A 117,939-nucleotide genomic window follows, 5' to 3' on the forward strand; every position below is an offset into this window, starting at 1 on the left:
CCTGCCTCCCTAATCCGATTAGGAGCCGAACCTCCAGGCAAGCTCAATCAATGGGCAGACGCCACACCAGGCGATCCGAGGCAGCTCGGCTGGTGGGGAGCCATCGATCAACGCACGCTTGGGGTTCTGTTGAGTGGAGGGGGCTGGAGAGGGCGCCTCGGTACAGCCCCCCCCCCAGGAGAAATGCCCTGGCTGGGCAACTCTGGACACGCCTGGAGGCTTTGACGAAGGGCAGCGAGCAGCTCTGCCACCGGTGTGGGCTGTGGGAGAGGCCTTGAGAGACGGAGGAGAGGAGAGGAGAGGATGCTGCCGAGAGAAAAACGGGATGGAGACGCTAGGAAGAGCAACAAAGACAATCATGGGGCTTGGAGGCTCAAACTGGCAAAGGCGGCTGGCAGGAGTTGGGGATGGCCAGTCTAGAGAAAAGGACTAGCGTATTACAGGTAGTCCTTGACTTACAACAGTTCATTTAGTGACCGTTCGAAGTTACAACGGCCTCCTCAAGGAAGTGACTTGTGATAGTTTTTCACACTTAACAAGCATTGCAGCGTCCCCATGGACAGGTGATTAAAATTCAGACATTTGGCAACTGACTTGTATTTATGACGGCTGCATTGTCCCAAGTCATGTGATCCCCTTTTGCAACCTTCACACAAGCAAAGTCAATGGGGAAGCCGGGCTCACTTAACAACCGTGTGACTAACTTAACAACAGTGGCAAGAAAGATCGTAAAAACTCACTTGAAGAACCGTCTTGCAGAAATTTGGGGCTCAATTATGGTCGTAAGTCAAGGACTACCTGCAATTCCACAAGAGGGCCTTATTAGAGGATAAGGAAAGCAGAGATCCCAGGTCCCCTCCCCCTTTTTCGCCTGAGGGCCGGCCGGGTGGCCATTCGAGGACCAAGGACAAGATGAGACAAGACACAGCTAAGATGCACACAGCATTTATTCCAACACAATTGCAATAACTTAAACCTCCCCCTATTGCCCTGGGGGCTGGAAACCACCTCCACTCCGCCCCCACCCCGTTCACCAGGGAGGAGAGCCTCTGGGGCAGAGATTAGGCACTCAACCTGGGCGGGTTTGCTGGATGATGGGACAAGGAACCACCCCACTACCTGAGACATGATAAGGACACCGGATTAAAGCTTCCCCTGGGTTCTAAGCGATCATCCCGGATTGACGCCCCTCTTCCTGGGACCCTCCTCCTCCGACCCCCTTCGGTTGACCTGGACTACAACTCCCACGCGCCCAGCCGGTATCTGGAGGGTGGAGAGCTGCCCTTGCTGCTGCCCTCCAGAGAAAGCTGCCTCCCCACAGACAGATCCATGTCCTACGACTGCTTTATTACCAACTCTTGTTCTGTTCTGCCAGGCGCTGCCCCGGGGCACCGAGGGCTGGCGCCTAGGAAGGGTAGGAGACTTCGTCAGGGATCAGCGGGGCCTGGATGTCCAGTTTCCGGCTTTTGCTGTCCTCCAAGATCTCCAGCCGCAGCGTGGGCCCTTTCCGCTGGCCCTCGGCGGGCAGGGAGCCGTCCTGGCCTCTGGCCTTCAGCAGCTGCTTGTCGGAGTCGTCCACCGCGATCCTCAGGGTGCAGCCGTGGGGCAAAAGGTCCTGTTCGTAGGCCGCGGCAAGCTGGTTCACCACCCGGCGTTCGACCTGGCCAAGAGGGAAATCAGGCACTGCAGAAGGCAACTTCAGGTGTCTGAAGACTGGCACAGGCGGCCTTTTCCAAAGGAACATCAGCCAGCAGGGCCCCAAACCTCAGGTCTCAGGGGGGAAAAAATAAACCCCGTGAAAGGGACCTTACGCTGCGCTCTCTGTTCAGAATTTACAGGAGGGGGTGGGGGATAATTTATAACTGGGATGCAGTGGGACCCAGACTACTTGGGAATTGGCAGAATGTCCTTGTGTTTCAGTGAAAAAGAATTTGAAAGGAGGTGCAGGGGTTTTTTTTGCTGCTTGACTCACTGCACCTGGGAAAAGTAGGAAACCAGGAGACGGTGAGTTCTAGTTCTGTCTTGGCATGAAAGATGGCTGGGTAGCCTTGGACTAATCACCAGGAGACGGTGAGTTCTAGTCCTGCCTTAGCAAGAAAGCCAACTGGGTGGCCCAACCAATCTTACAGGGCTGTTGTGGGGAAAAGAGGAGGAAGAAGAATTAAATACATCCATTGCTTAAGTTACTTATAACAACAACAAAAGGCGGCACATAGATAGATAGACATGCAGACAGACAAATGAAAAAAAGAGAGAGATGATAAACAGACAGACAGACAGAGAAATGAATAAATAGGAGGCACAGAAACCTTTGGGAAAAAGTGAATGGTGACCCCAATGCAAAAGGAAAAGGATGAAGTGGGGTGGGGGTCCTGCCCCTGAGCTCCGGGGGGGGGGGCATGGAAGGAAAGCCAAGCTGGCCTCAGCTCACCTCGTGCTTGATGGATCGGGCTCCATAATGCAGGTTGTAGCCGTCAGCCAGCACGTCCATCACCTCCCTGTCCCAGACCAGGGTGATGTTATGCCTCGCTTTGGCCTGCAGGGGGAGGAAGGAGCAGCAATGAGCGAATCTCCCAACAGGGGGCTTCGGGATCAGAAGTTTTCACCAGGAGAAGATTCTGCTCCCCGAATACAGGTTAATCCTCGATTTACGCCCGCAATCGAGCCCAAGATTTCTGCTGCTAAGTGAAACATTCCCTATGTGAGTTTTGAAACCACATTCCACGACTTTTCTTGCCGCAGTCGTCAAGTGAAATCAGTGCAGTTATTAAGTTAGCAACACGGTTGTTAAGTGAATCTGACTTCCCCACTGACTTCGCTGGTCGTCGTAAATGTGAGCCAGTTGCCAAGCGTCTGAATTTTGATCACGTGACCTATGGGGAGGGGGCCGCATCGGTCGTCAGTGTGAAAATTTAAGTCACCTATTTTCAGTGTTGCTGCAACTTTGAACGGTCCCTAAATGAACGGTTGTAAGTCGAGGACTACCTGTAGCGAAGTGGGGGCGGCGGGCGGTCCAAGCGAGGGCAAGGCTGGCAGGACTTACCCGTTTGGCCCAGAAACTCAGCTCCTTGTTGACCAGCTGGATCAGCTCCGACTGGCAAAAGGGGAGGAAGTAGACGATCTCGTTGATCCTGCCCAGGAACTCGTCCCGTCGGAAGTGAGCCTGCGGAAGGGCAAAGAACGGAGCATTGAGGGGGAGGGGGACCGGCTGGCACAGACCCATCCGCTACTGTCCCTTTGGAAATTGCTGCGGGGAGGGATAAAATGGCTCTGGAGAGCGGGATAGGGGGGCGTATAAATTTAATTGAATCAAGTAAAAGAATAACGGAGTTGGAAGGGACCTTGGAGGTCTTCTAGTCCAGCCCCCTGCTCAAGCAGGAGACCTGATATCATTCTGGACAAAGGGTTGCCCAATCCCTTCTTGAAAGCCTCCAGTGATGGAGCACCCACAACTTCTGGTGGCAGGCTGTTCCACTGGCTAATTGTTCTATCACGACTGCCTCGCTATTGATGGAAGAGGCAGGATTCCCTTGTGAAGTTGTGCGTGGAGGTTTCTCAGGAGAGATTGGACTTACAACAGATATTCAGATTCTCAGCCACAGAAAGGTTGGACTCAATGAGGGCCGTAAGTCGAGGACTACCTGTGTAGGGCAAGGGTGGACCACAATGGCCCCTTTACGACCGGTGGACTTCGATTCCCAGAGTTCCTCAGCCAGCTGGCAACTCCCTGCTATAAGGTCCCCTGCTTGAGCAGGGGGTTGGGCTGGATGACCTCTAAGGCCCCTTCCAACCCTGTTATTCTGTGAAGCCCTGGGGGCTTCCGAGATTTCTCCCGGGGGGGGAAGGGGGGGGCAAAAGCCAAGCCCTCCAAAGGCGAAGAAGATACCAGCCTGAGATTTGGGGCCCACTCGGGCCAAGGCCTTCTGGGTACAGCTGGCAGTGGAAGCAGCGGGCGAAAGAAAACAACCCCCCCACCCCCACCCCCACCCCCGGCTGCCGTTTCTGACACTCCAGAGCGGTCAGGCCCAGGGCGGTAAACAGCCCCATCTGTACCTTCAGGATGGGCCGGATCACGTTCTCCTTGAACTGCTTGGAGATGGTTATCTTGTCCGTCACCTGGACGTCGTCTGGAAGACAAAAGCCCAAAACACAGCAGTTAGGAAGCAGGTGGGATGGGGTGGGGGGGACCCTTTCTGGGGGTGGAGAAAGGGATAGCTGACATCCATCTCTCCATCCATCCATCCATCCATCCATCCATCTATTCCTCCCTCCCTGTATTCTGTCCATCCTTCCCTCCATCCATCCTTCTGTCCATCTACTCCTTCCTTCTATTCCATCCCTCCCTCCATTCCATTTATCCGTCCATCCACCCTTCCTTCCCTCCCTCCATCCACCCATCTATTCCTCCCTCCCTCCCTGTATTCCATCCCTCCGTCCATCCTTCCCTCCATCTACTCCTTCCTCACTCCTTCCTTCTATTCCATCCCTCCCTCCCTCCATTCCATTTATCCGTTCATCCTTCCTTCCCTCCCTCCATCCACCCATCTATTCCTCCCTCCCTCTATTCCATCCCTCCAAGTCAGCTCTCTCAAAGGGAAGAGCCCTTCTATTTCTTGAGTAGCCAAGGCGATCCTGTGGTCTGGAGCTACCCTGCAGGTGGGCCTCAACTTACAACCATTCATTTAGTGACCGTTCAAAGTTACAACGGCCCTGAAAAAAGGGACTTAGGACTGTTTTTCACACTTACGACCGTTGCAACACCCGCTTGGCCCGGTGATCAACACTTGGACGCTTGGCAACTGGCATGTACTTATGACGGTTGCAGGGTCCTGGGGTGACGGGATCCCCTTTCACGGCTTTCCAACAAGCAAAGTCAATGGGGAAACCAGGTTCACTTAACAACCGTATGGCTAACTTATCAACTGAAGTGATTCACTTAACAACCGTGGTGAGAAAGGTCGTAAAATGGGGCACAACTCACGTGACAACAGTCTTGCTTAGCAACAGAAATGTGGGGCTCAACTGTGGCCGTAAGTCAAGGACTGCCTGTAATTGAAGGGCAGGCAGTGCAGCCAAGAGGAGAGAATGGCAGGGGGCTGCCTCCAGGGGTTCCGGGGTCTCCTCTGCAGGGAAGGGTCAGGTACCCACCCAGCTTTTCGGCAATCCTCTTCCGGCTCAGCTCCATGGCGTCCTCCCTCAGCTCCAACGCATGCTGGGCGATCTCATCGCTGGCCACGTTGGAGGTCATGATGAAGATGGCGTCCTTGCAGTCAATGGTCTTCCCCTTCCCGTCGGTCAGCCGGCCCTTCGGAAGACAGAGTGGACGCTAGATTGACTGGGCAGGATGTAGACCCAGATAAAGATTCAAGAGAAGAATATGGGAGGCAAGTTAAAGAAGGAATAAGAGTTAAAGTATTGATGCGGGCAAGAGATGACGGATAGAAGGCGGATAGGAAAACGAAAGAAAAAAAATATTTTCTTCTTTTTCTTTCTTTTATAACGGTGGCAGGAGGAGAAATTAGAAGAGAGATAGGAATGTCTTCAATAAGAGATTGAGGGATTACTTGTATATATACCTTTACATGATGAAACAAAAGTAATAATAAAATGGGAAAATTAGAGATTGAATGATGGAATTACTAAGTAAGTTTAACAACATTTATGATTGGTAAACATTGAGCAATTAAATAAGGAAAGAACATATTTGAATATAAACATGTGTATTAATACTAGAATTATATAGATTGGATGAAAGCAAAGAATATGAATAGTTATTTTGTATGTTTAAATAATATCATGATTGGCATTAGAATAGTATATTGAAAAACTGAATAACGAAACAATGAAGGATAGTATTTTAATATAAATAGATTCAAAGAGTGAAATATGGGAAATATGAATAAGAACTAAGTATTAAAAATGGGAAAATTAGAGATTAAATAATAGTATTACTGAGTTGTTTAAATAATATTATGATTTGCAGTGGAATAATAAAGTGAAATAATGAGTAATAAAATGATGAAAGAACATATTTTCATATAAACAGGTGTATTAACAGTGGAATCATATAGATTGGAAGAATGTAAAGAATATGAATAGAATTAATTTGCATGTTTAAATAATATTGTGATTGGTATTAGAACTGAATATTTAAATATTGAACAATGAAATAGTAAAGGATAGTATTGTAATACAAAGGGAACGTCTTTTAATATAATAGTGACATGAATAAAAGTTAGAATAAAGACAGAAATAAGAGAAAGGGGGAATATTAGTAGATACTTTTATAAAATAAGACAAGTGCAAGGATAAGAGGGAGGTTTAGAAACAGAACGGCGGTAGTATTATGTATGTTTAAACAATATGAAATAATGAAAGATTATAATTTGATATAAATGTGTATTAGAAATATATAAGCTGAATGAATGTGATAAGTATGGTAAATAATACTATTTTATTTCTACTGTTCACGCATTGATATGTATATGTAATATAAAATAAAAAACTTGATTTAAAAAAAAAAAAGGACAAAGTGGACGTGAGCCTGGTCAGGCCGAAGAGAAGTCCCCCAGGCTATTGGGTATAAATGAAAGCAAACCCACCCTCCCCTCCAGCACTGATGAGGTTCCCTAGGTGGGTCATGAAACGTCTGCAAGGAAACCACCCAGATCAGGGACCACCTGTTGTTGAATTTGTGGCCAACTGGCTCAACATTTATGACGGTCGCAGTGTCCTGGGGTCGCGTGATCCCCTTTGGCGATTTTCTGACGATCAAAGTCAATGGGCCAGCCAGATTTGCTTAATGACCGGGTTAGTAATTTAATGACTGCAGTGGTTCACTTAACAGCCGTGGGCATAAAAGTCATAAAATGGGATAAAACTCATTTAACGAATTTCTCACTTAACATCGTACATTTTGGTGAAATGAGCAAAACTCATTTGGCCAGAGAAATCTGGGGCTCCCTTGTGGTCCTGAATCGAGGACTTTTGCTCAGGGTAAATGAACTGCCTGGGCTTCAGGCTCTGAGCTGGGAGGGTCCAAAGACCCCCCCACCCAGAAGGGAGACGGGACGCTGAATTTTGGGGCAGGGCAGGAGTACCGCTGGCCCCTGCATGCATGGCTATCTGGTTCTGAGAATGCTAAATTAAGGATCTTTTAAAGATAGGGATGGTTGGTAAAGGGAGGAGCAGCAGCAGCAGCAGCAAGGAGGAGAGAGAATTGGGGGGGGTCTGCTCCCCCCTCCCCTTTCTAAGTGTCGCCAGGAGCGGTCCTGTCCAGCCAAACGACACACATTTGTGTCAGAGCTGGGGATTAACATTTCGGTTATTGCTCTGTCAGACCGGCAGTTCAGGAATTGATTTCGCATTTAGCGGCTGCCACCGTGATCTATGCAAGAAAAATGCCAGCGTTATTAATCCTGGAGAAAAGGAAAAAACAACAACTACAGAACCCTGAAATGGCACCACCAAGGACGCCGCCATTTCCACCGCCCCCCCCTAACAAAATGCGAAGAATTGAGGTTGGCAGAGGGTTGGGACACTCCATGCCGGCTGGTGGATTTAGGGTTGGGGGCTGCCTCCCCTGACCCAGCTGGGTGCAGAGGCTCCCTGGCACTCCATGACACAGCTGGGCATGCTGGTCCCATTACAGACGTTAAGTCAGGATGGTCGTATTGTGGGTCACCCACACGGCTGGCCTGATTTTATGAGCTTATGGGGAGGGGGAGGGGATCTATCAGATTGGTTCCTGACTGTCTACTGGAAGCTTCTAGGGGTCCAGCTTAACAGAACCACAGAATACAGTTGGAAGGGACCTTGGAGGTCTTCTAGTCCAACCTCTTGTTCAATGCAGAAGACCTTCTACCATTTCAGGCAAATGGCTGTCCCATCTCTTCTTCAAAACCTCCAGTGATGGAGAAACCCACGATTTCTGGAGGCAAGTTGTTCCACAGGTTAATTGTCCTCACTGTCAGGAAAATTTTCCTTAAATCCAGATTGCTTCTCTCCTTGATTAGTTTCCACCCGTTCCTTCTTGCTCTGCCTCCAGGGGCTTTGGAGAAGAGGCTGACATAGCTATCTGAAGGTTCCAAGGTCCAATGAATGAATGGTATGGGGGTTTTCTACCCCGCAGCCTGAACCAACTTCACTGGAAGCCAGAGAGGAGGTGGGATGGAATTCAACTGGTGGAGTGCTGCATAAAATGCTATTTGTTTAACTCTATATGCTACCCAGAGTCACTGCAGTGAGATGGGACAGCCAAGGAACAAACGAATGAAGGAGTGAATGACCTGGAACCTAGAACAAATGAATGAATCACCAAGAATCCAGAAGTAAAGAAAGAACAAATGACCTGGAACCCAGAAGAAATGAATGAATGAATGACCTGGAACCCAGAAGAAATGAACGAACGAATGAATGACCTGGAACCCAGAAGAAATGAATGAATGAATGACCTGGAACCCAGAAGAAATGAACAAACGAATGACCTGGAACCCAGAAGAAATGAACAAACGAATGAATGACCTGGAACCCAGAAGAAATGAACGAATGAATGACCTGGAACCCAGAAGAAATGAATGAATGAATGACCTGGAAACCAGAAGAAATGAATGAATGAATGACCTGGAACCCAGAAGAAATGAATGAATGAATGACCTGGAACCCAGAAGAAATGAACAAACGAATGAATGACCTGGAACCCAGAAGAAATGAACAAACGAATGAATGACCTGGAACCCAGAAGAAATGAACAAATGAATGAATGACCTGGAACCCAGAAGAAATGAATGAATGAATGACCTGGAACCCAGAAGAAATGAACAAACGAATGAATGACCTGGAACCCCAAGGAGACTGATCTTACTTCATCGAAGAGCTGCAGCATGATGGTCAGGACATCTGGGTGGGCTTTGTCCACCTCATCAAAGAGGACCACGGCGTTGGGGCACTGCTTCAGCTTCTTTGTGAGCTGCCCCCCTTCGTCATGACCAATGTAGCCCGGGGGAGAGCCAATGAACTTGGCCACCTGCAAGAGACACCCCCCGTGTTACCTCATCCAGACTTCTGGGGTTCAAAGCAAGCCGTCCCTCCCTCCCTCCCTCTATGAAAGAGGACGTGGCTCCTGAAGCCACAACCTGAGGAGGAGTTAGCCGTATGTGGAATAGAGAGAATCCAACCACACCAGCTGTGATCCCAATTCATACGTATTACTCCTTGGGAGCTTATCCTGAGAATCATGATTTCTGTGGCTCAATCGATACGCAAACTTTTTGTTATCTGGCAAAGGTTGGAGAGAGACCAAGGAAGGAAAGTGCTACGAAGAAAACGGAAAGACCTCCTTCACTTGCAGCTTCCTTATCTACTCCCTTCTAGCACTGATGATGTTCCCTAGTTGGGTCCTGAAACGTCTGCAAGAAAACCACCCGGCTCAGAGAGCACCAGGGACCCCACAGTTCCACCCTGAGCTACAAGTATTCTTTTCTACTGAGACTAGCAAATAGTAAGAAATGTTAGCAAGAGAAACAGCAGCTCACGCCATGCAGGGCCGGCTACGTTGGGGTCCTGGCGGAGCGCCGCCAAGCCCTTGGGGAGAGTCCTACCTCTGAAGGCAAGAGGGGTATTTGGGGTATGCAAGAGGGGCTGATGGGTTGAGAGGGCACCAGGCTGGTGAGGCCTGGCAGAAATGGCACCTCTCCTCCTCCTCACCTCGTGTCTCTCCTGAAACTCCGACATGTCCAAGCGGATGAAGCCCTGCAGAGGAAAGAAGCAAAGGGGAATTAGAGCAGGGGTGAAATCCAGCAGGTTCTAGAGAACCGGTAGCGGAAATTTTGAGCAGTTCAGAGAATCGGCAAATACCAGCTCTGGCTGGCCCGAGTGGGGTGGGAATGGGGATTTTGCAGTATCCTTCTCCTGCCACGCCCACCAAGCCACACCACGCCCACAGAACTGGTAGTAAAAAAACTTGGATTTCCCCACTGAATTAGAGATGTTGTCGAAAGTACTCAAGGCATTCAAGTGAGGGAGCAACCTCTACAAAAGGTTTGGGGTAACGTTTCGCCCCTTCTGAAGATTAAATTGGCGTCTGCCGACAAGGTCAAGGCCGGTCTCTTTGAGGGACCCGTGACTCATGTCCTCCTACACTAAACATGGAGGCTGGCTGTTTATTTGATGCCATTCGCAAGACTCCGTTCCCTGAAATGCTCCCAAGCCAGATCCACTGGAAGGAAGGGAACCCTATTCTGATCGGCTTGACACTGTGGCAAAATTGGGCAGGACTCCCTTAGCAGCCGCCTTGCTTAACAACAGAAATCCTGGTCCCAGTTGTGCTTGTGACTGAAGGAAGGCCTGTGCGTATCCCACTTTTAAGGCAGGATATTAAACAATAAAACCTACAGTAAGGTGAAAGACTGAGTTTTATCGCTGACAATGGAAATTTAGTTGCATTTCTTGGAAATCCCCATCAGGAGTTGTCACTAAGATTGCTTTCTTCCTTTTTGGGGGGTGATTAGAAAGAAAAAAAAAAAAAAGGAAATTTAACGCTAATTTGCGAAATGGAATAGCAGAGTATTAAAACTATTTAAATGTTTGCAAACATACCAAGAGATATATGGCATCCCTCCGCAAACAAAGAATTTAAATTATGAGCAGAATAAAACACAAGCCAAATTAAATCTGCAGATGTCTGTGGAAGTGAAATAAGGCTTCCGGGGAATGGTAGGTTATTACTCGTGGGAAAAGCACCAGTTTGCTTGCAAAGAGAGAGGCCCCACTGGAATGGAAAGCAAAGCTCCTTTTCTCTCTAAGAACGCTCTAAGAATTCTTCCGTCTGGCAAAAGGTAAAAAAACGCCTGATTCTCAAGTTACCATCAAGATTCAGGTCCTCTAGTACAGGGGTCTCCAACCTTGGCAACTTTAACACCTGTGGACTTCAACTCCCAGAATTCCTCAGCCAGCCAAAGGGATTTTGGGAGTTGAAGTCCACACGCTCTAAAGCGGGCAAGATTAGAGCCTCCGATTCGACGTGTATCAGCCTGACCCTTCCGTTCCTGGCCCTGCACACAATGCCCACCTGGGCTGTTGCTTCCCAGTGAGAAGGGATCTTACCTTTTTGACGTCTTTGTGCAGGTACTTGGCAGTCTGCTTGGCCAACTCAGTTTTACCTGTTCAGGAGGCAAGAGCAGGAGATGTTGAGAGGAGAGAGGCTCCCATGAACGCTACAAAATACAGATAGTTCTCCACTTACAGCCACAATTGGATTATGTGTCCCTAACTGTGAGGGCATAGAACACCTCTTGCAACAATAGCACAATAGGCAGCTGCTGGTGATGCTTAGAGTGAGGATAGTGGTTGCCACGATGTTAAAAAAAAAAGAAGAGATGTTGAGACTCTGGAAAGAGTGCAGAGAAGAGCAACCAAGAGGATTAGGGAACAGAGGCTAAAAATACGAAGAGCAGTTGCAGGAACTGGGCCTGGCTAGTCTAGTGAAGAGAAGGACAAGGGGAGACAGGATAGCAGTATTCTAATATTCCGGTATTTGAGGGGCTGCCAAAAAGAAGAGGGGGGTGTCAAATTATTCTTTAAAACCCTTGAAGGCAGGACAAGAAACATTGGATGGAAACTAATCCAGGAGAGAAGCAACCTGGAATTCAGGAGAAACTTCCTAACAGTGGAACAGAAATTGCCATCAGAAATTGTGGGCCCTGCATCACTGGAGGCTTTTATGAAGAGATGGGACAGAGACTGAGTATCTGAAATGGTATATAGGGTCTCCTACTTGAGCAGGGGGTTGGACTAGATGACCTCCAAGGTCCCTTCCAATTCTTTTATCCTGTTATTATTTTTAGAATTTCCATTGTTAAGCAAGGCAATTGTACCCGATTTTATGAACTTTTTTTTGGCAGGGTTGTTAAGCAAATCACTGCTGGTTAAGTGAATCGCAGGGTTCCCCCACTGCCTTTGCTTGTTGGAAGCTAGCTGGGAAGGTCGCAAACGGATCAGGCCAGGAATGCTGGTTTAAAACGCAGCTTTCCGATGATCTTGAGACAAGGAACAGTGAATGCTTGGGAACACAATATTCTTTGAGAACTGGATTTATATGCAACTCTGGTCGTAAAAGTCTAGGCACGAGACGATTAATAATTCAAAATGTATACTGCAAAACAAATCTATTTTGATATGTACCAGCAGGCAGGGCAGCCCACAAGAGTTGGAGAGCTGTTCCTGGCCAGGTGTGTCTCTGCAAGTAGCCGATGTCCTGGCAGGTGTCCCGAAGGTGAAAGCACCTTTGAGATTTATTTACTATTTATGGATTATGAGGGGTTTGGTTCTACTGTAGTTCTTTGACTCTAAGCAGCCTATAAACAACAATGTAAAAATAGGAAACAACACAACAAATTAGGAAAAAACCCAGAAATTATCCATCTATCAAAAAATGTATTTTGCCTGCTCCAGAGGGGAACACCAGAGAAGAGAAATTCTTTCCTTCTTTTCTTTTATTATTTCTATAGCTGCCCAATTCAACCAAGAAACTGTGGGCGGTCTACAGTTCTACAACTACAAAAATTAAAAACAGTAACATGATAAAACTCCTGATATTTCTTTGCTGCCATTGTTTTTTCAGCACTGTCAAAAGCCATTCCTTGGTTTTCCCACCTCAGTAACTTTTAAGATACCTGGATCTAGTATGTTGGCTGGAGAATTCTTAGTTAAAGAACGGTTGAACATACGAAGAACGGTTGTAGGAACTGGGAATGGCCAGTTTAGACAAAAGAAGGACTAGGAGGGGACATGAGAGCAGTCTTCCAGTACTTGAGGGGCTGCCCCAAAGAAGAAGAGGGGCTCAAACTATTCTCCAAAGCCCCTGAAGGCAGGACAAGCAGCAATGGATGGAAACTCATCCAGGAGAGAAGCAACCTGGAATTGAGGAGGAATTTCCTGACAGGGAGAACAGTTAACCAGTGGAACGACTTGCCACCAGAAGTTGTGGATGCTTTATCACTGGAGGTTTTTAAGAAGAGACTGGACAGCCACTTGTTTGAAATGGTATTTCTGCTTGAGTGGGGGTTGGACTAGAGGACCTCCAAGGACCCTTCCAGCTCTGTTCTGATCGAAAAAAATCCACCCATGAGTTGAAGTCTATCAAATAGCTACAGTTGACAAAACACCGGATTAGAATTTCCAAGGAGCTGGTCTTCTAACCACTCACTTTGAAATAGAGACAAGAAACTCTTTGATTCGTTAAGTTCTACAGGACTAATGTAGAATTAATAGAACTGTAGTCCTCAACTTATAACTATTCGGTTAGTGACCATTCAAAGTTACGGCAGCACTGAAAAAGTGACTTAGGACCCTCACAGCCTCCCCATGGTCATGTGATCAAAATTCAGATGCTCGGCCACTGACTCATATTTAGGATGGTTGCAGTTCCTGGGTGGGGTGTGTGTTTCACATGATCACTTTTGTGACATTCTGAGAAGCAAAGTCAATGGGGAAGCCGGATTCACTTAACAACTATGGCAAAAAAGGTCATAAGATGGGGCATAACTCACTTTACAATTGTGTTGCTTAGCAATGGAAATTTTGAGCTCAATTGTGGTTGTAAATCAAGGACTACATGTATTCTGTAGGGTTCTCGATGGAGGCTAATCTATTTGTTGGTGGGAGGGAAATTTATTCTCTTTCATAATGCTCAATCTGGATTGATTTGGATTTCTTGGCTACTCAGGAGGATTCATTTTCTGCAACCTGGATTCATGGAAATAGAAATTGAGACAAAAGTGTGTGTGCGTTGGGGGGGGCGGGGGGCGGGGAAGAAAACTTGCTGATGACATCCATCTAGACCAGTGTTTCTCAACCTTGGTAGCTTGAAGATGGGTGGACTTCAACTCCCAGAATCCCCCAGCCAGCAGCGCTGGCTGGGGGATTCTGGGAGTTGAAGTCCACCCATCTTCAAGCTTCCAAGGTTGAGAAACACTGATATAGACCAATGAGTCTCAATCTTGGCAGGTGGCTGAGGAATTCTGGGAGTTGAAGTCCAACAAGTCTTAAGAGGGGCCAAAGTCAGACTCCCCTGCCTTAAACCAACATACACCTCCTCCTCACCTGAGGGTTTTCACCATCTCATAGAGAACAATCCAGATTAAACTCAGGTAGCCTCCTCCCACCCCCCTTGAGTGGCAGTGCAGATATGGAGCCCACCAAAGATTTGATCTAACTGTTGTCACCAAGGGTGGGGGGAGGGGGGGTTGGAGTTTGACTTCTGTAATCCTTGTGGAGTCACCAGGAGTGCGTGGGTGGCCTTATAAACTCTGTTAATAAACAATACAATTTAAAAATGTATGGCAGAAGGGTATTTGAGATCAATAAAGGTAAATATATGTAGCTCAGGGTTGAAATGAGGTTTTCTTGCAGACGTTTCATGACCCAAACTAGGTAACATCATCAGTGCTAGAAGGGAGGAAGGTTTGCAGGGAAGAGGAGGAGGAGAAGGAAAAGGAGAAAGAGGAGGAAGACTTTGGGGTCCTTGGTGATGTCTGAGCCTGGTGGTTTCCTTGAGACATTTTATCACCCAACTAGGTAACTTCATCAGTGCTAGAAGGGTATGGGAGTTGTGGGGAAGAAGAGGAGGAGGGGAAGAAGTGGGAGAGGGAGTGGAGGAGAAGGAGGAAAAGGACTGTGAGGTCCTTGGTGTCCTCTGAGCTTGCTTGTTTTCTTGCAGACGTTTCATGACCAAACTAGGTAACTTCATCAGTGTCACGGAACATGGGTAATGAGACGTTTGCAAGAAAACAAGGAAGCTCAGGGGTGTTTTGAGATCTTGGTGGCTTCCTTTCCCCCAATTTTCCTCGTTTATCCCTCTGAAGCAAAGGGACACAGCAGCAAAGGCCCCAGACGGCCGCAGAGCATCTTCTCGGTCGCCGTGTCTCCTTTCTCGAGGGAAGGAAAGCAGCGTTACCTATTCCCGAAGATCCCAGGAAGAGGAAGACGAGCGGGTGTTCTTCATCGTACCATCCATTTTCCTTTCTCCGGATGGCTGCCCGTGGAAAAAGAAAAACAAAGAAAGGGGGGGGGAGTGTTATATATCTGGGCGCATAAGTTAAAAAAAGAAAGAAAGGAAGAAAGGAAGAAAAGGGAATGGCGTATAAATCAATGACACAACAGCCAGCATAATTATCACTAAGTATACACTATGTTTTACTGCTCTCTGCCCACTCAGAGTCCTGGCTGCCATTAGAGAGACCTAATTTGATTAGCCAGCAAGGGCCCCAGAGGTACCTAATCAGGTTAGCATGGATTTGGAAAGCTGCCCAGAGCAGATTTCGGGTAAAGTTTTCCAGGATGTGCACTTAGGGTTGCCAGGGAAACCAGAGAGGAGGATGGAGACTGAATGAACCAGAAAGGGATCTGGAAGGGGAGGGGGGAGGGAGGGAAGGGGAAGGGGGCTCAGCCTGCAAAGGGCTGGCAAGGAGAGGCTCAATGCTTCTTTGATGATGACGGGAAGGCAAGCAGAACTGCAATCAAGGTCACGGAACAGACCAGCACGTGGGGGTCACCGGGGGGGGGTAAGGGTGGATGCGGAGAAGGTGCCACGTCCACCACAGAGGAAGGTCCTCTTCAGAAGAGGAGCACCGAAGGCTGAAATGCCAGGAGTAGAGGAGAGTAAGAAGAGGGAAGAAGAGGAGGGCAAAGGAGAGAAAAGAAGGATGGAGAAGAGAAGAAGGAAGGATGGAATGGAGGAGAGGCGAGAGGAGCAGAACAGAGTAGAACAGAATATAATGGCATCAAAGGGCCTTGGGGGTCTCCTAGTCCAGCCCCAAGGAGAGAGCGGCAGTGGGGGCTGACTCCTTATCTGTGGGTCTCCTGCTTCCAAAGCACCCATGTTAGGCAAAATTCTAGAGGAATCTGGTAGCATCCGAAGCAAATTCTAAGAAGTAGAATATTTCTAACAAGTGGGAGATTCTAACAAGTAAAGAGGGTAAGATCATCCACACAGGGAGCAAACTTGCTGTAAATTCAGAATCTCCTTTGCGCCCACCCCTCTAGACCAACGGCCCCCTCCCAGCCCCCAACAACTTCACACAAAGGATCAGATGCTCTTCCCCTAAAGTCGCATTTGGATTCTACAGAAGACAACAAAAAGCTCCTGGAAAAAGATGAGCAGGCTGAAGTTTGAAATTAGGATTTTAAAGAAGGACTAAGTAAGATCAGAGCTTTTCAGCCTCCTAAGAGACTCTACTGCAGAGGAAGGAATATCTGGGGATACAGAATAATGAAGCAACAGGTATTAAATGTATGAGCCAGCTCACTCTCAGAAACTCCAAAACGTCAGCAGGAGTTAAACTGTGAGAGGTCGCCCATCTCATAAACATCAAAACATTTCAGGCCATATTAGAAGTCACGAACAAACACAGGTTATTGTTTTTAACACATTACTATTGTTAAGTGATAATATGGAGTCCTTGGTGCTCTCTGAGCTTGGTGGTTTTCTTGCAGATGTTTCATTACCAAGTTAGGTAAGATCTTCACTGCTAATGATGATGGTAATAGCACTGATGATGTTCCCTGCTTGGGTCACAAAACATCTGCAAGAAAACAACCCAACTCAGAGAGCACCAAGGACCACACAGTTCTCCTCCTCCTTTATGCAATCCTCCTTGCCTCCTAGCACTGATGATATTCCCTAGTTGGGTCAGGAAATGTCTGCAAGAAAACCACCAAGCTCAGAGAGCACCAAAGGACCCACCGTCGTCTTCCTCACCCCTTCCTCTCTGCAAACCCCCCTCCCTTCTAGCACTGGTGATGTTCCCTAGTTGGGTCAGGAAACGTCTGCAAGAAAACAGCCAAGCTCAGAGAGCACCAAGGACCCCTCATTTCAACCCTGAGCTACAGAGATCATCTTCTTGTGATGCGTCTCCCACGAAACCTGCATCTGCCTAACCAACAACACGTTCACAAAAGCTTCTGAATGCAACTGCTTGGTTTGAAAAGGTGCTCCAGGCACCTTCTGAATTCTGTTTTCAGCCTTGAACCTACATTTCAGAGAGAGTCCTGCTTTCTGCCCAATGCTCACGTACCATTTCCGCTTCCTTTCTTGGTCAAAATTGGCAAAAGCCAAGCCTGGAACAAATCTCGTGCCCTCTTTGTCTCTCTGCTTCCCGTCCTCCTCCTCCTCCTGCCCCCCACCCAATATCCCCCTGGTTCCTGTTAGAAGGTCTACTTACCACAACGTGACTTTTCAAGGCCATTCCGGCATGGGGGAGCCCTCTCCTGACTACGCCAGCCAGCCCACCTCCTGACCCTGACGCCACACGCCCTGGAAAATGTTCAAGAAGCAGGTTTCAGTCAGGGGGGGCAACCGCCAATTTGGCAGGCATTGCCGCATATTCAGGGGAACCACTTCGCCATGCCAAAATCAACCAGGAAAGTCAGCAAGCGGTACAGCAAAGGCTTTAGGTATCATACGGAGAGCTCAACTCTTTCCTTTCTTGGAGCAGAGGGCCAGTTTTAAGGGAGACACATTTTTAAGACCACATGCGGCCTGGGAACCTTCCGGCCAGTCTCCAAGGAGTGCCAGCTAAGGCAGCTGTACGTAGGTGTGACGGCCATGGTTCTTCCAGGTCTTCTCAACTGGAAACGTGGAGGAAGTGACCACTGGGAGACCCTCAAAAGGCCCTTTGGCCAACCAATGCCCATCATACTTTGCCCTGACCTCTGATGATTTCCAGAACAGAAAGTACTGAAAGGATACTATTGATAGAATACAGGTAGTCCTCAACTTACGACCGCAACTGAGCCCAAAATTTATGTTCTTAAGTGAGAAGTTTGTTAAGCAAGTTTGCTCCATTTTACGACTTTCCTCTCCGTATTTGTTAAGTGAATCACTTGCTGTTCTAAATTAGTAACACGGCTGTTAAGTGAATCTGGCTTCCCCATTGACTTGGCCTGTCGGAAGGTCGCAAAGGGGGATCACGTGACCTTTAGAATGCTGCAACCATCATAAGTACGAGTTAGTTGCCGAGCGTCCAAATGTAAATCACAGGGCCGTGGGGGGTGCTGCAACAGTTGTAACTGTGAAGAAGTCATAAGCCACTTTTTTCAGTGCCGGTGTAATTTTGCACAGTCACTAAATGAACTGTTGTTAAGTCGAAGACTACCCCACTGTAGGTGACCAGGCTGAACCTGAGGGCCAAATGCATCCTAACTCACCCATCCCTGTGTGCCCGCAAGAGATCTAAATCCAACCTTACCATCAATGCTGTAATTCCCGTTCATTTCCCTTGACCGTTAGTAGCTCAGGTTTTTGTAGGGAGCTTAAGCTTGCAGTAAATCCTTCTACTCACTTCAATTTCCTGATTTTCCCCGGCATTTGACCGGATATAGGTAGTTCAGGGTTGAACAGTGGGGTCCCTGGTGCTCTCTGAGTTTGGTGGGTTTTCCTGAAGGGGTTTCGTGCCCCAACTAGGGAACATCTTCAGTGCTAGAAAGGGGTTTCCCTGAGAGGAGGAGGGGGACAGCTGTGGGCCCCTTGGTGGTCTCTGAGCCTGCTGGTTTTCTTGAAGACATTTCATGCCCCAACGAGGGAACATCATCAATGCTAGCATCGTCATTAGCACTGATGGTGTTAGCTACTTGGATAACGAAACGTCCGCTCAGAGAGCACCAAGGAACCCGCGTGTAAATACTTTTAGCTTTTCACATGTCTGGAGAGAGACGGAACGTTCCTCTAGTCAATATCTCAGAAAGTGACCTTTTCAATATCTGAGCTTTGTCTCCAGGCTACCTTGAGAGCTCAGAACATTTTCTGTCCTGCCCTTATTCATTCTTTCTTCAAAAATTGCCCAACATCTGATGTAATCTATAGTCTGGGAAAATAGCTGCCACATTGTAGGACAGCTACTTCTCGATATAGAATATCAGCATAACAAAATGTAAAAGTTAGATGCTAAAAATATTTATCGATAACCTCTGTCCTGTTGGGTCATTGTTTCAGAGAATTTCCTTATCTAAACAGAGAAACAGAATGACCAAAGGTGGGGGAAAATTAATGGGAGCAGCGACTTCTGACTTCCTGCTGGCTTCCCCAGTGACCTTCCTTGTGGGAAGCCAGCAGGGAGCACTGGAACTTTTTTTTCTTTCTTTCCTTCCTTCCTTCCTCCCTTCCCTTCCCTTCCCTTCCCTTCCTTTTCCTCCCTCCCTCCCCATGGACTGAGCATGGGCATACTCCAACATGTCTTCTAATAACAAGGCCCACAGATATTTAGAGAACTTGGCAAAATCTCAGCTGATCAAAGCAAAGTTGACTTGGATTTTCAGCAGCCAAGAGAGGGGACTTCAGCCCTGGCTCTCTAACTTTCTCTGCACGAGTGGCAGAAACGAGGTTAGATAGCAACAAAGCAACACACGGTTTCCTATTTCGATATGAGTCATTCTGCTGCAGGATCTGGATGGTGAATCAGGGCTTTCCTTCCATCAGATAACTAGGAAAATGTCCTTTTTCTCAAGGCTTATCTGAACTTTTCCTTAAATGAACGGGAGACAATATTCAAGGGTGTGTATGTGTCTCACTAAGGGAGAACAAATCAGTCTAGTCCACAATTTGAAATCCGTGTTTTTGTTCATTTTGCCCTTTTAGCAGGAAGCCACATAAAATCCTAGAATACTAGGTCTGAAAGGGGACCTTTGAGGTCTTCTAGTCCAACCCACTGCTCAAGCATGGGACTCTATGCCATTCTGAGCAAATGGCTGTCCAATTTCTTCTTAAAAACCGCCAGCTGAGCACCCAAACTTCTGAAGGCAACCTCTTCCACTGATTAATTGTCCTCATTGTCAGATTTCTCCTTGCAGCATTTCCAGGTTGGCTCTCCCTCTGAGGAGCATCTATCTGCAGCTTCTTGTCCTGCCCCCAGGTGCTTCGGAGGATAGGTTGACCCCCTCTTCTCTGGGGCAGCCCCACAAATATTGGAAGATGCTATCGTGTCACCCTAGAACTTCTCCTTGTTAGATTAGACATACCCAATTCCTGCAATCCCCAAAGGGAGGTGGGAAGGGAGAAAGGGAAGGGAGGGAGGGAGGGAGGAAAAAAGTGTAAGAGAGAGGCAAAGAGATAGAAAGAGGGAGAGGCAAAGATAAAAAGAGGGAGAGGGAGAAAGAGAAGGGAAAGGAAGGAAGGAAGGAAGGAAGGAAGGAAGGAAGGAAGGAAGGAAGGAAGGAAGGAAGGAAGTTCTTCATATGTTTCAGCCTCCAAGCGTGGCCTCACTAGCGCATCATCATCACAAGCCGGGCTCCTGCTCAACCTGCAATCCTGATCCTTTGTACGATATCCTACTAACCAGCCCAAATCTCCTATCCAAAACCTGAGTTTTGACTCCCTTCTCCTGAGCAGAGAACGTGGCCTCGGCCTCTGCTCCGTTTCACTGAGGCCGTCAGCCTTCCTCTTAGACCTTCCGGTCACTCCCAGAGGCTGCTCCGGTTTCCTCTGTGCCGTCTGCGGACGGAAGGAAGTCACCGTAGGGGAATGTAACTCAGGGGTCCTTGGGGCTCTCTGAGCATCACTGTTTTCTTGCAGACATTTCAGGACCCAACTAGGTAACATCATCAGTGCTAGAAAGTAGCCCCCAAAAGAAAGGAAAATGCAGAAAACCACCAGGGCTGAGACGTAATCCTAGGGTGCCCACCCTAAAGCACTGTCCTCTCCAATGAGGACTAGCTCCTTGGAGGGTCAAAGAAAGCAGAAAGGCTCACATTTCGGGCTTCAGCTCCAGCCACTGTCACTATTAGGCTTGGAAGGTGAAAAGAGTCACTTAGCAGCCCAGCAAACTCGGCCTGACGAGGCATTAAAAATATCAGAAGTTTAACTTCTTATTTGTGTTGCCACTTCATTAATTTTTCATCCTTGGACATTCAGGGACTCCAAGTCATCCTTCAGACGGACGAGGCCCTTATAGCCAGGCAAAATTCTGCCAGCGCTGACCCAAGGGTCCCAGGACCCCCTCCAGCTCAGGAGCTGCCGGGGGCTCTGGAAAGGCAGGAAGGGAGACGGGGGGTGGGGGCGTCAGTCTGGCCCTAGGTGGAAAGTCTTTTTTTTTTCCCTCTTTTTTTTTTCTTTCTTTCTTTCCAAAGGCAGGTTTTATTTTGCCGTCTGCAACTACGCCAGTGCCAGAGAGTGCCGGGTCTCTGGGAGGCCCTTCAGCCAGCGATTGAACTGATAAATTCACTGTATTACTTTACACAAATCAATACCCCAGCAGTTATCAGAGGTCGACGTGAGCAAAATTGGTTTCAGCCAATTTGTGAGCGTAATAAATGTCCATTTATCAAATCAATTCATTTTGTGGGGCTGGATGGGGCACCCGTTGGGTCGGTGATACCAGAAGAACATAGAATCCTAAGGCCGGAAGGGACCCTCAGAGGTCTTGTAGTCCAACCCCCTGCTCAATTCCACCCCAGTCAAAGGGTTTTCCAGTCCATTTTTGAAAACCTCTAGCCATGGCTGTTAACTGGCTATTCCCTTCTGCGATCTTTCGGTGTCCCTCCTTGAGCAGAACAGCTGTAACAATAGCCCTTAGACTTATATACCGCTTCTCTGTGCTTTCCAGCCCTCTCTAAGCAGTTTACAGCACCTTGCCCCCAACCATCTGGGTCCTCCGAAGGACGGAAGGCTGAGTCAACCTGGAGCCTGGTGAGATTTGAACCGCCAAATTGCAGGCAGCCGGCAGTCAGCAGAAGTAGCCTGCAGTACTGCACTCTAACCACTGCGCCATCACGGCTCATAGCCATAACAATAGTACTTAGATTTATATACCACTTCTCTGTGCTTTACAGCTCTCTCTAAGCGGTTTAGAGAGCCAGCCTCTCACCCCCAACCATCTGGGTCCTCGTTTTACCAACCTCGGAAGGACGGAAGGCTGAGTCAACCCTGAGCTGGTCAGGATCAAACTGCTGGCAGTGGGCAGAGTCAGCCTGCAATGCTGCACACTAACCCCTGGGCCACCAGGGCTCTTAGAAGACAGGCTGAAGAGAAGTTGGAAACTTCACCTGGTGCAGAATGCGGCTAGGCGGGTACCAAATGGTGGCCAGTACATGGCACGGTGGAACACCACACCTGTATGAGCCGCGTTGGCTAGTGGTAGGTTTTCGAGTGCAATTCCAGGTGCTGGTTCTCGACTTTAAAAGCCCTACGTGGTCTGGGACCAGGTTACCTGCCTTTTTTTCCAAGGGTCTCTGCCTTCCGACTCAATCCAGCAGATTGGGTGTGCTGCAGAGCTCGTCATCCGAAAAGTATCGTCTGGTGAGGGACTAGAAGAAGGGCCTTTTCTGCAGTGGCCCTTGCTCTGTGGGATATCCTCCCCTCGGAGATTACAGAGACCCCCCCCTCTTGCTGGCGTTTTGCAAGGCCTTAAAAACCTGGCTGGGGGCTTCTGAGTCTGGGAGTGAGAGTGAAGGAAGGAAGGAAGTTGAGGGAGAGAGAGAAAGAAAGAAAAAAAAAGAAGGAAGGAGGGGGAAGGAAGAAAATGGAAATGGAAGGAAGGAAGAAAGAGGGATGGAGGAAAGGAAGGGAGAGAAAGAAAGAAAGAGAAAGAGAGGGAGAGAGGGAAGGAAAGAGGGAGAGAGAAAGAGAGAGAGAGAGAAAGAAAGAAAGAAAGAAAGGAAGGAAGAGGAAGGGAGGGAAGGAAAGAAAGAGAGAGAGGGGGGGGAGAAAGAAAGAAAGAAAGAAAGAAAGAAAGAAAGAAAGAAAGAAAGAAAGAAAGAAAGAAAGAAAGAAAGAGAGAGAGAGAGGGTGGGCTCTGGGTTGCCCAGAGGCTACCAGGAACCCCAGGTTGCCGCTGCTCCCCGAAGTCCACAGGCACGCCAAGGCCAGTGGGAGGAACGAACACCCACCAGCTCCGGCCAGAGGGTGGCAGAGGGCAGCTGGTCCCTGCCCAAGAGCGAAGGCAGCCGAGGCCGGGCGCCTGCTCCCTGGTAATTCAATCAAGAGACTTTCCCGAAGGGAGGCAGCTGCTCTCTCCTGTGCCCAAGGCAGCCCCCCCCCACCATCAGAGGACCCCTCTCCATTAATCATGGCCTCTGAATTAGCTTCCCCAGCTGCCGGCCGCCACGGCCTCAGTCCTACCAGGGTGCCAGGCTGTGGGTGAGCACGGGGGACCCACATCCTCTCACCCACCACCCGTCTCCAAAGAGAACTTGGAGGTCCCGTTTTCCAGGACAGCTGCCCCCCCCACTTCCTAGCTGAGCCTTCGGACGTTTCTGCCTCTGGGCTAAGGAAGAGAGTCTCTCGGATTCTACAGGTAGTCCTCGACTTACAATAGTTCACTTAGTGACCGTCCAAAGTTACAACGGCGCTGAAAAAGTGATTTCTGACCGTTTTTCACGCTTCTGACCCTTGCAGCATCCCAGGGCCATGCGATCAAAATTCAGGCGCTTGTCAACGAGTTCATACTTATGACCATTGCTGTGTCCTGGGGTTTTGTGACCCTCCGGAAAGCAAAGTCAAATGCGGAAGCCAGATTCACTTAACGACCATGTCACTAACTAGTGATTCGCTTAACAACTGTGGCTAGAAAGGTCCTAAAGGGGGCCAAACTCACTTAACAAAATGTTTGGCTTAGCAACATAAATTTTTGGGCCCAACTGCGGTCATAAGTCGAGGACTACCTGTATTTTCCAGGTCTTGAAGCCAAAACAGAGGCCGGCTGCATCCGAGCGAGGCCCCACCTTAATCCTATGCTCTGTTTCTCACGCTGGCCCAGGAGATGCTTCTCTCAGCCAGAGAGGGAGGCAGCCTCCTTTCCTGCAGCTGAGTCGGGAGGACTGTTCCCTTCACTGAGTCTTGGGAGACATCAAATTAACGGCCCATGAACTCCAGGCGGGCGATGCCTCTTCCTGCCAGCTCCCCCTGGTTCACCAACCCTTTGCCTTCTCCAATCTGCAGGCTGGGCACTGCAAAAACAGGCATAACTGCGCCCTTGACCTCTGGGGACCTCTGAGCTTGGGTCTCCTTGCAGGCCTTTCAGGACCCAACTAGGGAACATCATCAGTTCCCAGAGCAAAAACCCCACTCTCTTCAAGTTCAGTCCCCCTCCTCCTCCCCCTCCCTGCAAACCTCACCCCCTTGTAGCTTTGATGATGTTCCCTAGTTGGGTCATGAAACGTCTGCCAGAAAACCACCCAGCTCAGAGAGCATGAAGCCCCCACAGTTCAATCCTGAGCTACGAAGACCCTTTTCTATCTACAATCTAATTCCAGCTCCTGCCTGCCTGCAGGCAAAAATCCCTCCAATGGGTTCCCGACCTGGCTTCAGGGTGGCCCAGGCACTTCCTCCTCTGAGCTGCAATGAGCACCAAAGGTCTAAAGTCACTCTCAATGCCTATCTGGGCGATGGATGGATGGGAGGGAGGGAGGGAGGTAATATGGAAACTGGGAAGGAAGGGAGGGAGGAGAGAGAAAAGTGAAAGAGAGAGAAAGAGGAAGAGGCAAAGAGGAAGAGGGAGAAAGAAAAGGAGAAGGAAGGAAGGGAGGGAGGGACTAGTATAGTCCCTACTGGTTTTCAGGCTTATTTTAGAGTGGACCAAAAACATGTTTTTCTTTCATGGCTAAATGGAAGATCAAATAGCTGTTAATTTCGCGTTCTGGACCCAACTTTTATCTTTCTCCTTGGTCTCTGCAGCAACGAACTTGCAGGTGGCGTGTTACCACTGCACATGTGAAATGCTAAGCTGCTCGAGGGCTCTGCTTCTGAGTGGCTGCAGATTTCGCATGTGTTCTTGCAATCTGCTGGAGTCCAAGTGGCATCAGCAGTATGTAAGTAAATAAGCAAGCCTTGCACAGAAGAGGCTGGGCCATGGAGCCCTTTGGCAGCAATTCTCCATCAGCGCCAAAGCCAGTAAGGACCCCCCCTTCCCCCGCCCCATTAGAGGCCAATTGTCTGGATGGTTCTAAGTGCCAGGGAGCAGGCCCGGGCGATGGGTAAACTGGTGCAGAGTCCCAACGTGCCCTTTGGCCCTGGAGCACAAAGCAAGGCAACCCCTTAACCCCTGCCATCCATCCATTCATCCCTGGCTTGTAATCGTCCCCTGAACGCATAAAGGGGAGTTCTGGAGCAGGAGGCTGACAAAGAGTTTCAATATTCTTTATTTACTACGCTCCCTGAGACAGAGCTGGAAGCGGAAATCCTTCCACGCCAGGAGTCCAGCTGGAGTTTTTAGCAACCGGACAGGAATGGGTCTCCTCTGCCAGGAGCCAGGGTCTGTCCCCTGGGACCCAGAAGGCAGAGGCATCCTCCAAGTCCCAAGCTGGCATTCACAGAACATAGAATATAACAGGGTTGGAAGGGAGCTTGGAGGTCTTTTAGTCCAGGGATCCCTAACCCCACAACCGGGCCGCGGCCTGTTCGAAACCGAGCCGTGGAAGAAATGGGCAAGTGTGCACACGTGTCCACTCGCATATGCCCACCCCCTGCGCCGGGCCAACAAGCTGAAAAGGTTGGGCAACGCTCTTCTAGTTCACCTCTCGGCTCAAGCAGGACCCTCTACCAACATAGACAAATGGCTGCCCATTCTTTCTTGAAGACCTCCAGTGCTGGAGAACCCACTGGCTATTTGTCTCTCAGGAAATTCCTCCTGAGTTCCAGGTTGGCTCTCCCCTTGGTAAGTTTCCACCCTTTGCTTCATGTCCTGCTCTTTCGTCTTTGGATCCATCCATCCATCCATCCCTCTATCATCTCTTTCTATCTTCTCTCCTTCTCTTTTATCTATCATCCATCCATCTATCTGTCTGTCTTCTATCGTCTATCTATCTCATCCATTATCAGATCTATCAATCTATCTATATCATCCATCCATCTCTGTCTTCTATCATCTATGTAATCCATCCATCCATCATTTTTCTATGTTCTCTCCTCCTATATCTATCTATCTATCATCTATCTATCTATCTATCTATCTATCTATCTATCTATCTATCTATCTATCTATCTATCTAATCCATCCATCCATCTATCATCTCCTCTTATTTATCACCCATCCATCTTTGTCTTCTATCATCTATGTAATCCATCCATCCATCATTTTTCTATGTTCTCTCCTCCTATATCTATCTATCTATCTATCTATCTATCTATCTATCTATCTATCTATCTATCTATCTATCTATCTATCATCTATCTATCTATCTATCCATCCATCCATCCATCCATCCATCTATCTATCATCTCCTCTTATTTATCACCCATCCATCTTTGTCTTCTATCATCTATCTATGTAATCCATCCATTATTTTTCTTTCTCTCTCTCTCTGTTATCGCCTCTTATTTATCACCTACCCATCTCTGTCTTCTATCATCTATCTATGTAATCCATCCATTATTTTTCTATGTTCTCTCCTCCTATATCTATCTATCTATCTATCTATCTATCTATCTATCTATCTATCTATCTATCTATCTATCTATCTATCTAACTATCTATCTCTGCCTACCTACCTACCTACCTACCTACCTATTCTACCTAACCTTCCTAATATCTATCTAACACAGGGGTCACCAACCTTTCAGACCTCATGGACCATTAAATTCATAATTTTAAATCCCTTGGACCACTAATATGAATTTTAAAAATAAGATAAATAGTATTTAGGGCGATATAAAAAATGCAAATAATTCTTCTGCGGACCACCAAAGTTGGTGACTGCTCCAGTCTTTGGCTTAATGCAGGGGTGTCCAACTGAAGGCCCGCGGGGCTGCCCTGGAAACAGCGGAGGACTGGCCCACGGTGCCTCTGCCAGTGAAAACAGAGCTCGGGAGGTCTGTTTTCGCACGCGGGTCCTCCCAAGCTCCGTTTTCACTGACAGAGGGTTGCAGGGGGCCGTCTCAGCTTAGGAGCCCGTTTTCTCTGGGAGAGCGCTCAGGCCACCACAGGCGCCCCCAACGTGAGTGATGTCAAGATGGCCACGCCCACGCTGGCCACACCCACTCTGCGCCCCCAAGGTCAAAAACACAACCCTGATGCGGCCCTCAAGGAAGTCGAGTTTGACACCCCTGGCTTAATGAGTCGGATTCCCCATCTCACCGGCTCCGACGTTGGCGATGGCGCTCTCCTGGCCAATGATGTGTTCTCGGAGTCGCTGCTCCAGGGGAAACCGCCGGCGTTCCTCGATTTCTCTCCGGCGCTTCTCTTCCTGGAACTGTGGGAAAGGCAGGAAAAGAGACGCTCGTGACATCCTGGACTCCCTTTCGCAGCCCTGCCCAGTCTGGCTTGTGGTGAGGAGTGTTTGGATGGGAGGGAACCTCCCTGCAGGGGGACAGAGAAATTCCCAGCCATCTTGGAGGAAGCTGCACCGCATCCTCTTTTCAAGAGCACCCCAGGAGACCGGGACACTCTCTGTTCAGCCACCCATCTTCCCTGTGCAAGAAGAGAGAGGTAAGTCAGCGGCGGGAAATCAGCTTGGCTTCCCTCTAGGACAGGTGTCTCCAATGTTGGCAACTTTAAGCCTGGAGGACTTCAACTCCCAGAATTCCCCAGCCAGCAAAGCTGGCTGGGGAATTCTGGGAGTTGAAGTCCTCCAGGCTTAAAGTTGCCAACGTTGGAGACCCTTGCTCTAGGACAAGGCTCAAAAGTCTCAAGGCTTTGGTGAGAAGACACGGAGGCCAGAAGTGGGCAGGAAAGCAACAGACACGGGACACAGTTCAAAATTCCCGTGCCTCTTTTGGCGTGAACAGAGTGGAAGCCAGACTGACATGCCATGATGCAGATCAGATCCATCAGGGGCCCCCAACCCGGGCTGTGGTCTGTTAGGAACCGGACCACACCAGCAGCGGGCGGGAATGTGAAGCTTCGTCTGCACATGGGCAGGAGCTAGGTAGTGTGTGAAGCCATCCCACTCCCCCACCCCACCCCCACCCCGGTCTATAGAAAAACGCTCTTCCATGAAACCGGTTCTTGGTGCCAGAAAGATTGGGCGATTGCCGATTTACATCATTTGTATGATGGCACAATAATGGTAGTCCTTAAGTTATGACTGCAATGGAGCCTGCTCATTATGGTTGTCAGGTTGTAAAAGGGGCTGGTCGTGTGACCAATCTGATTTTATGAACTTTTTTTTTTTTACAATGGCCATTAAAGTGAATCATCAGACTTGTAAGTGCGAGTGATTAAGCGAACACGGTGGTCGTAAGTGTGAACCCCTTTCTTTGCTATATTTTTAGGGTTAATGCAGCCGTGTTGTAGTATCTCAATCATGTGACTGCAATGGGGGTGGGGGGCGCGACACCCGGCCCAAAATTCAAATTCAGGTCGTAAGTCCCCCTTTTCAGGTCAGTCATATGACATTTCTTTTGCAGCGGTCATTAAGTGAATCACCGTGGTCGTTAAGGGCAAGCACCCAGTCATTAAGCAAACATGGCAGTCGTAAATGCAAACCCACTGCTTTCTATGGGTGTGGAAAACCAGATGTGGCTTTAGGGTTAATGCAGCTGTTTTGCAGAGAGCCTGAAGGACGATCACGTGAGGAAACTCTGAACTGTTGCTAAGTGAGCAGTCATAAATCGAGGACTACCTATAATCGGCTCAAGGTCTCAGTGAGGACAATTAACCAGTGGAATGCCTTCAGACGTTGTGGGGGCTCCATCACTGGAGGTTTTTAAGAAGAGATTGGGCCGTCTCTTGTCTGAAGTGGTATGGGGGTCTCCTGCCTGAGCAGGTGGTAGACCCCCAAGGCCCCTTCCAGCTCTCTTAGGATTCCGATTCTTCTTCTTCCTGTTTGCTGAGTTTTCAAGGTCCGTTGTAGATGTTCAGTGATGTGGCACACATCGCACCCGCAAGTACACACCAGGACACAATGGCTGTGGGCCTTATTATCAGGGAGGTTTTTAAGGAACCCTCCACAGAAACTCCATCTTTTGCCTCAATTTGTAAAGTGCACATACGCTACTCAGGCTAACTTTTCATCCTGCTTTAAGATGTTTCTACCAAAGCATTGGCTGTGTTCTTTCAGCGTATGTTTTTTTCCAATTTCGGCAGAATGCATAATTTATGCATAACGGGAAGACGAGAAATTTTATTTTGATTACTGATATTGAATTCATTTGTACTGTTTTGCTTCTTCTTCTAATACAAAAGCGTATAAATATCACAGATATAAACCAAAACATCCACTAGCGGACGAGAGGTAAAAAAACACCCTTAAGAAACTGCTGGTTTCTGAAAGCAGATCGTCAAAGGCCGTGATGTAAGTGTGACTGCAATGACAAAACATTCATCTGGAGCCAAAACCCAACCATAAAATCTGTGTTGATAGCCTTCCCTCTCCTGGCAGCGTCTTTTCGTCCAACCGGCTAAGGATCCTGGCATTTGCAGCCCCAAAGTTTAAGCTCTGTGTGCCCAATCCAGCAACCCACGGGCCAGGATTTCTCCCATGGCATAGCAAATGGGAGGAAAAATCTATGCATAGAAACAACCCTGCACCGTGGTGGGACAAGAGTCCTCTTCCAAAGCAGGGGTCTCCAACCTTGGCCAAGCTGGCTGAGGAATTCTGGGAACTGAAGTCCACAAGTCTTAAAGTTGCCAAGGTTGGAGACCCCTGTTCCAAAGAATTCGTGGTAGGGAGAGGGGCTTCATCTTTGGCCAAGAAATGTATTGTCTTCCGGGGAGGGGGAATTGCATTACTCAAAAGTGGTCGCAGAGAGGGTCTTTAATTTACAGTTGGCTAAAGGATCTGATCCAACAAGGCAGTTTTTCTTTTCCACTTTCCCTTTGCCTGCACTGGGTTGTTGCCTGGCAGATGTTTCATGACCCAACTAGGAAACATCATCAGTGCTAGAAGGAGGAAGGTTTGCAAGAGGAGGACTAGCACTGATGATATTCCCTAGTTGGGTCATGAGACGTCTGCAAGAAAAACCACCAAGCTCCGAAAGCACCAAGCGCCTCACAGTTCAACCCTGAGCTACAAATATTCTCTTCTATCGGTACCTTCCCACTGGTTTCATTAGCACTCTCCGTTTTCACCACGATGGAAGCATTAAAAAATGCTTCTTCAGCCTCAAAATTGATTGCATAACCGACTGCAGGACAGGGAAGTTTTTCCTGTTGTGGGAACGACTGTGATGGAGTTTTTTTTTTTAAATAAACAAAAGCCACCAATTTTGGCCGCTGCCATCCGTTGAGACGGAAGACTCCCCCCCACCCCCACCCCCATCCGTCCTGATGTTTCAATATGGAGCAATAACTTCCTGGCTGATCCCAGAGGAACCTCCTTGCCGGGCTGAATCCGGGAGGACCGAGCCTGCCGCTGCCCCCCCTCAGGCTCTGCATATATCATTGCCCTCCAAGTCCTTTCCCCCGCCTATACATCTATGTCTTTCTGAATATATAGGCCAATTCTTTTCTCCTTTGCTTTTTTATGTTTGCAAAAAAACAAACAAAACCATAACACATTTTGAAGGCTTCTTGCTGGATATATTATCCGAGATGACTGACAGGTGGATTCCGTAAAAGAACGGGCTCCAATTTCCATCAGCTTGAAGAACTGCCAATGTTTCAAATCAACTTTTCTTTCTTTCTCTCACATTCCAAATTCAAGAGGTTTATTTATGCTGAAGCTGACAAAATGGGCGTTTATTGCATATTGGGGTACTTTGGAGAACTCGTGGCTGTCGTGATACGGAGCAGGACGGATGTAGCTGGTGAGCCAGTGTGCAACTGAGGACAGACAACCATTTGCCTGAAACGATGTAGGGTCTCCTGCTTAAACAGGGGGTGGGACTAGAGGACCTCCAAGGTCCCTCCCAATGCTACTATTCTGTTGTTCCAGGACAGACTTCCATTGCTGAGGGAGGGGCTGCCTCAGAAAAAGCTCCACCCGTAACCTGACCTTTTTTTGTGCAGGTGGGCACAAAGTTGTCAGAAATTGTGGGTGCTCCATCACTGGTCTGTTTTTAAGAAGAGAACGGGCAGCCATTTGTCTGAAATGGTATAGGGCTGGACTAGAAGACCTCCAAGGTCCCTTCCAACTCTTGAGATTCTGTTATATTCCGTTACAAGGAAGAAGGGAGCCCTTCCTGAAGCAAACAAAAGCCGTCAGTGGAAACCTCCTGTTGCTTTGTCACTGGTGTGCGAAGACAATGGATGGGACGTGTCTCTGCTTTGAGTAGCAGCCCCAATACATCCTCCAGTGGGGATGATAGCGGCCCATAAATCCTCAAAGGTTGGGAAGGGGCAGGAGCCAGCTCTCCTGGGTGAGTGCCACATCTGCCACGGCATTCCCCCACAGCGGTGAATTCATCACCAGATGAGCCAGGAAGAGTTGAAAGATTTTATGCGCGCACCATCGCATTTCCTTCAGTGGTTCCCGTCTATCCACAAATCACAGCCTCTCTCTCTCTCTCTCTGTCCAAGGTTGAAGGGTCTGTACGGGAGACACGGAGACTCTCTTCTAACCATCTTTTAAGTAATGAAGAGCTTTGACTTTCAGGAGGAGACCCCGGGGACTCTTCCAACCTAGCAAGACGTTGTTTCTCTCTCTTCTTCTTCTCCTCGCAGAGATAGAAGACGCCAACTCCCGAAGTTGCTTTTACCCAAATTAAAATGGTGACGGCTTTAGCTTGTCCTCCTTCCCCAACCCTCAAAACCGATGGCCTCTGGATTTTGCAGTCAACCTCACCCTTGGGTTGATCACTTCCATCGTATGTATGGAGACGACAACGAGAAAAGCAATTGGAGATCACGTTCACCAGCATACAGAGATGGCGCAGATTCCAAAATAAGGCATTATTTCAGAAATACAGAAACATGGGAAACTGACGGCAGAAAAAAAAACACCACCTACTGATCCATCAAGTCTGCTCTTTTGTTTTTGTTTTCTTTTTAATTTATTTTTTTTCTTTTTTTTCTTTTTTTGTCCATGGGTGGACCTGTGTTCCCAAGCATGTTTAAACCCAGTTACTTACTGATGACGGCTGACCCACTGCCTCTGCTGGACGTGGCTTCCAGGACTCATCCTTTGTAACCTGATCCTTGAGCTTCCCTTCTGTCAGTTGGAGGGGATGCCCGGGGGAGGGCCTTGGTTTCTGCTTCCTATTGAAAACGCTGCCTTCTAGAAGCCTACTCACACCCTTGGTGTTTTTAAAGGTTTCGTGAGGGTGGAGGTTCGTTCTGCGAGCTTGTGGGTTGGTTTCCAAATGTTTGGTTAGCAGGCGAGGTAACATCTTCAGCTGAGTTTAGGGGGTGTCATTGTTGGTATTCTTCTGCTGATACGGGCTTCAGATGTCGGTGTGACAAGTGAAGATCTTGTAGTGGGTCAGCTGTGAGTCACTTGTGAGTCTTTTGATGGGTCTTAGGCACTGGTGAAATCCAATTTTTTTTACTAGTGGTAGTCTCCGAACTACTCAAAATTTCCGCTATCGGTTCTCCAGAACCTGTCAGAACCTGCTGGATTTCACCCCTGGTCTTATGATAAGGAGATTACATCAGGTCAGGGCCATTCAAGGTTTCAATCCCCTTCCCCATTTTCTCTTCCGTCTTCCAGGCTCTGCCTATTCAGCTCCTCCAATCTCTCCTGATACGTTTTGCCCCTCAAACGTTGCGCCATTTTCATTGCCCGTCTCTGGATTTGCTCCATCTTACCAATATTTTTTTTAAGTGAGGTCTCCAGAACTGGTTTTTGATCGGAGAGACCAAGAGGAAGAGCAGGTCTAGTCATACCTATAACAGCTGGAACGCCTTCGGGTTCAGGTCTTTGGTAGAGTGTCAACATAAAGGAAGCGTGGAAGTCCAGAAGGCTCTAGTTGGGGTATCAGCATAAAATGAGTGTTCCTTCTCAGTCACCTCAAAGGTGTCACAAATTAGTAAAAAAACCTTTTGAGCAAGAAAGATACCAGACCGAGGGGCGGGGGGAATACAGAGAACGGCCTATATTCCTGAATTCACTTCCCAAAAGCTACAGAATGGACTTCTATAATCCGCCTCCTTCCCAACCCAGAGCTCACTTAAAAACTGTCTCGCTTAGCAACATAATTTTTTGGCTCAATTGTGGGTCTCCTACTTGGACGGGGGGTTGGACTAGATGATCTCCAAGGCCCCTTCCAGCTCTATTCTGATTGATTGATTGATTGATCTATTTGATCTAATTATAGTATAATTTATAGTATAATTTATAGTATAATTGTACATTTATAGTACAATTTACCATTCATTTTTTTCTGCCGTACTTGGTTTTGATGTATTAATTCTCAAATCTGTACTTCTGACCGCATCTTACAATTTACCTAACATTTTTGGGTGCCTTCAAGCTTGTGTTTGGAACATGGGATCATCATTTACATACAAAAATAGTTGCACATTTGCTACAGTCGGTCACATAAATGTAATAAATAAAAATAAATAACACACACGTACGTCTATGTCTTGAAGCAACCTGCCTTTACTGTCACCGCAAGCATTCCTTATAAATTTATCCATACACTTAACAAACAATGGGGCATTTTTAACTTACTCGCTGCTCAATAGTGAGTTATTTCTAAGCATCTCCATCCCACAGGCTCGCCTTTCATCACAGGGAGATTCGGCAGCGAAAATGTTTTTAAGTGGTCATTCTTATTGACTTTACATGGAAGGGAATGTAAGCATATAAATACCACAATCAATCAATTTCTCTCTCTCTTATTGCATTGAGCAACCAGCTTTTCTATCTGATACTTTGCACAAAGTATTCCATTTGATTCACTCTATCGCATGTTTTCTTTAAATTAAGAAACATATTAAGAAACAGTCTTTCTTGGTGCGCTACTCAAGAGGAAACCTCTGCTCTGCTACCCTCCCTGGCCAGCATAACGTCACACTGATCTTCCCCAATGTTTTTACCTCTTGTGCTATTTTGATCAGGATTCTGCCACCCACGTACCCAGGGCCAATTAAACCACTAACCCTCCTGTATGTTTTGCGTTCCCTTGTCCAGGGGAACCCTGCTTTCACTTCTACAACCTCCAAAGACACATTTTGAACTGTATGACTAACTTCTAGGGTATTAATATATAAACCATCTAATTTGGGGTTGCCCAAACACTTGGCAAGCACCCTTCTGACTGTCCAGTCAAATAATTAAGGGAAACGTTTGACTTGTGCTCCTGAGCTAGAGAGAGAGAGAGGGAGAGAGAGAGGGAGAGAGAGAGGGAGAGAGAGAGAGAGAGAGAGAGAGAGAGAGAGAGAGAGAGAAGCCCACCGAAAATGAATCCCCCATTCCTCACCTTTGTGGCTGAACTTTTCAAGAGTTTCATGACTTCTCCCTCACGGGCGTAATCCAAGGGTGTGTGCCCCATTTCATTTCTCTGCAGGGGGTTGGCACCTGAAAAGGAAGAAATGCAACTCAACATCTGGGAGGGACTTCCAAGACCCTCTGATTATGGCAGGGGTCTTCAAACTTGGCAGCTTTAAGACTTACGGACTTCAACTCCCAGAATTCTTCAGCCAGCTATGCTCGCTGGAGAACTCTGGGAGTTAAAGCCCAAAAGTCTTAAAGCTGCCAAGTTTGAAGACCTCTGGCTTATGGCCTTGACCTTTATCTGTGGGATGACCAAGGCTGGAAAGAGGGAAGGACCGTGGAACACGTATGAAGGCCAGAGGAGGCAGCATCAAAAGAATGGAGCAGAGTATCTGTAGCTCAGGGTGGAATTGCGGGGTTCTTGGGGGTCTCTGGGCTGGGTTGTTGTTTTTGCAAATGTTTCATGACCCAACTAGGGAACATCATCAGTGCTAGAAGAGAGTGGGGGGTTTGCAGGGAGAAGAGGAGGAGGCGGAGAAAGGATAGAAGAGGGAATGAGACCGACGTGCCTCCAGAAGCTGTGGGGGCTCCAACCCTGGAGGTTTTTAAGAAGAGACTGGACAGCCATTTGTCTGGAATGCGATAGGGTCTCCTGCTTGAGCAGGGGGCTGGACTAGAAGACCTCCCAGGTCCCTTCCAACTCTATTCCAGGAAGAAAGGGGAGGGCAATTTCCCTCCATCACAATCCAGAAAGGTACAGAGATGAGCAACAGGTACCTTGGGGGTGCCATGTTTTTGCATAAAGATGGGGTGCACATCACAGCCCTTCCCTGAAAAGGGTCCCTGCCTGCTTCTCCCCTGAAGCCCAGTGCGAGCCCGAGACACCGACACGAAAGAAGACGGGCCGAGAGACCAAAATTAGCCCTTTCCAAGATCCTCCTGTCTATATTTGCTTACGGAATGAAAAATGCGTTCCATCAACTTCCGACGCAGAGTCATTCCGGTGGTGGGACCTCGTCGCCTCCCAGAGAGACCATCCGAACAGGTGACATTATCTATGGGCGGCCAGGACAGGCCGCTCAATAACCTTTTCAAGAGACAGAACGCAGCAGCTCTTTTGTGACGAGGCAATGGCCGGGGTCTCCAAGGAAGAGGAGAAAAGTTTTTTTGGAGGGGGGTCCCTGGAGGCGGCCAGCCTGGAGGCTACCTTTTGCCTCGTCTTCGGAGAACACCAGGACTTCCTCCTGCCGTCAATCTATTAATAACGGCTCACCAATATTGGTCTAATTCCCCTGTTAATGGCTTTGACGACTTGACTAATTGCTGCAATAATTGATAGACCCACCAGACTCTGCCGGTCGATCTCTACCTCCGATACCCACGGCAATAAAATATTATGCTTTCATAAATAACTTGGTGGCAGGACACTTGCTAGCCGGGCGCAGAGGGGGCTGCTGGCTGTCCTAAGAGGCGTGGCCTGACCCCGGCCCCCTTCTGTAGCGGGAGGGGGGGCAGCTGTCCTTCTCCCCTCCCAAGCAGCAAGTGCCTCTCCTGGATATAGCCAGGCCCACGCCTGCTGACAGGGCTCCAACCTTTGGGAATCGGAACGGGATGTCATTTGTCACCTCCCACTAGCTGTCGTCGGCCGAGAATCAACACCTGGGCAACGCCCGGGGGCTCTGCGGGGCATTGGGACACCCCCTCCCCAAATCTTGGCCGGTACGAGTGGGCCCTGACTTATAATATTTGATAAATAGCAGGCTGGTTCACCCCCAGCATCGGTGCAGCAAAGCAAAGCCCGAGCAGCTGCCGAAGGTCACTCATTGGGGAAATATGTTTCCGTCAGAGGTATTGAAAAAAGTTTAGCAGAGCGACAGTTCTCAATTTTTCAAATTTTATTAACTCCATCCTCTTCATCATTTGTCTTGGATTCCTCCAGATTCCGGATCGCTGTCAATAGAGGGGCTCGGGGAAGGGATTACGGATGGGGGGGGAACCTGCTGGGAGGAGGCTCGAGTTAGTTAATAACACCACGGCAAAGAGTGAGTGGGGGGTGCCAAGCAGGAAGGAGAAGGAGAAGCCCACTGGTGGGTGAGGTGGGGGGGGACTTCCCTGGTGTTTGGCCGTCAACCTACTAAATGAAACATACACATGGGTGTCTGTCTATCTGTGCATGTGTGTGTAGAGGACACGTAAGTGTAATAAAGCAACATTGAATGCAGCCTCTCCAGAACACTCGTTCCGATTTCAGTGGCAAAAGAATGAATGACAGAGTTGGAAGGGACCTTGGAGGTCTTCTAGTCCAACCCCCTGCTCAGGATGAGAACCCTGTATCATTTCAGACAAATGACTGTCCAATCTCTTCTTAAAACCTTTCAGTGTTGGAGCATTCACAACTTCTGGAGGCAACTTCTGTTCCACTGATTAATGTTCAGGAGCCTGAGTGGCGTAGGAGGCTAATGCGTCCTACTAAGGCAGCATTTAACATCCAGCTGCCTGCAATTACTGTGAGTTCAATTCTCACCAGGCTCAAGGTTGACTCAGCCTTCCATCCTTTCTAAGGTGGGTAAATTGAGGACCCGGTTTGTGGGGGCAATAAGCTGACTTTGTATAAAATATACAAAAGTATGAAGGCTATTGCTTAACGCATTGTAAGCCGCCCTGAGTCTCCGGAGAAGGGCGGCATATAAAAATAAATAAAAATAAAAATTAAAAAATTTAAAAAATTAATTGTCCAAAAGAAAACAGAAGAAGTGGGTTGGAAAAAATTTCCAGGTTCAACATTTTCTATGCAGCATTTCCCACTTTCAGCACATTTTACTGCCTGTACTCCGGCAATGTTTCTGACATTCCAGTGAAATGTTTCTTTCCCTCCAAAATCTCTGGTTTCTTGGAATATGTAGCTGAAAAGCCTCATAAAACAGGTTCTAGTCTCGCCTGAGGCATGCAAGCCGGCTGGGTGACTTTGGGCCAATCACCAGGGGGTGGTGAGTTCTAGTCCTGCCTTAGGCATGAAAGCCAGCTGGGTGATTTAGGCCCAGTCCCTCTCTCTCAAACCAATCCACCTCACAGGGTTGCTGTTATGGAGAAAATAGGTGAAGGAAGTAGTACTTTTTTTTTTTTTGCTTTAATTTATATGCCGCCCTTCTCAGGAGACTCAGGGCAGCTTACAATGTGCTCAGCAATAGCCTTCATCCTTTTGTATATTTATACAAAGTCAGCTTATTGCCCCCACAATTTGGGTCCTCATTTCACCTACCTTAGAAAGGATGGAAGGCTGAGTCAACCTTGAGCCTTGGAGAGATTCGAACCTGCAGTAATTGCAGGCAGCTGATGTTAATAATAGTGCTTTAGTCTGCTGCGCCACCAGGGCTCTTTACTGCCTTGAGTTATTTAAACAAATAATAAAGATGGAATAGATGATAGATATGAATGGATGAATGGATGGATGGATGGCTAGATAGATAGATAGATGGATGGATGGATGGATGGATATAAACGTGCAGAATTAGTCAAGACTGATGGGTGTCCAATCCCCCTTTCAGCCTGAGGTGGGAATCAGATGCTGGACTTTCCAATTTCATGACCTTAAAAGGCAACCACGCCTCCCTCCGTGCTCGTGAAAGAAATGAAATTCCTTTGAAATATAAATGCAATCAAGGCAGGATAGAAATCTAATAAAATACATGAACAAACAAACGTACAGGTCTACGGCCAGAGTTGTATTCATCAGATTCCGAAGGGCCACAACCCTTTGGAGTCTAGCAGCCACTCACTCACAAGGGCAGGGTGAGCTTGCACGTCTGCGCTGACACACGCAGGTAGGTAGGTGTGAGCCGTCTAGGGCCACCGACTCCCAGAGGCGTTCCCAGCGCCAAAGCAGCCGGGCTTTGCCGGGAGGAAGCGGCGCTGGGAGCGATAGGAGGAGATGACGCGGTGTCATCAGCCGTCATCCCTGACAAGTCCCGACATCCTTATTGCTCTACATGGCTAGTTAAAGTAATAGGAAGAGACTCCTGTCCTCCAGAGCCTGGCCGTGATTGAATTAACATGATCGCCCTTCTTTCCGGTAAAATAAACGCACTTCCAATATGGGGGCGGCACAAACACTTCAAAAGCAGGTGGCTTTGGAAAGCAGAGGAAGGAAGAAAGAAAGAAAGGGAGAAGGAGGAGAGGAACCCTCTGCTCTGCTGGCCAAGAGCGAAGTGAGCCTTTTCTCACTTCGGGGCCCACCACAACAGGCAGCGGCCTGCAACGGAGATGAGGGGTGAAAGCTCCTCGGGTGTCCACGGGTGCCTGGTCTCCAAAGGGACGACGCCTCGACCGCCCCAAAACAGGCCACACAAGGACCAGGCTCTCCATCTTCTCTCTGGAACTGTTGTGTTAAGCAAGAGAAGGTTGGCCTCTCTGAGCTGGGTGGTTCCCTGGCAGACGTTTACATCACCCAACTAGGGAACATCATCAGTGCTAGGAGGGAGAGGGGCTGGCAAGAGAGGAGGAGGAAGAGGAGGAGGACTGTGGGGTCCTTGGTGCTCTTTGTTTTCTGGCAGAGGTTTCATGACCCAACTAGGGAACATCATCAGTGCTAGGAGGGGTAGGGGGATTTGTGTAGAAGGAGAAAGGGAGGAGGAGGAGGGGGGGGAGGGGGTCCTTGGTGCTCTCCGAGCTTGGTGGTTTTTCTTGCAGACATTTGATGACCCAACTAGGGAATCTTGAGTCGAGGTGGCGCAGTGGTTAGAGTGCAGTAGTGCAGCTACTTCAGCTGACTGCTAGTTCAGCAGATCAGTGGATCAAATCTCACCAGGCTCAAGGTTGACTCAGCCTTCCATCCTTCCGAGGTGGGTAAAATGAGGACCCAGATTGTTGGGGGTAATATGCTATTTAGTATACTGTCTTTGGTGTAAGCCACCCAGAGTCCTCGGAGAGTGGGCGGCACAGAAATATGAATAAATAAATAAATAAATAAATAAATCTCATCACTGCAAAAACGGAGTGGGGTGGGTGTGTGTAAGAGAGAGAGAAGATCCCAGGTGAGCTTCCAACCGATCCATCTACACGCTTTCCCTCTATTGTGGGGAGAGTAGAGAAACCAGGTGTCTATTTTTTAAAACTTTATTTTATTATAGTCTTGCAAAGCGCTCTGGAGCGATATAGAGAAGTCTGGGAGAGCTCCTGGACCCACGCCGTATGGGGCTTCTAAAGCACAGGGAGTCCTCCATTTACAACAGTCCGTTCAGTGACCATTCAAAATCACAAGGGCACTGAAAAGTGACCCCTGACCGTTTTCTCCTCTTACGACCCTGGTGGCATCCCCGTGGCCCTGGGATCAAATTCCAGACAGGGTCACGCAATCCCCTTTGGCGACCTTCCGACAAGCAAAGTCAGTGGGGAAGACGGATTCACTTAACAGCCAGGTTACTAAGATAACGACCGCAGTGATTCATCTAACAAACAGGCAAAGCTCACTTAACAACAGGAATTTTAGGCTCCATTGTGGTCATAAGTCAAGGACCAACACCTTGCCTTGGACCCGGAAGCCGACTGGCAAGCCACGCAGCTGACTTTTGCTGATCCCTGCCCAGCGTGCCTCCGCACACACGCGTTGCTCACCCGACTTTGCCATTTAATGTCTTACACACGGCTGTTATCAGTAGAAAGTAGTTTGGAAAGGCTGAGTTGTGGGGAAACTATTCTTAAAAGCTTCGACACCGACATAAACCTGTGGACCGGCCAGGCACGGATGGCGCTGCCCGTGTCGGCATGCCAAAGCTGATTGGCTTTTACATCCTGGTCTCATTGGAGTTTAATTGCCGATCTGGGGCTTCTGGCTTGGAGCTGGCGGCCTTCGCAGGCAGGAGAGGTCGATACAGCCGGCCTGCAAAATATTGAGCCTTGGCACCGGCAGAGACGATTGAGCTATTTAATCATCTTTTGCAAAATTTACAGTGTGACCAAAGGAATCAATATGGAATTTATCACATTCTCTGGCAAATGTTGAACGGGAGGGAGGGAGGGAGGATTCGGGGCACGGCGTGGGGAAGGCGGGCTGCCCTCAGCTGCAGCCCCTTCGTGGGTGCCCCACCCCCCCTCCTGAAGGAGCTCTATGGGGGTGACCCCTGCATCTTCTGGGACTCCTGCTGGAAATTCTCCAAGGGGCACGGGAGATGTCCTGCTCCCAGCCCAAATCTTAAGAAATCACCCCTCTGAATTCATTGTGCGGGAAGATCGAAAGCTGGGTCCGTGCACTGGGTTAAGCCAGAAATGAAACAAAATACCTTATAATGGAACACAATGTAGATAAACGTAGCCTCAGTCTGCATGTGCATAAACCAGGATTAAAGGGAAATATTTGTAGCTTGGGTTGGACTGTGGAGTCCTTGATGCTCTCTGAGCTGGGTTGTTTTCTTACAAATGTTTCATGACCCTACTAGGTAACATCATCAGTGTTACATGGGAGACAGGTGCGTGGAGCGGAGGAGGAGGAGGAGGACTGTGTGGTCTGTGGCGCTCTCTGAGCTGGGTTGTTTTCTTGCAGACATTTCATGACCCAACTATGTAACGTCATCAGTGCTAGAAGGAAGTGGGACTTGAGGAGGACTGTGGGACCCTTGGAGCGCTCTGAGCTGGGTTGTTTTCTGGCAGACGTTTCATGACCCAACTAAGGAACATCATCAGTGCTACGAGGGAATCGGGTTTGTGGAGTAGAGGAGGTAGAGGATGACTGTGGGGTCATTTACTGTGTTTTAAATACCTCATTTTATGACCTTTTTTGTTATGGTTATTAAGTGGCTTCCCCCATTGCCATGGCCCCATGAGGAACCCCCCCCCTCCTAGTCTTCCCATCTTGGATCGTTCCATCTTGGCAATGCTGTTCTAGGTTTGGTTTTTAAAAAAATTTAATCTTCAATTATTGGCTTTTTAATGTTTTCTGATATTCCTTAAACCGAACGCCTCCCGGAGCCCCTCCGTGAGGGAGATGGCCAGTTAAGAAGCTTGATATATAAACAAATAAATCCAGCCGAAGGAGGAGCTCCGTGTGTGGCCTTCTTTTGTAGCTGGCGTCCTTCTTGGGGGCCGAAGGCCGGACTCCCTTTGTGTCCTTCTCTTCGGCCACGACTAAGTCAACAGCCTCCCCTCCCCACAAACGGGCTTAGATGCAAGTGGGGGTCCTGGCTACCAACTGAGGCCCAGGCCTGCCACGCCACCACCCTTCCTGGAACCAGGAATTGGGACTGAAAATAGCAAGCAGCCCATAGACGGGACCCCAAAGAAATCTCCGGGGTGCCTGGATCCTATTAGGACCTCGAGGTGGAATCCCCTACGTCCCCATCACCAAAGCTCCGGGGGCTTTGAAGGAACCCTCCTTCCTAATATCGTAGGAAGTCCTCCATTTACGACCAAATTTCCGTCGCTAAGCAAGACAGTGGTTAAGTGAGTTATGCCCCATTTTTACGAACTTTCTGGCCACGGTTGTTAAGTGCACTGCTGCAGTTAATATGAACCTGGCTTCCCCCTTGACGCCAAAGGGGCTCCCGTGACCCTGGGAGTCAGTTGCCACCCTGGGGATGCTGCAACGGTCATAAGTGTGAAAAAAGACATAAGTCACTTTTTTCAGTGCCTTTGTGACTTCAAACGGTCACGAAATGAACTGTTGTAAGATAATTACTTGCATCATTAAATATAAGTACTACTTATATTATTAAATATTATATTATATTGTATGATTTTAATACTGTACGATGTTACACTATATTATACTATAACCTCAGCATTTGTCACTTAAAGGTGAGCCAGCCATGTGGGGAAGCAGCCAAAAAGGCTAATAAAAATCCTGGGTTGTCTAAACAGAGGCCTAGAATCAAAATCACGTGAAGTATGAGTACCGCTTTATAAAGATTTAGTAAGGCCACAGCTGGAATCCAGCAACCAGTTTTGGTCACCACAGTACAAAAAAGATGTTGAGACTTTGGAAAAAGTGCGAAGAAGAGCAACTACCCTGTTTCCCCCCAAATAAGACACCCCCTGATAATAAGCCCAATCGGGCTTTTGAGCGCATGGCAATAAGGCCAAGCGCTTATTTCAGGGTTCAAAAAAATATAAGACAGGGTCTTATTTTCGGGGAAACACGGTAAAATGATTAAAGGCCTGGAGGCTAAAACATATGAAGAACGGTTGCAGGATTTGGGTTTGGCTACTCTAGAGAAAAGGACCAGGGGGGACATGATAGCAGCATTCCAGTATTTGAGGGGCTGCCCCAAAGAAGAAGAGGGAGTCAAGCAATTCTCCAAAGCACCCGCAGGCAGGAGAAGAAGCAACGGGTGGAAACTCATCAAGGAGAATAGAATAGAATAGAATAGAATAGAATAGAATAGAATAGAATAGAATAGAATAGAATAGAATAGAATAGAATAGGAGGAATTTGTCTTGCTGCATAGGAGAGGAGCAACCTGGAATTAAGCAGAAACTTCTTAACGGTGAGGACAAGGAAGGGTTCTTTTTTAGGAAGGGACTGGACAGTCACTCGTCTGAAATGGTGCAGGGGGTTGGACTAGAAGGCCTCCAAGGTTCCTTCCAGCTCTATTCTGATTGATTGATGATGTCAGTGCTGGGGTTATAATCAGTTGATGCTTATAATGAGCTAAAGTTGAATAAAGAAAGAGAGCTAAAGAAAGACATCATCTCCAAATGCAACGGCAACAGAGCATTGGGCAGGGTACTTTTAATGCTGAATATTTTAAAAGTTTTTAATGCTCTCACTGTTTTACACTGTGGTTTTAAGAGGCTGCAAGCCACCCAGAGCTGCTGGACAGGGAGATGGGTAGCATATAAATTTAGTAAATAATAATAATAATAATAATAATAATAATAATAATAATAATAATAATAATAATAATAATGTAATAATGATTATTTTACTTGAACACTATTTGAATACCACCAGCATTGACAAAAATCACCGCTGGTTGATTGCAAAAGGCAGTTTTACTCGGAACAGTTTTCATCCTGCGACGATGTTTAGCACCCATCAAATAAAAGCATCTGTCTATCCCAGATCCTTGGAAAAACCTTGTCAGCTAGATTAAAAATGCCAAATCCAGTCTAAACATCAGGCTGACTAGGCAACCATAATAACAACAGACACCTTGGGTGCAATCCCAAAACATCTGGAGCCCCACCTGAACACCATCAGTAGTGACAAATCTGCCATCGGTCAACTGCAAAAGGCAGTTTGACTAGAAACAGAAGCTGGCATCTTGCAATGATATGATGACCTACAAGATCCCTTCCAACTCTTGTTATTCTAGTCTCTTCTCCAAAGCCCCCGGAGGCAGGACAAGAAGCAACAGATGGAAACTAATGCAGGAGAGGACCAAAACATGTGGAATAACCAACGCCCTAGCAGTTAGAACAAGTAATCAACAGCTTAATGGAACAGGTTGCTTCAAAGAGGTTGTGGGTGCTCCATCACTGGAGGTTTTTAAGAAGAGGTTGGATGCCCACTTATCTGGAATGGTCTAGGGCAGGGGTCTCCTGCTTGACTAGAAGACCTCCATGGTCCCTTCCAACTCTTTATACTGTTATTCTGGATACTTTCAACACCCTCCAACACCAACTTCTGCCTACCCCAGTTCCTTGGCCAAATCCAGCCTAGACATCTGGTAGATTGTGTGACCAACGGTCGTAGTAGTAATAATGCTGCACTACCGCCACTGCCCAGAGTGTGCTGACCCAGAAAGGCAAACACAGCCCCTCTGCCAAGGGGTCAAAAGCTGCCCATGCTCCTGGCCTCGGGCTAAGCCTGCTGCGCATCGATCCTGCCCCGACCCGTCCAGCCGTGGTGGCTTGGCTCCGTGACGTTGGGGCGTCTTCTCCGTCCTCTTAGGGTGCCTTCCATTTCCCCCAAAATGCCCCAGAGCCAGAAGGGTGACAAAACTTTCCATTTCCAACCATGGAAATCCCCGTAATAATAACCGTCTTGCTTCAAAAGGCAGGCAGGCAGAGCAGGCGGGCGAGTGGGTAGGCGTGATAATAGCAAACTCTACTGCAAAGGGGGGGGGAGGTCTGTAGGCCCTCTTTTCTCCATCAAAGGGAGACAAAACCTCTGGATCGATTGAGGATGGAAGGCCTGGCCAGGCAGGGCGGACGCTTGCCTTCCCTGGGTGTGTCAGTTGGGGTCAGGAGACTGCGGGGTTTGGGCGAGAAGGGGCTTGCCTCTCGCGGTCTGCTGGGCACACACAGACTGACCACAAGGAAGGGTCAAGTGATTCAGCCCGAAGGCCGCCAGCAGGGTGAAGGGTGGCGGGGAGGTTGCCTCCAGCCAGGAAGAGGGAGGAAAGGGGGCCCTGGGTTTAAGCAGGGAGCTGGCGCGGGGGGGGGGAGTTAATGGCTTTGGCCCCGAGGGCAGAGCGGCCAGCTCAGGAACCAGAGGGCACCCTGTGAAAAGGCAGGTGAGGGGGCTGGAGAAAGGAGAGTGGGGGGGAGGCTGTTTGCCCAAGGCAGGGAGGAAGTGCCCGCCTCTCGGGTGTCAGAGTGCAAGTGGCATTCTCCACAGAGGGGCTGCAGGCTGTTGGAGGAGGCGATAAGCGAAAGGAGGGGGGGGAGGCCTGAAGCTTTGGTCTCGGGACAAAGTCCCAGGAATGCGTGCCCTCCGCTACGATTGGGCTAGCTCTGACGTAGCTTCTTTCTTTGAGAGTCAAGACAAACCCTCCGCAAAATTTAAGAGCTCAAACGGCCAAGAACCATACACAAGCAAGTGTAAGCTCAAAAGTCATCACGACCACCACAGAATGGCAGGGAGATCATGATACAGGCTTAATGCATCATGTTACGTGATACGTTGCTTAATGACAGGCGAAGGGAAACGGGATGGGAAGGGGAGAGACGCCAGGAATGGAATTTTAGGAACATCCAGAAGGCCACAAGATGGGATTTGCTACTCAGGAGTAGGTGCTGACGTTCATGGAATACTTTCTGGCACCAAAAAGGACCTGTCCCTTGTAATTGCCAGCTTAGCTCACAAGCAGGAGTTTTGCTGGCCAATCCTGCAGTGTAGGCCGCTTTGTATGAGTCGTGGCAATTCTTCCTATATCTTAGAGCAGGGGAGGGGGTCCCAACCTTGGCAACATGAAGACTTTTGGACTTCAACTCCCAGAATTCCTGGCTGGCTGGGGGATTCTGGGAGTTGAAGTCTAAAAATCTTAAAAGTTGCCAAGGTTGGAAACCCCTGACTTAGGAGTCATCCCCACCAACCAGCAATCTCTGATAACCTTCTGGCTCTTCTTGGCTTCCTAACTTGACTTTCCTCCAAATATGGGCTGGGAATCTGTCAGTCAACACATTTGACGGAAACAATTTTAGGGAGAATCTGTAGTAAAATCGGTTGAACGCTGAGGAATAAGAAGAATCTGGAAAGCTAGACACTAAATAGTACTTTCCTCGGCAAGGAAAGACGCTTCTCTGTTTTAAGTGAGTCCCTTCTAAAGTGACAGAAGGAAGCGAAGTACAGGTAGTCCTCGACTTACAACATTTCACTTAGTGACTGTTCAAAATTACAACCACACTGAAAAAAGTGACTTATGACCGTTTTCACACTTACGACCGTTCCAGCATCTCCATGGTCACGTGATCAAAGTCCGGACGCTTGGCCACTGACTCATATTTATGACGGTTGCAGGGTCCGGGGGTCACGTGATCCCCTTTTGCGACCTACTGGCCAGCCAAGTCAATGGGGAAGCCAGATTCACTTAAGAACTGTGTTACTAGTTTAAGAACTGCAGTGATTCACTTAACAACCATGGCAAGCAAGGTCGTAAAATGGGGCAAAATTCACTTAACAAATGTCTCATTTAGCAACAGGCATTTCGGGCTCAACTTTGGTCGTAAGCCAAGGGCTACCTGTAAATGGGGACAAGAGCCTTGGTAGTACAGGGGTTTAAGGCACCCTGTTATTAAGCTGGTTATTAAGACCAGCTGCCTGCAATTACTGCAGGTTCGAATCTCGCCAAGGCTCAAGGTTGACTCAGCCTTCCATCCTTTCTAAGGTAGGTAAATTGAGGACCCAGTTTGTGGGGGCAATAAGCTGACTTTGTATAAATATACAAAAGGATGAAAGCTATTGCTTAATGCACTGTAAGCCACCCTGAGTCCCCGGAGAAGGGCGGCATATAAATCAAATTAAAAAAAAAAAAAAAATTCAGAGAGAAAACACAGAGGCCAAAGGACTCAGCACCCCCATCTCTGGACAGTTTCTTCCTTTCCTTCTCTTTTCACCCCAAAACCACCCTCCACAATTCGCAGGAAGCCTCGTCTCCAGCCTTGGAGCTCCAGCTTTCTAACCCCACAGGGAGGGAGACCACCTGGAGAAGGTCCAGAAGGGAAGAGAAAGCCCAGCTCCCCTCCTCCACCCCCGTGAGTGGCCCCCTTACCTCCTTCCAGGAGCAACTTGACGGTGGTGTAGTCGTCCGCCAGCACCCCGTAATGCAACGCCGTGCAGCCCTTGAAACTGGCCCGATTGTTCAAGCGGTTGTTGAAGTCGTCTTCCCGGGTGACCAGCACTGCAGGGGGCCGTGGGAGAAAGTCGGTTAGGGACAAAGCAACGCTCTCTAGCAAAAAAAAGGCTGCTTCATTTTGTGTGTGTGTGTGTGTGTGTGTGATGTGCAATTAAGGGACCACCAAGACCACTCCCACCAACACTGACAGGGCTAACCACTAGTATATAATCAAAGAGCAAATCCCATTCCTTACTAGCACTGATGATATTCTCTAGTTGGGTCATGAAATGTCTGCAAGAAACCAGCCAAGTTCAGAGAGCACTAAGGACCCCACTCTCCTCCTCCTCCTCCTCCTCTTCTTCTTCTTCCTCCTCCTCCTCCCCTTCCCTCTCTGCAAACCCTTCTCCCTTCTAGCTCTGATGATGTTCCCTAGTTGGGTCATGAAATGTCTGCGAGAAAACCACCAAGCTCAGAGAGCACCAAGGACTCTCACCATCCTCTTCTTCTTCCTTCCCCCTCTCTCTCTGCAACCTTCCCCCCCCCCCCAGAACTGATGATGTTCCCTAGTTGGGTCATGAAACATCTGCAAGAAAACCGTCAAGCTCAGAGAGCAGCAAGGACCCCACGGTTCAAACCTGATCTACAAAGCTCCTCTTCTATCCGTATGGAAACAATTCTGCCCAGACTAAAAGAGGAGCTTCCAGATGCCCAACAAAGGATGAACCTGCCAATTTAACCGGACCGACTTTGAGTCATTCCCCTGAGGAATCTGTGTGGTCTGTCTGTTTTTGGCAGCCTTGCACAAAAAGGCAGAGACCTCACTTTGCACAGTTCTATGCCTCGAAATCCCGGAGGGGCAGGGGGTGAGATGTAAATTTATTAGAGGTAAAACTAATGAAGAAACAGAATTTTCCTAATAGAATATAGCAAGTCATCTGGCATAGATCAGTCTATATTTAATGCAGTGACTGCATAACAAATGGTTTGAAATATTATTTTTGCTAACGTACACCTTCCAGAGCAAATTTTCCCCTGGCATTACTGGCATTTTTTTCAATGGTAGAACTAGACTGGGAAATTTGAAGCACACACATTATTTAAAGATTAGAAAAAATTCAATGAGTTTCTGGGGGGAAAAAAAGTGATCTATTTCTTCCCCACTCTGGAACATACATGCTTATCCCGTTTGCCCCCAAATAAGACACCCCCTGATAATAAGCCCAATCGGGCTTTTGAGCGATGGCAAGAAGGCCAAGCCCTTATTTCAGGGTTCAAAAAAATATAAGACAGGATCTTATTTTTGGGGAAACATGGTAGATTTTTCTAGAACAGAAAAACTAAAAAATAATTTTTAAAAAACCTACCATGCTTGATCAATCTATTGTCTCAGTTTTCATTTCTTAGTTTCTTAATATTTAAATCTTGCTTTTCTCTTGCAAAGATCCAAGTAGTAAATATACATTTTTTTTAAAAATAATTTATTAAAGAGAACATACATGGCTGTTCAACTCACTCATTGTGACGCTGGGTGGCTTGGCTGCTCTTGTTATTTTACGTCATTCCTATTGCTTTTACTTTTTATTACTTATTTATTAAATTTATATGCCATCTGTCTCGCACTCATGTGAAATCTGGGTGGCTTACAGCACATTAAAAGCACATTTAATATATAAATCTTATATATAGCTGTAGTGCCTTGGCTCTATCATGCTAAAATTGAGATTGAGCCAAGATGGGGGAAGGTGGGCTCACCTGTTCAATTCAATGGCAACGCCCAGAAAAGCTCGTCCAGGGCCCCAGGCCAACTGGCACAGCCAGGTTTTAAGGCCCTTTTGGAAGGCGAAAGGGCCGAGCACGGATCTTGCCTCGAAGGGTACGATGCTCCAGAGGGTGGGAGCCATGGCAGAAAAGGCCCTTCTCCTGGACCCTGCCAAAGTGGGTGGGTGGGCCAGTCCCTTTGGGGCAAGATGGTTCCTCAGGTATCTTGGACCCATGCCATGAATTTAAGTTGCTTTTTACTATTTTAAGTATCCCAAAGATGCTTTTTCCAAAAGGCAACTGGATTTTCTTCCTTGAAAATGTTTCGCTTCTCATCCAAAAAGTTCTTTAATCAGCTTCTTCTTGGATGAGAAGTGAAATGTCTTCAAGGAAAAAAAACCCAAGAAAGTCCAGTTGCTTTTTGGAAAAAAAACAATTTTGGGACAACCATGACTTGGATGATGGAGAATCTCCAGAGACGTTTACTGTTTTAAGCCTGTTTTTAGCTGCTAGCCACCCAGAGTCGTGCACACGAGACGGGCAGCCATACAAACTACGAAACAAAAAACACAAATAGAACACAGACTAACAGGGCTTGAAGGGACCTTGGAGATCTTCTAGTCCAACCCTGTTTGAGCCACTTAGCGAGCTCATGTGCCCCTGAAGATGCTCCCCCTCCTCCTGCAGAGGTGGGTCCTGAGAAGTAGCTCCCCTCCCCTTCCTGGGTGGTGGCTGGTTAAGGATGAGCCCAGCCAAATCTAAAATATTGTCATTCATGGCCAGCATCCCTCCCAGCTGGCATTAACGCAAATAAATCTCAACACCTACAGAAGGAGCCATCAGAGTGATAAGGTGGACCTTCTTTTCCTGGGCTGCATCCCCACCCCCACACTTTTGTATGTTTCCCTCTTTTTAAAAAAAAAAGGGGTGGGGGAAAGAGAGGCTGTCCGCTTATTTATTTCCCTCCTTTGCCTATCCAGGGAGGGGCCGGATAATCAAGTGGCTGGTGTCAGGGAAGATGAATCTGAGATACTAGGGAGCGGTGCAGTAAAAAGATTAAAGTGTTATTATTGTTAGGTAGCTTTCCCCCCCCCTCCTGGTCCGGCATGACAGCTCAACCGTCATCCATAAAAAATGTCTCCGGGAGAGAGATAATCATCGCAAACTCAATAAAGCGTCAAGGGAAGCCTCTTCTGCCATCCATCACAGAGAGCCTGGAAATTTTCAGTTCTCCATCTCTCCTCCCTGCCATCCATATAAATGTCTCTAATATATTTTGTGCAGCAGGCGTGGTGGCGGCGGTGGTGGAGGAGGAGGAGGGTGGCAGTGGAGCCCACCCCTCTCCCTGGCTTCGGAGGCTTTTATGACCCAAAAAAAAAAAAATATTTACACACAAAATATGCAAATCGTTAAAAAATAGCTGCAGAAAACAAAGGCAGTTTTTCTCTCTCTCTCAAACCCCCCCATCTCTCTCTCTCTCTCTCTCTCTTTTAATGCAAGTGAATTTATTCTTTTTAATAAAACATGTCAAGCAAACAAATTAAGGCGGCTTCCTTTCGAGGGGGCCTGGTTTTCCTACATTCCAGCTCTTCCTCTCCGCCACCCCCCCCCCGACACACACCCCGATCCAGAACGTCATATAATATATAAATATATATATATGGGCTGAAAAGGGCAGGGAACCCAGACAAAAATATTAACTTTACGGCTTGATGTATTTGGGGCTTAAATAAAGTCTAGCAAGATAAATCGACATCCTGTTGTCTGTGTTTAATAGTGCGGTGTGTGCTGTAAGAGGCTGGTTGACCACGTGTGTGTGTGTGTGTGTGTGTGTGTGTATGTGTGTGTGTGTGTGTGTGCTTGCACATGCACAATGGCTGTTGTGACTCAGGGAATTTCCTTCTCCTGGCAAATCTGATCTCCTGACCCTGAGTTTAGCCTTTGTTGGCGTTTCTCCTCTCTCTCTCTCTCTCTCTCTCTCTCTCTCTCTCTCTCTCTCTCTCTCTCTCTCTCTCTCTCTCCACACACACACAATACATACATACATACATACATACATACATACATACATATATGTAATCCTCAATTTATGATTAAAATTGAGCCCAAAATTTATGATGTGAGAAATCTGTTAAGTGAGTTTGGCCCCATTTTACGACCTTTCTTGTCACAGTTGTTAAGTGAATCGCTGCAGTCGTTCAGTGAGTCACATGGTTGTTAAGCGAATCTGGCTCCCCCATTGACTTTGTTTGTCAAAAGGTCGCAAAAGGGGATCATGTGACCCCGGGACAACACAACCGTCATAAGTACCTGCCAGTTGCCAAGCTTTTGTGCCCATGGGGATTCTGCAGTGGTTGTAAGTGTGAAAAATGGTCATAGGTCAGTTTTTTCAATGCCTTTGTAACTTTGAACGGTCACTAAGTTAACTGTTGTACGTTTAGGACTGCCTGTATTTATTTTTTTTATCAACAGGAATAAAAAACAAAAGAGAAAAGCGAACATCCAACACTAACAAACGACCAAAAAAGTAATTCTCCTTTATTGGTAGTAATTCTTGTATACAAAAAAAAAAAAGGGGGGGGAGGGAACTGTCAAATAGAACTAACATTAAACATAAAGAATCCATCCTGGCTGGATGCTGAAATTTTCCCCTTATTTAAGGGGTCTACAAATTGTTACAAGCTTTCTTGTCCTTATTTAAGAAAAATACTATATTGAATACACAAGTATTCCGGATGAGGAAGTCTATCTGTCTCATAATCAAATTGACCCAACGTCTAATCATACTATATATGTAAAGAAAAAGAAAGAAAGAAAAAAATCAGCAGATTAGTGCAAATCTGTTACAATTACACTGATTTTCAAATCCCTCTGTTCCCCATCAGTTATGGCTGCTGGCTGGGGAATTCTGGGAGTTGAAGTCCACCTACCTTAAAGTCGCTGAGGTTGAGAAACATTGTATTGTTATTAGGTTGGCATTTCCCAAATAAACAGCGGGAGGTTTTTTGGGGAGGGGGAGAAGAGGGCCAGTTCTAGAGACAAGCTGTGCCGAATTTTAGTTCCGCTGCTGCTTCAGAATGAAAAGGAGGATTTCTTAAAATCCCGTTTGCTCCTCAAGACGGAAAAATTCTCATTCTGTCTGGGAGGTTTACGTTCTCCAGCTGGCTGGGGAATTCTGGGAGTTGAAGTCCGCAAGTCTTAAAGTTGCCATGGCTGGAGACCCCTAATCTAGAACGTGGGTCTCTATTGGTGAGATTTGGACCATCAAAGCCTTGGTTTGTGCTTGCAAACCCAGATGAAGGTGAAGCTATCGTCATCTGAACAGGTGCTTTTAACTGCATGCACCTGTTCCAGGGTGTCCTGGTAGGGAAAGAACGATCTGAGCGGGATGTGAGTTTGGTTACCTTCCAAAGAATGGATGCCCTTCTCTTTGGCAGTTTGATAGACGCTGCTGAACTCATCTCCCAGGTTGGGGTCAGCTCCTCCCGCCAGCAGCACCTTCACCACGCTGTGGAGGCGGAACAGAAGAGAGGCCGAGGTCAGATCCGGGAAGGGCTGGAAGTAGCTGAGAAAGGACTTAAATAGCTACCAGAAAGGGTGAGATGGAAAACAGTGGCAGAGGAAGGAAGGAAGGAAGGAAGGAAGGAAGGAAGGAAGGAAGGAAGGAGGGTGGATTTGATTTAAATCGAGTTGATTTAAATCACAATTTAAATCATGATTTAAATCACTAGTAAAAAGGCTTGATTTAAATCAATTTGATTTAAATCATATTTTTTAAAGAGCAACTGTCATCTCTGCTACTCCTTTGATCCACTGTTGACTCACCGATAGTCCCAATGTTGCAAAATATACAGCCTCCTGCTACATAACTAAGCTCCATATCATGCTGAATAAACTAAATTATTTATGTATCTTAAATAGAAAACTATCTTACGATAGATTTTTACCCCAAAAGTTTTTTATTAAAATAAATTCGATAAAAATCAAAAAAATCCAATTTAAATAAAAAAAACTGTTTTTTTTGATTTTTTTAAAAAAAATCATTGATTTTTATCCACCCTGGAAGGAAGGAAGGATGGAAGGAAGGCATCTGGGCCAATCACCAGGAGACAGTGAGTTCTCGTCCTGCCTTAGGCATGAAAGCCAGCTGGGTGAATTTGGGCCAGTCCCTCTCTCTCAACCAAGCCTACTTCACAGGGTTGTTGTTGGGAAAACAGAATGAGGAAGGAATTATTTCATTGCCTTGAGTTGTTTATAAAAAAATAATAAAGGCTGGATATAAAATAAATAACAAATGAACAATGCAGTCTATTTAATTGAAGTCCTTTGATCTGAAAGGGGGGGGATGTAAGGCAGCCTTTTTTCAAATACACCATTTTTGGGTATATTTTAAAATTGTTTCATACGATCACCTGGAAAGTTGTCTGGTTATTTTTAAGCAATTCCTGATAAATACACTAGAAAAGCCAGTCCGTTTCGTGTCCGAGGTGGCTTCATTTATTCATCCCTGCCTTGTGAGGGTGATGAGAGATTCCGCCACTCTCTACTTCTTCCAATGCAGATCGGTTCCTGTCCAATGGATCCGGCCCACTTCCACACAGATGGCCAGAACCGGCTGACTTCTGGGAACAGATCTCTTGGATCCAGTCCTGCCAGCCCAGCTGCCCTTCAGCCTAGCGCCCCAACCGAACGCCAGGCTGAATCCTTCCCATCTTTCAGAGCCAGCCTGACATTTGAGTGATGGCAGGTATTGATTGCGCCTGTCCAATTTCGCAGGTAGCAAAACAGAGCCCCCCTTGCCAGTGGAATTAGCCTTTGCCAAGCTGGACGGGGAAGCGGCACAGCCATTAAAAGGCCATTCTGACGTCTTTATTGCATTGACATGCAGCCCCAGAACCCAGTGGGCACGGGGAGAGGGCTATGGCCAGAGACAAACAATTAAACACCAAGGACAAAAAGGAAATGTGTGGAATGAGTGCCTTTCGTTTAGGCATTTCAAACTAACGGAAAGGAAAAAAAAAAATGTAAGAAAAGTCTTTTGTTTCTGAAACGGAGGTCCCTTTCCAGTGCTCAGAAGGGAAGGGTGCAAGTACAGTCTCTCTCTCTCCATCCATCCATCTCTCCACATCTGTCTGTCTGTCATCTATCGTTTCTCTCTCGATTTGGAAGCCAGATTCACTTAACAACCGTGTTGCTAACTTAATAGCTGCAGTGGTTCACTTAACAACTGTGGCAAGAAAGGTCGTAAAACGGGGCCAAGACAAATTTAACAAGGGTCTCGCTTAGGAATGTGCATTTTGGGCTCAATTGTGGTCATAAGTCGAGGACTACCTGGAGACCCACTGGGCTTTTCTCATGTTCTCCTGCATGATGTGACTGACCCTTGCAGGGGATGGAAAGAGGGGGACTCAGCCTGGACAGGTGCACCCGAAACCAAGGGGGTTCTTGTAAGAGGCGTCCTTCGTCATTTCGGAGGGGTGGGGGGAGAGGGGCAGCCTCCCCTGCTTCAATAATGTGTGCATTGCCTCTCCCAACCAGGCCTTTAATTTGCTGATCAGGCCTTAATTGCATTAGGTCACAAAGACCCTCATCTGCAGGCATATCAATCTGCCCTGACCCCAGAGGGCAGCCTTTAACTAAAGTTCACCAGGCAGTTAAATCAATGACAGTAAGTGCTTTCTGCTGTGAGGGGTGGGTGGATGGGGTGGGGTGGGGGGCTGGATGAGTGGGGGTGGGATGCTTGCGAGGAAGCTCGGAGTGTGTGTGTGTGTGTGTGTGTTGTGGAGGGGGGGGTGCCAGCTGCTGAGGGAGCCCCTGGCGAAGGTGAACCCCCGCTGGAGGAGCTTAACAAAAGCAGGCAGATAATTACATATTAATTATTAGATCGGCTTCAAGTCGACCTTCCTTAGTCTTGGGCTGCGGCCCCCTCCTGCCCCCACCTGTCAGAATGCCCGTCATCTGCTCCAGTTGGAAGCCACCGTGGCACCTCTCAGCCAGCAGCTCACCGGTCCTCAGCAGGATGGAGGAGAGCTCGTCTCAGTACAGGGCCTCTTCGACTTATAACAGTTCATTTAGTGACCGTTTGAAGTTACAAGGGCAATGAAAAAAGTGGCTAAAACATATAATGAATATGTCTCAGCAGATCCTGAGTCATCCAGGTCAGAGTTGTCCCAAAGCTGCTTTTTTTCAAGAGGCAACTGGACTTCCTTTGTTTTTCCTTGAAGGAGTTTCCACTTCTCACCCAAGAAGCTTCTTCAACTCTGCAAGGAATATCAATCCTTCCCTTCCCCACCATCCAGTCAGAGCTGAAGAAGCTTCTTGGGTGAGAAGCAAAACATCTTCAAGGAAAAAACAAAGGAAGCTCAGTTGCCTTTTGGAAAAAGCACCTATGGGACATATGACGAAGAATTACAGGAATTGGGTATGTCTAACTTAATGAAAAGAAGGACTAGGTGTGACAGGATAGCATCTTCCAGTATCTGAGGGGCTTCCACAGAGAAGAGGGAGTCAAGCTATTCTCCAAAGGACTTTAAGGCAGGACAAGAAGCAACAGATGGAAACTAATCAAGGAAAGAAGCAACCTGGAATTAAGGAGGAATTTCCTGACAGCCTTAGAACAATTAATCAATGGAACGGCTTCCCTTCAGAAGTTGTGGATGCACCAACACTGGAGGTTTTCAAGAAGAGATTGGACAACCATGGAATGGGTGAAATGGTATAGGCGAACCAATGACATGTGTGACAGAGGTGGTACGCAGAGCCCTCTGCTCTGGTGCATGCAAAGACCAGCTGGCTGGCACAGTCTTTGGGTTTCCGGGCTCCAGCACACACAGGCACGTGTTCCAGTTTTGGCACTCGGTGTTGAAAAGGTTTGCCATCACTGGTATAAGGTCTGCTGCTTGAGCAGGGGGTTGGACTAGAAGACCTCCAAGGTCCCTTCCAACTCTTGTCATTCTGTTAGAGCAGTGTTTCTCAACCTTGGTAGCTTGAAGATGGGTGGACTTCAACTCCCAGAATCCCTCAGCCAGCAGCGCTGGCTGGGGGATTCTGGGAGTTGAAGTCCACCCATCTTCAAGCTACCAAGGTTGAGAAACACTGCGTTAGAGAGTCTATTTACTGCAGATCTAGACCACATTGGTTGAACCAGGCAGCATGAGAGGCTGAGGGGATATTTCTCCAGCGGAAAAACTGCAAGAGAAGACTAGGACGGAAGGCCATCTGGGATAAACTGCTGTAGCATGAACAGGCTTTCTCCTCCTTCTCTTTGCGCCTCCGAAAACCTCGTTCCCCTCCACTGGTCCCTCGGAATGGTCAACAACGGTCACACTCTATTGCTGACCATTGTCCCTTGGAAAAAAGTGCAAAGGGGCTGCTAAACTCATCCTTCCACAGCCGTGCAAATAAGGGGACCTGTGGCTGTTGGGACATCAAAGTTAAACCAACAGATTCAAGGCTCCCGCCTGCCTCTCGGCCCCTTCCGAAGGCCTTCCCCAAGGAGCTCGTGACTTTCAGCTTGTCATAGTGCACATCAAAGTTTCCACCACACACGAACTCGGCACACGGATTCGTAGTGTTGTCGCCCGAGAGCGGATATTCGGCCTTTGTCCACCCGTTTAATACCAGTGTTTTCCCAAAACATTAAGCCCCCCCTTTTTTTTTGGCTTATGAACTTGTGACTAAGTCAAGCGCCTCTGAGAGGTTGTCGCATCAAAGCCCCTTCCAACCAGCCGTCCCGCGTTCCCCAAAATTGGATTTCTTTCTCCCTCTTTGCCTTTTGTCTTTAAATAAAAGTTAATTGAATTTAGTTGTGGACCGAAGGCATTGTGAAGAGCTGGCCTGAAAGGGCAGGTGATTGTCTTGGGAACTTATGGGGTGTGAGGGCACAGAACGGACAGGCTATTCCTGGACTGGGGGAGAAAAATTAAAAAAGGGAGAGAGAGAGAAAGGAAATTTGTAGCTCGAGGTTGAACTCTGGGGTCCTTGGTGCTCTCTGAGCTTGGTGGTTTCTATGCAGATATTTCATGGCCCAACTAGGGAACGTCGTCAGTGCTAGAAGAGAGTGGGGTTTGCAGAAAGAAAGAGGAATAGAAGGAAGGAGGAGGAAGGAAAGAGGGAATGAGAAAGAGGAGGAAGAAGAGGAAGAGGAGGAGAAGGAGAAGGAAGAAGGAAAAGGAGAAAGAAAGGAGAACTGTGGGGTTCCTTAGTGCTCTCTGAGCTTGGTGGTTTCTATGCAGATGTTTCACGGCCCAACTAGGGAACATCATCAGTGGTAAGAGGGAGTGGGGTTTGTGGAGAGGAGGAGGAGGAGGAGGACTGATGGCTGTGGAGTCCTTGGTGCTCTCTGAGCTTGGTTGTTTTCTTTTAAATATTTTATGACCCAATTAGGGAACATCATCAGTGCTAGAGGAGAGTGGGGTTGGCAGAGAGAAAGAGGAGAAGCAGAAGGAAGGAAGAGGAAGGAAAGAGGATGGAATGAGAAAGAGAAGGAGGAGGAGGAAGAGGAAAAAAAGAACTGTGGGGTCTCTCTGAACTTGTTTTTTTCTTGCGGATGTTTCATGACCCAACTAGTTAACATCATCAGTTTAATGGAGTGTAGGGTGTGCTTCTGGTCTATTTACAGTAGCTTGCCGTGCCAATATTGCTGGGAGTCTGGTTTTCTCCCCGGTAGCTCTTTGATTAAGGTACCTTTCTGCTTCACCTTTTACTTGGTACCAATAGAAAAGAATATTTGTAGCTCAGTGTTGAACTATGTTCTCTGAGCTGGGTTCTTTTCTTCCAGAGGTTTCATGACCCAACAAGGGAACATCCTCAGTGCTGATGATGTCACTTAGTTGGGTCATGAAACGTGTGCAAGGAAAGAACCAAGTTCAGAGAGCACCAAGGACCCCACATCAAAGCAGAGCACTCTTCTCTCCAGCCCAGAGTTTTACGGAACTGCCACTAAATCCCCACACTTCCCCACAAGCAGCTATCATGCTGACGACGAGATTATGACTTGACCTTTTTTCTAACACCCAGAGCAGGTAAGTTTCCTTTTCAACACTCAAAAGTTGTGTAGCAGTCTATCTCCAGGCCAGTGGAGGAGAGAAGGGAAGTGATAGACTGGGAAATTCTGAGAGTTGAAATCCACACATCTTAAAAGTGCCAACTTTGAAAAAACACTCTTCTAAAAAAAACACAACCCTTAAGCTTTCAAGCAGGTCTTCAAACTTGGCAGCTTTAAGACTTGTGGACTTCAACTCCCAGAATTTCTGTTAATAAGCGAGGCAGTTGTTAAGCGAGTGTTGCTCCGTTTTACGACCTTTCTTGCCACAGTTGTTAAGTGAATCCAGCTTCCCCATTGGCCTTGCTTGTCAGAAGGACGCAAAAGGGGATCAAGTAACCACAGGACACTGCATCCGTCATAAATACAAGTCAGTTGGCCAAGCGTCCAAATTTTGATCACGTAATGATGGGGATGCTGCACTAGTCGTAAGTGTGAGGTCTGGTTGTAAGTCTCTTTTTCTCGTGCCGTTGTAACTTTGAACGGTCACTAAACAAATGGTTTTAAGGCGAGGACTTCCTGCATTGAAATCCCGAAATCGTTTTGCTCGGCTCGTCTGGAATTCTTGCCAGAGAGTTTCCTTCGAACACAATTTCGGTTCCAACCCAGGCCTTTTCTTTAACTCCTAAGGCCCCATGAGACAATTTTCACCACAATGTGGTGGGTTTTTTTTCTTCCGGTTTATGAACTTTCTTTCGCTTCTGCTAGCATTGGTGTGAATTTTGGGGACTGTTTGTTTAGTTCCAATATTTTTAATTATTTACCTTGAATTTCTGTTTATCGCTGCTACCATCAGAGCAGTCCAGCCAAGCTTATGTCGGGTATTCACACTAACTCCTTCTTGCAACAACCTGAAGAGACAAATACACAACATATTCATCAGCCAGGATGCGAGTTTGCACCTAAGAACATGGTTTGGGAACAGCGGAGTTTCTACAGGCGTCACAGAAGAGAATATTGGTAGCTCAGGGTTGAACTGTGCTATCCTTGGTGCTCTCTGAGCTTGGCTGGTTTTTTGGGGTTTTTTTGCAGATCTTTCATTACCCCAATCTTCAGGGCTAGAAGGAAAGGAGGGACTGTGAAGTGGAAGAGGAGGAGAAAGAAGGAAGAGAAGAAGGGGAAGAAGACGACTGTAGGGTCCTTAGTGCTCTCTGAGCTCGGTGGTTCTCTTGCAGACGTCTCATGACCCAAATAGGTAATACCATCAGTGCTGAAAGGGAGTGGGTTTTGAAGAGAGGAGGGGAAGGAGGAAGAGGGTTGAGGAGGAAGGCTGTGGCGGCGTCCTCGGTGCTCCCTGAGCTTAGTTCTTTTCTTGCAGACATTTCATTACCCAACTTGGCTACATCATCAATGCTATAAGAGCTCCTTGTTTATATATGCGACAGGTGTACGCACCAACGTTGACAGGGCAAGCTACTTGTTCATAAACAGAGGTCAACCCCCCCTCCCTTCTAGCACTGATGATGTTACCTAGTTGGGTCCTGATAACGTCTGCAAGAAAACCTCCCAGCTCAAGGACCCCACATGACAAGCATCCTATCCTATCTGGGGGCTCTGGAAGAGCAGGATATGCAACAGCCTCACCTATGGATCCAGAGCAAAAAAAAAGGCTGTCAGGGTTGCCAGCTTGGACTCACCCAAAACCGGAAGCGAACACCTGAATGTGGGTCACAGTGCAGCCCAATTGCCGAGTTCCTGAAATCCCGTCCTGTGACTGTGGGTTGGGGAAGCACTGACAACAGCGTGGGAACTTTGAATCAGGTCGTAAGTACACCCTCCCGCCCCCCCACAATACGCGCTGGATGTAAGTCCCGGCTAGGGAATTCTGGGAGCTGAAGTCCACAAGTCTTCCAAGTAGCCAAGCTTGGAGACCCCTGATCTAAGACATCCCATCCATTGTCTACAAGAGAAGACAAGATGCCAACAAGGCAGATGGTTGTGTTTACAGCAGCAACAAGAGCTCCCTTTGTGAATGGGGATGCAGTTCCATGGAATCCACGCCAACAGCTGCATTGGGGGGGGGGGAGTGTTTCCCCCAAGATTCCCCACCCAGACCCCCGTCTCCAGCTAATTGCTCCTTATCGTATTACATCACCCAGAGGGTTCCTCCCTTGAGGTCAATGGGGCTTAATCCATAGTAGGATGGCAGCTTTGCAATTCCAGTAGCCCAGGAGTTGAAACAGGCTCAGCGGGGGCTCAGAGAGACCCCTCCCCAAGTTCCAGTCTAGAGAGCTGCTTCCAGTCTGCGCTGGCAGCCTGGCTGCTGTTTTCCCTTAAGGCAACAATGGATTTCATGACTCCAAACATACGAAAAAGACTCAAAAGGCCTCATTTTCTTGGAAAGTCAGTCATCAGCTTTGAGTCTTTCCCAATGCAATAAATCAAATCTTCCATTTTCCAAACAGAGAGAGCCTGCATTCTCCTCACAGCGAGTCCTTGGTCTAAAACTGTTCACTTAAGGACTTCTCGAAGTTACAACAGTGCAGGTACTCCTCAACTTACAACACTGTTTAGTGACTGTTCAAAGTTATAATGGCCCTGAAAAAGGTGACTTATGACTGTTTTTCACACTTATGACCGTTGCAGCATCCCCAATGATCATCTGATCAAAATTCAGACGCTTGGCAACTGGTTCATACTTAGGACGGTCGCAGTGTCCCTGGGGTCACGTGATCCCATTTTGCGACCTTCTGACAAGCAAAGTCAATGGGGAAGCCAGATTCACTTAACAACCGGGTTACTAGCTTATCAACTGCAGTGATTCACTGAACAACTGTGGCAAGAAAGGTTGTAATATGGGGCAAAGCTCACTCACTTAACAACTCTCTTGCTTAGCGACAGAAATTCTAGGCTCAGTTGTGGCCATAAATCAAGGACTATCTGTTTTTGATTTCTATAAACTCCTGAGATGCGTAAAAGAATCAGTATAACATTTTCTGCAGCTATTTTCACTCATGGGCTCCTGCAGCACAAATTCTTATGCGTGGATTATTTTAATAATGGTTGTTAAGTCAAAGAGAATCACTTGAGTTTTAATCGTATGTTATAAGCCTGAAAGCTTCTGATGTTTAAACAAAAGCTTTGCTTTAAAAACAACATTTGTTTTATTTGCAATCATTACAAAGATGTAAACAAAATGAATCTGAATAATATCGCAACGATAAATCACATTTGGAGTGCGCAAAGTATGAAAACAAGCAATTTCATTGCTCTCATAAACAGGATGCTTAATATCTCAATGAGAGAGGGGGGCTTGAAATACTTGGAAAGCCTCTTCGGTTCCCAATTTTTCATAAACGCATCTCTCTGCCTTCCCATAAAGCCTGCCAGAGGAGCAAATTCTCATTGCTTTTCCCCCAGCTTGCAAAATTTAGCTGTGCAAGTGCAACCACCTCATAATGAAGAAATACAGAGGAGATGTACACAAATTTGAGAGCGGGAAAGACTGCAGATACAGTGCTGTCTTCCTCCCACACCAGGCGGCAATCCCACCAGCCAGGGATCCCTGCTCACTACTGTATTTAGCTCCTCCAAAAGAGAGTTTGCTCTCTGGCCTATCACCAGATAAGCATGGATTGACACCAGACAAACAATTAAGCAGAAAACCCTAATGAAGAAACAACAGAGGGGGAAAACAACCCATATCCCAACAAAGTGGCAGGGCAAGCTACTGTATATAAACAGAGAGTAAACTTCCCTCCCTTCTAGTGCTGATGGTGTTACCTAGGTGGGCAATGAAACCACCAAGCTCAGAGAGCACCAAGGACCCCACAGTCCTCCTGTGCTTCCTCCACTCCACAAAACCTACTCCCTTGATGATATTCCCTAGTTGGATCATGAAATGTCTGCAAGAAAACCACTAAGCTCATAGACTCTACAGACCTCCTCCTCCACCAAGGACCACACAGTTCTTCTCCTCCTTTTTTTCTTTTTCTTCCTTCTCCCCCTCTCCTCAACACCCACTCTCTTGTAATACTGATGATGTTCCCTAGTTGGGTCATGAAACGTCTGCAAGAAGGCAGCTAATCTCAAATAGCACCAAGGACCCCACAGTCCTCCTCCTTCTCTCCACAAACCCAACTCCCTCCTACACTGATGATGTTCCCTAGCTGGGCCATGAAACGTCTGCAAAGAAACCAAGCTCAGACAGCACCAAGGACCCCACAATTCTCCTTTTCTTCCTCTTCCTCCTCTCCTTTCTTTCTCTTTCTCATTCCTTCCTCCTCTCCACAATCCTCCTCTCTCTTCTAGCACTGATGATGTTCCCTAGTTGGGTCATGAAACGTCTGCAAGAAGACAGCCAAGCTCTGAGAGCACCAAGGACCCCACCGTTCAACCCTGAGCTCCAAATATTCTCTTCTATTGTAAGGTTCCTCAACCTGCTTGGGAAAGCTGACAGGAAAAAAGGGAAAGGACATTCCATGGCTTCAATTACAGCAGCCACGAATGCACCGAGGCCGTGAAGAGGCCAGGCTGAGCTGAGGTCTTTCCGAACAGAATCCACCCACACTTGCTAAGACAGGAAACACCAACCTGTGATGCTCCCTCAGCAATAAATTCTCAACCTGCTGCTCTCTGGGGATGTTGGGCCGGACTTCTCACTTAGGATTATGGGAGGTGAAGTCCACTTTTTCTGGAAGGCAACGAGTTGGGGGTCGGTTGCTTGGCGCTTCCAAGATGAACTGAAAAACTCCAGAGCTGCAGTGAGCAATGTAATGGGTGCCGAAGGTTCCATTATAGGCAGGGTTTTTAAAAAATAAAATAAAACCAGCATGTTGATGCTGAGCGATTTAGCAGCTCTGTGAAACGACTGAACTTCGTGTTCTGAGGATTCATGATCACCGTTAATATATTCCCTGTCTGATTTAATCACCATCACTGATCAATAAAGGGGTGGCCACTGCTCAGCTCCTAGACAGCCAAACGTATTTACCAGCAAGGACGTTTCATTGCTAATTTCATATAATTCTCCGATGTGGATCGTCGTCTACATTTTTAACTGGAGGAGGCCCAAGGAATCTGGCGGAACAGCAGCCCACAGAGGTGCAACCCAGGGGTGGGTTCTAAAATTTTTTACTACTGGTTCTGTGGGCGTGGCTTATTTTGTGGGCGTGGCTTGGTGGGGGTTAATGTGATTGGGTGAGTGTGGCCAACTTTTTTTTTTTTTTTTTAACTTTTAAAAGCATTTTTTCTACAACCTTAAGAGGTTGCAGAAAAAAATGCTTTTAGAAGCCTCTGACGATCAGGCAACTCAGCTGGGATCGCCAGAGGCTTTTAAAGGCATTTTTTTTTCTACAACCTCTTCGGCTGAAGTGGTTGTAGAAAAAATGCTTTGAAAAGCCTCTGAGATCCCAGCTGAGCCACACAATCAGGCTTTTTTTTTTTTTTTTTTTTTTTTACTTTTAAAAGCATTTCTTTCGGCTGAAGAGGTTGTAGAAAAAATGCTTTTAAAGATTTTTTTTTTAAAAAAAGCCTTTGACGTGGTGGGCGGGATAAGCGAGCGGCGACTGGGCCCGGGACCGGTTCGGGGGCGTGGCCAGCCAATGTTATTACCGGTTCTCTGAACTACTACAAATTTTTACTACCGGTTCTTGCGAATCGGGAGCAACCCACCACATTTTTTTTTTTTTAATTTGATTTATATGCCGCCCTTCTCCGGAGACTCAGGACAGCTTACAATGCGCTAAGCAATAGCCTTCATCCTTTTGTATATTTTATACAAAGTCAGCTTATTGCCCCCACAAACTGGGTCCTCATTTCACCTACCTTAGAAAGGATGGAAGGCTGAGTCAACCTTGAGCCTTGGAGAGATTCGAACTTACAGTAATTGCAGGCAGCTGGTGTTAATCACAATGCTATCAGTCTGCTGAGCCACTGGTGCAACCCCACATATGCTGCGCAAACTCTAGGGCGGGTTCCCCCAGCCTGGCGCCTCACAAAATGAAGGAGAGTGACTGAATTGCCAGCTATCGCAACTGCCCGTGTTACTGGCAAATTCTGTGAGCTGCGTTCCCCAAACCTCTCAAGGACATCCACAGGGTTACGGAGAGCCGTTCTAGAGCAAAAGGGTCTGCAGGAGAATCTTTAATGACTCTGACAGCCTCTACTGCCATCTAGTCGCTTCTTTAATGCAACAAAACGGCAGCGGCACCAGGTGGTGGAACCCAGCTGAAGATGCTGAGGGTGAGGCCAATTCAGCTGCCCATCAGGAAGAAGAGAGATCTGTGGGGGCCCTGCAGGGGTTGTTTTCTTGCAGACGTTTCATGACCCAACTAGGTAACATTATCAGTGCTAGAAGGGAGGGGGTGTTTGGTCCGTTTACATACAAGCAGCTTGCCCCGTCAGCTGTGGATTCATACCAGACCAACAACCAAGGCATAAACAAGATCCCAATCAAGGAACCCAGACAATCAATCAAACAAACAAACACACAAACAAACAGGAGAGAACAGCTTAATCAAGGAACTACCAAGAACACTCCCACCAACACTGATGGGGCAAGCCACTTCTGTAGAAAATGAGAGCAAACCCCACTTTTAGCACTGATGATGTTGCCTAGCTGGGTAATGAAATGTCTGTAGGAAAACTTGCCACCAAGCACCCCACAGTTCAACCCTGAGCTTCAAATACTCCTCCATCCTCCTCCCCCTGACCCCACAAAACCCACTCCCTTTTAGTATTGATGATGTTCATGAAACATCTGGAAGAAAAGCACCAAGGACCCCACAGTCTTTCTCCTTGTCCTTGTCCTCCTCCTCCTCCACTCCACAAACCCACCTCCCTTCTAGCACAGAAGATGTTGCCTAGCTGGGTAGTGAAAGGTCTGCAAGAAAGCTGCCAACAAAACCACCAAGCTCAGAGAGCACCAAGGATCCTGAGCTACGAATATTCTATCAGCAAAGGCCTCTGCTTGCACAAGGAAGACTGAAGGGAGACCCCCCGTGCAAGAGCTTCCCAGGGACTACAAATCCTTCCCTAGCAGGAATCTTAGGGGGCCAGCTCCCTTCCCCACCTGCACCAGCCACAATCCCATCCAAAGGCCTTCCGATGGGGCAAAGGCCCCCCACCCACCCAGTATCAGTCCGGATGTGTTTGGGCTCTTAAGCAGTCACCCCACCCCACCCCACCCCACCCACCCCGCCAAGGCAGATGACCCTGAGACCTCTCCGGGCATCTCCTCTTGCAGCCCAGGCCCTGGCTTCCCCCCGCCCGGCCCCCTGCCCAAGACATATGGAGCCTCTATTCAGAGTTCTGGCTGAGTGACTCCGGGAGCCGCTGCTTAAAAGCCGAAGCCCAAAGGGCATGTTTGACTTTGTGCTCAGGGCTGCCAGCCAAGCGCCTCGCCCGCCTGGCAGGTGACGGAAGGAAGGGAGGAAGAGAGGGAGCTGCAAACTTGAACTCCGCAGCCACAACAAAGCTGCTCTTCTCGGGAGGTGGGCAGATCCCATTTCTTCTCCCACTTACAGGTTACAGTTTCATAGTCCGGCTGGCTGAAGAATCTGCCTCTGCCAAGATCTCAGCGAGTAAGCAGGGCCAGCCAGGCCCCATCCCACCAAACCACCAAGCGGAGAGAGAACCCAGGACCAGGATTCGCTCTGAGAGGGCTGGAAAGCACCGTGAAGCAGCATATGAGTTTAAGTGCTATTGCTCTCTCAAGCAAGTGAGCCAAGCGACGTATTTCAGAAGAAACATGTGCCCCATAATACCACGCTCAGCACCAGCATGGGCACAACCACCCCTAAAGACAGGTGTGTGCAGAGCTAGTAGGGATTCCCAGACAGCGTCTCCACCCACCCCCAGGCCCACTGCTCAGAAAATCTGTCCTCAAGATCTCACCTTTCCACTTCAGGAACACTGTTGAGTCGCACGGCTTCCAGGAGGGTCTCTTCTGAAAAAAGATAGAGAGAGAAGGAACGTGAGGAAGAGGAGGGGACCAGGGTAAAAGAAGAGACTCGCAGCCACATCTGCAGCATGGACAAGGAGTCCTCAATTTAACGACTGTTCACTTAGCCACCGTCCAAAGTTACAACAACACTGCAAAAAGTGACTTATGATTTTGCTTGCACTCAGGAGCATCACAGCACCCCCAAGGTTACATGATAGACATTTAGGTAATTGGCAACCGGCATGTATGTATGATGATTGCACTGTCCAGGGGTCACGTGATCGCCATTTGCGACCTTCCCAGCTGGCTTCTGACAAGTAAAATCAATGGCAGAAGCCGAACTCGCTTAACAACTGTGGGTTTTGCTTAACAATTGTATGATTTGCTTAACAACTGTGGCAAAAAGGGCGTAAAACTTGGGGGTGACTCATTTAACAATCACCTTGCTAAGCAAGGTGGAAAAACAGGTCCCAACTGTGGTTTTAAGTCAAGGGCTGCCTGTGCTGGGGCCCCAGGTCCCCTCTCTACCTGTCAGATGGGCTAAATCTTGTGTCATGGCTGTGAAAGTCACCCTGGGAGGGGGCAGCTTGGCTGGCATCTCCCCCAGCCGAATCAACCGGGCTACCAGCTGCCACCTTCTGCAGAAGCACTACGGAGTCATTTGGGCTCTGGGCAGGGGGACAAGCCTGGATCACCCTGCCAGGTTTTTGCACGACAGTCATTGGCATGGGCACAGGGACTGCCTGGACTCAGCAGCTCCACGATCCTTAAGGGCATGGCAGACCCTCTTCCACCCAGCAGCCCAGCTCCCTCCCCACACATCCTTCATCCCAATGGGGGCTGTGGCAGACCCTAGTCACCTTTTGCATCCATGGTCCAGGCAGCCCCCATGCCCATGCCAGGGACAGCTGCCACCTTCTGCAAAAGCACCCCAGGGGCATTCTGGCTCTTGGGGGGTGGGGGTGGGATCAAAGGCAGAGTCACCCTGCAAAGTTTCTACAGACAGGCAGCAACTGCCCCTGGCCTGTGTATAAGGGCTGCCTAGACCCAGACCCAATCCTTAGAGGACCTGGGGATGCCCCCTCCCCACAGTTCCCTCATTCCAATGTTGGGGGGGATGGGACCGAGGCAGCCCATAGCCAACTTTCAAGTTGAGGGCAGGACCCTTATGATCCAGGTACCCCCATGCCATCTTCTCCAAAAGCACTGCAGGGGCGTTCTGGCTCTTGGGGAGGGAGGGAAAACCAGGGTCACTCTGCAAACTCCTGCAAGGGAGGGGGAAGCTGCTCCTGGTATCGTCATAGGGGGCCCTCAGTCCTGGTTCTCAGAGAGTCTGGGGGCACCCCCCCTCCCCACACATCCTTCATCCCAATGGGTGCTGAGGGGGGCACCTTCCAGACTGAGGGCAGGGCCTTTAGAGGAGTCCATGCCAGGGGCAGCTGCCACCTTCTGCAGAAGCACTGCAGGATCACCAATTCCTGGGGTGGGACAAACCCCGGAGCTCCCCTATCATATTTTTGCAGAAGAGGGCAGCCGTCCCTAGCACGGCCAGAGGAGACCCAACCCTGGTTCTCAAGAGGGTCTGGGGGAACCCCCCCTCCCCAAGAGGCGGGGGGGCTGAGAGGGCACTTAGTGACCTTCCAGGTGGAGGGCAGGGGGGGCCTTTAGAATAGAAGGGACCTTGGAGGCCTTCTAGTCCAGCCCCCCCCCCCCCCATCAAAGCCAGGCAGGGCAATCAGTGGAAGGGGAGCCTCCATGCCAGGGGCTCCTGCACCCCCCCACAACACACAGGGCCATTCTGGCTCTTGGGGAGGGGGGGGCTGTCCATGCCTTGTGTCTGCAGAGGGGACCTTCAGTCCTGCTCCTCAGAGGGTCTTGGGGGGTCCCCCCTCCCCCTCCCTCCCTCCCAAGGAGCCCCCCCCTCCAGTCACCTTTGCCCAGGTGGCCCCGGCTGTAGCACAGGGCGAGCCCGGCGGCCGCGAGGGCCGAGGCGGAGAGGTCGGGCGTCCTGGCCCGGCGACCCCGGCTCTCCTTCCGCCGGTGGCGGCCCGCGGGCGCCGGGTTGGGCCACAAGCGAGGCCGGCCGGGGGCTTCCTCCAGCGGGGGGCGCCGGGCCTCCCCCTCCTCCTCCTCCGGGCGGGGCAGCCTGGGCAGCCAGACGCCTCCGGGGGCCACGCCGGGCCGCCACGAGGCCCCCCAGGGCTCCCCGCCGGCCAGAGGGCGCCCCCTAGAGGCCTCCGGCCGCCTCCGCAGCTCTGCGCCGCTCTCCTCCGCCGTCCGAACGGGCCCATGGCGACCTCTAGCGGCGGCCGAGGGGAAGCGCAGCTCCTCGCGCTCGGCCCAGCGGGCCGCGTCTTCTCGGCCGGCCGACTCCCGAGCCGACGTGCCGCGTTTGGCGAGCGGGCGCCCGGCCGTGGCCCGCAGGAGCCTGGTGAGAGCGGGCGGGACGGGCCTGGTCATCAGGCAGGCCAGCATCGCGCTCCTCTCCCGGCCGAGCGCTGCCGGCCAGCTCCTCCAGTCACCCGGGAAACCAAGATGGCGGCAGGGAGGGCGGCGCCGCTGCGAAGGGGACGCGCCAGGGGAGGCGAGGGGGCGCTCATGGGAGCTGTAGTCCTCGGGAAGGGCCCAGCTCGGCTTGGCGCCACGGCGTCCGGCGGCGGGAGACTACGATTCCCATGGAGCCGCGGGGGCGCATGCGTAAACAAAGAGGCGCTTTATTGACGTCACGGCCAGACGGGGAAACCTAGGGCGTGGCCTCGAGTTGGCAGCGCGGCAGCCGTATGGGCTCCGCGAGTTCGAGACCCGAGTGGCGCGGGGCGCGGGGGGGGGTGGGCGGAGGGAGCCGGACCATAGGGAAACCTCTGTTGATGGTTAGGTTTATGGGAAAGGTGTAATAGCAGAGAATTATCCCACTGGCGACGTTAACCCTTCCAGCTGTCTGCTGGCTCCACCCCAGCCACCTCTGTGCATGGAATGTCTGTGAGAGGGGGTCTGCAGAGGAGAGGATTGTGCAAATCCCCACAGTTTGCAACGTTTATCATTCAAAGCCTTGTGCAACCTGCCCAGAAAAGCCAGCTTCTGACAAGCAAAGTCAAAGAGGGGAAAGCTGCAGCAAGAAAGGTGGTAAAACAGGGCAAAATTCACTTAACTATCTTGTTTAGCAAACATAGATTTTGGCCTCAACTGTGGTCATAAATCGAGGACTACTTGTGCTGATTCCATGAGCTCTATGCTAGATGCTAAATAAACACAACCACAAGGGGGGGCAGAGTAAGAAACGGAGGCCGTGTAAGGACCTTTTTAATGGTAAAGCTATACAAGTAGTCCTCGATTTACGACCAGTGATGGGTTGCTCCGGGTTCTGTCCGGTTCTATAGAACCAGTGAGTAAAAGCAGCAGGAGGCTCCGCCCACTCGCCTGGACGTCATAATTGACGATCTGCGCATGTGCAGAAGCTTATGCACCTGCACACAGGTGCTTCCGTTGCGAACGACTACAATTGAGCCCAAAATTTCTGTTGTTAAGTGCAACATTTGTTAAGTGAGTTTTGGCTGTCTGTTAAAATAAAGGCAGGTCCTGGCACACACTTGAAAGTAAATCAGGAAGTAATTATGGAGTCTGTCTGGCAATAACAAAGAATGCTTATCCACAGGAAATATGCATGTGTAAAGCTTGTAACAATTCTGGGTAGTTAGAAAGCTGATAAAAGTAACAAAAGTTAGACAACTTGCAGAGCTCAGCTAAAAGTTAGGAATAGAGATGGCCTGCAGCAAATAAAATGTGTATTAGATAACTCCTGGGGCATTCATTAGCCAAGGTTTAGGAATAAGGACAGCTAGAGACCAAGAGGAAAAATTGTAGAATTATTACTAAAATGTTTATTAGATGATATTTCTTATTATCCCGCCTCGTCCCGCCTTCTTTAGTGAAAATGTATAAAGCTTTCTTAATCCTTTGTTCTTGGCTCTCTTGGCATTTTGGCCAGGAACCCTTTTCCTTGGGGTACCCCAATAAAAAGCAATCAAAACCTGCACCTTGTGCCTGGCATCCTTCATTGGCTGCGGCCCCAGGCTCAGACCCGAATTGGGGACAACAAGAGGGAGGGAAGAAGAAAAGGAGGCAGGGAGAGAGACAGGAGGTAGAGGGAGGGAAGGCAGGCAGGCAGGCAGGAGGTAGAGAAGGAAGGAAGGAGAGAAAAGGAGGGAGGGAGTGGGAGGGCGGAAGGAAGGAAGGAGAGAAAAGAAGAGGGTGGAGAGTGAAGGGAGGGAGAGGAAGGAACGAAGGAAGGAAGGGGAAAAAAATACCATATTAGACTGTGGAAGGAGGAGGAAGCGAGGTGATCAGTCCCCTCGCTGGCAGGAAGCCCCTTCTAAACCTCCAGATATTTGGGACTCCAACTCCCATCTTGCCCTGCTCATCTGGAGAGGTGCTGATATATATATCATTGTCAGCTAAACCAACTGCCTTTGCAATCAAGGCAGGTAATGTGGGACCGGCAAGGAAAGAAAAGGGAGTTGCACATGTGTGCAAAGCACCCTGTGGCTACAAACACACGCACGCAGGCAGACATGTGCTCTGCACCTTCGCTGTGGCAGAGAGGCGGCTCCCACCCCTGCGTGACTCATCCCTGCAGCCTCTGGGCTGCTGTCTCCCCATCTGCCCTTGTTTACATGCCCAGGTTGGCATCCAGGCCCCTGTTTCCTCGGCCTCCCACACATGCCCAGGCAGGGAAACAAATACTGGCAGGAAGGGCTGGGGAGGGGGCTGTGGGGGCTGGCTCAGCGCCTGGAGTCTGGCAAAGGAGCTCCGGGGGGGATGTCTTCCCCCTGGGACCCCTTGAGGTGTCCAGCAGAGAATCATAGAATCGCCTGGGGCCTTGGAGGTCTTCTAGGCCAACCCCCTGCCCAAGATCATGGACTCAAAGAAATTCAGGGCTGGAAGGGGCCTTGGAGGTCTTCTAGTCCAACCCCTTGCCCAGGATAGCAAGAGCACATGGATTTATATATCACTTCACTGTACTTTTACAGCCCTCTCTAAGCGGTTTACAAAGTCAGCATTTTGCCTCCAACAACCTGGGTCCTGATCATGGACTCATAGAAATATAGGGCTGGCCTGGAAGGGACCTTAGAGGTCATTTAGCCCAACCCCCTCCTTGAGCAAGATACCCTACATCATTCTGGACAAATGGTTGTCCAATCTTTCCTTGAAAATCTCCAGTGATGGAGCACCCACAACTTCTGCAGGGAAGCTGTTCCAACTGCCTGCCTGCCTGCCCCCCTCTCTCTTTCTCTCTCTCATCTATCTATCTATCTATCTATCTATCTATCTATCTATCTATCTATCCCACTCTAATTCTCTTCCGGAAGGCGCTGAAGACCTGGTTCTGCCAGCGGGCCTGGGGAACCCAGAGCAGGAGCAGTGGTGGGTTTCAAAAATTTTTACTACCAGTTCTGTGGGCGTGGCTTGGTGGGTGTGGCAGGGGAAGGATACTGCAAAATCTCCATTCCCTCCCGATCAGCTGGGACTTGGGAGGCAGAGAATAGATTGGGGCGGGGCCAGTCAAAGGTGGTATTTGCCGGTTCTCTGAACTACTCAAAATTTCCTCTACCGGTTCTCCAGACTGAAACCCGCCTCTGGGCAGGAGGTAGGGGGTGGGGGATGATTTTATTGCATTAATTTATTTGATTTTTTATTAGTTTTACTGTTTTTAAATGTGGTTTTTATATTCTGTAAACCGCCTTGAGTCGCCATGGGTGAATAGGCAGCAATATAAATTAAATAATAAATAAATAAATAAATAAATATCATCCATCCATCTATCTATCTGTCCGTCCGTCTGTCTGTCTATCTATCATCTATCTATCTATCTTGATCCATCCATCCGTCCATCTATCCATCTATGCTGGCTGGGGAATTCTGGGAGTTGAAGTCCGCCTGTCTTAAAGTTGCCAAGGCTGAGACACACTGGGTTACATGTAGCTCAACCGGAAGTGACAAAGACAGGCAGCTACCCAACCGGAGAGACAAATTTAGCTTTTTCTCAGCTGCAAGAAATGCACCTTTGCATCAGTGCCCTGTGCAGACACACCTGGCATCTGCAGAGGGGAACCTCTTTTCACCCAAGCGTTTTGTGCATGCCAGCCATTGCCCTGTATACCTGCTTCGCCTCTTATACAAAGACCCACTCAATTCCTGATGATGCATCCTGCACTGATCTGGGCAGCGTTCCACAAATTTTTCACTTTCCAGCCCATCTTGCAAGCTGAGATTTCCGAGTGGTCTCCCATCCGCCTCACCCACAATTAGCTAGAGGCTGCCCCCAGTGGGCCCTTTTGCTCCTTAATCTAATACAGAATTAAAAGAGGGTCAAAATATTTGGACTAAAAACACATACGATAAATTCCAATCCAATGCACCAGTGACAGCCCAGAGTCACTTGTTGAGATGGGCGACTATAGAAATCAAACCAGATCAATCAATCAGTCATCCATTCTATAAATAAATCACACCCAAAAAGAATACAATTGGACTAAAAATAAGGACAATGGAATCCAATCCAATCAAACATCAAATAAAGCCCAGTGACTCTTGAGATACGTGGCATTAAGAAATGAAATAAAATGAAATAAAACAATAAAACAAAACTGATAATCATATTGCAGCTTTCTGTAATAACACCAGTGGAGCTGCAAAAAACTGAGCTACTCAGAACAACATTCATTTTAACTTGGTTGATCCCGAGGATGCTGGCAGGAACCCATATCAACCACCAGTGCCAGTCGGTGGTATTTGTGATACATTTTTAAACGTTCAGTTGACTGAGTTTCATGTTTAATGAATAAAAGTATAATAATGATAATGATAATAACAAAATAAAATAAAATAGGAAAGCAGCACAGGTGGGCTCCACCAGCTACTTCTTGGCTGTTCCCTAAACCTTGTTTTTTTTACAAACATCGACAATTATTTATTTATTCCAAGCTGCACAATTCGGTCACCGCATTCCGACCATTTTCGGCGAGGCATTTCTCCAGAGGAAGCCGATCTTCCTAGAGCAGCGTTGCCAAGAAACCGAAGAGATTCCACTCCATGTAGCATCAACTTTGCAGGCCTGGAAGACGCAGGGAGAAATTCTTAGAAAATCCCCCATCCCCACCCCGCCAAATAATTCACGACGTTAGGAAAAGTCCCTTGGCTGTGTGTGATTCCCCAGAAATCTGAATAAACGAGTTGGGCTTTAAGGTGCAATAAAATCTGATTTTTTTACTGCAGAAGATTAAGCTGCCTGCTGATAGCCAGCAAATTCTGCAATTTTTTTCTAAATCCTTTACAAAGGATCGACCTACAGCCTCGAATTGGGGCAAGGCTAATCCTGCCTCCCTCCAGTCTTCACAGGGTTTAGGGCAGTGTTTCTCAACCTTGGAAGCTTGAAGATGGGTGGACTTCAACTCCCAGAATCCCCCAGCCAGCGCTGGTTTAGGGTCTTTACGGGCCAAGCACAGTGACCAGCGGAAATTTGGGGCTCGTTTGTGGTCGTAAATTGAGGACTACCTGCGTGCTTTCTTACTGTTGTAAACCTGCCACCCAAGAGTCGCTCGAGGCAGCAAGACAAGTGGCGTATAAATTTAATAAATAAATAAAGGGGCTTGTGCGATGGAGCTCACATAACACACATTAATGTGGATTATCCTATTTTGTGGGCTCAGCCACCCTGCTGGCTAACGGACGGTTTATGGCTCAGTAGCTTGCCCAAATCCAGACAATCAATCAATAAACCGTAGTTAAATCAATCCTGGTTTTAGGACACGGTGTGAACCAGTTCAACGAGTATCCCAGGGGCTCCATGCCAACATCTCCTAAGGCAAATTGGAAGCTTAAAAAGAAAAAAGCAGGAATGGGGCAGTGGAGTGTGTTTGTGTATGTGTATGTGTGTGTATGAATCACACAACTTCCTTCACAGCCCTTCTGACTCTTTTTAGCGAGATCCAAACCTTTGCCATGGTGTCTTTTTTTAAAATTTGATTTATATGCCTCCCTTCTCCGGAGACTCAGGGCGGCTTACAGTGCGTTAAGCAATAACCTTCATCCTTTTTTGTATATTTATACAAAGTCAACTTATTGCCCCCACAATCTGGGTCCTCATTTTACCCACCTTAGAAAGGATGGAAGGCTGAGTCAACCTTGAGCCTGGGGAGATTTGAACTTGCAGTAATTGCAGGCAGCTGATGTTAATAACAGTGCTTTAGACTGCTGCGCTGCCAGGGCTCTTTGGCTGTCGGCCATGCTCATGACAGGCAGAAGAGGGGGGGGGGGTTCAGGCCACAGCTGCAGACACTGCAATGATAGCCTCACAGGTGGCTGGGAGACGCTCATTTGTTATTTTTGTTTGTTTCTTATATTTTTATCCTGTCTTTATGACTTTATAAGTAACTCAAGGATTAGAATGTACCTAATGTTGCTTCGTCCTCCTTTTTGCCCACAACAACCCTGTGAGGTGGGGTTGAGCTGTTAGGCACTGGCCCAACTCCAGATTCACTGTCTCCCGGTGATTGGCCCAAAGTCTCCCAGCCGACTTTCATGGCTAAGGTGGGACTAGAACTCACCGTCTCCTGGTGATTGGCCCAAAGTCTCCCAGCCGGCTTTCTTGCTAAGGCAGGACTAGAACTCACCGTCTCCTGGTGATTGGCCCAAAGTCTCCCAGCCGGCTTTCTTGCTAAGGCAGGACTAGAACTCACCATCTCCCAGTGATTGGCCAAAGTCTCCCAGCCGGCTTTCGTGCCTAAGGCGGGACTAGAACTCACCGTCTCCCAGTGATTGGCCCAAAGTCTCCCAGCCAGTTTTCGTGCCTAAGGTGGGACTAGAACTCACCGCCTCCTGGTTTACAAGCTAGCACCTAAACTATTACAGCACAGTGGTTCTTAATTTAACTAATTCCAAGATGAATTCTGCATATATAGTGAGATGGGCAGCATATAAATTTGACCTGTTGACCCTGGGCTCAATCCCTTTTTTCCCTTGTTCTCCGCAAGGCCCCGGGTGCAAAGCAGGGTCCAGCTCCCCCGAGCATTTTGCAAAAAGGAGGAAGGAAACGCCCCTCCCGTCTCACCCACGACGGAGAAGGAGGTTTCGAGGCCTCTGCTGCCTGGCTGCTCCTTCTTCCTCTTTCCTGCCCAGGGAGGGGGAAGCCAGCTTGTGTTCCGTGGGCAAATATTCCACCAGCCGGAATGTTATTTATTCTGGCAGGTTGGCCAGGTTTCCCGGCAGGGCCAGTAAAAGCCTCACCCAGAGCCATGGATGCCCCGTGGCATCTGCTCTTGTGGGCTGCAGGGGCCAGTAAAAGTCGATGGCGGCTGCATTGTGGTGCAAATTGCCATGGTCGTAAATCGAGGACTACCTGTAATAAGGCCTGGAAGAAACTGAGAATTTCCAGTCGCAAACTCTGGAAAACCAGTAAAAAAAAATAAAATTGAAAGCATAATCAATGCAAAATACAAAATGACCCTCATCCTAAATGCTTCTCACCGTGGCCTGAAGAGAAAATGCAAGAAGTGACCTTAATTTATAGAATCCTAGCTCTGGAAGGGACCCTGGAGACCATCTAGTCCAACCCCCACCCTCAGGGCAGAAGTTCTCGTACCATTCCAGTCTTCCATGCTTTTCTGTAATGGCAGTACGAGGGCTATGATCTTAATTTTAATATTATTGATTTTTTTTTTGTTGTTGCTTTATTTAATGAAGTTTTGATTGTTGGTAACCATTCGCCTGCCAGAAGGGGGCAGATATAAATTTATCAATAAACCCATGCAATTCAGAGGGAGCATCTGCATTTATTGCAAATTAACAAATATAGCCAGAGGGTCAATTTGCGGGCAGAGGGAGCTGATCCCACAGGAAGCCACAAAATACATGCAGTCCTCCACTTACGACCACAACGGCACCCAACACTTCTGCTCCTAAGCGAGACACTTCTTAAGTGAGTTTTAGCCCGTTTTACGACCTCTCTTGCTACAATTAGTAAGTGAATTGTTGCAGTTATTAAGTTAGTAACCTGGTTGTTAAGTGAATCTGGCTTTCCCCCCCCCCATGGGCTTTGCTTGTCAGAAGGTCACAAAAGGGGATCACGCGTCCCTGGGGACATTGCAACCGTCATAAATATGAGTCAGTTGCCGAGTGTCTGAATTTCGATCATGCAACCATGGGGATGCTGCAATGGTCGTAAGTGTGAAACATGGCCGTAAGCCATTTTTTGGTAACTTTGAACCGTCACTAAATGAACTGTTGTAAGTCGAGGACTACCTGTAACCCAGTTTCAAACCAACCCGCTGGGATCTGGCTGAGTCCCACCAGCCCTCTCTGGGGGGGGGGGGGAAGAGTCCAGGTAATACGACTCCGACCACCCTCCACTCAGCAAGCCTCCTGACTCGTGTCCGGCCAAACGTGTGAATGCAGGGGCGCCTGCTTGCTTGGGGAAGGCGGCCGCCCCGGAGAGCGGCGGTAGGACCCGGCAGACACCGACGGCGCCCGAGGAGGGGGGGGAGGCGAAGGGGGCGCCGGCTTGCCGCTGCTCCCGTGCCGCATCCCGACAGAGGCGAGCTTGCCCGGCCGCCCCTCTGCAGCTGCTCCCGGGCAGCCTCCATCCCTCCGTCCCCTCCCTCCCTCCGCCCAGCCCGGCTGCCGAGCCCCGACCGGGGCAAGGAGAAGCCGGAGGAAGAAGAGAAGGAAGAAGAGAAGGAGAAAGGAGGAGAAAGAGGAGTAAGGAGAAAAAAAAGAGAAGGGAAAAGAGGAGGAGGAAGAAGAAGAGGAAGGAGAGAAGGAGAAGGAGGAGGAAGGAGGGGGAGGAAGAGGGGGAGGAAGAAGAGAAGGGAAAAGAGGAGGAGGAGGAAGGAGGGGGGCGAAAGAGGAGGAGAAAGAGGAAGAGGAGGCGGCTCACCTGCGCGTGACTCACCTGTCCGCTTGGCCGGCCGCCAACGCCACGCCACTCCGCCCTGCCGCGGCCAGACCTGCGCCCAGAGCCGCATCCCGAGGCGCTTGGCTCGGCCAGCCTTCCTCCTCCTCCTCCTCCTCCTCCTTGCCCAGCCCGGGCGGGGGTCTCGGCCGGGGGTCTCCGGCGGCGGCATGTCCGGCCGGGAGAGCGTGCAGATCCCGGACGATCGCGACTTCGACCACTTCCGAACGGCATGCACCTCGGAAGCCGGCTGGCACCTCACCTACCACCGATCCGGCATCGCCGTCTGGATCCAGGTGCTGGAGGCCGAGAAGTCCCTGCACAAGATCAAGGTAAGACCTGCCCTCGTCCGCCCCCTCCCCTTTTTTGGGGGGGGGGCGGAGACCCCAAGCGCTGACCTGCTGCTTTGCTGGCCCAGCTTCAGCCTGACCAGGTTTTGGGGTTCAGTTGCACTCCCGGGTTTGGGATGGACCAAGTTGGCCACTCCAAGAGTTTGGGGGGTGCAAACTGGGTGGGGGGGGGCTGCTCAAGCCCCCAGGCAGCCCCCCCCCACTTCCTGGCTGCCCCTTCTGGGCTTGGGGGCTCTGGGGATTTCTGGCTGCCACAGAGGGGTCCTTCAGAGGCAGTTTGGCAGCATTGAGGCTGGTGTGGTCAGCCGGCCAGGGCTGTGACCGGAAGAGGAAGCCTCTCTCGCTCCATGTGCATTTGTGTGTGTGTGTGTGTGTGTGTGTGTGCTTTTCTGGGTTTTCCTGGCACCCCAAAAACCAGGATGGGACTTTGGGGGACTTTGCAGCTGAAGGTTTCTCCATATACAAGAGAAGAAGCTGCTTCTTCTTCTCTTGTATATGTTTGTTGGGTGGCCAGAGCCTCCTCCTTAGAAGGCCAGTTCCCATAGAGGCAGTCCTCGACTTACTCTTTTAGTGACCGTCCGAAGTTACAACAGCACTGATGACCGTTTTCCAGTTACATTTGTAGCATCCCCATGATTGTGTGATCAAAATTCAGAGGCTTGGCAACTAATTCATATTTATGACCATTTTTCACACTTATGACCATTGCAGCATCCCCATAGTCACAGGATCAGGCTTGGCAATTGGCATGTACTTATGACGGTGGCAGCATCCTGGGGTCACGTAGTCCCCTTCTGCGACCTTCTGACTAACCAAGTCAAGGGGGAAGCCTGATTCACTTAACAACGGTGTTACTAACTTAGCCACGGCAGTGACTCACTTAACAAAGGTGGCAAGAAAGGTCTTAAAATGGGGAAAATTCACTTAACAAACGTCTCGCTTAGCCACATAAATGTTGGGCTCCCTTATGAGAACTACCTGTATATTGTAGGTCTGAGCAGCTTCCAAAAAAGAGCAAATATGGTGCGTCTGTGCATTTGAGGATGTGTTTATGCATGCACACACGCTTGCTGTGAGAAACTTAAAATACAGATGGTCTTCAACTTACGACCAAAATTGAAAACAAAATCTCTGTTGCTAAGCGAGACATTTGTTAAGTGAGTTCTGCCGTATCTTACGATCTTTCTTGACACAGTTGTTAAGTGAATCACAATTGTCCCCCTCAGTTGCCCTTCAAGGAAGAATCCTGGGGAAGCTTTCACGCTTGTGTGAACCAGGTTCTACAAAAATAGTCCTCGACTTACAACAGTTCGGTTAGTGACCGTTCAAAGTTACAGCGGCACTTCCGACCATTTTTCACACTTACGACCGTTGCAGGGTCCCTATGGTCATGTGATCGAAATTCAGAGGCTCAGCAACTGGCTCACATTTATGACAGTTGCAGCGTCCCGGAGTCACACAATCCCCTTTTGCAGCAAAGTCAATGGGGAAGCCAGATTCACTTAACAACCCTGTGACTCACTTAACAACTGTAACAGAATTATAGAATGACAGGATTGGAAGGGTCCTTGGAGGTCTTCTAGTCCAACCCCCTGTTCAAACAGGAAACCCTGGCCTACCCCATTTCAGACCAAGGGCCGTCCAATCTCTTCTTAAAACTGGATTCACTTAACTGCGGCAAGAACGGTTGTGAAATGGGCCAAAATTCACTTTAAAGCTGTTTCGATTAGCGACAGAGACCTTGGGCTCCATTGTGGCTGTATTTGTACAAGGACCACTTGTATTTATTTATTTATTTATATTCATTTATATTCAGCAACTGCGGTGATTCACTTAACAACTGTGGCAAGTGAAAACTCACTTAAGGACTGTCTTGCTTGTCAACAGAATTCTTGTGGTCCATCAGGGTCGTACATCAAGGACTGCCTGCATTTGAACAATAATATTCTGCCATAACCCTCCTTTATGAAGCAGTGACGCCTCTCCCCAAACTAACCAGGTTAACCAAAGCCAATGGCAGTCGCTGGTTCTCGTATCTTTCAGGGCCCACCTAGATGGGCGGTGATTCAGATGACCGCCTGCCTTCGCCCACCAACCCCACTCCACCAAAAGTTGGATTCCCACCACACAACCAGCCCCAAACTATCCGTTTTATCTTAGTTTGACCTATAATACAAACCCAGCATTTGCAACATGCCTCAGTTCTGGCTTGTGGTTGTGTTGAACGCGGGCTTATTTCGATGTCTGACCTTTTGGACCTTCCTTTGAAGGTTCAGAGGCTGGACAACCCAACTCACACCCGGCCAGATGCAGAGGGTGGACTTCCTTGTTGGATGGTTGTGGACGGTCAACCTGCCCTTGGGGGGGGTTGGCTTTTCTTCTCCAGCTGTGCCCTAAGGGGGAAAGTTGTGATTAGGGGAGGGGGGAGGCGTGATCAGAAAGGTCTTGGGTTGAATGGAGACCATGGGTTGAGGTGGACCCACCTGAGATGGGGATCTGGTGGTCCTTGGCTTGGGGTTCCCGCAGAGGATGGATCAGGCAAGAGACTTGGAGGTCCTGTTGGTGTGTCCTGGTCTTCTTCCAAGGCACAGGAGGTTGGGGGTGCAGGGCATGGGGGGAGAAGGGGGGCACCCCCTCCTAATGCCCTACCTGGAATTTTGCAACAACCTCCATGCACTGCATTGCGAAAGGTGTGGAGAGTCTGACTCTTCCAGGTATGGTGGCCAAACCTTCCTCTAATTGCTTGGTGGGTGAGATGTGTTGATGCCCTCACCGGGATCTGTTCCAAGGCCTGCTTTTCACCTTGGAGTCCCTGAGGGATCTGGGATCGAGGGATCCCAAGGACCCAATCCTCCCCAATGATCTTTCTGCTAGTTTTCCTGTTTAATATTTTATTTTCTTTGTGTTTGTGTGTGTTCAAATTTTATATTCATTCAGATACAAAATACAGGAAACAAAGAGAAATGAAAACAATGAGAAAACGAAGGAAGAGGGAAAAGTGTAGGATAAAAGGGAAAAGAGGAGGAAAAAACACTGACTTCCCACTCTTTTTAGCGCAGTAAAATAAGGGAGTAACTTACAACCTCAACTTTTTACTTTTACACCATAATATGCTGCATAGACCAGCCATTTCTATCATAACAAACCTATCAGCAAAACCCAAAAATCAAAGTTTCATTTTTTTTTACCTGAAGCACAAAGCTCCACGGTCCTTCTGGAGAGGAAGGCAGGTGGGATCCCACCCTCCCCATCTAGTGCCTTCCACTAAGGTTTTGCTCTCTTGCAGGCTGGCCTGTTTCCCTCCAGGGAGGTATGACCTCTGCCACTCATACTCCTTTCCACCCTGAAGTGTTTTATCTCCTCTTTTCTTTGGCTTTTGAATTGGCCTGCAGGCTGCCAAGGAGTTTGCTTCCAGGGCACCACAAAAAGCACAATCCACTCCTCCCTCCGATCTGCCATTCTTGCCTCTTGGCTCAAAGCTGATTAGCAGATTCTTTGCGCATTTAGCAAAATTCCCTGTGCGGTCCAGGGAGAAAAAGCTTTGGCAGGCTTCGAAACGCCAAGGAAAAGGAAGCTGAAAGTTCAGCTCCAGGGAACAAAACGGAAACGACTCCCGTGTCACCCAGTTGCCCACAATAAAATAGGTTGAGGCAGTTTGGTCTAAGGCAGGGGTCTCCAACCTTGGCAACTTTAAGACTTGTGGACTTCAACTCCCAAAGCTTTGCTGGCTGAGGAATTCTGGGAGTTGAAGTCCACAAGTCTTAAAGTTGCCAAGGTTGGAGACCCTTGGTTTAGTGGTTAGGCGCCAGACTGGAAAGCAGGAGTTCATGAGTTCTAGTCCTGCCTTGGGAATGAAAGCCAACTGGGTGATTTTGGGCTAATCACCAGGAGACGGTGAGTTCTAGCCCCACCTTAGGCACAAATGCCAGCTGGGTGACTTTGGGCCGATCACCAAGAGATGGTGGCTCCTGACTTTGCCATGACAGCCAGCTGAGTAATTTAAACCCAGTTCTTCTCTCTCAGCCCAGCCCACCTCACAGGTTTGTTGTTATGGGCAAAACAGGAAGAGGAAGGAATAGAATAGAATAGAATAGAATAGAATAGAATAGAATAGAATAGAATAGAATAGAATAGAATAGAATTCTTTATTGGCCAAGAGTGATTGGACACACAAGGAATTTGTCTTTGGTGCATACGCTCTCAGTGTACATAAAAGAAAAGATACGTTCATCAAGAATCATAAGGTACAACACTTAATGATAGTCGTAGGGAACAAATAAGCAATCAAACCATATTAGGAAACAGTCAATATAAATTGTAAGGATACCAGCAACAAGGTTACAGTCATGCAGTATTGGATAGATTTTCCTCCTTGAGTTATTTGTAAAAGTAATAAAGGCAGGATACAAACAAACCCACCCAAAGGTTTTCTTTTATGGAATTGGGATGATTTTTTTCTGATCGTTTTGTATTGTTTTTGTTTTTATCAGATTTTTAAACCGCCCATCTGCCTCACAGAGGAGGGGGGAGCTTTTATGGCCCCCCTCCTCCGTCCACCTTCCCTCGGCCATTTCTCTGTTTCAGACCAGCCGTCTGAGCCTTGTAGCAATGACCCCCCCTCCCTCCCCTTAATCTTCTCAAGAGATCAGGGGAAGCAATCCATCTTATAAGGGCCTGCTGTCCTCTCCATCCCCATCAAAGCCACAATCTGCCCTTTATCTGCAAGAATCCCTCCCAAAACCAGAGGCTCAAAGCCCTCTTTGCATTTTTTCAGCGAAAAACTACGGATTTCTTCGGTCTGGTTTTAACACATGGATTATAAGCCTCTGCGTAAGGTTCCTAGCCTGTCCTGAAATAAATAAGCTAAAAGTGGAAATATCCGTTTGGCTTTTTAACAGCAGGTTCATTGGCAGAAATCTGCAGATAATTTTTTTAAAATGTAATTTAATATCGTATTGAAAGTGTCATAATATAAATAAAAAAGAGGGAATGTCCTTTTGGCTTTTTAACAGCAAGTTCATCAGCAGAAGTCTTAGCAGATAAATCTTTTCTTTTTTTAAAAAAATATACTTTGATATCATTTTATTGAAATTATCATAATATAAATGAAAAAGAGACATGTCTTTTTTACTACCTTTATGGTAGTAAAGATAAGTAGAACCCATCCCTGGTGGGGAAGGCCCATTTTTCGCCCTCCCCAGGCTCCAGAGGCTTTCTAGGAGCCTGGGGAGGGCAAAAACGGCCTTCCCCATCCCCCCCGGAGGCCCTCCGGAGGCCGGAAATGGGAAATCCGGCCTCCGGAGGGCCTCCGGGGAGGTGGGGAAGGCCGTTTTTGCCCTCCCCAGGCTCCTAGAAAGCCTCTGGAGCCTGGGGAGGGCGAAAAACAGGCCTACCGGGCCAGTGGTGGGTTTCAAATTTTTTTACTACCGGTTTTATGGGCGTGGCTTGGTGGGCGTGGCAGGGGAAGGATATTGTAAAATCCCCATTTCCTCCCGATCAGCTGGGACTCGGGAGGCAGAGAATAGATGGGGGGACGGGGCCAGTCAGAATTTTTACTACCGGTTCTCTGAACTACTCAAAATTTCCACTACCGGTTCTCCGGAACTGGTCAGAACCTGCTGAAACCCACCTCTGTACCAGGCCCACCGGGCCATCGCATGCCAAAAGCGGGGGGAGTGCCAGGGGGGGTCACGTGCGCATGCCGGGGGGGCGCATGCACATAACGCATTAAATTATGGGTGTGGGCATGCATGCGCGTGACCCTGTGCTTCCCCCACTTTTGGCACGCGACGTTAGACATCACTGGTGTAAGGTCTCCTGCTTGGGGCAGGGGGTTGGACTAGATGACCTACAAGACCCCTTCCAACTCTGTTAATCTGTTTTGTTCTATTCTTCATTCTTCTCCTCTTTTTATTCTCTCCTTATCCTTATCCTTATCCTACCCATTCCACTAATTCTATCCTATCCTATCCTATCTTACGCTATCCTATTCTTTTTCAACTCCATTGTAACTTCGAACGGTCCCTAAACAAACGGTTATAAGTCAAGGACTAACTGTACTTAGCACGTTGTTCTGGCTTAGTTCAGAGGCCTTGCCCGCCTGCTTAAATCTTATCTTGGGGGCCTCCTTGTAGATGCTTATTCCAGCTAATTAATTTAAGGAGGCCGTGAAATGAAGTTTATTTGCATCCGAAGGTTGCAGTGCGGCTGGCTGTATTTTTTGTGATGTCAGCAGCCACTAATGGCCCTGCGCTTTCCTAATCCATTTCCCTCCCCCCACCCCCCCATAAGACCCATCGATGCAAAGGGAGGGGGAGCCTCCGCTCTAAATGGCTCTTGATCTACCAAAGGTTTGCAAGCTCTGTGGTTGGAGGAGAACCTCCAAAGGACAATGGATGCACTGCAAAAGGAAGACCGTCTGTGTGTGTGTGTGTGTGTGTGTGTGTGTGTGTGTATGTGTGTAATCCCTGGTGGTCAGAGAGGAAGGGGATGGAGCAGGAGGGGGTCAGTCTTGTTTATTAACATGGGAAGAAAGAGAGCAGAAGGGAGAAATTGGACAACTTCCAGGTTGAGTGTTGTTTTCTTATGAAGAAGAAAATTCCTTACTTGGGCTATTGTTTGTCTGGTGTTAATCCCTGCTTATCTAAGTGTTGACTGCTTGATGCTTTCTGAGCTTGGTGGTTTTTCTTCCAGACGTTTTATTTCCCAACTATGTAACGTCATCAGTACGAGAAGGGAGGGGGGTTTATGGAGAGGAGGAGGAGGACTTGGTGCTCTCTGGGTTTGGTGGTTTTCCGGCAGGCGTTTCATGACCCAACTAGGGAACATCATCAGTGCACATGAGCGTGGGGTTCAGTCCTGTTGGCACGCAATAGCTTGCCCCTGCCAGCGTTGGTGGGAATGTGGTTTTTCTCCTTGGTAGTTCCTTGATCAGACTGGACCAGAATACATCGGCTCCAGCAGTCAACACTTAGAGAAGCAGGGACTAACACCAGACAAACAATAGCCCAAGTAAGGAACTATGAAGAAGAAAACAACACTCGCACCGACACTCTCAGGGCAAGCTACTGTAATATAAACAGAGAGCAACCCTTCTCCTTTCTAGCACTGATGATGTTACCTAGTTGGGTCATGAAATGTTTGTAGGAGAGCAGCCAAGCTCAAAGAACACCAAGGACCCCACAGTCCTCCTCCTCCTCCTCTTGCTGATGATGTTACTTAATTGGGTAATGAAACGTCTGCCAGAAAACCACCAAGCTCGGAGAGCGCCAAGAACCCCACCCTCCTCCTCCTCGTCCTCGCAAGCCCACTCTCTTCTAATGCTGATGATGTAACCTAGTTGGGTCACGAAAGGTCTGCAAGAGAAGAGCCTTTCAGTTCACAGCTACAAATATTCTCTTCCGTGGGTGACTTCCAAAGTCCCTGAATGTGACCAAGGGGGAAAAGTGCCCTTCTCACAGAGCCCCCCCCCCTCCTCTCCAAACCCCCTCCAGTAATTGCTGCACCCTGAGCTTTTCCACTTCGTTAATAGCCCTCATAACAGATTAGCTGCGTTTTTATCGTTTCGTCCGCAGTTTCTGCTGGCGGTGTGAGCTGCTGTCGGTCTCCCACCCTGGTTATCCCCTCAGCGTCTCTAACGGTGCTTAAGTTCCCGGCAGAGGCCTGGAAGAGCCGCCGTAAAGCGTTTTTCCTCTGACAGCCGGCGTGGTTTACAGTTGGGGTTAAATAAAGGCAGGTTGCTGGAGAAGAAGGCAACCTCAGCATCTGCCCGGAGCTCTTGGCTGGGGAAAGTGATTCCCAGGGGGGGTTTTGCTGGGTGGGAGGGAAGCCGAGATCTGAATCTGCCACGAAAGGCTTCCGTGGGCATCGTCCTCCATCAGCCACCTCAGGCTGTCTTGTGCAGGGAGTCCTCAAGTTACGACCACGATGGAGCTATGAAGGTGGTGAGGGACAAGGGCTGTAAAACTGATGGGTCACGTGGCCGCCTTGGCTTCAGGAGGTCCCCCTCCCAGCCCTGGAGTTCCACCTCCCCCCCTCCCCCGCCTCTAGGGCATCAAAACCCAGAATAGCATCCCTAGCTTGAAGGAAGATACTTTGGCAGGCAGCTAAGTAGGTAGGGAGGGAGGGAGAGAGAGAGAGAAAGAGGATAGATAGACAGACCCTTCCTCCTTCCTTCCCTCCCTCCCTTCCTCCCTCCCTTCTCTTCCTTCCTTCCTCCCTTCTTTTCTTCCTCCCCTCCCTCCCTCCCTTCTTCCTTCCTTCCTTCCGTCCTCCCTCCCTTCTCTTCCTTCCTTCCTCCCTTCTTTTCTTCCTCCCCTCCCTCCCCCTCCCTCCCTTCCCTTCTTCCTTCCTTCCTTCTGTCATCCGTCCCTTCTCTTCTTTCTGCCCCCCTCCCTCCCTTCTCTTCCTTCCTTCCTCCTTTCTTTTCTTCCTCCCTCCCTCCCTTCTCTTCCTTCCTTCCTCCCTTTTCTTCCTCCCCTCCCTCCCCCTCCCTCCCTTCTTCCTTCCTTCCTTCCTTCCTTCCTTCTGTCCTCCTTCCCTTCTCATCTTTCTTCCCCTCCCTCCCTCCCTTCTCTTCCTTCCTTCCTTCCGTCTTCCCTCCCTCCTCTTTTTCCTCTCCCCTCCCTCCCCCTCCCTCCCTCCCTCCCTTCCTTCCTCTCTCCCTTCCTTCCGTCTTTCCTCCCTCCCTTCTCTTCTTCCTCCCCTCCATCCTTCTCTCCCTCCCCATCCCATCCTTCCTTCCTTCCTTCCTTCCTTCCTTCCTTCCTTCCTTCCTTCCTTCCTTCCTTCCTTCCTAAAATAGCTAAGTCAGACTCTTCCTGGACAAACAGCTCTCCTCTTCCGGCTCAGTTAATGGCGACTTCTCCCAATGTATAACCTTCCACTCCCCACCCCACCCCCCCGGGAGGAAAACCGCAGGCGGGCGATCCCTGAGCGCCTCCCTTATGCGCCAAGCGGTGCCACGTCCTGCCCGGGGGCTGGGAACCGGTTCCTCGGCTCCTCCTGCGGGGACGGGGACTTCCGTGACCCTCGTCTTGTTTTTCCAGTTTGGCGGAGGCCTTCAGGGTGGAAGTTATTGCAATCCCTGTTGTGCTCCTGGTTGCGGGTTGTCGCACTTTGCAGAGTGTTGCATGGCACTCCCTCCCCGTTGCAGGAAAAGAGCCAGATACAGGTAGCCTCAACTTACCTGTACTCACCATTCATTTAGTGACCATTTGACGTTACAACGGCCCTGACAAATGTGACTTATGACTGTTTTTCACGCTTAACGACCGTTGCAGGATCCCCATGGTCACATGATCAAAATTCAGACGCTTGGCCACTGACTCACATTTAGGACCGTCGTAGTGTCCCGGGGGTCATTGTGATTCCCTTTTGCGACCTTCAGACAGGCGAAGTCCATGGGGAAGGCAGATTCACTTAACGACTGTGTTACTGACGTAACCACTGCAGTGATTCATTTAACAACCGTGGCAAGAAAGATCATAAAACGGGAGAAAACTCGCTCAAGAAATGTCTCACTTAACCACAGAAATTTTGGGCTCGATCGTGGTCGTGAGTCTTACAACCGTTCATTTAGTGACCCTTTGACGTTAAACAGCATTGAAACCAAGGGACTTACGACCGCTTCTCACACTCGCGACCTGCTGGCTGGGGGATTCTGGGAGTTGAAGTCCAGGCCTCTTAGAGTTGGCCCGGCTGAGCATGAGGCTTGTTGTTTCGTAGCTTTGACTTCTGCTGCAAAAGCCCAGATGGTCCCCAGCCCTGATCTGCCTCCTACTCTGAGGATCCTCCTGGTGTTGTTTTCACACATTCCCAGAGTCAATATTTGCAGGATTTACGCGCTGTGGTGGCTGCTGTTTGAGATCGTGTTTTTTATTTTAAGAGGAGGAAGCAGAACTCAAACGCTGCACATTCTGCCAGCTTCCCTCCCTGCACAGATGGCCTTGGCATCGCCACCCGGAGGCTCCTTCTCCCTCTCCTCCCCACTTCTGAAGGGCCGTGGTGTTTATTCGGCCCCAAACCAGTGGTGGGTTGCTACCGGTTTGCGTAGCGATGGCGGCAGGAGGCTCCGCCCACTCGCCCGGACACTTCTGCCCAGTAGTGGGATTCAAATAATTTAACAAGCGGTTCTCTGCCCTAATGACCAGCTGGGTAGGTGTGGCTCAGTGGTCATGTGACTGTGTGGGCGTGGCCAATTCAACATCACTCATGTCTATGGGCGCTTCGTCTTAGCTGTTACAATGTAGCAAGGGTTAAGCAGAGAGGCAGTTTCTGTAAGCAGGGCAATAAAGATGAGGCTAGAAACACCAGCAGAATGTTCCCTTCCTGCCTTCCTTACAGGATTAGCCCTGTAAAGTGGAAAAAAACCAAAATAAGATTTCTTTTAACAACCGGTTCTCCCGAATAGGTGCGAACTGGCTGAATCCCACCACTGCTTCTGTCCATGCGCAGAAGCTTTTGCTCATGCGCGTGAGCACGCCCATGCCCACTGGTAGCGACAGGATTTGAAACCCACTACTGCCCCAAACCCCTTCATTTTTGTTAAGAGGAAAAGGAAGAAAACTCCTGACGGGTTTCACAACTTTTCTCAGTGTGTTTTTCCCTACTCCTCAACTTACGACCATTCGTTCAGGGACTCTTCGAAGTTACAACAAACCTTTCCCTGATCGGGCTATGCTGGTCCCAGGGGCTGAGACTTAGGGGGTTGGACTAGAGGACCTCCGAGGTCCCTTCCAGCCCGAGGATTCTATGAAATGGCATCTCAACCTGTCTCTTAAAAACTTGTCTCAGTTAGGTTGTCTTTGACTTACAACAGTTTGTTTAGTGACCATTCAAAGTTATAACAGCACTGAAAAAGCGAGTTATGACCATGTTTCACACTTATGACCCTTGCGGCCTATCCATGGTCACGTGATCCAAATTCGGAGCCTCTGCAACCGACTCACATTTATGACAGTCACAACATCCTGGAATCACACGATCCCTTTTTGCAGCAAAGTCAATGGGGAAGCCAGATTCACTTAACAACCCTGTGACTCACTTAACAACTGTAACAGAATTATAGAATGACAGGATTGGAAGGGACCTTGGAGGTCTTCTAGTCCAAGCCCCTGTTCAAACAGGAAACCCTGGCCTACCCCATTTCAGACCAAGGGCCATCCAATCTCTTCTTAAAACTGGATTCGCTTAACCCTGACAAGAAAGCTTGTGAAATGGGCCAAAATTCACTTTAAAGCTGTTTTGATTAGTGACAGAGATCTTGGGCTCCATTGTGGCCGTAAGTCAAGGACCACTTGTATTTATTTATTTGTTTTATTCATGCACATTTCCTATTTCTGAACTGCCCGTCTCTTTTGGAGATCCCCCAACGCTCTGCCTTCCTCTTGTCCCAGAACCGGCCTCCTCTCTGCGGGATGATAAGTGGCCAGCCAGCTCCCGTTTCCATTCTGAAGCTGCACAATGGCCGTAAAGAGCCTTTGGGCCTGGGTGGCCTTGCGTCAGGAGCTAAAAACGGCCCTTTAATTCTATCCCAGGAGCCACGACGGGCTCGGAGTCGGAGAGCTCTGCTGAGTTGGCTGCGGGGGCCCTCGGAGCAGCTTTCTGCCAGATGTGCTCGGATCCGATCCTCTTTCTCCACTGCCTGGGAATACAAGGAGTTCTCCACTTACAACCGTTCGTTCCGCAACTGTTCAAAGCTACAACGGTTCTGAATAACAGAATAAATGAATAACAGAGTTGGAAGGGGCCTTGGAGGTCATCTAGTCCAACCCCCTCCTCGAGCAGGAGACCCTATAACATTTCAGACATAGTGACTGTCCAGTCTTTTCTTAAAAGCCTCCAGTGATGGAGCGCCCACAATTTCTGGTGGCAAGCTGTCCCACTGGTTAATTGTTCTCACTGTCAGGAAATTTCTCCTTAGTTCCAAGGTTGCTTCTCTCCTGGATTAGTTTCCATCCGTTGTTTCTTGTCCTGCCTTCAGGGGCTTTGGAGAAGAGGTGGACCCCCTCCCCTCTTCTTTGGGGCAGCCCCTTAGATCAGGGGTCCCCGACCCTGGGTTGCAGCCCACTACTGGGTCACGGCCTACTTGGAACTGGGCCATGCAAGTGGTGGGCTGGTACACAGGCATGTATGCAACTCCACTCGCAGTCAAGCTGTTATTTCTTCTTCTTCTTCTTCTTCTTCTTCTTCTTCTTCTTCTTCTTCTTCTTCTTCTTCTTCTTCTTCTTCTTCTTCCCCTCCTCCTCCTTCTCTTCTTCTTCCTCCTCCTCCTCTTCCTCCTCCCCCTCCCCCCTTCCTTTCCCCCTCCTCCCCCTTCCCCCTCTTCTTCTTCCCCTCCTCCTCCTTCTCTTCTTCCTCCTCTTCCTCCTCCTCCCCCCTTCTTTTCCCCGTCCTCCCCCTTCCCCCTCCCCCTTCCCCCTCCCCCTTCCCCCTCCCCCTTCCCCCTCCCCCTCTTCTTCTTCTTTCCCTCCTCCTCCTCTTCCTCCTCCTCCTCCCCCCTTCCTTTCCCCCTCTTCCCCCTTCCCCCTCCTCCTTCCCCCTCCCCCTCTTCTTCTTCTTCCCCTCCTCCTCCTCCTCCTCCTCCTCCTCCCCCTTCTTTTCCCATCCTCCCCCTTCCCCCTCCTCCTCCCCCCTTCCTTTCCCCCTCTTCCCCCTTCCCCCTCCTCCTTCCCCCTCCCCCTCTTCTTCTTCTTCCCCTCCTCCTCCTCCTCCTCCTCCTCCTCCCCCTTCTTTTCCCATCCTCCCCCTTCCCCCTCCTCCTCCCCCCTTCCTTTCCCCCTCTTCCCCCTCCCCCTCTTCTTCTTCTTCCCCTCCTCCTCCTCCTCCTCCTCCTCCCCCTTCTTTTCCCATCCTCCCCCTTCCCCCTCCTCCTCCCCCCTTCCTTTCCCCCTCCTCCCCCTTCCCCCTCCTCCTTCCCCCTCCTCCTCTTCTTCTTCTTCCCCTCCTCCTCCTCTTCCTCCTCCTCCCCCTTCTTTTCCCATCCTCCCCCTTCCCCCTCCTCCTCCCCCCTTCCTTTCCCCCTCTTCCCCCTCCCCCTCTTCTTCTTCCCCTCCTCCTCCTCCTCCTCTTCCTCCTCCTCCTCCTCCCCCTCTTCTTCTTCTTCCCCTCCTCCTCCTCTTCTTCTTCCTCCTCCTCCTCCTCCTCTCTTCCTTTCCCCCTCCTCCCCCTTCCCCCTCCTCCTTCCCCCTCCCCCTCCCCCTCTTCGGCACATAATTCATTATCAGTTCTGGCAAGGCAACGGAACTCACACTTTCACTTCTCCTTCCCCATCGGCGGCTCAGAGCTTGGCAAGGGAGACTGTCGACAGTCGCTTTGACTTCTCCATTAATATTAACGTGTGGCTTGTCCCACTTCCATCTCGGCTTCTCTTCCTTTCATCCGAGGGGTGTCAGCCCCACCTCCCAAATCCTCCGCATTTTGACAGGCAGCCTTTGATTCTGGCTGCTCTTCCTCCCAGTTCTGCCTCCCTTGTCTTGGCTGTGTGTGTGTGGGGTGGTGGTGGTGGTGGAAGGGGCATCCTTATCTCGCCCCCCCCCCGCTTTCCCCACTCCGCTGTTTATCCAAACTGGGTTCTCAGGATAAGAATTTGGGGAGGGGGGTTGGGTATGCTTTTATCTTCAACGCATTGGGACAGGGTGTTTTGCAGTCAATGCCTGGCTGGTGTTGTAAAGCTGGAGTAGAGCTCCTCTTTGCATCCCCATTGTAAAACTGGAGTAAACCTTCTCCATGCCGCCAGGTTATAAAGCAGGAGTTAAATTCCTCCTTGCATCTTCATTGCAAAGCTGGAGTAAACCTTCTCCTTGCAATCCTATATAAAGCTGGAGCAAACCTCCTCCTTGCAACCCCATTGTAAAGCTGGAGTAAACCCCCTCCTTGCATCTTCATTGCAAAGCTGGAGTAAACCTCTTTGCAACCACATTGTAAAGCTGGAGAAACTTCCTCTTCGGCTCGCTATTGTAAAGCCAGAGTAAATATCCTGGTTGCAACACCATTGAAAATCAGAAGTTAACTTTCCCCTCACATCCCCATTGTAAAGCTGGAGTAAGCCTTCTTGCTTCCCCATTGCAAAGCAGAATTAAGCCTTGCACTCCTGTTGTAAAGCAGAAGTAAATCCCCTTGCATCCCCATTGCAAAACTAGAATAAAATCCCCATTGTAAAGCAGGAGTAAACCTCCTCCTCGCAACCCTTGCTCCTTCCATGATCCCCTGCCCTTTCCTCAGCTTCTCTCTCTCTCACACAACATACAGCTCCGGTTTCTGTAAGGGCTTAAGAAACCTTTGCTCCGATGTGTAAAAGGAGTGAGCTGGCTTCCCTGATCTGGCCATGCTGGCCCTGTGGACTGACGCTCAGAGTGTTAGTCTAGATGACCTCCAAGGTCCCTTCCAGCCTAGGATTCTATGACTTCTCTGCTGTATACAGCAAGGGAGAGTCTCAACCTTTCCCTTGCTGTATACAGGCAGTCCTTGACTTACAACACTTCACTTAGTGACTGTCTGAAGCTACAACAGCATTGAAAAAAATGACTTATGACCATTTTTCACACTTATGACCATTTATCACACTTACGACCACTGCAGCATCCCTGTGGTTACGTGATCAAAATTCGGATGCTTGGCAACTGATTCATGTTTATGACGGTCATAGTGTTCCTGGCGGTCACGTGATCCCCTTTTGTGACCATTTGACAAGCAAGGGGAAGCCAGATTCCCTTAACGACCATGTGACTAACTTAACAACCTCAGCGATTCCCTGAACCACCGTGGCATGGAAGGTCATAAGGGCGGTATATAAATTTTATTATTATTATTATTATTATTATTATTATTATTATTATTATTATTATTACATGGGGCCGAACTCAGTTAACAAACGTCTCGCTTAGCAGCAGAAACGTTGGGCCCCATGATGGTCGTAAGTCGAGGGCTCCCTGTATTTTGGCTGGGCGTGCGCCAGGAGAGCGTTTGCAGCTGCTGAAGTGGCAGGTGAAAAAAACAACAGGCTGGCACCCCAGGTGAGAAAGTGCCTGTTTGGGAGTCGGTTGGCATGTTGGCTCCGTCATGCGCAGAAGCATTGCCAGCAACCGGCTTTCCACCCTTGGGGGCAGCGGGCACTCAGCTCTCTGTGGGGGGAAGCGATGCGTCTCTCTCAACCGCCAACATGATATCGAAACAAAGATGTGGGGGTGGGATTTCAGGACCCGGGGAGAAAAGAGAGACCCCCCCCTCCTGTGGCATCTGGCGCAGTTCCTGGTTGGCGAAAGGAAGTTCGAAGCATATGCGAGAAATCCATGAAAATGTCATCCACTCGCTTGGTGGCCTCATTGGAAAGGAGAAGCCCAGCCCGGGTTCAAATCTGACCAAGCGATCTACTTTGGTCTGGAGGGGAGTCCTTGGAGGGACCCCCAGAAACCCAGGTGGGGTGGGGGGGCCAGGACACAGAAGGAGGGTCTGGGAGTGGCCCACGCATGTGGCAGGGAATCCACGCAAGGGAGAATTTATATTTATTTGCTTACTTGTATCCCACGTTTATTATTAGTGTAGATAATTCAAGGTGGGGAACATACTTCATATTCTCTCTTTCTATTTTGCCCGCAAACAACAACCCTGTGAGGTGGGTTGGACAGGACCGGTTGAGGGAGAGATTGGCCCAAAGTCTCCCAGTTGATTTTCATGTCTAAGGTGAAACTAGAACTCACCATCTCCTGGCGATTGGCCCAAAGTCACCCAGTACCCAACTGTGAACGGTCACTAAACGAATGGTGTAAGTTGAGCACTACCTGAAAATCATTTTTTTCCGTGTCTTATAATTCCAAATGGTCAGTAAGTGGATGGTCGTAAGTCGAGGACTGCCTGCAAGTCACTCGTTAGTGCTGTTTTAAGGTCAAATGGTCAGTAAGTGAACGGTCGTAAGTGGAGGACGACCTGTAACCCACTTTTTTTCAATTCCACTGTAGCTTTAAATGGGCACTGAGCCAAACGGTCGTAAGTGGAGAACTTCCTGCACGGCTATGCATATTGATGGGGGTGTGCCGAATGCATAAATATATTTAAAAACCTCCGAAGTGCAGACATTTAGAGCCTCGGTCATGGAGGCTGGCCTTTTATTTTAGACTGCCGGTTGCCAGGAGGGGCTGGGAGAAGAAATTCCAGGAGATTAAAAAAAATATAAAAATAAAATTTAAGTCCCAGATTCCCAATGATTTATTGGGAAGTATTTTTAAGGAATCGTGGCTCTTCTGCAAACGAAAACCCGCAGGAAGGAGGGTGAAAGCCAAGAAAGAAATCGAGGGAATGAGAATAACAGGATATATAAACTGAAAAACCATCAACGGCCTCAAAGGCTGCATAATTGGGATCCAACATTCCTCTCGCTTTACTTGTTTTTGCATCTCTGTTCTCACTCTGTCATTCGGCTGATGTCGGAGTCCTTGCCGCTTTGCCGTTCCTTCGCACTCGCAGTCGCTGGGGGTCGGCTGACATATGCGTTGAATAAATTAATTGTTAAGGTTGATCGGATTAGTCAGACAGATGGATTTGGCCCTTTTGTTGGCCTGCTGACTCCTTCCTGAGGATTTGGGATAGACTGATGTGGGCGTGAGGGGCTCCTTGGTGCTCTCTGAGCTGAGTGGGTTTCTGGCAGACGTTTCACGACCCAACTAGGGAACATCATCAGTGCTGGAAGGGAGGGGGGGTTTGTGGAGAGGAGGAGGAGGAAGAAGAACACTGTGGAGTTCTTGGAGCTCCCTGAACTTGGTTGTTTTCTTGCAGACGTTTCACGACCCAACTAGGGAACATCATCAGTGCTGGAAGGAGGGAGCAGGAGGAGAGTAATAGCACTTCGACTTATATACAGTGCTTTACAGCCCTCTCTAAGCGGTTTACAGAGTCAGCCTTTTGCCCCCAACCATCTGGGTCTTCATTATACCCACCTCGGAAGGCTGGAAGGCTGAGTCAACCTTGAGCCGGTCAGAATCGAACTGCCAAACTGCTGGTAGCCGGCAGTCAGCAGAAATAGCCTGCAGCACTGCACTCTGCCAGCACACTTAATCTTAATAACAATAGAGTTGGAGGGAACCTTGGAGGTCTTCTACTCCAACCCCTATATCCAAGCAGGAGACCTTATACCATTTCAGACAAATGGCTGTCCAGTCTCGTCTTAAAAGCCTCCAGTGTTGGAGTAACCATAACTTCTGGTGGCAAGCAGTTCCACTGGTTAATTGTCCTCACTGTCAGGAAGCTTCTCCTTAATTCCAGGTTGCTTTTCTCTTTGATTAGTTTCCATCCATTGCTTCTTCTCCTGCCTTCAGGTGCTTTGGAGAAGAGGTGGACCCCCCCCCTCTTCTGTGGGGCAGCCCCTCGAATCCTGGACTGCTGCTATCCTTTGCAAGGAGTCCTCTCTGGCCTCATCCACCCAAGATGGAAAAATCAGCCTTTGAAACCAGCAACGTGGCCCCAGACAAAAGGCCTCCTTCGCCTTCCACCCCATCTGAAGCTCCGCAGAGGATGCTCACAGCTGGCGGTGACTCTCCGGTTGCAGGGTCCCGACCTTTGCGTGGGGCAGAGACCCCTCTGCTTTTGTCCGGCAGGCGCTGGTCGGCTGGCCGGGTGGCAAGAGAGGCATGATTTCATGGGGGCCGATGAAATATTTAGTGGCTCGGCTTGCCAGCCGGCGTAAATTGTAACTTGATTAATAATGAGAGAGTATAGAAAGCGAAACCTGAGGCCCCTTTTGGCTGGGAAAGCAGGACAGACACGTGACAGTTTGCTGGTGGCACAAGGGACCTGTGCGTGCCTGCCCACATGCACAAACGCACACGTGTGTGTGTGAGTGTGGTGGAGCTTTGGACAATCCGTAGAATAAGCGCTGTGCAGATTTCAGGAACAAAACAAGAATCTAAATCTGTGTTTCTGGACCTCAAGAAGTTGAAGATGGGAGGACTTCATCTCCCAGAATTGAAGTCAGAATTGAAGCTAGCTAGGGAATTCTGGGAGTTGAAGTCCACCCGTCTTCTTGAGGTCTAGAAACATAGCTCAAGATGCTACAGCAAGTCAAGAACAATTACAAAGCTTCCCCTTAACAACTGTAGCAAGAAAGGTCGTAAAATGGGACAAAACTCACTTAACAAAGGTCTGGCTTAACAACAGGATGGTTAATTGTGCCCGTAAGTCAGGGACTCCCTGCATTTTGTCACGGTTTTGGTGAATGCATTGCAAATTCACTGCAAAGGACTGAGGGCAATGTGATGGAGAAGGCAGGGCGAGGGGAAGATGCTGGCCAGGGGTCCAGATGTTGGAGCAGGTGGGCCGAGAAGGGGTAGTGAATTCCAGCCTTGTCCAGTGTGGGAAAATCAGGAAGTCCAGGCAGTTCAAATGGGAGTAAAGATTTATTGCAAGCTTAAACTCTCTACAAGAATCTGAACTACTAACAGCCAAAGCAAATTGACTGTAGATAAGAGTCAACAGAACTGAAGAAGCCTCTTGGATAAGAAGGGAAACCTCTTCAAAAAAAAAACAAAACCCAGTTCAGTTGTCTCTTGTAAAAGCACCTTTGGGACAACCATGACCTGGAAGACTGAGAATCGCCGTAGATAAGAGTCAACAGAATTCAAAGTGGGCTCGACTTAAATCTCCCGTGAGTGGAGAAGGACTCGAGACCGATGACGTATTTGACGCCTCCGTCCCTCAGGCTCAGCCTGGACATCTAAAAGTTTCCTTCCAGGGCTAGTTTTTAGACCTGTAAACTGGGGATGTGGGAAAGACCTTTTGATCATGTGACCATGAGGATGCTGTGACGGTCATAAGACTGAGGACTCTGTCATAAGTCCCTTTTTTCAATGCCTTTGTAACTCCAAACCGTCACTAAACGCAGGGTCGTAAGTCCTGTAGTTTATATTCCGGTAGTTATCTGTACAGGCAGTCCTCGACTTACAACAGTTCATTTAGTGACTATTTGAAGTTACAACATCCCTGAAAAAAGTGACTTATGACCATTTTTTCACACTCATGACGGTGGCTGCATCCCCCTGATCACGTGATGACAATTCAGACGCTTGGCAACTCGTTCGTACTTATGACGGTTGTAGTATCCCGGAAGTCACATGATCCCCTTTTGCGACCTTCTGACAAGCAAAGTCAATGGGAGAAGCCAGATCTGCTTAACGACCGTGTGACTCACTTAACAACTGCAGTGATTCACTTAACAGCTGCAGCAAGAAAGGTCGTAAAATGGAGCAAAGCTCACTTAACAAATGTTTCCCTTCGCAACAGAAGTTTTGGGCTGTATTGTGGTCATAAGTCGAGGACTACCTGTATAGATAATGATAAAAATTTTGAAATTTTATACTCCTTTTATCCAGCAGTAAATTCCTCTGAATTCAGTGGGGCTTTCTTCTCGACAGAGGGCTGCCCCATAGGGGGAAGAATTAATAATGCTATTATTTGATCACTACTAAAATCCTATTGTTTTATTCCTGCTTGTAACTGCCTCCTATTACAATATTTATATATAGCTGTTACGTTTGTATGCCTGCTTCCACGGTCCGCGAGAGAGAAGAGCCGTTTCTAAAGGAATAAATAAAAAAAAAATATAAATAATGCATATCTTCCTAAACTATTTTTAACACGAAAAACATCTCTGAATTTGCATATCCTTTTCCTCCAGTGGCGTCTTTGATGGGAGGCTCTTCAGCCGCGTTTCTGGGACAGAGGTTTCCTTTCATTATTTTAATGAGTCATTAGCTTAAAAGCGCATCGTTAATCCTAATGGTTTGGCCTGTGAGAAAAAGGAGATTTGGCTAGACACTCGCTCGACCGGTGTGCCGAATCCAAATGGCAGCAATTGTCTTTCTGGATTCAGAGTAAGGCACTTTGGGGCAGTATAGGTAGTCCTCAACTTACAACAGTCCATTTAGTGACCATTCAAATTACAACGGCACTGAAAAAAAATTATGACCATTTTTCACACTTCCGACCGTTGTAGCATCCCCAGAGCCAATGATCAACATTCAGGCGCTTAGCAACTGACTCATATTTATGACAATCAGGGTGTCCCAGAGTCACGTAATCCCCTTTTGCGACCTTCTGAAGAGCAAAGTCAACAGGGAAGCCAGATTCATTTAACGACCGCGTGACTCACTTAACAACCGCAATGATTTACTTAACAACTGTGGCAAGGAAGGTCGTACAATGGGGCAAACTCACTTAAGAACTGCCTTGCTTCTCAACAGAATTTTTGTGGTCGTATTATTTCACTTAGCAAAAAAATTCTGGGCTCAGTTGTGGTCGTCACTCGAGGACAGTGGGCAAGAAAGGTCGTAAAATGGGACAAAGCCAATGTCTCACTTAGCGATGGGAATTTTGACCTCCCAAATTGTGGTCGTAAGTCGAGGACTAACCATAAACGGAAAGCCGTCCTATGGAACGTAGCAGGGCTTACTCCCGCGTAAACCTACAGAGGTTTCTCTCCAGTGCAGGATGGATTGCAAAGACATCTCCGCGGAAACGCTGTACGACGTGCTGCACGACATCGAGTACAGGAAAAAGTGGGACACCAACGTCATCGAGACCTTCGACATCGGCAAGCTGACCGTCAACGCAGATGTCGGATACTACGCCTGTGAGAAACTGGGGTGGACGGGGTGGGGGGAGGGGGAGGTGGGACCAGATAAGCCCCAGAGGGAGGCTGAGCTGTGGGGACTCACCCCGGAGTGCCCAGTTATAGTTCTGGATTTGATACTTAGAACAGGAAGCTTCGTCATCAAATGTAGGTAGCCTTCCATAGACGTTTCGTGACCCAGCTAGGGAACATCATCAGTGCTAGAAGGGAGTAAGGTTTGTCCTCTGTTTACATACAGACGGGTTGCCTGATCAGTGTTACCCTGATCAAGGAACAACCAACTCAGACCAACAATCAAACAGTAAAGAACGGCCTCATCAAGGAACCACCAAGAACACCCCTCCCCACTCCCTTCTAGCACTGATGACGTTACCTAGTTTGGTAAGGAGACGTCTGCAAGAAAAGTACCAAGCTCAGAGAGCACCAACGACCACACAGTCCTCCTGCCTGCAATGCCCATCCCTTCTAGCACTGATGATGTTCCCTAGCTGGGTCATGAGACGTCTGCAAGAAAGCCACCAACCTCAGGGACCACCAAGGACCCCATAGTAGAAATTATCTCAGGTGTTTATTTATGCTGGGTTAATTTCTGTGACGGTGCGGGATTTAGCCTGGCTCAAGTGACCGAGAGCATTTAGGCTTGGCTCAACCAGAGTCCTGATCCCCAGGCGCCTCCCTTCTAAAGTCTCTCAAGGTTGGTGGAATCATTCAAATCCCATCCTGGATCTTTGGTTGCCCGGAAGCGCCTTCCCATCTGAAGCAGAAATCAGCCGCTGAGGTTGCCCGGCTGTTTGGAGCCCCCCCCAACTCATCTGAGCCCCCTTCTCTTCTCCCCTCTCTGGCAGGGAAGTGTCCCAAACCCTTGAAGAACCGAGATGTCATCACGCTGCGTTCCTGGCTACCGATGGGCAGCGACTACATCATCATGAACTATTCGGTCAAGCATCCTGTAGGTAACAGGGGTTTCTGGGGTGGGGCTGGGGTGGGGGGCTGGGGAGGGGGGAGGGGGGCATTTGCTGGGCAGCCTCAGTGGGGTCAGAAAGGCCGAGATGGTTTTGTAGCCACCACCTGTGCCATTGAAGCTCTGATGGGATGAGAATCGCCTTGGGAGGGAGGCAGGAGGAAGAGATGCAGGCAAGGGAGATCTTGGCCCCTAGAAGGAATGGAGGGGGGAGCGTCTCTGAAGGGCCCCTTCCCAGTTCTCTGGAAAGCCAAGGCAAGAGAGGAGAGAAATGCTTTCAGGCTGTCCAAGGGGTTTCATCTTCCTGCTTCTCCATCGTCTTCTCCAAGACCATCTCCATCTTCATCTCCATCTCCACTTCCATCCAATCTCCAATTCCCAGATTATCTCCACCCCATCTCCATCTCAACCTCCATCTCCGAGACTCTCCACCTCCATCTCCACTCCAACTCTACCTCCATCCAGTCTCCAATTCCCAGATTATCTCCACCCCATCTCCATCTCAACCTCCATCTCCGAGACTCTCCACCTCCATCTCCACTCCAACTCTACCTCCATCCAGTCTCCAATTCCCAGATTATCTCCACCCCATCTCCATCTCAACCTCCATCTCCACTCCACCTCCATCCAATCTCCAATTCCCAGATTATCTCCACCCCATCTCCATCTCAACCTCCATCTCCGAGACTCTCCACCTCCATCTCCACTCCAACTCTACCTCCATCCAGTCTCCAATTCCCAGATTATCTCCACCCCATCTCCATCTCAACCTCCATCTCTACTCCACCTCCATCCAATCTCCAATTCCCAGATTATCTCCACCCCATCTCCATCTCAACCTCCATCTCCGAGACTCTCCACGTCCATCTCCACTCCAACTCTACCTCCATCCAGTCTCCAATTCCCAGATTATCTCCACCCCATCTCCATCTCAACCTCCATCTCCACTCCACCTCCATCCAATCTCCAATTCCCAGATTATCTCCACCCCATCTCCATCTCAACCTCCATCTCCACTCCACCTCCATCCAATCTCCAATTCTCAGATTATCTCCACCCCATCTCCATCTCAACCTCCATCTCCATCCAATCTCCAATTCTCAGATTATCTCCACCCCATCTCCATCTCAACCTCCATCTCCACTCCACCTCCATCCAATCTCCAATTCTCAGATTATCTCCACCCCATCTCCATCTCAACCTCCATCTCCGAGACTCTCCACCTCCATCTCCACCCCAACTCCACCTCCATCCAGTCTCCAATTCCCAGATTATCTCCACCTCCACCCCACCTCCATCCCATCCCATCTCCATCTCCAGTTCCTTCTCCCTTCACCTCATCTCCACTTTTCTCTGATAATCACTGCCAAATTATGACCAAGAAAATACTCCAAATGAGAACCAGTTTGGACTCTAGTAGTTAAGATACCTGGCTAGAAAGCAGGAGGCAGTGAGCTTATGTCCTGCCTTAGCTGGTTGGGCGACTTTGAGCCAATCACCAGGAGACGGTGAGTTCTAGTTCTGCCTTGGGCCCTGTAGCAGCTAGAACCTTTAAGTAAGAACGATCCTAGACTCCATTTGGTGAAAAAGGTATAGTTTACTAAAGGTCAAGCAGAGTACAGTAGACCAAAGCCAGATCTAAGGTTCCCACACCAATTATTCCCAAGAATAATCCTCCCTTGCCAGGATCCCCCCCCCTACCTCCCCCCCCCGGTTAGCCCTCGATGGTCCAATCAAACTAGATGCTGATGTTGCTGGAACAGTCGTCCTTGGTATGCAAAGGACTGAATTCGAGTCTCCAGCTGGTACAGTGACCTGTGGGCTCCTCCAGTCCCCCCTCCCCTTCGGCTTCCCTTCCCCCCCCCATAGCAAAGGTGTAAGACAAATGTCGGGGGGCAGTTTTGACCTTCTGCCTCCCTTAGAAAAAGTTGCCGTCATCGTCCCCACTGCTGTCACTTTCCACGGTTGACTCCGCCTCTTCCGTTGCAGTTCCCTCGTCTTCGCTCGACGGCGGAGTGAACTCTACGACTTTGGCCCGCTTGCACACTGCTGTGTTGCGTTTGGCGCCTGGTTTCCTTCGCCTCGGGCTTTTGGGGGCCGATCGCAGGGGAGGGCAGTCGCTCACCCCGTGGCCCTTCTGTAGACACCGGACGCACCAGATCGGGCGTCGTCTGGAGCTGGGGCCTTGTCTGCCCGATCCTGGGGTCCTGTACTGTCGGTCGCAAATCTCAGCCAGGCCAAAGTCCACCTTTTGGGCTAGGACATACCACTCGTGGAGGGTCTTGGCCGAACCTCTGCGCAGGCAGACGAAAAGCACTTCTGGATCCAAGCCTCGTTGGAAATACTCGATGAGCCTTTCTTCCCCCTCTCTCCTGAGCCGATCAAGCAGAGGCCGGAACTCCCGGATGTAAGCGGTGGCGGTTCGTCTGCCCTGCTTGATGGTTTGCAGTTGGCCTTCCGATCGGCCAGAGGGTCCTCGAAGCGCTGACTCAGGGCGGCCATGAAAGCCTCGAAGTGATGCAGCTCTTCGGCCTCCTCCTCGTACAGGGTCACGGCCCAGTCAGCGGCCTCCCCGTCCAGGGCTCTCACCACGCAGTACACCATGGCCTCGTCACTGGGGAGGACGTCTGCGTATCTTGTCATGAAAGACCATACTCGGACAAGCAATGGCCCCAACTGCTTCAGGTCCCCGTTGAATTTCTCCCGTATCCGTAGTGGCCGACAATCACCTCTGGTCACCGGGGTGGCTCGGGCTGGTGGCAGGGCTGGGACCGGCAGTCGTGGGACGGGCTGAGCTGCAGCGGGTGCTGGTGCTGGCCTCCAGTGAGTGGCCTCGACCACTGGATCACAAAGCATCATCCCTGAAAAATGATCTCCAGACATGTCAACAGCCGTGGCTTGTAGGTCTCTCTTAGCCAATGTCGGCTTGATTGGATGCCAATCTCTGTGCCCAGGCCTTTGAGTGATGGTGACTCCCTCTGGGGGCTCCTCTTCCAGTTGCCTGACTCCCAGGGACCATCGAGGTCACCCTCTCTCTGGGGAGGGCTCCCACCGTCCTTCGGGGCACGGGGGCAGAGGCCTCGGTTTCCACATCGAGGTCTTTGCCCGTGCGCCAAGGTCAGCCTGGCCACGCTGGGTTCTCCTCTGAGCTGGCTGGGATTCCACTTCCCCCTCCAGCTCGGGAATCTCACCTCTGCCCTCTGGCCTCGATGTGGCATCTTCCCGTTTTTCCATCTCCTCCTCCTTTTCCCGGCTGGCACAGTCCCCACCGTGGAATAGTTCTCCAGGTGGATCGACGGCTCGATGTCAGCCCTGCCTCAGCCTTTAAGTAAGAACGATACTATTGGGTGTAAAAGGCAGAGCTTTCAAGCAGAAGGCAGCAGAGCAAAGCAAGATCGAAGGGACCTGTGCCAAGTTCCCAAGCATAATTCCTCCTTGCCAGGATGCTCCCCCCCCCGGCTCTTAGCCCTCGGTCGTCCAATCCTTTTCAAGCGAGGTGTTGATGATGTTGTTGGAAGGGTCCTCCTTGGTATGCGGCTACATTCCTTCCTGGGTGCTTGTCCTTGAATTCGAGTCTCCAGATGGCACAGTGAACTGTGGGCTCCTACATGCAACCCCTCCCCTTTGGCTTCCCTCCCTCCCACCCACCCCAGTTCAGTCAGACTGGCACCGAAGCAAAAGTGTAACCCAAATATGAAGCCGGCACTTCCGACAGGGTGCCAGTCACCAGGAGGCTACGAGTTCTAGTTCCCCCTTAGGTTATGAAACCTGGCTGGCTGGGGGATTCTGGGAGTTGAAGTCCACATGTGCTAAAAAGTTGCAAAGGTTGGAGACTCTGCTCTGGGATGCTTCCATGGGCTCCGTGGCCATTAGAAAACAAATGTGAAGAAAAACTAGGATGATTAAGAGGCCTGGAGACTAAAACATACGAAGAACGGTTGCAGGAACTGGGCCTAGCTAGTCTAGTGAAGAGAAGGACTAGGGGGGACAGGATAGCCGTCTTCCAACATTTGAGGGGCTGCCCCAAAGAAGAGGGGGTCAAACTATTCTCCAAAGCACCTGAGGGCAGGACAAGAAGCAACAGATGGACACTAATCAAGGAGAGAAGCAACTTAGAACTAAGGAGAAAATTCCTGGCAGTGAGAACAATTAACCAGTGGAACAGCTTGCCACCAGAAGTGGTGAGAGCTCCATCCCTGGAGACTTTCAAGAAGAGATTGGACAGTCACTTGTCTGAAATGGTCTCCTGCCCGAGCAGGGGGTTGGAGTAGAAGACCTCTAAGGCCCCTACCAGCTCTATTCTGATCGGAATAAATGCACACATCATGTTAGGGCCAGTTCCAGGTTTTGCTGCTGGGAGTTAAAGTTTTCCACTGGTCTCTTTTTAGAAATACCCTCCGCGGAAAGACATGGTCAGAGCCGTCTCCATCCAAACGGGCTACCTGATCCAGGGCAAAGGAGCCAAGAACTGCAGCCTCACCTACCTTGCTCAGGTAGACCCCAAAGGTAAGGTTGCGCCCTCCCACCGTGCGCCAAGGGAGTCACTCCACCCGGTTGGGCAGAGGTGCAAGACTTTGGGCTTTGCTTCCTGGGAAGCTGTGCTTGCAAATATTGATTTGGTCAGGTAATCCTTAAACTCAAAGCCTTTATTGTCATTGTATATCCTGTAGACAACGAAATTGGTTTAACTTGCAACCGTTCATTTAGTGACTGCTTGAAGTCACGTGGTCAAAATTCAGAGGCTTGGCAACTGGTTCGTATTTATGACGGTGGCAGGGGGTCTCGTGATCCACTATTGCAACTTTCCGACAAGCAAAGTCAGTGGGGAAGCCAGATTCGCTTAACAACCGTGTGACTAACTTAACAAACACAGTGATTCACTTAACAACCGTGGCAAGGAACATCGTAAAATGGGGCAAGCTCAGTTAAGAACTGACTTGCTTGTCCACGGAATTTTTGTGGTCGATTGTGATCGTATTTAGCAAAATAAACTTCGGGCTCCATTGTGGTCGTAACTCAAGGACTACTTATATAATCCACAACTGAGCCCAAAATACCTGTTGCTAAGCAAGGCAGTGGTCCAATGAGTTGTGCCCCATTTACAACCTTTTGTGCCATAGTTGTTAAGCGAATCAGTGCCGTTGTTAAGCAAATCACATCGTTAAGTGAATCTGCCTTCCTCCATTGACTTTGCTTTCCGGAAGCTGGCTGGAATGGTTCCAGGTGGTGACTGCATGACCCCAGGACAGTGCAACTGTCATAAATACAGGTAATCCTCAATGTACGACCAAAACTGAGCCCCAAAATTCTGTGGTTAAGCAAGAAAGCTGTTAAGTGAGTTTCGCTTCAGTTTATGGCCTTTTTTGCCAACAGTCGTTAAGCGAACCAGTGGTTAAGTTAGTAACACGGTTGTTAAGTGAATCGGGCTTCCCCATTGACTTTGCTTGTCAGAAGGTCACAAAATATGATCATATGATCCCCGGGACGCTGCGACCGTCATAAATATGAAACCAGTTACCGACTGACTAAATTTTGATCAATTGAGCATGGGGATGCTGCAAGGGTGAAAAACGGCCATAAGTCCATTTTTTCAGTGCCGTCGTAACTTTGAACCATCGCTAAGTGAACGGCTATAAACCGAGGACTACCCGAAATCCCATCCGTTGATGCCAGCTGATTGATTCATTCCTGAAAAGGAGACCATCTGCATTTCTAAAACATAATTGGTGGATTTCCAATCGTATAAATAAATCAGTAGCTACTAACATGGAATCGCTTTGTGGCATCAAATATTCATGGCTTGTGTGGCTTCCAAACTCCCTGACCATAGTTGTGTTGTGTGGATCACTTCCCCAAACGGGGGGGAGGGTCATTGATACAAGGAGTGCAGGTGGACGTGGAACTGACCGGCGTCTCGTGTATACGGCCACAATTGGGAGAAGAATTTCCATGGCTGAGACAGGCTGCTGTTAAGGGAACCGTGTTCGATTTTACGACCTTTTTTCATCACGGCTGTTAAGCGATTCACTGCCGTTGTTAAGTGAGTGATTGGGTCGTTATGTGAATTCGGCTTTCCCCCGTTGGCTTAACTTGTTGGAAGGCCACAAGTGGTGGCCACATGACCCCAGGACACTGCAAACCATTCTAAATACATTCTGGTGGCCAAGCTCCTAAATTTTGAATTATGCGACCGTAGGGGTGTTCTGGAGGTCGTAAATGCGAGGACCATTCAAAAGTCACTTTTTCAGTGCTGTTGTAAGTGAACGGTCACTAAATGAATGGTTGTAAGTCAAGGACTACCTGTATCTCTGAATTGCCTTGTAATCTAAACTGGTTAGCCTGAGCGAGTCGTGCCCTGATCAGTATTTCGATTTTTTCTCCGTTGCAGGTTCTTTGCCAAAGTGGGTTGTGAATAAATCTTCTCAATTCCTGGCTCCCAAGGTAAGGTGGGATCCATTTTTCTCTTCTTTCTGCAGCTACCTGGCTCACCTGGGCTCATCCAGTGGCCAGGAGTGGCTGGAGGTTCAAGACCTCTGGCTGGGAATAGGTGGGAATATGTCTATGGAGATTATTCTCAGCCATCCCAAAGGTGCTTTTTTCCCCAAAAGGCAACTGGACTTTCTGGTTTTTTCTTGAAGACGTTTTGCTTCTCGTCCAAGAAGCTTCAGAACTTTTCCAGATCTAAAGAAGCTTCTTGGATGAGAATGAAAATGTCCTGTTGCCTTTTGAAAAGCACCTTTGGGAAGAGGTGGGAGAATGATGTGCCTTGGATAAGAAGATCATCCAAACGCAGCTCCATCTTCATCCATTGTTTATTCCATTTCAAATCCATTCACTATTAGGACTTCTCTGGGAAGATTAAAATAATAATATTTGTAGCTCAGGGTTGAACCGTGAGATCCTTGGTGCTCTCTGAGCTTGGTGGTTTTCTTGCAGATGTTTCATTATCCTAATAGGTAACGTCATCAATGCTAGAAGGATGTGGGGTTTGCAGAAAGGAAGAGGAGGAGGAGGAGGACGACTGTGGGGTCCTTGGCTGCCTTCTTGCAGACGTTTCATGGCCCAGCTAGGGAACATCATCAGTATTACAAGAGAGTGGGTGTTGAGGAGAGGGGGAGAAGGAAGAAAAAGAAAAAAAGAAGGAGAAGAACTGTGTGGTCCTTGGTGGAGAAGGATGTCTGTGGAGTCTATGAACTTGGTGGTTTTTCTCCAGACATTTCATGGCCCAACTAGGGAACATCATCAGTGCTAGGTGGGAGAGGGGTTTACAGGGAGGAGGAAGAGGAGGAAGAGGAAGAGTACATCATCAGTGCCAGAAGAGAATGGGGTTTGCAGGGAGAAAGAGGAGAAGGAGAAGGGAGGAGGAGGAAGGAAAGAGGAGGGAATGAGAAAGAGAAGGAGAGGAGGAGGAAAAGGAGAAGGAAAAGGAGAACTGTGGGTGCTCTTTGAGCTTGCTGATTTTCTTCTAGACATTTCATGACCCAAATAGGGAACACCATCAGTGCTACAGAATGTGGGGTTTGCTCTCTGTTTATATAGTGTAGCTTGCCCTGGCAGGATGGCTTAAGAAAACGTTTAATAGATGGTAAAAAAGGATTATTCTTGTTGGTTTATGAGATGAGAAGATAGTGAGGTTAAGATATATTAGACTTCAGAGGTGATTTAAATCTTGAAAAGCACTCCTCTGTTTCTCCACCCTGGCATTTAAACGACGCTTTGGATAGTAAATAGATCTTGCAAAACCTACTTTTGCAGATTTATAGAAGTTTTATCTCTGCGCGATTCTTCTTAGGAGAATATTGGGGAGGTTGCTGGAAAAAAAAAATCCAGAGGTTGGAGGTTTTGGGGTTAATCAATCAAGACTCGGAGGTTATTGATTCCTTTTTATGGGAAGTTGAAAAGTGGAGCTGAGATGGGCATGAATTATTGAGGGCAGCAGGTGTGGGAGGAAGAGTGGGCATGGTCTCTGCTGGGGAACGGCTGGAAGGTCCCTTTGATCTTGAAATGAGGTGGATGGAATTTAAAAAAGAAGAAGAGGAAACATTTCAAAGATATGAGGCTCTTCAAAGAACGTTTAATACGTTTTTGCGGGCAATCGCTTTGCTCTCAGAGATGCAGTTCAGGGCTTGGAATATAAACTGGTGGTGATTTGGATTTGGGGAGTGAAATTGACCGAAGATAGCGAAAGTTTCGATTGGTTCTTAAGGAAGATGGCCAAATTACTAGTGACAAGTAGTCCTCGACTTACGACCACAATTGAACCCAAATTTTCTGTTGCCGAGTGAGAAAGTTGTTAAGTGAACTTTGTTCCATTTTACAAGCCTTTCTTGCCACCGTTGTTAAGTGAAACACTGCCGTTGTTAAGTTAGTGACACGGTTGTTAAGCGAATCTGGCTTCCCCCTTGACTTTGCTTGTCAGAAGGTCGCAAAAGGGGATCGTGTGACCCAGGGATGCAACCGTCATAAATACGAGTCAGTTGCCAAGCGTCCAAATTTTGATCACGTGACCATGAGGATGCTGCAACGGTCGTAAGTGTGAACATTCACTTTTTTCAGTGCTGTTGTAACTTCAAATGGTCACTAAGTGAATGGTCGTAAGTCGTGGACTACCTGAAATGGTTCTCACTGTCAGGAAATTCCTCCTGAGTTCGAGGTTGGATCTCTCCTTGATCAGTTTCCATCTCTTGCTTCCTCTCCTGCCTTCAGGGGCTATGGACAAAATTGGCTTCTTTTGGTCAAGGAAAACCTGCCATGAAAAGGCTTTCAAAAGAATATAAGACTGCCGAGGCCTTCCGAACTCACAAATGGGCTGCATTTGTGGGTTGTGAGAAGCGTTTGGCAGAGATTAGCAGAGGCACCTCTCTGGACTGATGTTCCTGGATCAGCTCCATCATCAATCAGATTGTCCCAAGGTTTTTCCCAAAAGGGAACTGGACTTTCTTGGGTTTTTTTTCCTTGAAATTTTTCCTTTTTTCATCCCACAAACTTCTCAGTCTCTGGAAAGAGTGCAGAGAAGAGCAACCAGGGTGATTGGAGGACTAAAACATACGATGAACGGTTGCAGGACCTGGGCATGGCTAGTCAAGTAAAGAGAAGGACTGGGGGAGACAGATAGCAGCCTTCCAATACTTGGGGGGCTGCCACAGAGAGGAGGGGGTCAAGCCAGGGCTGAAATCCAGCAGGTTCTGACAGATTCTGGAGAACCGGTAGCGGAAATTTTGAGCAGTTTGGAGAACCGGCAAATACTACCTCTGGCTGGCCCCAGAGTGGGGTGGGAATGGAGATTTTGCAATATCCTTCCCCTGCCACGCCCACCAAGCCACGCCCACAGAACTGGTAGTAAAAAAAAATTGGATTTCACCAGTGGGTCAAGCTATTCTCCAAAGTACCTGAAGGCACTTCAAGGAGGAACGGATGGAAAATAATCAAGCAGAGAAGCAACCTGGAATCGAGGAGAAACTTCCTAACAGTGAGGACAATTAACCGGTGGAACAGCTTGCCACCAGAAGTTGTGGGTGCTCCATCCCTGGAGGTCTTTAAGAAAAGATTAGACGGCCATTGGAATGAATGAAATGGTGTAGGGTTAGAAGACCTACACCAATGGTGTTGGACTAGAAGACCTCCAAGATCCCTTCCCACCTCTGTAGTTGTAGGATTCTGTTAATGTAACTGTACGGTAAATGAGTAAAGTCTAAACAAGCTCTTAGCTGGAGCAAGGGGTTGGACTAGAACAGGGGTCTCCAACAGGGTTGGCCACTTTAAACCTGGAGGACTTCAACTCCCAGAATTCCCCAGCCAGCTTTGCTTTCTGGGAGTTGAATTCTGGGAGTTGAATTCTGGGAGTTGAATTCTGGGAGTTGAATTCTGGGAGTTGAAGTCCTCCAGGCTTAAAGTGGCCAACCCTGTTGGAGACCCTTGGACCAGAAGACTTCCGAGGTCCTCCAACTCTTGTTGTTCTGTATTCTGATCCCGTCCCCTTCCCCTCCCTTCATGAGCGGCCCCCCTGGTTGCTGAGAGATGGCGTGAAGCCTCCTGCTCACAATGGGCCGTGGAAAACAAAACAACCCCGTCAGCAAATGCAACCGAACCTCCCGCTAATGAAAAAGGGGGAAGAGGACAAAAAAAAAAGAAAGAAAGAACCTGCAGGAGAAGCAGACAAAGAACGAGGAGGCTGCCTTTGTTGTCGCCTTGAAGCGTATCGGCTTTCCAGAGACGGAAAAGGTCTTAAGTTTCGAGGGCGGCTTTGTGTTCCCCGACAATGCCGTCCTGTTTGAAAAGGGATCGTTGCGTTTCTCTCCCGTGACAAAGACGAGTTCGGGAGCCCTTTCGGTGGGGAATGAGATTGCCAAAAAGCGGCTTGGCCTGTTTTGAGCCCCGAGGCCCGCAGATCTGCAGGGAGGTTTGAATCTTGGGGAGACCCATGGAAAGGGGGGGGACCCTGCTCCTTCCTAGGTCCAGAGATGGTGGGGAGAGGGCCGTGGCAGAGTGTGTGTGTGTGGGGTCTTGTTGGGAGTGTTGGGTAGGTTCGGATGCTGCAGTCCATGCAGCAGTGAGGCAACACCGAACAGGTTGAAGGTGTAGGAACACATCATTCCATCAGAATAGAGCCGGAAGGGAGCTTGGAGGTCTTCTAGTCCAACCCTCTGCTTAACTAGGAGACCCTACACCAGTGTTTCTCAACCTTGGTAGCTTGAAGATGGGTGGACTTCAACTCCCAGAATCCCCCAGCCAGCAGCGCTGGCTGGGGGATTCTGGGAGTTGAAGTCCACCCATCTTCAAGCTTCCAAGGTTGAGAAACAGTGGGCTAGGGAATTCTGGGAGTTGAAGTCCACCCATCTTCAAGCTTCCAAGGTTAAGAAACACTGGGCTAGGGAATTCTGGGAGTTGAAGTCCACCCATCTTCAAGCTTCCAAGGTTGAGAAACACTGGGCTAGGGAATTCTGGGAGTTGAAGTCCACCCATCTTCAAGCTTCCAAGGTTGAGAAACACTGGGCTAGGGAATTCTGGGAGTTGAAGTCCACCCATCTTCAAGCTTCCAAGGTTGAGAAACACTGGGCTAGGGAATTCTGGGAGTTGAAGTCCACCCATCTTCAAGCTTCCAAGGTTGAGAAACAGTGGGCTAGGGAATTCTGGGAGTTGAAGTCCACCCATCTTCAATCTTCCAAGGTTGAGAAACACTGGGCTAGGGAATTCTGGGAGTTGAAGTCTACCCGTCTTCAAGCTTCCAAGGTTGAGAAACACTGGGCTAGGGAATTCTGGGAGTTGAAGTCCACCCATCTTCAAGCTTCCAAGGTTGAGAAACACTGGGCTAGGGAATTCTGGGAGTTGAAGTCCACCCATCTTCAAGCTTCCAAGGTTGAGAAACAGTGGGCTAGGGAATTCTGGGAGTTGAAGTCCATCCATCTTCAATCTTCCAAGGTTGAGAAACACTGGGCTAGGGAATTCTGGGAGTTGAAGTCCACCCATCTTCAATCTTCCAAGGTTGAGAAACACTGGGCTAGGGAATTCTGGGAGTTGAAGTCTACCCGTCTTCAAGCTTCCAAGGTTGAGAAACACTGGGCTAGGGAATTCTGGGAGTTGAAGTCCACCCATCTTCAAGCTTCCAAGGTTGAGAAACACTGGGCTAGGGAATTCTGGGAGTTGAAGTCCACCCATCTTCAAGCTTCCAAGGTTGAGAAACAGTGGGCTAGGGAATTCTGGGAGTTGAAGTCCACCCATCTTCAATCTTCCAAGGTTGAGAAACACTGGGCTAGGGAATTCTGGGAGTTGAAGTCTACCCGTCTTCAAGCTTCCAAGGTTGAGAAACACTGGGCTAGGGAATTCTGGGAGTTGAAGTCCACCCATCTTCAAGCTTCCAAGGTTGAGAAACACTGGGCTAGGGAATTCTGGGAGTTGAAGTCCACCCATCTTCAAGCTTCCAAGGTTGAGAAACAGTGGGCTAGGGAATTCTGGGAGTTGAAGTCCATCCATCTTCAATCTTCCAAGGTTGAGAAACACTGGGCTAGGGAATTCTGGGAGTTGAAGTCCACCCATCTTCAATCTTCCAAGGTTGAGAAACACTGGGCTAGGGAATTCTGGGAGTTGAAGTCTACCCGTCTTCAAGCTTCCAAGGTTGAGAAACACTGGGCTAGGGAATTCTGGGAGTTGAAGTCCACCCATCTTCAAGCTTCCAAGGTTGAGAAACACTGGGCTAGGGAATTCTGGGAGTTGAAGTCCACCCATCTTCAAGCTTCCAAGGTTGAGAAACACTGGGCTAGGGAATTCTGGGAGTTGAAGTCCACCCATCTTCAAGCTTCCAAGGTTGAGAAACACTGCCCTACACCATCTCAGATAGGTGGCTAGTTGTTCTCCTTGATTAGTTTCCACCACCAAGCATTGAGCTTACCACCAAGACCTTCAACAGAGGAAGCTGAAGACATTTGAAATCCAGCCGTCTTCCTCAGAACCTGGAAGCTCGGTTTGAAATGTCTTTGGGTTCCTCGGGCATCGATAAGGGGGCTTTTGGGTGGTGCTCCAGGTTGGAAGCTTGGACATCTCCTGGGGATGACCAACTCTTGGTTGGTCTGTTGATGTCCTTGATCCAAAAGAAGGCTTCTGGGATTGCTCCTTTTTAGGATTGGAGCTTTAATGCCCAAGAGGAAAGGGCTGCTTGGTTGACCTCATCAGAAGGTCTTTTGGTGTTCCTCAAGAGAGGAGGTAGCTGCATGTCCTTGGGATTGAGCAGCTGAGTCTCCATTTCTGAAGGCATCTCTGGAGGAAGTGACTTTTGAAGCTGAAGAGCCTTCTGAATTTCCTCCCCCCCTTTGCCGGGCGAAGGCTTCCTCCTCCTCTTCCATTAACTTCTCCTCCTCTTCTTCTTCCTCCTTTCTTTTTTCCTCCTGTGTCTTGTCTAACTACTACTACTACTACTACTTCTTCTTCTTCTTCTTCTTCTTCTTCTTCTTCTTCTTCTTCTTCTTCTTCTTCTTCTTCTTCTTCTTCTTCTTCTTCTTCTTCTTCTTCTTCCTCCTCCTCCTCCTCCTCCTTTCTTTTTTCCTCCTGTGTCTCGCCTAACTGCTACTACTACTACTACTACTTCTTCTTCTCCTCCTCCTCCTCTTCTTCTTCCTCCTTTCTTTTTTCCTCCTGTGTCTCGCCTAATTACTACTATTACTTCTTCTTCTTCTTCTTCTTCTTCTTCTTCTTCTTCTTCTTCTTCTTCTTCTTCTTCTTCTTCTTCTTCTTCTTCTTCTTCCTCCTCCTCCTCCTTTCTTTTTTCCTCCTGTGTCTCGCCTAACTGCTACTACTACTACTACGTCTTCTTCTTCTCCTCCTCCTCTTCTTCTTCCTCCTTTCTTTTTTCCTCCTGTGTCTCGCCTAATTACTACTATTACTTCTTCTTCTTCTTCTTCTTCTTCTTCTTCTTCTTCTTCTTCTTCTTCTTCTTCTTCTTCTTCTTCTTCTTCTTCTTCTTCTTCTTCTCCTCCTCCTCCTCCTCCTCTTCCTCCTTTCTTTTTTCCTCCTGTGTCTCGCCTAACTACTACTACTTCTTCTTCTTCTTCTCTTCTTCCTCCTTTCTTTTTTCCTCCTGTGTCTCGCCTTACTACTTCTTCTTCTTCTTCTTCTTCTTCTTCTTCTTCTTCTTCTTCTTCTTCTTCTTCTTCTTCTTCTTCTTCTTCTTCTTCTTCTTCTTCTTCTTCTTCTTCCCCTCCTCCTCCTCCTCCTCTATTAACTTCTCTTTCTCTTCTACCTCCTTTCCTTTTTTCTCCTGTGTCTCAACTAACTCTCCTCCTCCTCCCTTCTTCCTCCCTCGGCTGACTTTGTTTCTCACCCTCTTCCTCCTCCCGCAGGCCATGAAGAAGATGTACAAGGCCTGCGTCAAGTACCCCGACTGGAAGCAGAAGCACAGCCCCCACTTCAAGCCCTGGCTCTACCCGGAGCAAAATACCCTGCCCAGCCTGGCCCTCTCCGACCTCTCCATCCAGCACGCCGACTCCCTGGAGAACATTGACGAGAGCAGCCTGGCCGAGACCAAGGAGGAGCGGGCCGAAGGCAGCGACGAGGACAGCGTCAACTGAGGGCCCACCGGCCGGAGGGGGGGAGGGGAGGGCGGGGAGAGCTGTGCCGCCCACCCACTGTGACCCACACCCACCCACCCACCTGGGCTCCTTCTTGCCTGTGCAACTCCTGACTTCGCAAAGGAGGCAGGGTGGGCCGGCCTCATTTAGTGCCGGTCATAGGACAGGATTCTTCTCCTTCTCTGGAGGGTCAGTGAGTCATGGGACGCTTCAGGCAGAGAGCCAGGTTTTCGGAGGAAGGCACCCCATCATGTTGGCAGTTCCCCCTTCAACCCCCCCCCATGCCAGACACCCCCGTCTCCTCCTGTGGCTGGTTTCTTTCCTAGCTTTTTCTGCAACGGCCACCTTCCTTTGGCTGCACAGAGGGGTGGGGGGAGGGAAGAAGAGCCGGGGTCTTTCCACGGGACCCCTGAGCTTTGCAAGACGGCAGGTAATCCGGAGGAAGGAGGACATTTCTTCCCATGAAGGCATCTGCTGCTCCTTGGAGAGGTTGGGATTGGGGGGTGCTACCTTGGCAGAGACCCCCCCCTTGCAAAGCCTTTTGCCTTTACTGGGGGGGGGACAACATGGGTAGAAGGCCTCCCCCCCCCCCAGCAAGAGGTGGAAGGCTGCTGGATTTCCAGTTTCAGCTTCCTCCAGCCTTGACCAGGGAGCCCTTGGGGGGGGTCCTACCTACGCCTGCAGCCTCTTCGGTGTTGCGTTATTGCTGCATCCTAGTGGACGGCAGACCAAAAAGCCCCTCCCCACATGACAGGACCCCCCCACCCCCAACACACACTGCCAAGGCCCTCTCCCCACCATCTCTGGACCCAAGAAGGAGCAGGGCAGTGGTGGGTTTCACTTACCTTTGCTACCGGTTCGCTCGCACAGCTTCTGAAGCTTCTGCGCATGTCATCCGGGCAGGTGGGCGGAGCCTCCCGCCGCTGCTATTACCGGTTTGCCCGAACCGGGGTGAACCGGTAGCAACCCACCACTGGAGCAGAGTGCCCCCCTCCCTGTGGGTCTCTCCGAGATTCAAAATTCTGGGATGGGTCAGGATGGCAGCCACGATGGTTCTGCTCACAGCTCTGCCTGTCTTTTGCGTGCCTCGCGCTGGCAAGACTCACGAAACGCCACCAGAGCTTTGGTGGAAACATCCCAATGGCCACTTGTGCCCCGTGGACGCCTCCTCTCCCCCGTGCGCCCCCCCCCAGGTCTCGTGGAAAGCCCTGGATGTTGGGCAGGGCCATTGCGACCTATGGGTGGGCATGATTTCTACCGTAGCACGTCCGCTTGCTTTCTCACCTCACAGGTGGTCCTCGACTTCACTTAGTGACCGTTCGAAGTTACAACGGCACTGAAAAAAGGGACTTACGGCCGTTTTTCACACTTACGGCCGTTGCAGCATCCCCAGGGTCACGTGATCCAAATTCAGACGCTTGGCCACTGACTTGTATTTATGACGGTCGTGGTATCCCTGGGGTCACATGACCCCCTTCCACAACCTCCTGAGAAGCAAAGACAAGGGAGAAGCCAGATTTGCTTAACAGCCGTGCTACTAATTTAACTACTACATTGATTCGCTTAACAACGGTGGCAAGAACGTTCGTTCAATGGGGCAAAATTCACTTAACAAGTCTCTCGCTTTGCAACAGAAATGTTGGGCTCAATTGTGGTCATAAGTCGAGGACTACCTGTACCAAGATGGGCATGAAGTGCGACTTGCTTATGGAAGGTAGAGATGGACCCTAACCTTAACTCTCAGACTCTTTCCCACGGCTCATCTGCAAGCATCTGGCTGCCTTCTGTAGTGGCTGTGAGTTCTGCCTTCATGTCCTGGGTGAGTCCACCTGTAAAGTCCTTCAGCTTGGAGAGGGGGGGCCTTCGGCTACTTTGGGGGGGGACATCAGCTCCCTGCTTTGACCCTGCTGGTTTCAGCTGGACCCAGGGGGAGAATGATGGCACCCCCCAAGAAGCCAATGTCCTTCTGGGCCCGCTCTCGGATAGGTAGGGAGAAGGAGAGTCCATCCTGTAGAGCAGGGGTGTCTCCAACCTTGGCCACTTTAAGACCTGTGGAAAGCTATGGAAAGCAAAGTTGGCTGAGGAATTCTGGGAGTTGAAGTCCACAGGTCTTAAAGTGGCCAAGGTGGGAGACCCCTGCTGTAGAGGACATCTCCATCACATTGCATCATTTGTGATCCCTGAGGTCTTCAGGCTCTTGTCCAACGGGCAGTTGAAGCCACTTCAACTATCTATCTCTATATCTCTATGTAGAGATGGAGGCACGATATTCTGATGGTGTGACCTAACAGAACGTGGCAACAGCCTTCTCCGGCTGCCAGATGGGCCACGTCCAAGAGCAGAGTCACCTTGCCAGCCTAAACAGGTGGACACCCTCTGCTGTGCTCCTCTTCCTCCCAATGAAATTGAGCTCTGTGTGTGTGTGTGTGTGTGTGTGTGTATCTGTGTGTCAGCAAATTTTTTTGGGGGGATAAGCTGCCTACAAAACATGGGGGGGGGGGCCCTTCCCAGTCAGGCCATCTTGGGCCAATCCAGGTGGGAAAGGCCAGGTCTACAGGTGAAGGTTCAATGAACCTGATTTATTGCTAAAAGCGTAGGGGATCTTCTCAACTCACGATCAGCACCTGCTAGAGTCAAGGGGATTCAAGTGAAGTTGGACTTAGTTTGCGGCTATGTAAGGATTCTAGGCTGGTGCCTCTTTTGACGCCACCCCCAGTTCTGCCATTTCTTCCCTTAAACCAAGCATGGAAAGGCAGCTGGGGGCAACCGAGACAACTTTTCCACCTTTGTTCTGGGATTATTAACACTCTTTCTATGCTGGGGAGTACCTTGCCTGGTGGGGGAGCCCCTACCTCAGGGGTCAAGCAGCAGGAGATATTGGGGGGATGCTTTCCATGGAACCTCCCCTCTCTCCCTCTCTCTCCCCCCCTCTCTCTTTTTCTTTCTCTCTCTTTCTCTTTCCCTCTCTCTCTTTCTCATTCTCTCTCTCTCGTTCTCTCTCATTCTCTCTCATTCTCTCTCTCTCTTTTTCGTTCTCTCTCTCTTTCTATCTCTCTTTCCCTCTCCCTCTCTTTCCTTTCTCTTTCCCCTTTTTCTCTCTTTCTCTCTCTTCCTCTCTCTCTTTCTCGTTCTCTCACTCTCACTGCCCCCTGCCGAGTCTGTAAGGCTAGTGGAGCAGGAAAAGTGAGATTTGACTAGCCTTAAACTGTAGGATTGTAACTGTAGCTTTCAGGGGCTGCTTTCCCTATAGCCCCTTTTGCATTTTGGGGGGGGGGGGCGGGATTTAAAAAAAGAGGGAAGTGGATTTCATATCTTGTTACTGGACCATTTGTTTCAAAATAAACGGAGTTCAAATTCTTTGAGTGTCTCACTTGCAAAGAGGTGGAGACGACACGCTGCCCTGGAAGAACAGGAGCAAAACGTCCTGCAACGAGTGCCAGGATTCGAATGAGGGGCCTAAAAGAATGGGCCAGCAGGTGACCGCAAAGCCCATGGACCTGCCTTGCTGTCCAGAGTCTGTCTCCACCTGATAGAATGATAGAGTTGGGAGGGACTAGAAGGGTCATCTTTTCCAGTGTTTCTTGCCCCCTTTTGAGAGGGGGGCAACTACAACTCCCAGAATTCCCCTGACAGAGAAGGTGGATATGGTTGGGGGAGAGTTGGAAATGGGAAGAGTTGGCGGTCTATGACATATAAACTAGGATGTCCTACCGTGGTGACTTTATGACTTGTGGACTACAACTCCCAGAATTCCCTAGCCAGCTCTTCCAACTTCCCCAACTTCCAACTTCCCCAACTTCTCCTCCTTCTCTTGTCTGGGGAATTCTGGGAGTTGTAGTCCCCCCCCTCTTAAAGGGGCCAAGAAACACTGGACTAGATGACCCTTCTCATCCCCTCCATCATTCTACAAGGTGGAGAATTCTGGGAGTTGAAGTCCACAAGTCTTAAAGGTGCCAAGGTTGATTTGCATGGGAGAGATGCTCACACAGCAGCAACACAATAATGCAAAATCTTCATCAATTGTTTTTAAAATGTTTTAAAAATATGTTTCGAATTGTGAGCTGCCCGGAGTCGTTTGGTGAGCAGGGCAGCTATAGAGATCAATCAATCAAATTAATTGACCCACTCAAACCCTTGAAAAGTTCAAAACTGAAAGGATGCCACACCTGAGCAATTCCTCCTTAGTTAAACATGTGCAGGTTAAATTCAGAACTTTCCAAGATCAGCAAGGACATCAAAACGTGGGTCAGCCTCTGCCTGCCAGGTAGTCCTTGACTCACAACAGTTGTTGTTGTTGTTGTTGTTGTTATTATTATTATTAATTGAATTTGTATACCGCCCTACTCCCGAAGGACTCAGGGCGGTGAACAGCCGAATAAAATACATATAATATAAATGTTAAAAAACCATTAAAATACAATTAGATAATTGGCCAGGAAAACAAAATTTAAAACACCCCAAGTTCATAAGACAAGTTTAAAATTTAAAAATTTAAATTTTTTTTAAAAACAATTTAAAAGAGAGGTTAGGCCAGGCCGGCCTGCTGAAATAGAAATGTTTTGATGGCACGGCAGAAAGTGTGTAGGTTCATTTAGCGACCATTCATAGTTGCAATGGCACTGAAAAAAGTGACTTATGATCATTTTTCATACTTACGACCAGTGTCCCTGTGGTCATATGATAAACATTCAGACGCTTGGCCACTGACTCAGACTTACGACAGTTGCAGTGTCTCGGGGGGTCATGTGATGATCCCCTTTGGCGAGCAAAGTCTAATGAGGAAGCCAGATTCACTTAACAACCATGTTACTCACTTAAAAACTGCAGTGATTCACTTAGCAAGAAAGGTTGTAAAATGGGGTAAAACTCAACATATGTTTCACTTATGAACAACACATTAGGACTCAGTTGCGGTCATAAGTCGAGGACTACCTGTAGATGAGGACATTCATCTAAGGGCACTCCACTACAGCCTCCATTCTCCCCACCCTGCAAGACTGCCAGAATGCTCGCCTGTTAAAAAAAGAAAAATAAGGGAATTAAAAACCAGCAAGTGTTTGGGGTGCTCACCTCTTAAAGATGGTGAAGAGAGGCCAGCCAGCCTCCCAGAACAAGAGGGAAAAATAGGGCCTGTCTGTTTGTTTGTCTGTCCGTCCGTCCATTTATCTTCAAAACATCCAAAACGAGTCCAAAAACGAGTCCAGAGCTGCAACATCCAAGAAATTCAGATTTCTAGCCAAACTTCTCTTCCAATTCGAGGCAGGGAAATAATAGGCGGGGATGAAACAGCGCCCCCTGCTGTCTCCTTGGATGCAAAACCTGTTATTCTGCTAGCTGTTTTTTTCAATGTTTCAACCCTGGCCCTTTAAGATGGGTGGACTTCAACTCCCAGAATTCCCCCAGCCAGCATGGCATTCTGGGAGTTGAAGTCCACCCATCTTCAAGGTGGCCAAGCAAGAGAAACGCTGCCTTAGAGAGAGAGAAGATTGCAGGCTTCATAGCCAAGCATTATACAGGTAGTCCTTGACTTACAACCATTCATTTACTGACCAAAGTTACAATGGTACTGAAAAAAGTGACATGGCCATTT

At 48.9% G+C, this 117,939-nt stretch overlaps 2 protein-coding genes and 1 long non-coding RNA gene across 4 annotated transcripts; 1 reads left to right on the plus strand and 2 right to left on the minus strand.

Moving 5' to 3' along the window:
- Positions 1-929: 929 nt before the first annotated feature.
- CLPB (ClpB family mitochondrial disaggregase) lies at positions 930-68,227 on the minus strand. The gene is made up of 16 exons (XM_060682694.2): positions 67,351-68,227; positions 65,371-65,422; positions 58,299-58,385; positions 51,896-51,999; positions 46,668-46,796; positions 34,229-34,326; positions 27,060-27,174; positions 14,954-15,031; positions 11,104-11,159; positions 9,706-9,750; positions 8,864-9,025; positions 5,149-5,305; positions 4,054-4,127; positions 3,044-3,163; positions 2,432-2,536; positions 930-1,660 (listed from the first exon to the last, which is right to left on the minus strand). Exons 1-16 carry the CDS (start codon positions 67,892-67,894, stop codon positions 1,406-1,408), a joined length of 2,181 nt encoding a protein of 726 aa, XP_060538677.2. The 5' UTR covers positions 67,895-68,227; the 3' UTR covers positions 930-1,405.
- A 4,006-nt stretch (positions 68,228-72,233) lies between these two features.
- On the minus strand, positions 72,234-76,477 carry LOC148113269 (uncharacterized). Of its 2 annotated transcripts, none has more exons than XR_015734601.1 (2): positions 76,365-76,477; positions 72,234-72,530 (listed from the first exon to the last, which is right to left on the minus strand). It is a non-coding gene; the product is annotated as an uncharacterized LOC148113269 (long non-coding RNA). The 2 variants fall into 2 exon arrangements; XR_015734602.1 differs by having other exon boundaries at positions 76,350-76,431.
- Positions 76,478-76,534: 57 nt separating this feature from the next.
- STARD10 (StAR related lipid transfer domain containing 10) lies at positions 76,535-115,706 on the plus strand. The gene is made up of 6 exons (XM_060682702.2): positions 76,535-76,696; positions 97,184-97,331; positions 98,177-98,280; positions 102,681-102,798; positions 104,681-104,733; positions 112,122-115,706. The coding sequence occupies exons 1-6, from the start codon at positions 76,535-76,537 to the stop codon at positions 112,347-112,349; spliced, it is 813 nt and encodes a 270-aa protein (XP_060538685.2). The 3' UTR covers positions 112,350-115,706.
- Positions 115,707-117,939: the final 2,233 nt, after the last annotated feature.

Source organism: Pantherophis guttatus, chromosome 5 (genome assembly GCF_059756535.1).
Source record: "Pantherophis guttatus breed Tessera chromosome 5, ASM5975653v1, whole genome shotgun sequence".
Lineage (NCBI taxonomy): Eukaryota > Metazoa > Chordata > Lepidosauria > Squamata > Colubridae > Pantherophis > Pantherophis guttatus.

Excerpts from the sequence above, each read along its gene's own strand:
- CLPB (XM_060682694.2), bottom strand. The coding sequence starts at position 67,894 with ATGCTGGCCTGCCTGATGACCAGGCCCGTCCCGCCCGCTCTCACCAGG. Across the intron at positions 65,423-67,350 it reads CCGGGGCCACCTGGGCAAAG|AAGAGACCCTCCTGGAAGCC; the intron begins GTGACTGGAGGG and ends ATCTTTTTTCAG. Across the intron at positions 9,751-11,103 it reads TGCACAAAGACGTCAAAAAG|GGCTTCATCCGCTTGGACAT; the intron begins GTAAGATCCCTT and ends TTTCCTCTGCAG.
- STARD10 (XM_060682702.2), top strand. The coding sequence starts at position 76,535 with ATGTCCGGCCGGGAGAGCGTGCAGATCCCGGACGATCGCGACTTCGAC. Across the intron at positions 76,697-97,183 it reads AGTCCCTGCACAAGATCAAG|TGCAGGATGGATTGCAAAGA; the intron begins GTAAGACCTGCC and ends GTTTCTCTCCAG. Across the intron at positions 97,332-98,176 it reads AGATGTCGGATACTACGCCT|GGAAGTGTCCCAAACCCTTG; the intron begins GTGAGAAACTGG and ends CCTCTCTGGCAG.